This window comes from Mesoplodon densirostris, chromosome 5 (genome assembly GCF_025265405.1).
Source record: "Mesoplodon densirostris isolate mMesDen1 chromosome 5, mMesDen1 primary haplotype, whole genome shotgun sequence".
In the NCBI taxonomy this organism is placed as follows: Eukaryota; Metazoa; Chordata; class Mammalia; order Artiodactyla; family Ziphiidae; genus Mesoplodon; species Mesoplodon densirostris.
The window spans coordinates 116,937,802-117,081,980 of NC_082665.1; the positions used below are offsets into that span (position 1 = coordinate 116,937,802).

General features: G+C 46.1%; 2 protein-coding genes and 2 pseudogenes across 3 annotated transcripts; 1 reads left to right on the forward strand and 3 right to left on the reverse strand.

Annotated features, from left to right (window-relative positions):
• Positions 1-2,353: 2,353 nt before the first annotated feature.
• APOD (apolipoprotein D) lies at positions 2,354-81,600 on the reverse strand. Of its 2 annotated transcripts, XM_060099328.1 has the most exons (7): positions 81,216-81,600; positions 30,536-30,639; positions 16,484-16,658; positions 13,008-13,160; positions 8,863-8,984; positions 5,481-5,569; positions 2,354-3,717 (listed from the first exon to the last, which is right to left on the reverse strand). In XM_060099328.1, exons 3-7 carry the CDS (start codon positions 16,523-16,525, stop codon positions 3,482-3,484), a joined length of 642 nt encoding a protein of 213 aa, XP_059955311.1. In that variant the 5' UTR covers positions 16,526-16,658; positions 30,536-30,639; positions 81,216-81,600; the 3' UTR covers positions 2,354-3,481. The 2 variants fall into 2 exon arrangements, with proteins under 2 accessions (XP_059955311.1, XP_059955312.1); XM_060099329.1 differs by lacking the exon at positions 30,536-30,639.
• On the reverse strand, positions 31,835-32,241 carry LOC132491262 (ubiquitin-conjugating enzyme E2 L3-like; annotated as a pseudogene).
• LOC132491310 (small integral membrane protein 29-like) lies at positions 69,324-69,644 on the reverse strand (annotated as a pseudogene).
• Positions 80,575-113,964, forward strand: BDH1 (3-hydroxybutyrate dehydrogenase 1). The gene is given in 11 exon segments (XM_060098850.1): positions 80,575-80,741; positions 87,794-87,920; positions 96,106-96,178; positions 96,862-96,972; positions 97,085-97,257; positions 107,767-107,851; positions 111,966-111,995; positions 111,997-112,071; positions 112,073-112,112; positions 113,494-113,855; positions 113,857-113,964. Coding segments are annotated over 10 exon segments (1,140 nt in total). The 5' UTR covers positions 80,575-80,741; positions 87,794-87,837.
• The last annotated feature ends 30,215 nt before the right edge of the window (positions 113,965-144,179 follow it).

A 144,179-nucleotide genomic window follows, 5' to 3' on the forward strand; every position in this document is an offset into this window, starting at 1 on the left:
AAATCAAGCCACCATCTCAGGTGTAACGGAAATGCAGTGTGATAAGGGTAGAATCCAGAAAGGTCTCGAAGCCTGAGGTAATTATTGGAAGAAGCCTGTTTCTTTGGGGTTTGGCACTCGACTTGCTAGAGGGCCAGGCTGAACTAGGAGGAAGATTTAGGGTCTAAAGTTTTAGGGCCTACATGACAAACACCAACAGCAAAAATAAAAAAGGAAAATAAATCATTCAGTAATTCCACCATTCTAACATATTAATTGCTTTCATTTCTCTGTTCACTTTTAGTCCTTGATTTTATGCCATCATTTTATGTAACTACAAGTACAACTTAGGTACAATGCTGCCTTCTTTCTTTCACTCAAAAAGTGAACTTTTTTTTTTTTAAGATGTTGGGGGTAGGAGTTTATTAATTAATTTATTTATTTTTGCTGTGTTGTGTCTTCGTTTCTGTGCGAGGGCTTTCTCCAGTTGTGGCAAGCGGGGGCCACTCTTCATCACGGTGCGCGGGCCTCTCACTATGGCGGCCTCTCTTGTTGCAGAGCACAGGCTCCAGACGCGCAGGCTCAGCAGTTGTGGCTCACGGGCCTAGTTGCTCCGTGGCATGTGGGATCCTCCCAGACCAGGGCTCGAACCCGTGTCCCCTGCATTAGCAGGCAGATTCTCAACCACTGCGCCACCAGGGAAGCCCCAAAAGTGAACACTTTTGTCTTAGGGCTATTTGAGGTTGCAAGGAACATTCACTCAGTCAAGTTAAATTACCTCAAAAAAAAGGTGTGTGTGTGTGTGTAGGTGTGTGTGTGAGCCTAATCTTAAAGAAATCCAAACTCAGGAACCTAAGACAGCTAAGCTCCACAGGAACTGGAGCTAGGATACAGACAGCAGTCAGCTACTGAAGCTGCTGGTGGGACTTTGGGTGGGGTCTGGGCTTATCTTTGCATTTCTGTTCTGCACTCTCATAACTTCAGTTGTGTATCACCAAAAATGGCCACCCCAAACTACACGACCTTATGGTTATGACTTACAGAGTTTTCAATTATCCTTTCTCTGGATCTCTTAAAGTCAGATTCTGATTAGATTGGCCTAATTTATCTTTTTCATCCAGGTAGGCCACAAAAATCAGAGGTTTCTGTTCAGCCTGTGGATTGGCTGTCATTAGCACTGGTGGACACACCTTGGCCTTATCGGATGTGGCTGGGTAAGCAGAGCACATGTTCCAGACTCTATCTCTGCAGGCAGCAAGGCCACATGCGGGACCCCTCCTCTTCCTCCCCTCGTCCACCTTTTTCCACCCCCACTACACACACACAAGTGGTAAGTGTGGGCGGGCAGGCACAGCTCCCATGTGGTCTTGTAGTCTTCATAACTATGAATTTTAATGAGTACACCACATTACAACACGTGGCTGTTCCATAATTTATGATCTCATTCCTCTGCTGTTTTAGTTTTAGTTTAGCTCATTTTAGTTTGGGGGCTGCTATGAGTAAAAGTATGATGAACATTTTTGTACATATATCTTCCCTTTCATCTGGATAATATAAAATAATCTTTAAATTACATATATTAAATTATATTCTCTGAGCACTTGCAGGATATAAAACGTAAACTTGTATTTTTTGTTGTTGTTTAAGAAATGTCTGTACCTGCTAGAGATTTATCCTTAGGTAGCTAACAGGCAAAATAATAGGATGTACTCTTTAGGATTTGCTTCAGAACACTCTTTGAAAAAAAATTGGGGGTGGGTGGGTGATAGCTGAAGCAAGATTGGTGAGATGTTGATGACTGTTGGAGCTGATGATGGGTACATAGGCACAGGGGGATTTACTACTGTATCTATTTTGCTGTTTACTTCCCATTTCCCTTCTCTTGCTCTCCCTTCTGGATTTTTTGTTGTTTTTCCCCATGTTTCCTCTAGATACGTGGTGCCCCCATGCTATCCTCTGAATTCCCCCCATTTTCTGAGGTTCAATCACCCCTGATACCTACACTGTAAAGGTGCAAAATGTAGCCATGTTCATTGTTTTAGATGCTACCAGACAGCTGTTAAGAGGAACACCATCAGCTTGTCTTGCCCCATGAGTTAAGAGAGAGATAAGCAGCTTAACACTCTTGGGAAGAACTGTATTTTAGAAGAGGAGCCAGGTACCCTCTGGTGGGGTGGGCAGTGTGATAAAGCACAGATGCAACAGCAGGCGGAGCTTGCGGGAAGAGGCTCTTCTTCAATACCTACCTCTCCATCGCCGCCTTTTTGTCCAGTGGTTTTCAGCCTTTAGGAATTTCAAATAGCAAGCTACATTTTGAGGTCATATTTATTTAGTAAAATTATACATATTAAGCTTTCTTGGAATTTTTATAACCTTTAATATAAAGCAGTGAAGCGTCTCAAGTGCTCAAGGAAATATTTTATATTCATGCTGAAATTGCAAAAAGCTAATCAAATGGCTATATTTTCTATTCATTTCCCAAAACATTAGTGGATTACAAATGTTATGTGACCTAAGAGTAATCGCAGGGTGATGATTTTGAGATTGTTCTGATTTTAATAGTAAAATGTAAAAAACAACAACAACAACAAACTCCTGGTTGTTCCTGACTCCTTGAAGCTGGGACACTCTGAGATGTGACTGTACAACCTTGTGGGTACCTATGCCTGGCAGGGGATGAGACCTTCTCGGAGCTCCCATGGCTCCCTCCACATGCCTCTGCCTATGGACCCCTCAGCTTGGATTAAAATTGTGTCTTTACTTGTCAATCTCCCTCCCTAGTCTGTGAGCTGCTGTGGGAGGAGAGGGATTCTGTATTTTTCAATGCCTGGAATGCAGTTGGGTCCCAGTAAATATCAGTTGAATAAAAGGCCCCAAAATTATTTTCTTAAAAAAATTCCCATAGCTTCACCCTCATAGATTTTCTTCCTTGCACAGACCCAAGATGGTCCCATTCTTCACCTGACTCTGAAGACCTCCTGATAAGAAAGTAAATGCTTCCAGGAAACTGCCTGTCAGAGACTCAAAAACTCCAAATGATTCCCCGCTATGGACTGCCTACTGCAGGATGGGGCCACCTGGATTCAGGTCACCTGGTATGTGCCTTTGCCATCAGCTTTCCCTTTCTAGAAACAAGACTGTTACCTTTAAACTGTTCAGTGCTTCTTTTTTTTTTTTTCAACATAACTGCTTAAGGATTTCCAAACATAAGCTTAGAATTAAAAACTCCCAATAATTAGTCCAATTTGTAGTCTACTGTGAGCACAGCAGGTCAGCAGCAAGTTTATTATCAGGCTTGCAAGGTAACAGGATGGTGCATGGCTAAGTGTTTGGGCCAACTTGCCTTGAGTTCTCTCCACTAGCTTCTGCTGTCACATTTCCCTTCTGGTATTTGTAATAGTTTGCTGCGGTGGTTTGGTTTGTCTTTATGAGGGGTGGTGTAGGGGAAAAGCAAAGCAAAAGAAGGAACATGGAGTGAATGCAGCCTCCCTTTAGAGCCTGGTTATAGGAACTCGGGGCAGTTCACCTGATCTGTGACAGTTATTTTCTCAATGTCAATGTCATTAGCGGTCAGGATATCTTTGAGATAGGTCACTGTTTCTGGAGGGAGATAAGGGTTTCTTCCCAAGAGCCAAACATGATCCATGTGAAAAAGCCAGATGATTGTGGTACAGGAGTACACGAGGGCGTAGTTCTCATAGTCGGTGGCCAGGACCCAGTATGGAGCTGATGGCATAACTGAAAACCAGAGAAAGGCAGTATTAGGAGGGGCCAGGGCAAGAGAAACCTTCACCTCTAGGACCCTGGAAGCCAGGCTCTGGGGTTCTAATTCTTCTACATCAGTGGTTCTTAATTGTGACTTCACATGGGAATCATATGGGAACTTTGAAAAATACCAGGCCCACCTCCCCTCACCCTGACTCCCAAATTCTGAACTGGAGGCTATTGGTACTTTTGAAAGCTCCCCAGTGATTCCAGTGTGCAGCCAGAGTTCAGAGTCATAATTCTGGATCCCCCCCACTCCCTGATTGCAGGTTGGTACCTGGAAGTCCATAATACCTGGGAAGTTTGGCTGTACCCCCTGGACCAACAGGTGGCATTTAGCACTAGTGCGTATGGAACAACCACTTAGCTAAACGGAGGCAAGAACGTAAGGTCAGGGGCCCCAGGCTTTCCAAGTTTGTACCACCCAGCTTCCTCTAGAACCCACCTACGGAAGGAGGTAGGGGCTAATGTTGGTCTGCTTGTTTTTCTTCTTGTGCGAACTTTGAAAATCCCACCATTCTTAAGAATACGGTAAATCAGGTGGTAACAGGTTATGATTCACTGATTGACATCTGTATAGTGTTGAAAGCTCAACATTAAAATGGTCCTTAAGAGAGATGGAGGATTTACTTTCCCCATCTGAATCCAGAAACTTCCTCTGTGAACGTGACCTCCACAGCCAAGGTCCAAGTCAAGTGTGTGGCTGAACCACACTGGCTCCATTTTGTCAGCTTCATCTTAGGCCTGCGGTCCTACCCTCTCCCTTTTTTTTGTGAGACTGAGCTTTAGCTTACTCACAAGGAATACACCCAAGCCAGATTAGTTCCCTATAAACTTCATCTGACATGAAAACCAGAAGAATGCCTTTTGCTGACACAGGTGGTTAATGGTCACGAGACCCCTGGGGTGAGAGTGCGGGGAGGAAAACCCCTCAGTTCCTGTCAATGTGGACATGCTTCTCTTTAGTAGTCATTCTATTTTTAGCTTTGGCTCCTTTAAGTGCCCCTGTACCCCTTTTAGCGGAATGCAGTGCAGCTGTGAATGCCTCTGAGGTTCGTCCACCTGATTCTACCCACAATAGACTTCTTAATTGTTCTTTATGGAGTTGTCTGCTTCGTTTCGAGTCTCAAAGTTCCTTTTCAGTTCAGAGGATATTATTCAGTAACTCCACTTCCAAACACCAAGGAAAACTCACTGCCCAGCCCAGCTTTTTAAAGTTAAGGGGAAGGTGGACCCAAATGAAACTCCAACAATTTGGCTAGAAAATGGCAGACAGAGCCAGGACTCCAACTTACCTTCACTCTTATCATCTCTTACCTCCAAGATTTCTCACATGTTAGTTGTTCTGCTAATAACTACTAATTTTTCAGTTATTAGTTTCCTCTGGGAAACAAGACTGGCTTGGGTCTCCTACGGCTCAAGCCCAGTGGCCTCCAATCTCTGCTTCCTCTATTGACACACTTACTGTAGTTTTATAGTAAATCACCTGGGTGCTTGTCAGTATCCACACTGACATGTAAGCTTCTCAGGGACGAGGGCCAGCTCTGTCTTGCTCATCTTTGCATCTCCAGGGCCTAGCCCAGTGCATGATGGCAGGTAGGAGGTGCTCAACGAATAATTATGCATTGAATCAATATGGGTGACACTCAGATGTGACGGGAGTGCTCCGACCCAGGGCTCTAGCCTCCCGTTTGCATATCTCCTGTCCCTGACACCTCCTGCTAGTGTATACTTACACCAGAAAAACTTAACTCCCAACTTGGCGGGCTCCGTGATGTTCTCCTGGGTGGCTTCACCTTCAATTTGATTCACAGTTCCATCAGCTCTGCAATGAGTTAAAAACAAAAACCAAAAAACCTGAACTCATTAAAAGCCCCAAATCAAGGAAAAGCAAGATTTGTGACACCAACAATCATGGTGGCCAACATTGCAAGTTCTGGGTAGGAGGTTCTTGAAAACAGGTTGGGTCCTAACTCCATTCCCTCCCCTTTGCTTTCTTGCTGTCTCTGAGATGGAACAGAGGAAGACAGCTTTTGGGTGATAAGAATCAACAATTGCAATGCCCCAGGACTGGAAAATATGTGAGGCCCTGGTATTTCAACACTGTTTTTTGGAGTGTATGTAGTAGCCTGCAAGGCCATTTGCTGCTCCTGGGCTCCAAACCAAGAGGGAGGAAAAGGGAATGGAAAAACAAGCAAATAAAACAACCCAACACAGAACAAAGATTCGCTTCTTTAAAACTGAGAAAGGAAAAAATAAGGACTGACTGGATTACTGAAAATCATGTAAAAGGTGGAATCTGGAGATCTGCAAAGTTTCCCCCTCTTTGGGCCTCACGTGATATCACGTGGCATCATTTGTCCCATAAAGGGGTTCATATGCCTGGGTTCATAGCTCTGAGATCCCATCCAGTTCAGCAAGCATCTGATCGAGTGTGGGAGATTCTGACGTAGGCCAGGTCAAAGCAGACAGTGAGGAAACATTTACCTCACTTCAGGGATTCTACCAGGCATCCAGATCTCAGAGACATTAGATGTGAAGAAATGTGCATCTTACAATTAATGCCACCTTACAATTGTTAGTGTCATTTCTTTTTTAGTGGTATATAAAATGGTGGTGTCTTAAAAGCGATGGTCTTTTTGCTTGGATGGATGAAATACTTTCACTCTTTTGAAGGGAGCTGGCCCCATTTCTGGATAACTTCCAATGACCCCCTGGATCTAAGGGAAAGGGGAAAGACCTAGGGATAGAGGCTATGAAGGAGGGTGCTCTTCCTAGCAGGCCAACAGAGGAGTTTCCTGTTCACCAGTTCTCAGAGGGGCAGACAAACTAAAATTGGAGCAATGGCATGTGTTAGAAAGTCAGTAGGCTATGGTTAGTGGGGATGGATATCCTAGAAACCAGACAATAAGCAGCAGGTAAGGGGGTTGGGGGTGGGAAATGTTCTCTGATGCTCCTGGATTGCATAGTCTGTTTATCACTGAGTAGGGCTGGAGACCATGCCCCGCTCTCACCTGGGAGTCAACCTGTAAGACGGAAGATGGTCCATTTCTATCTGCATGCAGTTGCTTAGCAACAAACCACTCTCTTCCCAACAGACTTTCCCCCTTTTCACCATCATTTATGTTTTGCTCCAGGACAGTTTTCAAAATACCAGTCTCTGATCATAAACTCACAATTTGTTCATAGGAAAAATGCATTTGTATTTTCAAGGGTAGCAGCATATTAGCAATAATAGGTACTATTAAATGATTACCACATGCTAAACACTGTTCTAAGTGCTTTACATGTGTTACCCCATTTAATGTTCACACAGCGTTATGGACAGATGTACTATGATTATTGCCAATTTACAGAGGAGGAAACTGAGGCCTAGAAAATTACCATAACTAACCTAAGATCACATCATTAGTATGTAGTAGAACCAGGATTTGAAACTGGGCACCTAACCCCTTCAACTCCCAGCCCTGAGCCAGCTGCTTTGGCCCCAGCATTCTGACACTGGCTAAGGGTATTTTGCTCAGGCTCCCTGCCATGCCCCCTGCTTGTTCTGCAGAATCTATATCATTTTTCTGACTAACAAACCTTTCTCCATATGCCTTTGCTCTTAAGTAGAAGTGACCCTAGAGGCAGAGTGACCTAATACTCCGGGTACAGTTAAAAGATGATTCCTGGCCAACTCAGAAGGAGAGCTGGGGGCATCTGATGGGTTTTGGGATCTGTGTCATTCTCTGACTCTTGACCTTAGAATGGGACAAAATATTTCAAATAAAGTCATTGTTACTTTGGGACCTATAAAATTCCTGTGAGACCTTCTGGGGGTCTGCATCTCAATTCCTGTAGCCCTCACTGGGCTCTGAAATGAGTGGGATTTTTCTTCAGAGTTGCTCAAGATTCTTACTTTATTTCTTTGGTTTACGTGGGGTCAGAGAGTCAGCCCACTGTACTGTGGCTCACAGGAAGCTTAATGGGAATAGGATGGCCATGAAAAGCCTCTCTGAGCCTGAGTAACTTCCAGGCTGGGTGGTAGTTGTTTTCTTGCAGTTGAACACAGTTCTTAGACAACTTAGGAAACAGGAACGGCAACCATTCATGCCCCGCCTCTTTCATATATCTTCTGGTCTCTTCACCATTTCACTTCTCCCTGGTGTTGAATCTCAGCTTCATCACTTATAAGCTGTGTGACCCTTGGGCAAATTACTTGACCTCTCTGTACCTCATTTTCCTCATCCATAAAAAGAGGGTTAATAATAGTACCAACCTCAGGTTGCTATGGGGATTAAATGAATATCTATGCTCATTTACATGTACATACATAAATAGATGTATATGTACACACATGTATATATACATACACATACAGAACAGTGCCTTGCACATAGGAGATGTTTAATTAATATTAGTTACCATTGTTTATTGTTATTCTTATCTTTGTTGATGGCAGGTGGGTAGGAGTTCTTCCTAGGTTTCTTTTTAAGTTTATATTTGCTTTCTAAAGGATGAATTTTGGGATCAAATATCAGTCTGTTAGAAGTAATAGAAAAATATCTTTCTGTAGGTTCTCCTGTTCACACAACCTAGAGTGTGACTATGTATGTATCTGATTCTTGCTTAATGAGAAAAGGAGTTTTCTAAAAGTTAAAGCTGTCTGGAGATGGGATAAATTGTCATGGAAGATGTTGAGCTCCCAGTTTCTGGAAGGATTCAAGCTATGCTGGATGCCCTCAATCAGCAGATGATATAGAAAGTGCTTCTCTCTTGGTTTGGAGGTCAGACAAGGGGGTCCTTTGCTGTCCTTTGCTACCAGAGGGTCTGTTTTGCAGTGAGAGCAGGAACCTTGCAGTTTGTGTTACCATTGAGTCCCTAGGACATCTCACAGGGTGTGGGACACAATAAGGTGCTCAGCAAGTGGTCATGGAAATGAATGAGTGACTTCTAGTCCCTACCATTCTGCCTGCCAAAAGCTTTCCTCTCAGGACCTGTCATGAGCAGGCAGCGCAGACCCAGCAATGTCTGCATCCTCTCCACACTAGACGGCAAGGACACCAGTCACCCCAGGACAGTCTCTGCAGGGCTCCCTCCCGGACGTGTGTTGCCTTTGAAAGCACAGCCTCTCACCTCAGCTCCTTGTTTATCACTTTGATGTTTCCGTTTTCCATTAGTGAGTAGTTGGCTTGGATGCAACTTCCCTTCTCAAAGCTCACTGGGATCTTCTCAATTTCATACCATCTTCCAAGATACTGCAGAGACAATGACAAGCAGAGCAAACCCTGTGACTCTCTGGGGACCTGCAAACTCTTCCCCATTGTTGTCTTTCAGAGCAGAGCCCTTTCCTGGGGTAACCAGGCAAAATGGGCTGCATTGTTCCCAGTAGCCACTGAGCAAGATATTGACTCAAATGGTAATAAGTGAATCGGATGTGTGGGCATTGGTTGAATGCCACAGTCCATTCCTAAAGTGCTTTTTATTTAGCTATGCTTTCAGTGTCCCCTTCAGTCAAAATCTATGTGAAATTCTAAACTCCGTAAAAGGAAGGGATTGGTTTAGATGATGTAAGGTGCCATCTCAAATATTTTATGATTCTTCAAGACATCTTTGAATTGTGTGCAAAGTCAGATGTGTTTACTGTGGGGAGCTGGGTCTCCAGAGTTGGTTAAATTCTCCTCATATAACCCCACATAGGGAGTTGGTCACAAAGGCTTTTGGCAGGTGGTCAAGATTTAGAAGACCTGTATCATTCCTCCCCTGGGGGCTTGCTCTCTGTCCATAATTTCAGTGCACAGAGTCATCTTTAAAGGAAGTGAGCTACTGCGCGGGTGAGGGTGAGGGGAGAGAGGCACGCTCCTGCTTCCATACATTGCTGGGCATAGAGACTGCTCCAATCTACAGCCTTCATGAGGGAGACTGCTCCAATCTACAGCCTTCATGAGGGCAACTTGGCAATATCTAGCAAAACTAAAACTACATATACTCTGGCCCAACAATTTCACCTCTGAGAAGGTATTCTCCTGAAATTAAGAAACGACATAAGGTTATTCATTGCAGTCCTATTTGTAATAACAAAAGACAGGAAATGGCGTAAGTGAGCATTAGTAGGGGACTGGGTAAATAAATGATGGCACATCCATACACTGGAATGTTATACACCCTCTTTTAAAAGAGCTATATGTAATTATCTCCAAGATACATTTAATGGAAAAAGAACCAGGTGCAAAATAGTGTACATATTAAACTAATTTTTATGTAAAAATGGGGGGAAAGGTTATTATTATCAGTTCTCTATTGCTGCTGTAACAAATTACTACAAATTTAAAACACCACAAATTTATGGTCCCATAGTTTTGTACATCAGAAGTCCGACACGGGTCTCAATGGGTTAAAATCAAAGTGCTGGCAGTGCTACATTCCTTTCCAGAGGCTCTAGCGGAGAATCTGTCTTCTTGCCCTTTCCAGGATCTAGAGGCCGTTTGCATTCCTTGGTTTGTGAATCCCTTCCTCCATCTTCAGAGGCAGCAAAAGCAGGTCAAATACCTCTCACACTGCATCTCTTTGACTCTTCTTCCATCATCACTTCTCTCTGACCACAGCTGGGTAAGGTCCTTTGCTTCTAATGATTATATTGGACCCACCTGATAATGCAGGATACTCTTGCCATCTCAAGCTCCATTACTTTAATCACATCTTCAAAATCCCCTTTTCCATGTAAAGAAACAATTTGCAGATTCTGGGGAATATGGCATGGACATCATTCTTCCTACTGCAGTTATGTATGTGCTTTTTTATATATGTACATATTATCTCCCAAAAGATACACCATAAGCTGTTTTTACTGGTTGCTACTGGGGAGGAAAACTGAGGCTGGGATATAGGGGTGGAAAGGAAAGTTTTCATTGTATGTCCTTTTGCATCTTTAGAATTTTGAACCATGTGAATATATTTACCTAGTCAAAATATTGATTGAAATTATTTTAGAAATTTAAAAATGTATTACTCTACAGAACAAAATCAAGGAGATGCAGTCACCTTCAAAAAAGTCAGAATTTGAAATGAGAGCATACTGCAAATAGGTAGCAGTATTGCTTTGGTCACCTGGCTCTCTGCTAAAATATCTACCCACATTTAGGGCATAAATTTTCCACTCATTTGTTAAAGGACATCTTTCAATTAAAAATCACTGAACTTAACAGGCATTAAAAGCACTGAAGAATAAGTTTAACGGTCAGCTGGTTTCATAGGCATCCTCAGAAAATCCTCATTATATACAATGCATTTAAAATAGTTCTATTATTGTTAAGGTGACTTTAATGCTCCACAATTAAAAACGAGGACACGATTTTCCAGAAAGGAAGAAACTCAGAGGTGGAAGGTTGCTTTTCATGTCATGTTCCCTCATGATCTCATAATATTTTTGTGACGGTCTTTTTGTCTTTGGGGGTCTCTGTTTCTCTATCTCTATGAGGAGAATGCAGTGTTCAAAGATAATTATGAAAAGGAAGAAGTAAACTATCTCCATTTCCAGATGACAGGGTTTTATATATAGAAAATCCTAAGGAATACACACACACACACACACACACACAATTATTAGAACTAACAAATGAATTCAGCAAGGTTAAAGATACAAGAATTAATATATAGAAATAAAACGTAGTTCTATACTTACAATGACCAATCTGCAAATTAATTTAAGAAAATCCCATTTATAGTAGCATCAAAAGAACCAAATTCTTATGAAAAAATTTAACCAAAGAAGCATAAAACATACTCTGAAAATTACAAAACATCGTTGAAATAAATTAAAGGAGACCTAAGTAAATGGAAAGACATCCTATGTTCATGGATAGGAAGACTTAAAATTGTTAAAATGGCAATACTCTCCAAATTGACCAACAGATTTAATACAGTCTCTATCAAAATTCCAACTTGCTTCTTCGCAGAAATTGACAAAATGAGCCTAAAATTTATACGGAAATACAAAGGGCCCAGAATAGCCAGAAGAACAAAGTTGAAGAACTCATATATTCTGAAGTCAAAACTTACTACAAAGCTACAGTAATCAAGACTATACTGTGCTGGTATAAGGATAGACATATAGATTAATAGAATAGAATTGAGGGTCCAAAAATAAACTCTTACACATATGGTCAACTGATTTTCAACAAGGGTATCAAGACTATTCAATGGTGAAAGAATAGTCTTCTCAACAAACCATCCTGGAACAACTGGATATCCTCATGCCAAAGAAAGAAGTTTGGCTCCTATATCACATGATATACAAAATTTAACTTAAAATGAATCAGACTTAAATGTAAGAACTACAACTGTAAATCGCTTAGAAGAAACTATAGTAGTAAATCTTTATAACCTTAGACTAGGCAATTTTTTTAGATATGCCACAAAAAGCACCAGCAACAAAAGAAAAAAATAGATAAATTGGACGTCATTAATATTAAAAAGTTTTGTGCTCAAAAGACACATCAATAAGGTGAAAAGACAATCCTTACCATATATGGGGGAGTTGATTCTATCAATATCTTTTTAGTGCAGGTAACAAGAAAGCCCCTTGGGGGAGTGCTGTCCTCTCCTGGGCTCTGTTTGAGTAACCTGTGGGGGTCCTGCACTCCTGGGAAGCCTAGTTTTGAATCCTACTCTGCATTTACTGGCTGTGTGAACTGAGTGGGTTGCAAGCTCTCTGACGTTCAGCTTCTTCAGCTGTAGAGTGAGGATAATATTTCTGCAGCAGCTGCTGTCAATGCCCTGTCCCATGTCCTTTCAGCCCACCTCTGGGCTCACCTCCATCACAGCGGGCTTCCCATACACACTGCCAGCTTCCCACCTGGAGCCCCTGGGTCTCCTTCTCTGCCACAGGCTTGGCCAGTGCCATGGGAGTTCCCACTGCCCACCTACATCTGTCCGTGGGACAACCTGAGGCACATTCTACATATTTCCTCAGAGGATCCCCAGCAGGACTGAACCCCATTGTTCACAGAGTAACCTGCTCATGAACTCACGCTTTACTGCTTTCCTGCCTTCTCTGTCTGTTTCCCCACATGCCCACTCAGGCTTCCTGGGCTCATCTTCTAAAACATCTCTGCTTCCCAGTTCTTGTCTCATGGTCTGCTTTGGGGGAGCTCCCAGTAAGATAAGTACCTACCCCAAGGCTTGCTGTGGCCATTAAAGCAGAAAAATAAAACCAAACCTGGTAGGATGCTTATGCAAACAGGAGACAGCAAAACAAGCGGGAGTTTAGCCTTTTACCACACCTTATTCACGTCGAAGTTCTCCTGCACTGGAGGATTTGGGCATTTCCCGAGATGGAAAGCTTGTCCCTCAGCTGCTCCGAAGAGTCCAGCCAGGGCAGGAAGCAGCAGCAGCAGAGCTGGGACCATCTTGGAGCTGGGTGGCTGGAGGTGGACCTGGAGTGGGGAGGACAAAGCAGCTGGAGGCGCTCAGATCTCCTGAGGGCACAGAGTCCCCAGAGGAAAATTTCTGGGCTGGCCGGTCCCTCTGTGCACAGCCTCCCACTCAGCCCGTCTGAGCCCCTCATCCCCCAGGGTCACCTCAGTCATCAGTGTCACTGTGAGGCCCTCCACCCTTGTGAGCCTCTCTAGCAGCTTTTGTGCCACCATTAGAACACATTCTGCCTGGTATTAGAGTTTGTTGGATTTATTTTGCCAGCTCCCCATGACCCTACACACCTAATTATGCATTTTCAAGGACGGGCATCATTTTTGATTCTCCCTGGACTCACCCACAGAACCTTGCAGTGCCAGGTGCACTAGGTACTTATTGTATGAACAGAAACAATGTGTGTGTGTTGGGGATGGGTAGGCAAAGAGGGGAGAGTGAAGCCATCAAGTGAACCATGAGAGAAAAAACCAAAAACAAACCATTCACTACATTTAGTGCCCTGTGAGATTCATCAAAGAAATGCCTCCCTGACTCCACTTCCCCACCCTGCCCCCATCTGCTTGGCTGTTTACCAATCCAAGAGTAGGCCTGGGAACTTTAACAGGGAGCAGCGTGCTGGGGACTCCAGGGTCACCCTGACTGGATTTGAATTCTGGCTCTACACATACTAAGTATAACTGTGTCCAATGGATGCTTTAGTTTCCTTGGCTATTAAGTGGGAATAATAATCATACCAACCTCATGAAGTTTCATGAGAATTAAATGAGAAAATATAAGGAGAGCATTTAGAGCAGTGTCTGACAGAGAAAATGCTCAATAAATGCTAGTTATTATTATGAAAAGCAGAAGCAAAATATTGTGTTTCCTGAATTTCTTTTCCTTCCTTCCTTCCTTCCTTTGACATGCTACTGAGGGTATTTTTCATAGATGCTGTACATTTAACCAGAGAAGGACCCGTAGCTGACTTGTAATTGTGCAAAAAGCACTTGAGCCCAGCACCCTTGGGCGTGGAAGCTTCTTTGAGGAGGGGCAATGGGCAGGGGTGAGGGCTACAGCGCTGTTGACAGGGTAGGAGCCTGGGCTGCTCCCTGCTTCTTTCACTGACTTGCTCTCAGTCTGTTCTCTTCCTTGCGACTCCTTGCCTGTAGCTGCACGGGAGCTATTTCCAATGCTTTGCCTTTCTCCCTGTGATGAAGAGGACTGAATCAATGCAAGCAAGATGTTCTCAGATCTGAATATTTAAAAGGATGTGTGATAACAGGAATAATTATAACCACTTTCTTATGAATCTCTAAACCTCCAAATAACCTTTAATAATCAATAGCTTTTCTTCTGGAAGTTTTGTTGCCCGTTTTTCAAAAGAACAGTTACCTAATGAGTAAAAGCTGACGCGAGGTTGCGGGGAGGAAGGGTGGTCCCTGAGTCCCTGCCTTGAGCACGTCTGCTGTGGGGCCGTTTCCCTAGTCTCTGAGGCTCCACTTCCCGTCAGCCCCTACCACCAGGTAAACAACACTTGTCTTTTAACCTTTGGGGGGATGATGGATGCCAAAATCCAGCCTAAATCCACAAAAATTTGCATTTCTTTCCAAGAGGTTCTTAGAACCACTGAAGTTCTGCTCTTGGCCCCTAGTAGGCTCCAAGCTCAGTGCCTTGCCCAGGAATTGTAAGCCCAGAGGATGGCCACGCATTCTACACGTTCTACAGGCACCCCCTCCCCCAAACTGGACAGGACCTTAGAGGTCATTTATCCAACACCACCCCTCTGGTGTACAGATGGGAAAGTTGAGGCCCAGAAGGGGCGGAGCGCTGGGACTCGGGCCCCTTCTCCACTTGTCCATTCTGTCACACCCCTGAGCCATGCTTCCTTCTGTGCCCACCTTCGGTGGCTTCAATAAACACCTACCTCTGTACCTGATAAGTCTCATTTCACCACGTGACAGTCCCACCAAAAGTTAGTTCCCCGTCTTACTCTGACAAATATCTTGTTACAGAATGTTCTATTGTGGGCTGAAACATGTTCTTTAGCTCTGTAGGAGGATTTCAGAGCAAAACTAATTCCCCTTGCCTGCTACTCTTCCAAAGATGCCTCTTTATTGCAGTAGTTTTATTCCTATGATGAAAACTTTTTGTGAGAGAAAAAGTTGATAACATCCATCATTTCTTTGCAGTACCCCTCGCATTCTACTTCACCCAGTGCTTATTGAGCACCTTCTGAGGGTAAATCACATTATTAACATATATCTATGAACTTGGGTATGCATGACTTATTTCTGCATTGTCTCCTGATACTAATGGGAAGACTGTCCTAATGAAGAGAGTTTAAATACTTTAAAAAAAGATATAATTTAAATATTATTTTAACTAAATATTAAATAATTAAAAAATAATTCTACTAAGATTATGGTGCATTCACACAGGGCCAGAATTGACTCTGTGGACCACTGCTCACACTCACTGAGCTTCTCCAGGGAGGAGCCCTGGCTTCAGTATTTTACATGTGCATTGAATCTTCACCACACCCTAACTGGAAGTGTGCTGTGCTGACAATTCTCTGTGTACTCAATGAGATTACTTCCTGACAAGCTGTGAAGCCAGAACTTAGGTCAGGTTTCCTAAGAGTCTACACACCTGCATGTTAGCCTGGACCTGGTGCCTGGTCTCAAGGAGCTGCAGAATATTAAGGACTAGGCTTTTAGATTTCACATGACCAAGAAAAAAATACATTTCCACAAATAAATGGGTCTTAAAAACCATTTCGCTATTGAATCTAACAAGAAAATGTATCTTCTGAAGAAAATATTTTTGCATTTTCTATTAATTTAATTTAATTTAATAATAATTAATTCCATTAATATTAAATGCATTTTCTATTCACATAGTGCATTCCAATTCACTTTTCGGTCAATTTTACTGAAATGCACAGTGGATAACAACCCCCTGAGAATTCATCTGTCACAGTATTGGTGTATGGAACAATGCCTCATTGTCTCATATAGTATAGAGGGGGGTGCGTAGTGCCAGCGGAAGACTTTGAGGCGAGTCAGCACTGCGTTGGCACCCCAGTTCTGGCATTTGTTGGTGGTCTTACCTTAGGCCTGTTGCTTAGGATATCTGAACTTCAGTTTTCTCATCTGAAAAATGGCACTAACAATATCTTCTTTGTAAGGATGTTTATGGAAAAATGAGACTAAGTCTGCAAAGCAACTGGCCAAAGGCCCTCAGTTGTGTTAGTTACTATTTTTAGCTGAAAAGCGGCAATGAAAACTCAAGACAATCTCTATTTTAAGCATTATTTATCATAAATGAAAATTAATACCACAGTACATACCTTTTTTATCAAGATGAAAGCAGTTTCCACATGCAAAATCATCCAATTTGAGATGCCTTCTCTTGGTGACTGGCTTCTCCCAAGCTATTTTATAAGCTTCTCAGGTCATTGATGTTTAATTTTAATGCATGCCACACCCCCTCCAGTTCAGGAAGGCTGGCCTAAAAGCTTCGCTCTGTATGAAACACAAAGATGGATGTTATGTTCATCTCCCTCCCCCAGTTTCCTTCACAGCTGCTCCCTGAAGAAGAAACAACAAGATATTGTTTGTGTGTGTGTGTGTGAGAGAGAGAGAAAGACAAAGTGCATTTCATTCAAAACATCTTTTTTGCTGTGTGGATTTTCTAATTTAATTTTCTCAGTCAGAATGCACTTTTAAGTTCCAGTAAGATGAGTTGCAACATGTATTCAAACATCTGTTATTTATTTTTCATTTTTGTGTAAATGAAAAAGCAACAGTCACATTTCCTGAAAATGGAGCCTGAATTCCACCCATGTGGTCCCTGGCCTGGAACAAGACGCAGGCAACAGAGAGAAGGTTAGCAAACAGAGTTGGCTTTCTGTGTGATCCTGGGCAAGCCACCCACTTCTCTGAGCCTCATTCTCCCCACTGTGAAGGATAGACTGTCATTTCTGTCCCCACCAGAGTTGGGTGTGTAGGGGCTAAAAGCTGAGAACACCAACGGTGTCTTCTGGAGTTCCTCTCTCATGAGTCTTGGATGACTCTCCCAGCTACATATTCTAGGCAGCCCGTTCTGCTTGGGGTGGGAGTGGGGACGGGGAGCAGATTTAAGCCCGGGGCACTTTTGGTTGGGCCTCGTCTCTCTCTGTGGAATGAACAACTTTGGAAAGACTCTTAGGCGTTGGATTCTGTGCCTTTGTGATAGGCAGAAGGTTTTTTAATTTTTAATTTTATTTTATTGAAGTATAGTTGATTTACAATGTTGTGTTAATTTCTGCTGTACAGCAAATTGGCTCAGTTATAAAAATATATATTCTTTTTCATATTCTTTTCCATTATGGTTTATCATGGATATTGAATATAGTTTCCCCTGCTATACAGTAGGACCTTTTTGTTTATCCATCCTGTATATAACAGTTTGCATCTGCTAATCCTGAACTCCCAATCCTTCCCTCCCACCATCTCCCCTCCTCCTTGGCAACCCCAAGTCTGTTCTCTATGTCTGTGCGTCTATTTCTGTTTTGTAGATAAATTGGTATTTTAGATTCCACACATAAGTGATATCATATGGTATTTGTCTTTCTCTTTCTGACTTACTTCACTTAGTATGATAATCTCTAGGTCCATCCATGTTGCTGCAAATGGCAGTATTTCATTCTTTGTTATGGCTGAGTAATATTCCATTGTATATATATATACCACACTGGCAGAAGGTGACACATAGATAAGACTACTTTTGTACCAGACTTATATTCCTAAATAAAATTCATTCTCAAATTTGTAAGCAATAGAGAGAAATTTACAACACTAGACCTTTAAACCTTATAACAACAGCAACAAGAGTGAAACCTTAACATACCAAACTTTGAGAGCTCTTTCTTTGGGATGTTCTTTACCTTTTCAGGAAAAGAAGGAATTCTTCTTCCTGTTCAGGGCACTGACTCTGACTGTACTCCTGTAATGCTTTCCCTTCAGAACTCTGCATGGCTCCCTCCTTCGTCCAGGTCTCTGATCTAATGTCCTTCCTTGAAGGGCCTTCCTGACCTTTCAAAAATAGCACTCTTGTCACTATCATTTTACTTGGTTCATTATATCCTTACTATATGTTTACCTGAAATTATATCCGTTATTTATGTTTTTTCTTGCTTATGGGGTTTTCCCCACTGGGATCTAAGCTCCACAAGTACAGAGAATTTGCCTCATTTTCTTACTGCTGTACCCCTAGTGGCTAGAACACATCATAAGTGCTCAGTAACTACTTTAAACTGAATGGAAGGGACCTATCTATTCAAAGAATTTACTGAGTATTCTAAGATATGCACAAGGACTAGAGGTAATATTCAAGAGACTTCTATTTGAATTGTTTTCTGGGGAAAGTACTGGCCTGTAACTATTACAATAAATTGTTGCACAGTTTTCCACAAAGCAATATTGCTAAATTTCCAAATGTGTAAGTTAAGATTGATATATTTATATATTTGAATCCTCAGCATGAAATCAAGAACTGTGGAGCTGAAGGTACTGGTCTAGGAGTCATAGTGTGAGAAAAATCACATTATCTTTCTGGGTCTCAGTATATTTTTTTCTGCAAGTGTTAGCAAATGATATAATTTAGGGAAATCCTCTTTTTATATGTTCTGGAATGTAGAGACAAGCACAAGTTCGTAAGCATTATAAAACCAATCAGAACTGTGTTCTAAACAAGTCTTTATGTTTAAATTCCAAAATAGCGCAATTTGTTGTAAACAATTAAAATAGTACCAAAATATAGGCCTCAGAAAGTGTGTCTCATAATCCCACACCTCAGAGATTGTTACATTTGCACTTATTCTTTTCGGTAGTCCTAGACAGATCCCAACATAATAACAATAATAGCGACAATATCCAGTGTACTGAAGCTTTCTTGTCTTTATGTAATAATGTATCTCTTGATATCAATTCACATAGATCTACTTCATTCTTTCACTTGCTGTAAAACCTTGTTTTTACATGACAGCACATTTCTTCAAGGGGATGGCCTGTGGTTTTATAGGGAAGTAGTTCTTTAGTTGGGTGATCTTTCATCATGTAGGTAATTGCCTCAGTGGTTTTACCATAAGACCCTCAGGGAAGATGAAATTGTTTGGGTGGACTTTTTGTAGCAAGAAATAGAGAACTATCCCATCTTAAAAAAAAAGTTTCCCAGATGGAAATTTCTCTGTTTATTAATACGTGGTTCTTTCAACTACCAGAGTCATCCTGTATGCCTTTCTAAAGTGATTTTTCTTTTGTCAAGTAAAATGAAGGGGAAACACAACTGTACTTTTCATGTGAAAACCCAGATTATGAGTTTTCAATAGGAGGTGTTCACTCTTTAAGACTCAGTTCAAAAGTTCCACTCTCTGGTTGCCTTCCTGAATTCTTGCCCACTCCATGCAGTGTTCATCACTCTCTACTTTGTGTTTCCACAGCATCTGTTACTTTGTTCTCAGGCCCATCACACCATGTCAAGCATCACCACTAGGGCCACCATCTCCTCCTGGAGACTGTCAGATCCTTCAGAGTATGTTTGTCTTTTTGTCCCTGGTAAATTGCCTAATGCCTGGTAGGTAATAAGTGTTTACTAAATGTAATTGGATGATTGAGTGTTTAATTCTCATTATTTTGGGGGATGACCACATACTTCATGATTTATTCAGATGCCCTCTTTCCTCTCCTTCCTGCTCCTTTGTGGCCATTTAGTTTATCACTAGGAGCTGGAACCAGCTGAGAGTTGAAGGATGCCAAGCATCTGCTGAACAGCAAGAAAGCAATCAAACTGGTGAAAACTACAACTTGACATGGCATCAGGGAGGAACACGGAACTGGATGGCAGGAGGTCTGGGTTCTTGTCCTAGCTCTGTTACTAACTCATTTATCCATTCATTCACTCTTTCGACAACAGATATCAAGCACTGCCATGTTCAGGCACTGTTCTAAGTCCTGTAGATATGTAATGGTGAAGAAGAAAGACAAGGTCCTAGCCCTTGTGGGACTTACCATCCAGAATAGAGTCAGACACACAGAGAGGAAAACATATATGAGAGAATAGGGTGATGTGATAGGGAGTGACTGGGTGGGCTACTTCAGTTTTGTGGTCAGGAAGGGCCTCTCTGAGTACTGACATTTCAGTGAGATGTTAATGACAGAAAGGAAACAGTCATTCAAGGATCAGGGGGAAGAGCATTCCAGGAAGAACAGCCAGTGCAAAGGTCCTAGGGTGGGAATAGATTTCAGGTTTTCAAGGGACAGAAAGACCAGTGTGGCTGAAGTGGAGAGATGAGGAGGAAAGTGATTCAAAGTGAGTTTGGAGAGGTAGGCAGAAGCCATGTTACATCTCGCTTTGAGGAATTTAGGTTTTATTTCAAGTACAATGGGAAGCCATGTACTTGTACATTCTACAAGAATTGTACATTCTTCAAGAATTCTACATTCTACATTCTACAAGAATGTGACAAGATTATTCAGGTTTCCCTGTCAAGTGTGGATTGTAGAACGGTTCCAGATGGATCAGCTGGGAAGCTATTGCAGTCATTCAGGTAATGGTGGCTTGGACCACAGTGACTGTGATGAAAATGGAGAGAAGTAGATGAATTTGGAATATGCTTTGGAGATAAAGAGGACAAGATTTGCTGATATACTGAATATAGACAATGAAGAAAAAAGGGAATCAAGACTGACTCCTAGATTTATAGATTGAACAACTGGGTGAATGCTCACGCTAATGACTAAAACTAGGAAGCCTGAGGAAGGAGAAAGTTTGGGAGGAAAACTCGAGTTCTTTCATGGATAAATTATATCTGAGTTGCCTGTTAGACACCCATGTGGAAATGTGAAGATGGCAGTTGGGTAGTCAAGTCAAGATTTGGGGAAAAGTCAGGGCTGGAGGCAGAGATTTTGGAATCATAAGCACATAGATCAGTGGTCCCCAACCTTTTTGGCACCAGGGACTGGTTTCCTGGAAGAGAAGTTTTCCACAGACGGGAGGTTGGGGGGATGGTTCAGGCAGTAATATGAGTGATGGGGAGTGATGGGGAGCGATGGGGAGCAATGGGGAGCGATGGGGAGCAATGGGGAGCAGTGGGGAGTGGTGGAGAGCAATGGGGAGCGATGAGGAGCAACGGGGAGTGGTGGGGAGCGATGGGGAGTGATGGGGAGCGGTGGAGAGCAACGGGGAGCGATGAGGAGCAATGAGGAGTGGTGGGGAGCGATGGGGAGCAATGGGGAGTGATGGGGAGCAGTGGAGAGCAATGGGGAGTGGTGGGGAGCAGTGGAGAGCAATGGGGAGTGATGAGGAGCAATGGGAGTGGTGGGGAGCAATAGGCAGCGATGGGGAGTGATGGAGAGTGGTGGGGAGCGGTGGGGAGCAATGGGGAGCGGTGCAGAGCGATGGGAGCAACGGGGAGCGGTGGGGAGCGATGGGGAGCCATGGGGAGCAGTGGGGAGTGATGGGGAGCGGCAGATGAAGATTTGCTCACTCACCCACCGCTCACCTCCTGCTGTGCGGCCCGGTTCCTAACAGGCTGCAGACCGGTAATGGTCCAAGACCGGGGGGTTGGGGATCCCAGATGTAGATGGTCTTCAAAGTCATGGGACTCGATGGGGTTACAAAGGGAGAGCACACAGTAATGGGAGAAAAGGATGCTCAGGACAGATCCCTACTACGCTCTAACTTAGAGAGATTGACTAGAGGAGAAGGAGCCAGTAAAGGAGACATAAGTAAAGAAGGACAGTGGGCTATCACAGAGCCAAGGGAAGAAAATGTTTTAAGAAGGGGGAAATATCAACTTTTACTGAAAGTTCAAAGAAGATAACGAAGAAGCGGCCCCTGGATTTAGCAAATGGAGGTCACTGGTGACCTTGACAATAGTAGTCTCTGTGGATAATGGGAATAGAAGTCCAATTTGAGTGTGTTGAGGAAGGGATGTGGAAACGGCAACTCAGTTTTGAAGTTGAAGGAAAATAGAGAAATGAGTTTAGTAGCTGACGGGAGACATGGAGGTTGAGGAAGATGCTCAGGGCATGCACATGGGGCTGATCCAGTAGAGGAGGAATATTGACTCTGTAGGAGAGGGAGGTGGAGACTGCAAGAGCAATCCTGAGCAGGAGAGAAGGAGTGGGATCCAGAGCACAGGTGGAGAGGCTGGCTTTTGAGAGGAGCAAGGGTTCTGGGCCCATAGAAACAGGAGGGGATGCAGAGGGGAGGCAACCAGATTTAGGGAGGTGTGTAGATCTGGTGGTAAGAAGATGTGGGGTTTTCTCTTTGTGTGCTGAGAAACTCAACAATTCTGCTCTGATCATGGTAAATGGGTTTCCTTGAACACAGTCACTCTGCTAATGACACCTGCCTTAACACCTGCTTCATTTATTAAGGGACAGAGTGGAGAAGGGGCAGGGTTCAACCTAGGATGAATTGTAATCATAGCTCCTGACTATTGAACACTGCAACACCAGGTCCTGTATAGGTGTTTTCCATATATTAGCCCTAATTGTTACATACCCTGCAAGGCAGGCATTAGTACTAGTCCCATTAGAGGGATGAAAAAACGGAGGTGGGAAGATGTGGTCCTGCAACTTTTCTAAAGTGATGAAGTGAGAATTTAAATCCTAACATGTAACTCCAAACCCATACTTTTAACCATTATATTCTATTGCCCCAGCAACAGGAAGGGGTGAAAGGGTTCACTGAGAGATTGGCCAGGGGTTTAATACCTTCCAACCTTCTCAGCAGAGAAGGATGATACCAACAGCTTACTAATTCCTGAGACATGTTGAGGCAAGCAGGAGGGCTGAGTTTTCTGCACCAGGCTCAGAAACTAGTGTTCCAGACTCCTTGACAAAGCCCACCTGAAAGCAGAGGAATTGAACCCATCCATCTAGTCCATCATCCAACACTGTCACCCAACAAATTCCAGGAGCTGGGACATCTGCTACCAGTTACCTCAGTCAACTTACTGTGGCTTTAAGCTTTTCCAGATGTTTGCTGGGAAACAGTCTTTGTCGAGTTTTGTAATCCAAGATAGACTGAGGCCAGTTCTTATGAAGATATACAGGGCCGGCAGGGCCACCTCCAAGCCTTCCAATGGGACCAAAATTCAGGATGTTTTAATGCGGAAGCAGTAAGAGCTCTGTTTTGATTTTTCAATTTTCTAAGATAATAAATAGGTGGACAGAGCTCGGGTTTGGGAATAGGGCGATGGGGTTCTTGCCTCAGCTCTCTTACCTCTTAGCTGGGTGACTTTGGAGAGTTTCCTGAGCTTTCAGTCTAGGGTTTGACTATCAGGTGTTTGTAATATGGAATCCATGGGTCTCCATGGGAGGTTGATAGAATCCCATTTCAATAAAATTGAATGCTTTTGCGATCCTGTTTTTTTTACTCATTTATGGACATATTTGCTGAGTTGTCAGTGGGTCCATGGCACAAAAAGGGTAGGAACCTGAGAGAGGATGTCTGGGGTCCCTGCTTGATTTGACATAATTTCCATGAACATACCTTCTGGGAGAGAAATTTCTTTAATGAAGTCCAACTGAGTGTGCAGGAGTGGAGGGCAGTTTCCCAATGCTGGTGAGAGAGGTCAATAAATAGGAGGTGATGGAGCATCACATTTGGGCTGGGGCCCAGGTGACAGAGGGAGAGAGCCAGACTCCAGGCTCTCACATGCTATCTTCATCTGGGTAGAGGGGCTGAACCATCACACACTTAGATGTGTATTGGGGGCACACCCCCGAGAGGCAGGAGCAGCCTGCAGACTTAGAATCTCAGGTGCCACGTGCTGCCTCGAGGGAGAAGATAAGAGGGAGGGCGAGGGTGGCAGCAGGAGGAGAACCATGACCTGGCCCATCTTTCTACCTCTGTGTTACTTTCGCTCCTGTAACACAGTTTCCGATAATAAAGTGATGGTAGAACAAATAGAGAGTTTTCACTGACTGATGAGCCAGCTCTCGGGTACTAGACACTTGTTATGCTGGGTACTCTACATATATTATCTCCTTGAAGCCAAGAGCAACCATGAAAAGTAGATATAATTATATCCATTTCGTGGAGCAGAGAACTTGCTCACAGGTTAGTACTTGCCCCACATGGTGCAGCGAGTGGCTGAACTGGGATTCATAACCACTTCTGAATTCATCTTCTCGTGAATGGGAGCTATTGGCCAGTCTCTTGGTCCAAGGAAGTCCCTCTTACAATGGGACATGCCCCAGTTTGAAGAACAGGATTTCTATGTCTCCATCTAAGTCTTTAAGAAAATGACCATTTGATTTATTGATTTATTATGCACTTTGTCAAAAGTGGTATTGTTGTACTGTGTCTGGAGTTTTGTGTTTGGCCTTGGAGCCTCCTTTTAAGTTTTCTGAAATACAAGTTGGTCCTCATTACAGCGATGAAGAGAGTATTATTGGATTTGAGAGCCACAGCATACTCCATTAAGAATGGCAAGTGGTTTTCCATGGGCTACATCTCCTGGAGGGAGCAAGTGGGTGTGGGGGAGAGGAGGTGACTGAGAACCACAGATTTCATTGGCTTCTGGATTTGGGTGGAGACTGTATAGTAGATCTGTTACTGACTCGAGAATATATCAATGCATCCCTTGGTCTTACATGCTTTGCATGGGGTCTAAGAGCCTCTATTTTAGAATTATTGATGGAGTGAACTATTATAGTATTCTTTCGTGCTTTTTTCCCAAATGTCTTGTGTTAGTGACTCTTCCTTAGTCCAGTGGTCCTTAACTCTGGTCACATATACCTGGGGTGTATTTAATAAGACTGATTCCTGGGCCCTATCTCCAAAGATTCTGACTTAATAGATCTGTCTGAGGGCCTAGGCATCAGTAACTGTTAAAAGCTCTGCCAACATAGAAAACAAACTTATGTTACCAAAGGGGAAAGCAGCGGAGGAATAAATTAGGAGTTTGAGATTACCAGATACAAACTACCATATATAAAATAGATAAACAACAAGGTCCTACTGTGTAGCACAGGGAACTATATTCAATATGCTGTAATAAACCATAATAGAAAAGAATATGAAAAAGAATATATATATCTATATCTGAATCACTTTGCTGTACACCACAAACTAACACAACATGGTAAATCAACTATACTTCAATAAAAAATAAAAATAAGAAAATAAAAGCTCTGCCAACGATTTCAATGTGCAGGGAGGTGAGAACCACTGAGTCATTGTCTTGCTTGCCTTTGGCCATCCTGCTTGCTGCTCCCTTACCTGGAAGACCCCCCTGCCCTCTTCACCTGGTCAACTCTTGCTGGTCCTCCAGGAACACTGAAACACTGGTTGGGCTCTGTGGCCTCCTCTGTGCTCCCAGGACTGTTTGCAAAATCTCTCTCTAACACATCCCCCAGTGTTCTAGTGTGTGGTTTGTCTGTCTTCCCTACAGGGCTGTACGTGGGAAGGGATGTGGCCTTATTTCTTTGAAGCTCCAGCTTCCAGCACGGTGCCTGGCACAAAGTAGGAGCTTGGTAAATGTTTGTTGAATAAGTGAGGGCATGAAAATATTTGGAGGGAAAGAATCAGAAATGTGGCCAGACATGTCTGGTCCTTTTCCGTTCTCTGGGGGCCCTGAAGACACATCAGGAGAGCTTAGGATGAGTGTGATTGGAGAGGCCTGAGGCTGCATGTGAACCTGACGTTCAGAAATACATGTATCTGGTTTTTAAAAAGGTCTCCCACACCTTGTCATAATATATACCACAACAAATATTGAAGTCTCAGGGGTTCAGCTCCAGCTACCCCTGTGTAGCTGTCACTCAGCCCATAGCGTCTGCTCGGCTTATGAGTCAAGCTGCCTCTTTGTCCTTTACAGAGATGTTGGTTCTATCTCAGAGCAACAAAGAAAACATTCTGACTGTGAGAGAATGGCTTTCAGGGTTTTCCTGACCCAGCCCTGGAGAGAAGACACTTTTATTTCTATCTGTTCAGTGGGGACCAGTAAAGGCACGGGTGTGTCCATCGCCTTCGGTCATGACATTCACATAAAGAGACCGCTGGCAGAGCCTCCTTGGGGTGGGCACTCTGAGGTTTTCAGGTGGGACAGTCTGATCTTTAATGAAAATAGAGAGGGATGAGGAGGAGGAGAAAGCTCTTTCTATTAAGAACCTACCCAGGGCTTCCCTGGTGGTGCAGTAGTTGAGAGTCCGCCTGCGGATGCAGGGGACACGGGTTCATGCCCCGGTCCGGGAAGATCCCACATGCCGTGGAGTGGCTAGGCCCGTGAACCATGGCCGCTGGGCCTGCGCGTCCGGAGCCTGTGCTCCGCAACAGGAGAGGCCACAACAGTGAGAGGCCCGCGTACCGCAAAAAAAAAAAAAAAAAAAACCTACCCAGTGGCACTCAAATGCTATTCCAGAGACTCTGTGTGTTAATTCATCTACTCCTTACAGTAACCCCATGAAGTAGATATTGTCTCTATATTATTTTTACCTTTGAGTCACTTTTCTTCAACACCTACATACTCTGTCTCCAAATATTCTCCACCCAGCCTCCTAAATTTCCATTTCATCCCTTCTCTGTTTCCCCAGTGGCAATACCTTACCTCAGGCCACCATCTAATTTGACGTGAGAAGGTTCAAGTGTCACTAAGCTCACACCATATGTCACAACCATAGTGGGAGCTGCATTTGGACTTGGGTCTTGGAGTAAAGGGACTTCCTCTGTTGAGTCAATGATTCTGAGACTTACCAAGATTCCCTTGAGGTTTCTGACTAATCCCCTTAGACTTCCTTCTGTCTCCCCAACCCCAGGCCTAAATCTTTGACCTGTTCTCATAAATCAATAATTTATTAATTTAACAAATGTTTACAGAGCACGTCGTAAGGACTAGTCATTTTGCTAGGCACCAGGAAGATGAGGTGTACAAGATCAAATCCCTGTCCTTGTGGACTTTGCTATTCTGACTTCTTTCCCCTCTGAGTAGTTGCTCTGGTCACTTGTTTCTCAGCTTCCCTCACCTGGATCAGTGACCTTTGTAGCAGAAGCTGAACATGGCCATTAACCAGACAAACTCCTGAAGACTCAGGATCTCTGCACCCTGCCGTGAGGGGCCCTGGGCAGCTCCGTTCTGCCTGTCCAGGGGCTGCAAATTGTCTCTTACCTTCCCCTCCCACAGCCATATCCACTCGAGAGATGGGCAAAGCTTAGGGAATCTTAGCATCTCAGGGCTCAGCCTTGCAGGTACCACTCTGGGTAACTTGGGACCACAGGGGACCCTAGTCTCCAGGAAAAGAAGGCTGTTGACCTGTCAGCCAGAAATCCTTTTATCTTTGGTGTCATGAACTCTCAAGTAAACATGCCTTATATACATTTTGCCCTAAATGATCCAATGTCTGCTTTCCTAGCACATTCTATGTCTTTGGACTGGGCTGCTTTGATGTAGTTAGAATAACAAAAATTTAGGAAAACAAACTCAACTTTTAAAAGAAAAATATGTGAACGAAAGAGTTGGTTCATCAAATCTGCTTCAAATAGGGAGATTTCAATCATGACCAGAAGGCCCATGATTTTCTTAAAAGGGTCAAGGAAGGGCTCCCCTGAAGAAAGTCTGCTGGGCCTGAAGGAAGGTCCCACCTCACAACCCTAAGGGATGAACACACACACTTTGCCTTTTTTCTCTACATTTGGCCTGAGATGATCTTCAGGTTGTCATAACTGTTCCAGGTTGAGAATTTCACTTCATTGAGATTCACCCTAACTCACTCAAAAGAACCCAACAGATGGTATAAAGATTTCAGCATCAACCTAATTCACCCCCTCCCCTTTTCTCCCACTAGCCAGGGCTCAGAGATGTGGAATTTTCCAGAAGCTGGTGCTTCCAGTTGAGGGGAAGTGACTGGATTTCCCAGGACCTTCCAACTTCAGGAGGGTTATTTGAAAAGATATCCATGGCCTGCTTAGGGAATAATTACAAGTTGTAGTGTGGGGATGTGCTTGGGCAGGGATGGCTTCAACTGAGGCCCTGAGGGACTGAGTTTGAAACAGGGGAGAAGGAAAAATTTAAAAAAACAACAACCAAAAAACAAAAAACCAAACAATGGTACAAAGGAAGCACTGTTCCCATGAACAGATGGAGTGGCGGGGTCAGCTGAGCCCAGGTCGCTGTACCAGGCCTCCCATAGCATTTGTGCTGGGCTGGGAGGAAGCACATCTCTGGTCCAGGGACAGAGTGGGCCAAGGAAATGGCCCAGGGGATAAATGGCTACATTAGGACGTCCTGCAGAGCAGAGGGATACCCTTAGGACTTTAGATTGGAAAACTGGATAAGTGGCGGGGAATTTCTAGCTCTACTATAGGAGTCCTGCTGTGTAGACTGCCAAATAGAATAATGCAAGTGGCATAGTGGACATTCTGGCTTGAAATATACAGCTTAACTGCTACCTGTTCAGATTAACCAGATAACTGCCAGATCTTCAAGTCCCACAGGGATCTGTGGACACAGGCATAGGAGGCTGCCTTTAGACATGCAGCTGCTTCTAACATATGTGATACACGCAGACATGTGGTTATTCTGTATGCTCTTTAAGGCCTCTTCCTTTCCTGAGCGTCTAAAATTTTAGAGACCTACAGCTAAACATGCTAGGGATGAGTCATGCTGTGGATGGTCACTGGGTGGACAGCAGAGGGAAGGAAGGATTCATGTGACCAACCTTGTCCTCCATGATACTAGGCCCTACTCAGATCCCTGAGAGTGTCAGGGATGAGGGAGTTTGTAGTCTCCTCTCAATGATGTTGTAGCCAACTAAGGTTTATCCTATTTTGTGTATCTTGACAGGCCATTATTATTTACAGCCAAGAATCAGTGAGAATCTCCATAACAGCTCAGTTAAAGAATTCTCTTCATGTTAGGGCTTCTGGAAAGAGCACAGGTCTGTGAATCAAGACAGAAGGGTTCTAGGCCCAGCTTTGTCATCAATCTGTGGCTGACTTTGGCAAGGAACTTCCTCTGCCCAGATCAAAGTTCATCCTTTCTTGCCACTAACATTCTATGACTGTGATTTGGTACCTAGTATGGGAAGAAGACAAGACCCCAGGCAGGTCAGGGGAGTCAGAAAGGGAAGTTAGGGGAAGGTTGTATTAGCTTAGGAACCATTAAAATCCTTGGATCCCTACATAACTCTGCTTGCATCTTTAAGTCCACTGGCCTCACTCTACTTCCCAAAATGTCAGCTCTGATCAGGGCCTGTGGGCTTCCTCAGAAGCACCAAGACTCACGGGGTCCCCATTTCTTTTGTGCACCCACCATGGGGGTAGAGAGTCAGAGATATAGGCTGTGAGGTGAGAAAGGAGGCCATGTGGAGAGTGCAGATGGGGAAGATGCTTCCATTTTGAAACCATTTGCTGCAGGCCCTCCAGCCTCAGCACCAGGAGAGGACTATAGTCATGGATGAATAGCTTATGCTGTTGTCTTAGATGAAACTGTTTATATGAAACAGGAAATGCAAACACAGCTTCTGTTTTTCTGCACTGCATTTCTCTGATGGGGATAATAATAGTTGTGCAACCCGGAGTGTGGTTATTAAACCCATCCTATGGTCACAAAGAAGCTGTGAGAAAGCCAACAGGCACAGACTCCCCAAGGCAGGATTTGGAGATTTTGCAAATTTCAAACTATTTTCCTGATGAACTGTAGTAACCCACCATGAGACAGAAGAGATGGAGTCGAACTCCAAGTACATTTTGTCCTCACAGAGTTTGTTTTAACACCAGAATTTCTTCTGTGTGTTTTTCTCATGGTCTTACCTCTATGAACTTGTTTAGCACTCAGTCTAGTGGACACTTGGTGATTATGAAAGTCTCCAGCACAAAATAAGGGGTTGAGAATGGGAACATTCCAGGATTCCATGGGTTAGTTTATTTTCAGGACCCAAATGGTCTGGTTGGTTCTTCCACCAAATTGAAGAACTGATTATTTGAGGAGGGTTTATCATAGATATATTAATTTTATATCTATGTGATTGTGTGTGGCTGAGAGCTGAGGTCCTTGGACTCCAGGAGAAAGGCAGACTCTTTATGATAAGTCTCTAGTGGTCAGATCAGAACCAGCCTTGCGAAGTTAGTGAGAGCCCTGAGCTGATCTGGAGAGCGTAGAACGAAGTGCCTGGCTGATTTTGGACAAGCGTTCTTTGTGGGAAAAAGAGGTCACTCTCTCATCTAGTGCAAACCAAACCTGGGACACAGACATGTACATACAGCGTTCCTGCAATTCTCCCTGTCCAAGAGGACTGCAACTTTCCCTTCCACATGCTTCTCAGGCAGCCAGTTTTCCTTTGCTGACTCTCCCTCCGTCTCCATCCTTCACACCCTTCCCAAGACTGCCCTTGATGCTCATTTCACCCACTTTTGCCTGGATACAAATGATGGGAGATGGCAGTGAGCTTGTCCTCTGTCCAATCCTTCAGTCCTCAGGAGGGCCCTGGGCCTTGCTTGGCTGAAGCACTGAACCTGGGGATAAAATAAGGAAGAAGTCTGAGAGAAGAGGAGAAGCAGAGGAAGACCAGGGCTGTGACCTGGGGACAGAAGTGAGTTTTCCTCTTATTGACTCACCTCTACCAGGAATTAGGGCAGAAGGAAACATAAAATTTAGCTCTCCAAAGTCTAGAATGATCTTAATCTTACATACCCACTTTACTGAGGACACCTCTAATGATTTGTTTGGAGATATTTGGGTGAAGAAACTTTGATACTTTTTTATTGTCAATGGGTTTTAACCTGCTATGAAAATAGGGATGAATCATAAAACTTGGTCCTCAAATATGCCCCAGTTATAATTTTTTTAATAAATTTATTTTATTTTTGGCTGCATTGGGTCTTTGTTGCTGCGCACGGACTTCTCATTGCAATGGGTTCTCTTCTTTTATTTTTTGCGGTACGCGGGCCTCTCACTGTTGTGGCCTCTCCCGCTGCGGAGCACAGGCTCCGGACGCGCAGGCTCAGTGGCCATGGCTCACGGACCAAGCCGCTCTGCGGCATGTGGGATCTTCCCAGACCGGGGCATGAACCCGTGTCCCCTGCATCGGCAGGCGGACTCTCAACCACTGTGCCACCAGGGAAGCCCATGGCTTCTCTTCTTGTAGAGCACGGGCTCTAGGTGTGTGGGCTTCAGTAGTTGTGGCACGTGGGCTCAGTAGTTGTGGCTTGCAGGCTCTAGAGCGCAGGCTCAGTAGTTGTGGTACATGGGCTTAGTTGCTCTGCGGCATGTGGGATCATCCTGGACCAGGGCTCGAACCCATGTCCCCTGCATTGGCAAGCAGATTCTTAACCACTGCGCCACCCGGGAAGCCCATGTCCTGGTTTTAATTTAAAGCCAAGTATTCAGTTCAGTTTACTTTTCTGTTTTTTTTTCTTTCATTATACTGCTTATTAAATCCATGACACAGTGGTAACGACATTTTTCATGTCCACTGACACCATTTATTGACATCTTTTCTTTTCTTTTTCTTAGAACATCTTAAAATTTTAATCCTAACTTTACAGGTTACCTAGACCACTTTTGATTATGAAAACTGTAGAAAATTAGTAACTGCCACAAGCGGATGCTGGGCGGTGGCACATGTCGATCTTCCACAGAGTCCTGCTTTTTGGGATATCTGAATGCACTGCTCAGGGTCTCTGCTCACACGCTGGAATCAGTTGTGGCAGATTTTAGTCCACAGGTCGCTTTTCCCCATATTTCTTTGTAAACTCTTCAACGTTCTTACAGAATTTTTTACTGTCCTTGTGCTGGGGGGTTCATTTGGTTGGTTTTGGTTGCTGGCTTCCAGTTTTCAGCACTAATTACCAGCAGACAGACCTGCCCTTTTTCATCCATGTTCCAGGTGATAGATCTTCGATTTAAATGTGATCTTTGGTAGCTTGAATGGGTAGTCTGCTGGAAAGTTGCTTTCGATTCTGAAGACCCCCTTATCAATATGGAGGGTTGTCAGGAACCGTAAGCCCTTGCCAGGTCAACAAAGTAGCTTCATCAACGTAGATGTAAAGGAAGTTTTTCGTCTCATATTTGAGGATGTCTTCAAGCCCCTTCATCAGCCTCCTGCTGGATGCCATCTTCAATCTGGTGCTGCTGCTGGCACCTTGACATCTTTTCTTTAATATTTAGGTCTGTAATTCTGCAGATACCACACATAATAAATGGAAAGTTATCTCATTTTCTTTATTTCATTTTTGTGGACAAATAGAGAGTCTTTTAGTTTATATCAGGTATAAAGATCAAAGAAAGTCTAATTCAAGTTGAAAACCAACAACATTTGGCTGATCATAAACTTTCCCAGGGTGCTACATCTAGAAGAAATTCAGTACCAAGTACAAGTACCATATTGTTGCTATATCACAGGTATCTCACATATCAATGATATTGTAGCTTAGAAACAGCATCTACACTTTAAGTTGCTCATGCTGAGATATAAGATGCTGCTGGCAATATTTATTTTGAAAACATACAAACAATAGTTCTCTTTTTCATTGCTCCAGTTACCCTTAGTTATAGTACTTAAAAGTACTTTTGTACTGTTTTGTGTGTGATTATAGAAGTAATTCATGTTCAAAAAAAGTGGAAAACACAGGAAAGCACAAAGAAGAAAAGCATATGCAAGTCAGTCATTCCACCAGCCAGAGAGAACCATGGTTACCATTTGGTATTTCTGATATATAGGGATAGGGTTGTAGAAGAGTTATAGAGAGGAGGCATGTATCTTTTGAAACAAAAATGAGATCATATGAGGGGCAGGGAGACAAAAAGGTGAAAGAGATGCTCCAGTTGCATCAGAGTTCATGTGAGACCTTCCGACAGAGACCTTCCAACAGAGAAGTGGAATATTTGAGCTAAACCTTGAGCCCTCCCAGGACTAAGTTCTAGGAGCCTGCCTAAGGGTATAGCCTGGTTGTAATTGAATGACTCTGGCCCTGGGGTATCCGTAGACTGTCAGGTTTCACAGCAGGTCAAGGCCACTTCTAGGATTTACTCTGCTTTGTAGCTTCCCACCTGGACCTGGAGAAGGCTGTGAAGAAAATGTTTCTCACTTTTCCTCTCCCCTCTTGTCCCCCTTAGCCAGGATTCTTGGCTCTTAGTAGCCAAGCTTCTCTATAGCTGATATATTATTTATGACATTTGCTCCACTGTCACTACAACGATTTTATATTCTGCTCTCTTGAGATATGTTGTAAGAGAAAGAAATATGGTTTTGCCTTTGTTTCACGTCATGCCCATTTATGCTAAATGTATAAAATGGCTCCTCATGCATTTCCCACACCCTGTACCAAAGAAAAATTTTCATTCAGTTGTGTCTTCTAGTGACTCCACACAAGTCCTTTTGACTTTGGGTCAGAACCATTCAATGTTCCTTCCACAAAATTTTCTCAAGCACCCACATGGGCCAGGTACCATTCCATGTATTGGGGATATAGCAATGAATGAAACCTGCAAAAATCCCATCCCTCACAGAGTGCTCATTCTGGTGAGACCAGATGGCCAAATGCCTCTTGCTGCCATGCCAGCTCATTCAATCATTCATTTGTTCAAGCATTCATTCATTCAGGCAGTCCTTCAACAAACACTGAGTGCCTATTATAGTGGCTTTGTAATGTGTTAACTTGGCTAGGCTACATTACACTTTCCTTTCCTTCATGTTTTTGGATAGGGTGGGCCACCAGAGGGATTCTCATGTGAGATTTGGAGGGTGGAAGTGAAGAAGCAGTCATTTTGTAGCTCACACATATGATCGTGTATCTGCTGGCCCACCTCCTCTGCATGAAGCAGTGACCAGGCCCATATCTGCCCTCACCTCCCCTAGGTCCTCCCTCAGCTTCCCTGACCCCTGGGCAGCTGTGGGCATTTACGCCCATGATGACAGGTGCCTTTGTTTGACCCGTCAGCTCTGTTAGCTCCTATGTACTCTCCTCCACTCTCCAAAGACTCAATCCTGACAAAGCTGGCATTGCTTACCCCCCACTCTACTTCACCCTACATTTCACTTGTAATTAGCTAAGGAAATTTATTTAAATTTGTTAAACTTATTTACAATTAATTAGCTAAGTGATATATCACTTATTATGTACATTCTACTTTATTTATCCATTCAACAAATGTTCTAACAAGATTCTCCTACATGGCAGGCACTCTGCTAGGTGCTGGGGGTACATTGGAGAGCAGAACAGATGTGGTCTCTGCCCTCATGGAGCTTACAGCCCAGCAGGGGAGGACAGACCAAAAATTCAAGTAAACAAACAAAACTTGATTTTAAAAATGAGTGGGGCTGTATAAATAGAGAAAGGTAAGCCAGGGTGGACAGGAGGGTAGGACCTATTCCAGATAAGATAGATGGGGAAGGCCTTTGTATCCAAATGCATTTTTAAATATTAGAAAGTCAAAAGGATATGGACCCATCAAGAAAGCAGTTTTTGTTAGAAGTGTTCATCCGTTTGAAAAATACTCCACAGTGGTTAAATTTCTTAAGAAGAAATATGAGTAGAGATGGAAAGCTAGCAGTTTGAGAGACCCAGGTTCAGGAGGAAAGAGACAGTCATACAAGTTCACTGGGAGAACAGGAGATGGTGAGTCATCTTTTTCTTTCCTTTTGATCTGATGTTGAAAGGGGGAAATATATGGAAAGGAAGTCCTTCATTCTAACAGAGATGATTTACTAAGAATGAGTTATTGAGAGTGAGTCCAGGCTGTGCCATCAAAAACCTCTCCATTAAGACAGTAGTCAGGGGAAGGGATGGGACACAAGGTGGACCCTGAGAGAATATGCAGCACATGCTTGCGACAAACACCTGGGGTGTGTGTGTGTGTGTGTGTGTATGTGTGTGTGTGATATGATGCACTTTTTCCTTCACAGAAAATCTTCTAGATTAGTCCATTCTGGGGAAACAAGTGGGGTGATGGCTCTGCATTTTCTTGGACGCTGCCCAAGAACCCAGGATGAAGCCACTCAGACTGGCTGTGAACACTAGGTATTACCTGAGTTGGAAATGCTACCCAGTTAGAGTCAGTTCCCTGGTCAGGGGTTCCCAGTGATCCTGGAATAAGTCACATCTGTCACCAGAGGGTAAGGATCATGACTTTAATCCTTTTGTATTCCCTCAGCGTGCTAAGCAATGTGCTATGCCCCCAGCAGGAGAATCGGTACTTATTGATGCCTTTATACAAAAGCTTCCCACCTGAGCCAAGTCAACTTTTAAAGCTTTTAGGGACTTCCCTGGTGGCACAGTGGTTAAGAATTCGCCTGTCAACGCATGGGACATGGGTTCGAGCCCTGGTCTGGGAAGATCCCACATGCCGCAGAGCAGCTAAGCCCATGCGCTACAACTATTGAGCCTGCGCTCTAGAGCACGTGAGCCAAACTACTGAGCCTGCGTCCCACAACTACTGAAGCCGGAGCGCCTAGAGCCTGTGCTCCACAACAAGAGGAGCCACCGCAATGAGAAGCCTGCGCACTGCAATGAAGAGTAGCCCCCCACCTCGCCGCAACTAGAGAAAGCCCGCGCACAGCAACAAAGACCCAACACAGCCATAAATAAATAAATAAATAAATAAATAAATTTTAGAAAAAAAAAAAAAGCTTTTAAAGGTTTGGGCCTGAAGTGTGGACTCAGGACACAGAGACCCCAGCAGGGATCTAGTGGTCTTCTAATGTTTCTCATGATGTTTCCAGGTAAAGTTACTGGTTTTGGATCCAGAGGAATGATGCTCCTCATGTCTGGAATTCTACAGAGGAGAGGAAGAACTCAAACAAAAAGCTAGGAGAGGAGCCAATGTGATGAGGAAGAGATTAAAGCCCCTTTCTTCTCAAATGAGGACATTGCTTTCAAAACAAGGATGAACACTGTGCTGGGAAATTTCAAGTTCTCCTTACTGTTTTGCTCTCAGGGCAATTTTAGTAAATAAAGCCCCACTGTTATTCACTGGATTTTCCAGATTTGCTTTAAGCTCCTTTAGCTTGGTGGTGGCAGGCTGATAGGTTATAAAGAAAACACAGCAAGAGAAATCCAGGTTAAAATATTTATTTAAAAGTTAGTGCCTTTGAGGTTACCATTTGATTCAGCCTCTGCATATCTTTCCATATACTCTATTATTTCTGAACTCACTTTACCTATATGTCCTCAAAATACCCATGAATATCCACTCCTTCCTAGATGGCATTAAATTTCATTTTAGATTTTAAAAAAGAAAAAAAGTGCCTTGTCCTGGACTCTGACATTTTCTTCATGGGTCAGAATATCCAGAGTTTCTGTGGTTCATCAACACCAGGGAGACTAAGCACCAAACATTTCACAGATTTCTGTTATAAAGATTTTTACAAACACGGACCCGTGCAAAGGCTCAGTTGTCACCTCTAAAGACAATGGTGTTCCTCAGCCTTACTGTCTGGCCCTGATTAGCACATATGACATAAATAGTATAGCCTCTGGTGTGACCTTGTCACAAAATTCACTCACCTTGGCTATTAGTGGCCTTTACCTGACATAAAACAAATGACCTGTCACTGATCAAGTGAACAAAAGAAATCATAAAAATTCAAGCAAAAGGGGAAAAAATATATGCACATGTAAAGTTTTAACCTAAGGTCACCCAGCCTAAAGCTCTCAGCCAGAAAATGTGTCACCATCTTTCCTCCCACAAGGCATTACTGGGTGGAAAACACATAAGCATCATCAGTAGAGTCTGCCCTGGGATAGCGGTCTCACAGTTCTGATAGAGGAACAACAGCCTGAGACCCCATCTCCAGCACCAGGCATGCCTGTGACCTGGCTTCCATCTTGCACTCAGAGGCCAAGGCCTGGATTCATCACCCCTCACTGCAGCAGGAGCTCAAGGAGGTTCTGCTCAAAATTCAATGTTTATTGCTTGAAGCACTTTTAAAGTCCTTTGTTATCCAAAGCCTTTCCCTTGAGCCCTGGAGAGGATTACAAAGTAATGTTTTCTTCCTTCAGCTTATTTCTTAGGAAATTGCCTTCAGACCTGCCAAAGTCACAAAGAGATGCAGGATTTCATTGGTGTCTTCATACATGGAACATTTGGTCATCCCTCATGATTTTTTCCACTCCTATTTCCTGAAGAGAAAACAGAAGATCTGGGAAAGAGGGGCTACCTGCCTCTGGTCTCTTGGCTACCCTGGTAGGAAGAGTCCAAGTGACGGTTCCAGGAATGAGGCTGGGACTGTGGGCAGATCCATACCTGTTGCTTCACCTTCTCATTTCACAGTGTGTGGCCCGCTGTCAGGTGAGGGCCACACTCCTTCTGTCCAGGTGCTTTACCTTCACCTTGTTTTGTTACCACATCTTCCCTTATTTTCTGCCTTTCTTCCATCCATATATCATAAATCCATTCACTATCCATCCATCCACCCATCCTTTTACCCATTCTTCCCAAACTGATGACTTCCTATGTGCCAGGCTTTGTGCTAGACGCTGACTCTGAAGAGGAGTGAGAATGATTCCTGCCCCCAATCTTGTGGGAGAGGCATATGCAAATATGTTATACATATTTAGCATATGTAAATAACTCTAATATGGTGCAGAGGTTGAGGTGTGCATAAGACCAACGGACTGCCTGCATGCAAAGGAGAAGCATCACCTCCAGCTGTCACCTCCTGAGGTGGACTTCCTGTCAAAATGGCCCCTCTGATCCCACCTCCTGTTGTTCACGCCCTTGTGTGATCCCCTCCCGTTGAGTGTGGGTAGAACTTATGACTTGCTTGATTCTACCATAAGACAAAGGTGACAGGATGTGGGTGACTATGTGTATGTAATTACATTATTCTGTTACATAAAACTGTAGTGCCCATCTTGCTGGAGTTTCTTTCTCCCTTGCTATAGCTTTGAGGAAGCAAGTGACCACGTTGGGGAATCCCACGTGCCAAGAAACTGCAGAAGGGCATTAGGAGCTAAGAACAGCCTCTGGCCAACAGCCAACAAGAAACGGAAGCTCTGTGTCACGTAGCCACAGGAACTGGGCTCTGCCAACAACCTGAGGAAACTTTGGAAGTGGATCCTTCCTCAGCAGAGCCTCAGGTGAGACTCAGCCCCAGCTGACACCCTTTTCTTTTTTTAAATTGAAGTACAGTTGATTTACAATGTTGTGTTAATTTCTGCCGTACAGCAAAGTGACTCAGTTATACCAGCTGACACCTTGATTACAGTTTTAAAAGACCCTAAACAGCAGATCCAGATAAGCTTTGCTGGGATTCCTGACTGCACAGCAACTGTGAGATAAAACACGTGTGTTGTTTTAAACCCCTAAGTTTGTGGTAATTTGTTATGCAACACTAGAAAACTATCATACCTCCTGAGGAGCAGCTATCAGAAATGTAAAGTTCTGGGAAGGGGCTGACAGCTGGGGGAATGTCTCCAGCTCCCATGTTCATCCATTCAGCAAATATTTATCCAGCATTTATGATGCACGATGCACTGGTTTAGATACATTAGTAAACAGAAGAAAATCCCTGGGACTTTCCTCGTGGCACAGTGGTTGGGAATCCGCCTGCCAATGAAGGGGACATGGGTTTGAGCCCTGGTTGGGGAAGATCCCACATGCCGCGGAGCAACTAAGCCTGTGCGCCGCAACTACTGAGCCTGTGCTCTAGAGCCCGCAAGCCACAACTACTGAGCCCATGTGCCACAACTGCTGAAGCCCGTGTGCCTGGAGCTGGTGCTCTGCAACAAGAGAGGCCACCGCAGTGAGAAGCCCGCGCACCATGACGAGGAGTGGCCCCTGCTCGCTGCCACTAGAGAAGGCCCACGCGCACCAACGAAGACCCAATGCAGCCAGAAATAAATTAATTAATTAATTTTAAAAAAAGAAAAGAAAGAAAATCCCTGCTCTCACGAAGCTTATATTCTAGTCAAGGAATAAAAACATTAAATTAATAAATAAATTGTACATAACATGTTATTAGGTGATGAGTACTACAGAAAGGATAAAGGGGCTGGGGATGCCTGGAGTGGGTTGAAGTTTTTCATAGGGTCACTGGGGTAGGCCTCACTGAAAGGGCAAAAGCTGGAAAGAGGTGAGGAAATATTACACAAGAAACTCCAGGCATCCTCCACGTGTACAACTTCAAGCACGGATTCAAGGTCTAATCCTGCCCTGGGGGTTCATGCAGGTCATAACTGCCCTTTTCAACCTCCTTTCTCACCGCTACTCCTCCATGCCCAGGTTCACCCTGCATCCTCACCTCCCAACCCTCTGCCATTCCCCAAACCCACCTACCAAGAATCCTCACTCCTCATTCTGTTCCCACAACAAAATGCTTCTCCTCCCTGTTCACCTCAGTGGTCGCCTCCCCCGAAGCCTCCCCCGGCGCTCCCACCTCACCCTCAGAACAAAGTGTGCCCCTCATCCACGTTCCCTCCAGCTTTGCTTGTGACTTATTGTGAGCTTTCTACTTTCCACACTTGTTACAGCTGGTGGCCTTTGTCTCTTGGAGAGACTGTGGAATGCAGGGACCTGGACTTGTTATCACTGAGTTTCCAGGCTCGGGCATATTATAGGTGGGATTTGTTGAAAAAAAAAAAATCAGTTGGAGATCAGTCCTCTGCGGGTTTTTTTCTCTCTCTTTCCGTCTACCTCTCGCCCGACTCCCTCACTATCTGTCTTTCTCTGCACACCTCTTTCTGCATTTCTAAGTGTCTTTTTCTGTTTCTCAGTCTGTCTTGGTTTCTCTCTCACACACATGTAGACACATGCACATGGACAATCGCACAATCATTATGCAGAAGTTTCTTTTGAGCATCTTGTTTTCCCATGGCACCAGGGGACAGGTGGGAAGGAAATGAGAGTGGGACGGGGTAGGATTGGGGTGGAGGAGGAACCTTTACTTCAAGGAAAAACCTGAAGTATACAACTGGCCACTCTTAAATATAGGTTAAAAGAACCACATTATTACCCACACATCCACCTATGGAGGAAACTCATTCCTCTTATCTTCACATCACCCAGGGTTTCTCAACAGTGGCACTACTGATTTCTTGGATCTAATATGGAGCATGTCCTGTGGCTTGTAGGAGGTTTAGCAGCATCTCTGGCCTCTAACCGCCAGGAGCAGCCCCCAGTCATGACAATCAAAAATACCTCAAGATGTTGCCAACTGTCCTTCGGGGGCAACCCCTTCCCCCTTCCTCCATTGAGAACTGCTGATGTAGCCCTTTTCTCTGATGTCACTCATGTGCAATCTCTCAGGCAGCCTCCTAAGCATATCATTTCTACAAGGTGCAATAAAACAGCAACCTGAACCTGTTCTCATCCTTCCCTAAGCCCTGGGTCTGGCCCTCTGGGATCCAGCACTGACCCTGTGGGGGCCTCTGGTAGCTTACAGGGCACCTTTGTGCTGCCCCTTTTGGGAAGAGCCACCTCCAAGTCAGGACACTCAGCTTGGATTTCAGTCCCCATTCACAAGTTCTACTGGCCCTTTATGTGCAGTGCACCAACTGCACAACTGTATGCTGTGGCCCTGTACAAACATTACCCTTCTGCTACTCAACACTGGGGTGGCTGCCAATGAGTTATTCTTCTGAAACCAGGACAGCCCTTTTCTTCTTGAATGTATCCATAGCTGAGGTGATGTGCATCAATAGGGGTGAGGTGTAGAGATGTACATATTTTGCTTCTTAAAGCATCAGATTTTCCTTGCTAAATGTAGTACCTTGAGTAGTAAAATGTGGCCACCTGTGCAGGAGATGAGATCAGACTAGAAGGAGAAGGAGACTATACTGTGGGTAGAACTCAGAGAATATCCAGGATGAAAATACAGTCTACAGATGACCAGAGAAAATGATGACCCACACTTGCAAAAGAGTTTCTGAGATGATGTGTGACAGGATCCCAGGGACTCTCAAAGGGAAATCTGACTACACTTTTGACCTTACAAGAATCTACCCCTAGAGGGTTTATGTAGCTTGATCCTGACGCTGCTTAACTTGTGCAGTCAGCCTGCAGTGGTCTAAGCACTGGCATTTTAGTGTAATACCTAAAATGTTGTTTATAATTGTTAAAGTATGTAGGGGAGGTTTATATCATTTTTTATTTGGCTTGTTACTGACAGAGTATTTGGACAGAGTATTATTCGTTTTCCAAATTCTACTTTTGAGCCTACTTCTTCCACAGCATAGGCCTGACCTGCCTCACAGAATTGCACACATGTTCAAGACAGAGCCTTGGACTCTCAAACAGATAATTCATGCAGCCACATCTGCCTTTCCCAGAGAGGAGAAAGACAGAATAATGATGACTTTCCAATGTTATTAGCAAGGAGCAAACATCTTGAGAAAGGAATGGTTTCCCTTCTTGAGGACAGAGCCCCAAATATGATGTCTAAAAAGGCTGGCTGTTGCATTACTTGTTGCAATTAAAAAGAAAACAAACACTGTAGGAGCAAAAGCCCTACTGATGGAGGCTTCCTCCTGGAATTCAGGAACCTGCTTGTTCATGATACCACTCACCATGTAAGCCAATGACTGGGGGGAAGAATTAGTTTGCCTCTGATTACATCTGATTTTCATCAGTGATGACAATAAACAAGGCAGAAGGACAAAATGATACTTGTGGGAAGCTCAGAAAAGGGCCTGGGAAACACTTTCAATTGAGGATACACAAGAGAAGAAAATCAACTGGGAGTCACATAGATAAAAGGCACAGTGACTTAATTCAGTCATCAGAACAGTACAAAGTAAAATAACAAAGTAATATCACTTTTTACCGATTAGACTGGCAGATGTTAGAAAGCTGAATAAGGCCAAATGTTGTGGAGCTGTGGATTAGAGGAAACCTGAGCTGTTGGTGGGAGGGGGCACGTGCAGCTATTCTGGAGAGAGTCAGGATTCAGTCAAATCATATTCTGGCCAAAAGTCTAGAAGAAAATGTAGGCCAAAATCTTCGTGAGCCTTGGTTAGATAAATTTTTTTAGGACACAAAACGTATGGGCCATAAAAGAGAAACTACCAACTGGACTTCATCAATTTTTAAAAATTTACTCTTCAAAAGACATTGTCAAGCAGGACTGGGGGAAACAGAGACTCCACTCCTGGAGGGCACACACAAAGTAGTGTGCGCAGTGGGACCCAGGGGAAGGAGCACTGACCCCAGGGGAGACTGAACCAGACCTACCTGCTAGTGTTGGAGGGTCTCCTGCAGAGGCGGGGGGTGGCTGTGGCTCACTGTGGGGACAAGGACACTGGCAGCAGAAGTTCTGGGAAGTACTCCTTGGCGTGAGCCCTCCCAGAGTCTGCCATTAGACCCACCAAAGAGCCCAGGTAGGCCCCAGTGTTGGCTTGCCTCAGGCCAAACAACCAACAGGGAGGGAACCCAGCCCCACCCATCAGCAGTCAAGCGGATTAAAGTTTTACAGAGCTCTGCCCACCTGAGCAACAGTCAGCTCTACCCACCACCAGTCCCTCCCATCAGGAAACCTGCACAAGCCTCTTAGATAGCCTCATCCACCAGAGGGCAGACAGCAGAAGCAGAAAGAACTACGATCCTGCAGCCTGTGGAACAAAAACCACATTCACAGAAAGACAGACAAGATGAAAAGGCAGAGGGTTATGTACCAGATGAAGGAACAAGATAAAACCCCAGAAAAACAACTACGTGAAGTGGAGATAGGCAACCTTCCAGAAAAAGAATTCAGAATAATGATAGTGAAGATGATCCAGGATCTCGGAAAAAGAATGGAGGCAAACATTGAGAAGATGCAAGAAATGTTTAACAAAGACCTAGAAGAATTAAAGAACAAACAAACAGAGATGAACAATACAATTACTGAAATGAAAACTACACTAGAAGGAATCAATAGAAGAGTAACTCAGGCAGAAGAATGGATAAGTGACCTGGAAGACAGAATGGTGGAATTCACTGCTGCAGAACAGAATAAAGAAAAAAGAATGAAAAGAAATGAAGACAGCCTAAGAGACCTCTGGGACAACATTAAACGCAAAAACATTGGCATTATAGGGGTCCCAGAAGGAGAAGAGAGAGAGAAAGGACCAGAGAAAATATTTGCAGAGATTATAGTCGAAAACTTCCCTAACATGGGAAGGGAAATAGCCACCCAAGTCCAAGAAGTGCAGTGAGTCCCATACAGGATAAACCCAAGGAGAAACACACCGAGACACATAGTAATCAAATTGGCAAAAATTAAAGACAAAGAAAAATTATTAAAAACAGCAAGGGAAAAATGACAAATAACATACAAGGGAACTCCCATAAAGTTAACAGCTGATTTCGCAGCAGAAACTCTACAAGCCAGAAGGGAGTGGCATGATATACTTAAAGTGATGAAAGGGAGGAACCTACGACCAAGATTACTCTGCCTGGCAAGGATCTCATTCAGATTCAAGGGAGAAATCAAAAGCTTTACAGACAAGCAAAAGCTAAGAGAATTCAGCACCACCAAACAAACTCTGCAATAAATGGTAAAGGAACTTTTCTAAGTGGAAAACACAAGAGAAGAAAAGGACCTACAAAAACAAACCCAAAACAATTAAGAAAATGGTCATAGGAACATACATATCGATAATTACCTTAAACATATGCACCCAACATAGGAGCACCTCAATACATAAGGCAACTGCTAACAGCTGTAAAAGAGGAAATCGACAGTAACACAGTAATAGTGGGGGACTTTAACACCTCACTTAAACCAATGGACAGATCATCCAAAGTGAAAATAGATAAGGAAACAGAAGCTCTAAATGACACAATAGACCAGATAGATTTAATTTATATTTATAGGACATTGCATCCAAAAACAGCAGATTACACTTGCTTCTCAAGTGTGCATGGAACATTATCCAGGATAGATCACATCTTGGGTCACAAATCAAGCCTCAGTAAATTTAAGAAAACTGAAATCATATCAAGCATCTTTTCTGACCACAATCCTATGAGATTAGAAATGAATTACAGGTGAAAAAATGTAAAAAACACAAACATGTGGAGGCTAAACACTACGTTACTAAATAACCAAGAGATCACTGAAGAAATCAAAGAGGAAATCAGAAAACACCTAAAGACAAATGACAATGAAAACACGACAATCCAAAACCTATGGGATGCAGCAAAAGCAGTTCTAAGGGGGAAGTTTATAGCTATACAAGCCTACCTCAAGAAACAAGAAAAATCTCAAATAAACAATCTAACCTTATACCAAAATGAACTAGAGAAAGAAGAACAAACAAAACCCAAAGTTAGCAGAAGGAAAGAAATCATAAAGATCAGAGCAGAAATAAATAGAAACAAAGAAAACAATAGCAAAGATCAATAAAACTAAAAGCTGGTTCTTTGAGAAGACAAACAAAATCGATAAACCATTAGCCAGACTCATCAAGAAAAAGAGGGAGAGGACTCAAATCAATAAAATTAGAAATGAAAAAGGAGAAGTTACAACAGACACCTCAGAAATACAAAGCATCCTAAGAGACTACTACCAGCAACTCTATGCCAATAAAATGGACAACCTGGAAGAAATGGACAAATTCTTAGAAAGGTATAACCTTCCAAGACTGAACCAGGAAGAAATAGAAAATATGAACAGACCAATCACAAGTAATGAAATTGAAACTGTGATTAAAAATCTTCCAACAAACAAAAGTCCAGGACCAGATGGCTTCACAGGTGAATTCTATCAAACATTTTGAGAAGAGCTAACACCCATCCTTCTCAAACTCTTCCAAAAAACTGCAGAGAAAGGAACACTCCCAAACTCATTCTATGAGGCCACCATCACCCTGATACCAAAACCAGACAAAGATACTACAAAAAAAGAAAATTATAGATAAATATCACTGATGAATATAGATGCAAAAATCCTCAACAAAATACTAGCAAACAGAATCCAACAACACATTAAAAGGATCATATACCATGCTCAAGTGGGATTTATCCCAGGGATGCAAGGATTCTTCAATATATGCAAATCAATCAATGTGATACACCATATTAACAAATTGAAGAATAAAACCCATATGATCATCTCAATAGATGCAGAAAAAGCTTTTGACAAAATTCAGCACCCATTTATGATAAAAGCTCTCCAGAAAGTGGGCATAGAGGGAACATACCTAAACATAATAAAGGCCATATACGACAAACCCACAGCAAACATCATTCTCAATGGTGAAAAACTGAAAGCTTTCCTCTAAGATCAGGAACAAGACAAGGATGTCCACCCTCACTGTTATTATTCAACATAGTTTTGGAAGTCCTAGCCTCGGCAATCAGAGAAGAAAAAGAAATAAAAGGAATACAAGTTGGAAAAGAAGAAGTAAAACTGTCATTGTTTGCAGATGACATGATACTATACATAGAGAATACTAAAGAGGCCACCAGAAAACTACTAGAGCTAATCAATGAATTTGGTAAAGTTGTAGGATACAAAATTAATACACAGAAATCTCTTGCATTCCTATACACTAATGATGAAAAATCTGAAAGAGAAATTAAGGAAACACTCCCATTTACCATTGCAACAAAAAGAAATACCTAGGAATAAACCTTTCTAGGGAGACAAAGACCTGTATGCAGAAAACTATAAGACACTGAAGACACTGATGAAAGAAATTAAAGATGATACCAACAGATGGAGAGATATACCATGTTCTTGGATTGGAAGAATCAACATTGTGAAAATGACTATACGACCCAAAGCAATCTACAGATTCAATGCAATCCCTATCAAATTACCAATGGCATTTTTTACAGAACTAGAATAAAAACTCTTAAAATTTGTATAGAGACACAAAAGACCCCGAATAGCCAAAGCAGTCTTGAGGGAAAAAAACGGAGCTGGAGTAATCAGACTCCCTGACTTCAGTCTATACTACAAAGCTACAGTAATCAAGACAATACGGTACTAGTACAAAAACAGAAACATAGATCAATGGAACAAGATAGAAAGCCCAGAGGTAAACCCATGCACCTACGGTCAACTAATCTATGAGAAAGGAGGCAAGGATATACAATGGAGAAAAGACAGTCTCTTCAACAAGTGGTGCTGGAAAACTGGACAGCTACTTGTAAAAGAATGAAATTAGAACACTCCCTAACACCATACACAAAAATAAACTCAAAATGGATTAGAGACCTAAATGTAAGACTGGACACTGTAACACTCTTAGAGAAAAACATAGGAAGAATACTCTTTGACATAAATCACAGCAAGATCTTTTTTGATCCACCTCCTAGAGTAATGGAAATAAAAATAAAAATAAACAAATGGGACCTAATGAAACTTAAAAGCTTTTGCACAGCAAAGGAAACCATAAACAAGACGAAAAGACAACCCTCAGAATGGGAGAAAATATTTGCAAATGACTCAATAGACAAAGGATTAATCTCCAAAATATATAAACAGCTCATGCAGCTCAATATTAAAAAAACAAACAACCCAGTCCAGAAATGAGCAGAAGACCTAAACAGACATTTCTCCAAAGAAGACATACAGATGGCCAAGAAGCACATGAAAAGCTGCTCAACAATAATTAGTGAATTATTAGAGAAATGCAACTCAAAACTACAATGAGGTATCACCTCACACCAGTTAGAATGGCCATCATCAGAAAATCTACAAACAACAAATGCTGGAGAGGGTGTGGAGAAAAGGGAACACTCTTGCACTGTTAGTGGGAATGTAAACTGATACAGCCACTATGGAGAACAGTATGGAGGTTCCTTAAAAAACTAAAAATAGAATTACCACATGACCTAGCAATCCCACTACTGGGCATATACCCAGAGAAAACCAAAATTCAAAAAGACACATCACCCCAATGTTCATTGCAGCACTATTTACAATAGCCAGGTCATGGAAGCAACCTAAATGCCCATAGACAGACGAATGGATAAAGAAGGTATGGTACATATATACGATGGAATATTACTCAGCCATAAAAAGGAACGAAATTGGGTCATTTGTTGAGACATGGATGGATCTAGAGAATGTCACACAGAGTGAAGTTAAGTCAGAAAGAGAAAAACAAATATCGTATATTAACACATATATGTGGAACCTAGAAAAATGGTACAGATGAACTGGTTTGCAGGGCAGAAATAGAGGCACAGATGTAGAGAACAAACGTATGTACACCAAGGGGGGAAAGCCGTGGGGTGGTGGTGGTGGTGGTGGGATTAATTGGGAGATTGGGATTGACATGTATACACTGATGTGTATAAAATTGATGACTAATAAGAACCTGCTGTATAAAAATAAAATAAAATAAAAATATTTAAAAAAAAGAGAACAGAAAAAAAAGACATTGTCAAGAAAATGAAAGACAAGCCACAGACTGGGAGGTAAATATTGGCATATATATGTGATGAAGTTCTTACATGCTTTATACATAAAGAACTCTTACAATTTAGTAAGAAGAAGATAGACAACTCGATTAAAGAAATGGACAAAAGAATGAACAGACACCTCATCAAAAGTTATATGAAAAGCTAATAAGCATGTTCAACATCATTAGTCACTAGGAAAATACAAACTAAAACTGAAATGAGATGTCACCATAGACCCACTAGAATGGTTAAAATTAAAAAGACTTACCATACCAAGTGTTAGTGAGGATGTGGAACAACAGAATGCCTCAGATATTGCTGGTGGGAATGCAAAATAGCACAGCCACTTTGGAAAGCACTTTGACAGTTTCTCATAAAGTTAAATACACACATATCATATGACCCAGCAATTCCACACCGAGGTATTTACCCAAGAGAAATAAAAACATATGTCCACATAAAGACCTGCTACATGAGTGTTCACAGCAGCTTTATTCTTACTGACTCAAAGTGGAAACAACTCTAATATCCATCAACTTGTGAACAGATGAATATCAATGTGGTGAATACTGCAAACGGTGATAAATCCATACAGTGGGATACTACTCAGTAACAAAAAGGAATGAACTACAGATACATACAAGAACAGATGAATCTCAAAAGCATTATGCTAAGTGAAAGAAGCCAAGCACAAAAAAATACATATCATTTATATAACATTCTAGAAAAGGCAAAACAATAGTGACAGAAGCAAATCAGTGATCACCAAATGCCAGGGAATGGGGGAGGGGACCCACTGCAAAGGGCAGCAGGGAACATGAAATGCTCTGTCTTGGTGTGGTGGTGGCTTCATGAATGGATTCATTTGACAAAACTTAAAGTGAGTGAATTTTATTACATGTGTAAATTTTACCTCAATATAGTGAATTAAAAAAATATATACATGAGACAATGCTACTTGGAAAAAAGATGAGGTAGAGGAAGTTGAGTGTTGGTGGGTGAGGAAAGGGAAGCAAAGAGAAAATAAGAGAGAGATACAGACAGACAGACAACCAGAAAGGAAAGACAAAGACACAAGAAATGCAGAGAGAGACATACAAACATAGGTACAAAACCACCAGCAACAGAGACATGCCCAGAGAAAAATAGAAGGAAAGAAAGGAAAAAAGAATAGAAACTCCTAGGGACTTCCCTGGTGGCTCAGTGGTTAAGAATCCGCCTCTCAATGCAGGGGATGTGGGTTCAATCCCTGGCCAGGCAACTAAATCTCACATGCATGTTGCAACTAAGAGTTCACATGCCACAACTAAAGAGTCCGTGAGCCACAACTAAGGAGCACATGTGCTGCAACTAAGGAGCCCGTGAGCCACAACTAGGGAGCCCACCTGCCACAACTAAAACCCGGCACAACCGAAAAAAAAGCTTAAAAAAAAAAGAATAGAAACTCCTAGAAGATATGACAATAGAATAATATTCGTTATTGTTACCTTTTGGAATATCAGCACTAAAAAATAAATGTTGTAATAGTTTTACAACTATAGGCTCATATAAATTTGAATTTGTAAGGATCTCAGCAGCAGAAAGGATCTTGTAGGTTCCCTAGCCAACCTCTGACACAGAGCAAGAATGCCCCCTGCAGCATCCCCAGAGCCTGGAAGATCAGCTCCTCATCCTTATCACTGCTGGGCAAGGGTGCTCAGACTTTACCCAGCAGCTGGCATACAGAGTCCCACAGGTGTGGCTCTGAGGGTGAGTGGGATCTGCCCCTCTACCTCCCAGCTTCTACCCCACTTGCTCCTGTGGGACCACATGGGGTATGGAGGATGCTTTCTGCCCCACTTGAGATATTTGAAGACTGGGGTCCTATGTCCCTTCGAATCCTCTCTATTCCAAGTTAAACATTTCCTGTTCCTTTAACTTTCCTCACACTAGAAGGTTCCTGAGCCCTCCAGCATCCAACCCACCTCCCTCCCCACCCCTTGGGCTCTGATTTGTCAGTGTTCCCTGGGGAGTGTGGTGCCACCACATGGCAGAATTGAGAGACTAATCCTGTGTCTAGTTTGGGGCACACTGCTTTTATTAGTGTAGCCTAACCTTCATTTAAAGCTCTCCCAACCCTTGTTGACAAAGGGGTTTTCAAGTTGTGAAATATATCAGGTATATAAGAAGCATTGAGTAAAATAATCACTTAATAACCCACCCCTCTGCTTTGGCAATATACTACGATGCTACATTTGCTGCAGACTTCAAAAGTCACCTTTTAAGCCACACTTACTTCAGATATTACAGCTACGATTGAAGCCTCACCCCTTTCACACTCCCTTCCCTATCTCCCCTAGAGAAACCATTATCAGAACTTTGCGTTTAAATCAACTATATTTCAATAAAAATGAAAAAAAGAACTCTGTGATTAATCCTTCCGATGCATGCTTTCATGTGGTTAAATGTATGAATCAACAGTACTTAGCATTGTTTTACATGTTTTCAGCTTCAAATAAATTGTGACACACTGTATGTATTTTTCTATACCTTAAGTTTTTGAGATTTGATTCATTTTAACTGTGATTCAGCAATCCATTGAATTTTCTAAAATTTGCTTTTTCATGCCCCTGTCCGACAGGCATTTAGGTTGTTTCCATTACAGGCAATGATGAGATGAACACTGTCGATCACGACTCCTTGTGCTCATGTGTGGGAGTCTCTCTAGGGTCAGTAGCTGTGACTGGAATGGCTGCGTCATGGCATGTGTGTATTTTTTCCTTTACTAAATATTGCACACATACTTTTTTAACCATCTGATTCATGCAAAGCTTGTGACCAGCTAATGTTATCATATAAACACCTATCAAGCCCAATATGTTTTGTTTTTAAAAAGCCAATGTTGTACTCACTGAATGTCTCCTATATGTAAGACACTGTGCTAGGAACCATGGGCATACAGAAAAATGGTAGGTCCTTTGCCTTCCAGGAATTTACACATATATGAAGGCAAATCTAGGGCAGGATTGGGTCTGTATATGGAGCATCCTCACTGATGCTCCTAATTACTTATGAAAACCCACTGATGAGATGCATGCTCTTTTACTTGGGAAAGGAAGCAGAAAAGTGAAACACTATATGCTACATGCCTTACAGTGCCTTTCCTTCAAGGATCACCTCCTTCATAATTGCATACATTTGTGTAGTGCTTCATAGCTTACATACACATTACCTAACTGCTTCTCATAATCTCTTCCCTGGGAATCTGATCGGGCACCTCTAATCACCCCATAGTAGAGATGGAGGAGCTGGGGCACAGAAGGGGAAGTGAACTGTCCCACATAATGAGGTCAGAAATGGCAGAGCCCAGGCTAGAACTCAGGTCTCCTGACTCCAAATCAGGGCTTTCTCCCAAGTATCACCAACTGCCCAGGAAAACCCTTTGGGGGCTCTCTCTCTCTGTCCTTGTATCAGACTGAAAGTTAGACATGTTATCAACAAAAGTTCACAATATTAAATCCAGGCTCCATGGCTGGTAAAATGCCCTTGACAGCCAGTCACAGGTGTTTCTAAGGTCTCCTTCTCCTCTTCCTCTCCAGGCCTGGGTACTCAAATTCCCATAGGAAAGAACAACCCTACCTGTGATTGGAAGCATCTATTTTCTAGGAAACACAGTCTTACTACATTTATAAAGCTAGGGTACAGACAACTGGAACTACTCACTGTCCTCCAATGCATCTCCCCCTTCCCTCTATTGAGCCTTTGCTCAGTTCCCTCTCCTGAGTGCTCTCATCTCCATTTCTACCTCTCAAAATCCTGTCCATACTCAGAATAGCCATCACGACATTGAAGAAGAACAAAGTCAGAGGATGGACACTATCTAACTTCAAGACTTACTATAAAGCTGCAATAATCAAGACAGTCTTGTATTGGTGAAAAAGTAGACACATAGATCAATGGAACAAAATGTAGAACCCAGAAATAAACCCACAGTTAATCTTTAATCCATTTCAAGTTAATCTTTTTATATGGTGCAAGATAAGGGTCCAGTTTCATTCTTTGGCATGTGGATATCCAGTTTTCACGACACTATTTATTGCAAAGACTATCTTTTCCCCATTTGTATTCTTGGTGCACTTCCCAAAGATTAGTTGACCACATATGCAAGGGTTTATTGCTGGGTTCTCTTGTCTGTTTTATTGGTCTATGTGCCTGTTTTTATCCCAATACCATGGTGTTTTGATTAGTATAGGTTTGTAATATAGTTTAAAATCAGGACGTGTGATTCTTCCAGCTTTCTTAAGATTGCTTTGGCTAGCCATCAATCCCACTTCTGAGTATACACCCAAAAGAAATAAAATCAGTATCTCAAAGAAATATCTGCACTCCATGTTTATTAAAGCATTATTCACAATAGTCAAGATATGGAAACAACCTAAGTGTCTGTTGACAGATGAATGGATAAAAAAAATGTGATATATATATATATATATATATATATATATATATATATATTCAATGGAATATTATTCAGGCATGAAAAAATAAATTCTGCCATTTGTGACAATATGGATGAACCTGGAGGACATTACACTAAGTGAAATAAGCCAAACACAGAAAGACATGTGTTCTCATTTATATGTAGAATCTGAAAGAGTTGAATTCATAGAACCAGAAAGTAGATGGTGGTTGCCAGGGACTGGGGCTGGGGTAGGATGGGGGGAAATGGAGAGATGTTGGTCAAAGTGTACAAACTTTTAGTTATAAGATGAATAATTTCTGGGGATCTAATGTATAGCATGGTGATTATAGTAAATACTGTATTATACATACTTGAAATTTGCTGAGAGTAAATCTTAAGTGTTCTCACCACACACACACACACACACACACACACACACAAATTATGGGAGGTGATGGATGTGTTAGTTAGCTTGATGGTGGTGATCATTTCACAATGTATACATATATTAAATCATCACATTGTACACCTTAAAAATCACATTGTACAACCCAAATATATACAATATTTATGTTAATCATACTTCAGTAAAGCTAGAAAAAAATAATAAAAGCAAGTGAGATGATAAAAAAGAAGTGGGTCCACATAAATGTAGTCAATTGATCTTTGACAAACTGAATTGCAAAGGCAATTCAATGGAGAAAGGATAGTCTTTTCAATAAATGGTGCTGGAGTAACTGGACATTCACATGTAAAAAAATGAATCTAGACACAGACGTTACACATTTCATAAAAATTAACTCAAAATGGATCATGGATGTAAATGTAAAATGCAAAACTTTAAAACTTTGAGAAGATAACATAGGAGAAAATCTAAGTGATCTTGGGTTTGGCAATGACATTTTAGGTACAACATGAAAGAGAAATTTGATAAGTTGAACTTCATTAAAATGAAAAACTTCTGCTTTGTGAAAGACACTGTTCAGAGGATGACAAGTCACAGAATGGGAGAAAATATTTCCCCCAAATATACAAAGAATGCTTAAAATTCAACCATAAGAAAACAGCCAACCTGATTTTAAAATGGGCTAAAGATCTGAACAGAGAACTCACCAATGATATACAGTTGGCAAATAAGCATATGAAAAGATGAAGGTAACAGCACGGTTGGCTTCTTCTGAAGTCTCTCTGGCTTGGCTTCTCCCTGTGTCTTCACACGGTCTTTTCTCTATACTCACCTGTGCCCAAACTTTTTCCAATAAGGACAAGTCATATCAGATTAGGGTCCACTCATATGACCTCATTTTACCTTAATTACCTTTTTCAAGGTCTTATTTCCAAATACAGTCACATTCTCAGGTACTAGAGGTTAGGACTTCAACATATGAATTTTGTGGGGGACACAACTCAGCACATAATGGCCACTTTGGAAGACAGGTTGGCAGTTTCTTACAAAATTAAACATATTCTCGGGCTTCCCTGGTGGCGCAGTGGTTGAGAGTCTGCCTGCCGATCCAGTGGACGCGGGTTCGTGCCCCGGTCCGGGAAGATCCCACATGCCGCGGAGCAGCTGTGCCCGTGAGCCATGACCGCTGAGCCTGCGCGTCCGGAGCCTGTGCTCCGCAACGGGAGAGGCCACAACAGTGAGAGGCTCGCATAGTGCAAAAACAAACAAACAAACATATTCTCACCATATGATTAAGCAATCATGCCACTTGGTATATATGCAAATGTATTGAAAACTTATGTCCACACAAGAACCTATACAGAAAGGTTTATAGCAACATTATTCATAACTGCCAAAACTTGGAAGCTACCAAGATGTCTTTTGGTAGGTGAGTGGCTGAACAAACCATGGTATATCCAAACAATGGAATATTATTTGGTTATAAAAAGAAATGAGTAATCAAGACATAAAAAGACACAGAAGAGTCTTAAATACATATTACTGAGTGAAATAAGCCATTCTGAAAAGGCTACATACTGCATGATTCCAACTATATGACATTCTGGAAAAAGCAAAACTATAGAGATGGTAAAAAGATTAGTAGTTACCAAGGGTTGGGGGCAGGGGATAAATAGGCAGAGCACAGAGGATTTTTAGGGCAGTGGAACTATTCTGTATGATACTGTATGGTGGATATATATCATTATAGATATATATATAGAATGTACAACACCAAGAGTGAGCCCTAATATAAACTATGGGCTTTAGTTAACAATAACGTATCAATACTGATTCATCAATTGCAACAAAAGTACTACATGATTGTGAGATGTTGATAATAGAGGAAACTGTGTGCTTGGGGGTAGTAAGGGGGGTACATAGGAAGTCTCTAAATTTCAGCCTTCTTACCTGCAAAGTGAGGATAAAAGTACCTAGGGGGTTCTTGTGAGGATTAAATGAGATAATGCATGAAAAACACCTGGAGCACAAAGTGCCTCTCTTCCAGCACCTGCCACGCTCAGCCTTGTAGAACAGAGAGATCCTGCAGACTCAGGGTTTTTTACTTTTACCCCCAAGTGCCTGGAGGGTAGAAAAACACCTGAATATCTGTGTGCCCTGCAGGTGGGTGGGCTCCCCTTGGTGATATAGTGGAGCAGGCCAGTGGGCATCTTCTGTATAAGGCTGCTGGGCTGCTTGTCCCTTGACATCAGGGCAGTGGGCTGTGAGGTCCAGGCAAGCCTGGAAAATGAAGCCCAGGGCCTCCTAAGGCCACATAGTTAGAAAGTGGCAAACCAGGAGGAGAGTTCAGGTTTCTACACTCAAGGCTCTTTCCATGAAAACGGGAAGGGGAAGATAGAAGAGGAATGGGAGGGGGGATTGGAGGGTGCAGCAAGGGAAGGAGAAGGAAGTGCAGACACTGTAGGAGTGGTGCAGAAGGAGCTTGTTCAAAGAGCAGGATGTCTGGCCAGGAGGTCCAGCCCCTCCCCCAGGCCTCACCCAACCATGTGACTCAGTGTCATAGGATGATGCCTGTTCTGTGAGGTTGAAATGAGGTAATGGGATGGATGCCAGGCTATCTTAAAAATGACATACCGTGTAAATGTAAGAGATTCCTGCCTCCAGTCCTCAGAGCTCTGACACTTGCAGGTGTATAAACCTCTTTCTGCATGATAGGACCTTTGGGCCTCAGTGAGCTATCAGGAGGGCTAAATGAGATCAAACACCTACCCAATGTTGTCTCAATGTTGTCTGTCTCTTCCTCCTGTTTCACCTAGGGCCAGGGTGGGCCAGGGGCATCCAACAGTTCCTGCCTAACTTCTCCACAGGTCCCTGAAAATTAAGGGCCAGTGATCCTAGGAGGGGTGTATTCAGCTCTTAAGTGAGTTTGCTGATAACAAGCCAGCCTGTCTGCAACTGGAACTATTCTTGGGTCTAAGATGGATCAGGAAACGGCCCTCTCTGGCCCTGCAACTCCTTGCTGTTGTGGAAAACGCTTCACATGCGTGGCTTCCACATGGTCAGGATGACTACTGCCGCCACCCTGAGTCTTAGGACAACCCACCTGGGACCAATTTTTGCATCAGAATTGTGAAGCCGAAAAGATTTATTTTTGACAACCCTCCCAGTGTGTGTTTCACTGTAAAGTAGGCATAATATCATTAGCTACATCATGGGATTGTTATGAGGCTTAAATGAAATAATACATGTACAACGTTTAGTATAGCACCTGGCACAAAGCAAGTACTTAATGAACATTAGTGATTAATACTTCTATTATCAGGGCATGAGACTAGGTTTGGGGGGAGACTGTTGTGTGTCTAGAATTATTACATTATTCTCAGTTAGAAATGACTGGTCCAGATGGTCCCCTTGGTTTTTGTAAGGAAAGGCTGGGGGAAAATACCCTAACATGAGAGGGGTCTCTGGGTTTCCCCTAAGGCAAATGCCTCTAATCCAGGGGCACATGTATCACCAACCCCAAGGCTCTATCAGTTCCCTTGGGATAGCAGCCTGATCAGTCTGAGAACTAAGAAAGAACAAAGAGACATCCAGGAGAGCCTCTTGCCTCTGAAACAGAGGGACTCAGACACTGGCAGGTGGGATGACAGTCATGCCCTTCCCACTGGTGGGGAAGAGAAACAATTGTCAGTGACAACCTTCTCCTGGAAAAGGTTCATGACAACAGATAAAGATTTCTGAGGCAGGGAAAAATGATTAGGTTCGAACCAACCATAACCCACCCACAGAGATGCAAATCCTATTTCAAGCAGGCAAGAGGGGGAAACAACAGGAAAGAGAGGTATATTTTTTCCCCTGGCAACTGTACCAAATCTAAGCATTCTCTGCAGGCTTAATTGCCATGTAACCTTCAACTTTATAAACATGTTTTAAAAATAATAACTGTGGCCAGAATGAGAGTTTTGAAAAGCAGCAGCCAGCAGGTTGTAAGCCTAGGTTAAATCGTTTAAAGAGACAAAGTGGCCTGGGACAAGGATGGATAGCCCAGTTCCAAGGAAATGAGGCCTGGTTATCACGCTGATGTCATGCATAGGATCACTTATTTGAATGAATCATTTCATCATCAAATAATCATCTCACACTAACAGATCTTGGAAGAAAATGAAAAATTCAATCAATTGTAATAGAAAGCAAAAGAGAAGAAAGAAAATTTACCCTAGATTCTATCTCCTCCAAATTTAACTCATTTTCTGTGTTCCCCATATATAATCTTACTCAGTTAAGATTATGCAGTTAAATGGTTAAACTCCTTTTTTTCCAGGCAAAGTCTCAGAAAGGGGTCATTTGGGGGTTATGTTTATTTTGTTGCAGAACTGATTTAGCAGAGTGGTCATGCCTGGTGAATCCTTTCTGGGATCTGTCTGGTTGGGTGATGAAGCCAGAAAGCCATGAAGCCCTGGGGCAGGACCGTGAACAGTGGCTGGAGGGCAGTGTGTGAGGGAGCTGACCTTGAACAGGTCTACCACTCAGGGGATTCCCAGAAATGAGTGGGGGTGGTGGGAGATGCTGGCGGGGTGGGCTGAGATCCTCAATCAGGTGGGTGTAGGTGACAGAAAATTAAAATGTGACTTTTATGTTAACAAGACCTTCCTTGTAGCCACAGGCTGGAGCTTGGGGACATTTTGGCAATACGTAGAAGAAATCTTACTTACATCCACCAGCAAGGAAAACACATAAAAATCTCAGGGATATTTTGTCTTATTCCCTGACAGTTTAAAGATAAGTCAAGTCAAAGTCGAGAGGAGTGGAATAACAGCCTGTTCTCAAGGATTCCCTCTCTTCTGGCACAATCCGGTTTCTCAAGTGTAGTGAAACACATTGAGGAAGGCACGCTCTTGGGGAAAAAATTTTTTTTTGGTTCTTGAGAGAGAAACAGAGAAGAAATATGACAACATGTGCTCTTGGTAGACACTCAGAACCGTTTATGAAGGGCTCTTTCTTTAGGAGTTAATTAAAAATAATAATAAACAGATGCCTTTTGATGGTTTTTGTGTTTCAAAATGTTGACTTGTTACATCCAAGGATCCTCCCTGTGTTCCGGAATAACAATTTCTCCCAAGAGAAGTAGCTTAATTCAGTTCTGCAGTGAGGTTAAGAAGCGGTTGGACTGGAAGAGTACTCCCTAAAGCACCCATCTGCCTTGTGTCCAGGCTTGCGGGAGAGACACATCTAAGTGAATTGCCACACTAAGTGAATCGTCCTCAAGACGCTCACACTCTAGCAGTAGAGAGAGCTAGTGCTCAGCTGGGTGAGCGAATTCCCATGTACATTAAACACTGGCTCTGCCACTACACAGACCTTCATTATGTGCCACAAATCAGCATGACTCGTAGCCCCTGAGGATGCCTGGCTTGGATGGTCTGTCGAGGGAGGACCTCTAGGTCACTTTACATGTGGGCAATGGATTGCACTGTTCCTCCCAATGGGAAGAGGAGGGGCCGCCATGTGCCATATGTGTGGACCTGCCCGGCTCCCTTGGGCTTTATGTGGAAACATCTCCTATCTCTTCTCCAACTGAAGACACAAACAGCTGCACTTCACTTGGGACGCACGGAGCACTGGTGGTGCATAACCACCCCAGCTAAGCTCTGCCATATGGTCTGGAGGAAGAATCACTTGGGGTGCTAGAGCACTCTACAGTACAGAGGCAGGCAGCTGACCTTTTTGTCCATCCCGAAGCCTCAAGTCGAGGGCTGGTGGATGTTGGTTTGGCACTGCCTCGGGGACTGAGGGACCGCTCACAGGGCCCAGAGGTATGCTTGCTTCTGTTCGTTTTCTGTTTTGTTTTTGTTTTGAGGCCCTTGCCGAGTTTAAAGTTTTTCAGCCCAGGCAGTCTTCTTCTCAGCTCTAGTAGCTCTCCGGTGCGAAGAGGCAGCCGGGGCCGTGAGGGAGTGCCGCTTCGGAGTGAGCAGGTGGGAGTTCTAGTCTGGTCCCAGCAAGGTATTTAAACTCCCTGAACCTCAGTTCTCAACTGCTCACAGAAACAGCCCTTCCGGCTTCCAGCTAACAATGGCTGGGACCAGAAAACTCAAGATTGTAGAATTGCCTTTTGGAAGCTACCCTCCCTTTTTACACAGAAAACTAGGTCTCTGAGAAAACCTTGGCCAAGAAGAGCACAAGGGGGAGAGAACCACAGGCAAGCCAGGCTGGGGGCCTTCCTGTGAGCCCTGGCCCAAGACGGCCTTTATGGGACACCTGGGCCTCCCTTACACAGTGTCCATATCTGCAGAGAATAACAGGCCACTTAAAAGGGTGTGGGTAGCACTTGACAATTCACACACACACTTTATCTCATGGGCTCTTCAGACTGCACGGGCTTTTGCTGCTCCTGGAAGTTTCATCTCTTGTGCAAAGTATTTCTACCCGGATTTGGTCTTTCCCAGTCCTGCCACCAGGCAACTCTTTAGATTCCCAAGGCACTGGACTCCCCGCAGAGCACAGCATCCTGCCCACCAGGGAATGGCCAGGACAGGGAAAAGGACTATGAACATGGGTCCTTTTCCTCACCAGCTCACACCTCACTGTTCAACCCAGCGCTGCCTCTCCTCAGAGCTTTGTGGCTCAGCCTCCTCTTCAGGCCAGAACCGCGCCTTCCCACTTGGGACGCGGGCCGTCCAGGAACTGGCCCGGAATCAGGGCCACTGGGCCCGCTCACCAACGTGCAATTTAAGCAGAAGCTGGACCGTCTCCTTCCGCGTCAACTTGCCTGACGCTGGAGAAGGGCGACCTCTAGTGTTGGTTCTTGGAAGGGACGCAGCGGCTTTCCGCAACCGAGGTGAGGCTCCTGGGGCCAGTCCAGCAGTGAACCGAGAGGGGCGGAGTTTAACTGGACTTGTTAGAGACATGGGGAGGAAGGACAGAGGGGACTCTTGAGCTCCAGGAAGCCCAACCGTGCACACTTGGCCTCTGAGGCCTGCTCACTGTCCAAACACACCTACCCCTCTTGTAACATCTTCCTCTTTTGTAACACCCAAGACTCAGCCCGCCCCTCACCCCTGACTCACCTGGCTGAAACAAGCTCACCTGCCTCTGCTACCAGACCAAACGTGGGTCAGCTCACCTGTGCACAGTAAAGCCAATCCACTGACGCCTGGTTGTGGTGAAGGAAACTGCAGTGTTTATTGCAGGACACCAAGCAAGGAGTCCAGGCTGTTTATGCTTAAAAGCCCCGAACTCCTCAAAAGCTTTTAGGGAAAGGTTTTTAAAGACAGGGTGAGGGAGAGGGGTTGGGGGTGTGTGATCAGCTCGTGGACATTCTTCTGATTGGTCGGTGGTGAGGTAATTGAGAGTCAACATCATCAACCTCCTGATTCCAATTGGTCTCGGGTCTACGTGCTTGTGGGCAGCATGCAGTTAACTTCTTCCACCTGATGGGGGTTTTAGTAGCTGTCAAACAGCTCAAAGGATATGGCTCAGGATATTATCTATAGCCCTCGAGGAGGAACTAACAGTCCTTGACTTTGTTTAATAGCTAAACTATTATTATTTTGTCTTGCTTGACTGTTTTCCTTTCTTTCTGCATTTTCTCACTTCTCTGATTAAATTTATTCTTTGGAATTTGGGGAAGGCCTAGGAGGCTAAGACAAGAGGCAGGCAGAGGACATGGGTGGGGGGCTCTGTTTGTGGAAGACCTGTTCAGTTACACTTCTGTGACTGGAGAAGGGGAAGGTGGGAAAGGCATCAAGCAATGTGTCTGGGTATGAACCAGGGCACCTGGTTGAACACACCAATCCTTGGGTGACCTCCATCTATGTATCCATGGTCCTGCCATGACCAATCAGTGAGTCCTGTCTTCGGCAGGGGGTTGCAGTGGGGAGTGTGTGAGCAGGCAAATACTGGGTAGCGTGCCCTTGTGAGGCAGTGGGACTGCCTGGTGACTGTGACTTTTCAGGGCTCCACCACCTTCATCAACACCACCCCATTCTTTGAGATGGAAAATCCACAATCTTCAGTAAAGTGCTACACTGTTCGGCTTAAAGCCCTCCTTCCCCCTTTCCCTTCTAAACAGACGACCTTGCTTAAGCCCCTCCTATAAGGAATTGTAGAGCTGCCACCGGCCACAGGATGTGACGCCCATGGGGCTTAGGAGGCAGAGGTTTTAGGAAATGAAGGGTTTGGGGATGCTTGAAGGGAGACGTGTCCATCCTCAGCATTACGCCTGCTCTCTTCCCAGTCTCGCAAGTATATTCAGAACCTATTTGTTGCTGTTCTTTCTTATGAGTTATAATCTATTTTCATTTTTATGTGACTTTATTGAGTTTAATGAGACCCCAAACTGCCACACTTACAAGGTCAAATTGAGTGTTTTTTGTATATAATTTTTGCCAAGTCTATTTCCAACCATAGGTAGGGTGACCACCCATCCCACTTTGCTTGAAACAGTCCTGGTTTACATCTGTCACCTGGGTATAATTATTCATGGTTCTCTTTCATTCCAAAAAGGGCCCCACTTACATGGTGAATTACCTGTCATGCTAATCACAGATAATCTATGTAAGAAAACATTTAGGCATTAGGATTTAGAGGATGTGAGAGATAATGTTACCAGGAATTTGAGATTTAAATGGTTATTATAATCTTGGCATAATTAGCTCTAAGCTTTCTGGCAGCTGAAACAGAAGAAAAATATGAAGAGTTAGGAAGTTGATTCTGTCCTGTAAAACGATGCATATTATGTCTTTTGGAGGGACATATTTATCAGGCACTTAATTTTAGGAGGAATTTTTCACATAAATTTTTACATAAGGGACACTGAGTAACATAAGGGACTATGTCTTCCATGTTAGTTTTTGCAGAATTTTCTATGTGGCCATTTTTAATATTGGTCCTTAAAATTATTGTGCTTTTCCAATTCTCTTTCTCTGTGAAAAATGAGGAGGGAATAAAAATTATTTCACAGGGGTTAACTGAGATAATATGTATGCAAGTGCTAAGTAAACTATAAATATCAAAATACTGTCCTTTTCATTCTTATTACCTTGTTGAAAACCCTCCTTTTATTGATGGGGAAGCCAAGGCCCAGAGAGAGAGAAGTAATGTGGCTACTTAGTGACAAAACAGGGGTTAAGGTTCCTGTTTATCCCTCAGTGCTAATAAAACCTCACAGAACTGTTCACCAAGACATTATGAGATTCTGTCAGGCCGCCAGTGTGGGCTGGAGGTGGGGTGGGAAGATGAGGCAGAAAGGCTTTGGACGGTAGTGGCCCAGATGGAGATGCTAGAAATGGTGTTTTAAGTCATCATCATAAAGAGATGTTATTAACCTAATTTTCTTTTAACAAGACAGAAAGCTTCTCATGGCGATTGTTTGAGTCACTCTCAGGTGAAAGAATAAGCCATCTATTTTTTGCAAGTTAAGAAAAATGTTGCTCCCAGTCTGGTTTCCAGGGGCACAGCCTTTTGGGACTAGTTCCAGCAGGGGTTTTTCCAGCATTATGGCACGAACTTCTTTTCAGCTTCTCCTCCTCCCAGCCAGTAAGTCTCAAAGTGTGGTCCCAGACCAGCAGCATCTCCATCACCCAGAAACATGTTAGATATGCAAGTTCTCAGGCCTCACCCCAGACCCACTGAATCAGAAATTGGGGGTGATTCTGTTGTACACTAAGGGCTGAGATCACTGCTCCAGGCTGTTCCTAGGACCCTGTCTGGCTTCCTAGAGAGAAGAGAAACAAAATTGTGGCAATTCTCCCCCTTGCTGCTCTCCCTACCCCGCAGGCAGGCTGTCCTTTCTAAACTCCTAATAACAATTGGTTTTTCAGGTATGGCCCTCGCACTTGCTCAAAAATGAAGTTGCATGGCCTCTGTTTGATGGTTTGCCTAGCCAATACCAGATCTGGATAATACACACTACCTTTATCAAGCATTTCATGTGTGCCAGATTTGAGAGCACTATGGTCTGATGGCCCAATTTCGTTTTATTTTAAAGAAAAAACACTTAAGTCTTCCGCCTCTGATATCTATGGCTGATTTCCAGTTGGGATCAATTAAAAAGGATCCCATTTATTATTTTTTTAAAGGTGAATCAGGTCTCCAGGAAGTGAAAGCCTTTTACTTTTCACTAGAATGTAGAATTCTGTAGAAACTGCTATTCCCCTTCCAAAAGAGCTTTTCGCTTTTCCAAATGGGTCTCAGCAGAAATAGTCTGTCCTAACCTGAAAGAATATTGATTCACTTTTCAAGGCATAATGAACCTAACAGTTGTACCTGCTCAGCCCACCACTGCAGCAGACCAGTGTTATGGGTGTGGACTTATCAACAAGGAAAGAACCCTCAACCTTCCATGCTGAGGGCTTTTCTTGACTAGACCGTAAACTGAAAAGGAACTGAAGAAAATTATGGTTGCATAGATCTCAAATTGCCCTCTTCCATGTAGTTCTTCCTAGTGGAACTTTCTGGACTACTCAAGGCACTCTTCCTCAAGCTTTGTTTTGTAGGCAGCACGCTGCCAGGAGAGTGGAAACTTTTTCTACTTGTGTGGCAGAGGAAAGCTGGAGGCTGGGAGGCTGGGGCTGAGTCCCTGCACTAGTAGGCAGGAGGGTACACCCCAGAGCCAACTTCCGCTCCTTGACCTGAGCAGTCAGCACAACCCCTCTGAGCTCTGGGCAAGCTGCCTTGACCAACAGCAAGGGGGAAAGACTCTAAGAACAGGTAGTGTAACTGAGCAGGATCCTCTGGGACCTTCCTGGGACAGAACCCCCCCACCCCATGTCCTCCGCCTGCCTCTTGTCTGTAGAAAACTTTAGCCTCCTAGGCCTTCCCTGAGTTCCAAAGAGTAAATTTAATTGGAGAAATGAGAAAATACAAAAACAAAGGGAAACACTCAAGGAAGACAAAATAATAATAGTTTAGCCATTAAACAAAGTCAAGGACCTTTAGTTCCATCTCAAGGGCTATAGCTAATATCCTGAGCCATATCCTTTGAGCTGTTTGACAGCTACCAAAACCCCCATCAGGTGGAAGAAGTTAACTGCATGCTGACCACAAGCATGTAGACCCCAGACTGCTTCGAACCTTAAGGTTGATGATGTTGACTCTCAATTACCTCACCACCAACCAATCAGAAGAATGTCCATGAGCTGATCATGCACCTCCCAAACCCCCTTTCCTCACCCTGTCTTTAAAAACCTTTCCCTGAAAGCCATGGGGGAGTTCAGGTCTTTTAAGCACTATCTGTTTGGACTCATTGCTTGGTGACCTGCAATAACACTGCAGTTTCCTTCACCACAACCCTATGTCAGTAGACTGGCTTTACTGTGCGTGGGCCAGCTGACCCAAGTTTGGCTTGGTAATGGGGGAGAGTAACAGATGGAGACAAGTAAACAGAATCAAGAACAGAAGTATCTTTCCTCCAGAACACTGGTTCTCAGCCTTGAGCTGACATTAGAATCAACTTGGGAAGCTATTAGCATTTCTGACAACCAGGCCATACCCTAGACCAATTAAATTAGAATCTCTGGGAGTGGGAACCAGACAACAGCATTTTTTTTAAAGCTCCCTGGGTGGTTCCAATATGCAGCCAGGTTTGAGAGACATCTTTCTAGCATTCACTTCCTCCGGTAACTGCTGTTTTCCTGCCTTCTCTCAGGGCATGGGCCCCTTCTCATTTGTCTTGCTTGTATTTCTTCATTCTTCTGGCCTTGAGGACCATGATGTAGAGTCAGGGACATCTTATGCTAAGCGAAAGTTTAATCTGAATTTCTTTTGCTTGGACCCCTTGTTTGAATCTTTTACCTTTTTCAAACAGAGTTGAGTCCCAGTAGAAATGATTGGTTTCAAGATTCAGGAATGAGACATAAAGACAATTTATCATTTGATTTTGGACTTCTGGTCACTTCTGGTTGAGTATGATGAACAAATGAGCCTCTCCATAATGAGACATTGCTTCATGGTAGTAGTTGAAGAAAAGGAGAGCCTCATCAACAGGATAGACTCTTAATGTTTTCCTGGACAAATATAGTGATGTTTTCAAAGGTATGTCACCAGAGACCCTCCAAACAGCCATGTTAAAGTTTGCCAATTTATGGCCACACGATCTACCTCTCTCTCCCCTGCCGGGCATGATGGGGTCTTATCTCCTTTACAAGTCCTCTCCTCCCTTACTGACTACAAAAACATTCTTGGAAAAGGTCTTGGGTTGAATTTGTATGCAAAATAAAGCCTGTGATTTTGGACTCTTAAGGAACCTGGGTGTGGCGGTCACCAGTTTTTGTCTAATGAACCCTTCCCTCCTTCTTTCTTGCCATGCAGCTCTTCTAAACACTAAAACCTTTTTAAAATTCTGAAACAGGTTCCCATACTCCCTCCCCCACCTCCCGATCCTCCCCAACACACTGATTCGCCATACTTCTGTCAGGATCTGGAGCATCATGGACCATGAGAAAAGGAGAAATACACTACAGGTTGTGAACCAAGTAAGCATATCGTACTCTCTCCCCCTCTCCTTTACTCCCCTCTGCTGCCTGGGGATGCCTTGGCTAAGTACCATCCTCAAGCTGTTTTTTTTGGGTTTTTTTTGTTTTTTTTTTTTGCGGTATGCGGGCCTCTCACTGTCGTGGCCTCTCCCGTTGCGGAACACAGGCTCCGGACGCGCAGGCTCAGCAGCCATGGCTCACGGGCCCAGCCGCTCCGCGGCATGTGGGATCTTCCCAGACCAGGGCACGAACCCATGTCCCCTGCATCAGCAGGCGGACTCCCAACCACTGTGCCACCAGGGAAGCCCCTCAAGCTGTTTTCAATGAAAAAATGCTGTGTCATTAGAGAGAGCGACTAAACTTTGAAACTGTTAAATGTCTACTTAGCCTTTATGTTACCCTTCCTAATGTTTTATATCTTTCCATGAAAGTTGGGTTTTCTGCTTTCATCCCTAGGCTAGATGGACTTGCTCTGGGAACTCCCCAGGGCAAGGGCCAGGAAGAAAACCTCTCCTCTTCTCAGAACAGGTGAATTCACGAAGATCCTGGCCTCAGCCCAGTTTCCCCAGAAAAAGGAGCCTGAGGCAAAGCTTGCATGGTAAATGTCTACTGGGGAAAGGTACTGAGTTCCAAGGAAGTAAGAATAAGGGGAAAAGGGAAGTGAGGAGACAATGGAAATACAAGGTAGCTCATTACCAAATGGGCCTCAGCTTCTTTTTTTTTTCAAAAATTTATTTATTTTTGGCTACGTTGGGTCTTTGTTGCTGCGCATGGGCCTTCTCTAGTTGTGGCGAGCGGGGGCTACTCTTCGTTGCGGTGCGCGGGCCTCTCTTGTTGTGGAGCACGGGCTCTAGGTGCACGGGCTTCAGTAGTTGTGGCTCATGGGCTTACTTGCACCGCGACATGTGGGATCTTCCCAGACCAGGGCTCAAACCCATGTCCCCTGCATTGGCAGGCAGATTCTTAACCACTGCACCACCAAGGAAGTCCGGGGCCTCAGCTTCTTAAGCAAACACAGCTGGTTGCTTAGGAAACAGTGCTTGATCCAGGGGGCTGGGATATAAGACCGGCTAAGCAAGAGCTGACTTGGGGGCACTTTCTCAGGATGATGGGTTTAACACCCTGGCAAGGACCCCAGGGGATGAGGCAGGCTGTGGGCTGGCTCCTAGAAGCCTGGAGACAGTGATAACCAATGCTGAATGCTGCAGTGGACACACCTGAGTCGCCCCGGCAGATGTTAGTGAGGGAATAAAAATGCTGGGGAAAGTGGGCACCTGGAATGGATATATAATATGAAGCCAGGCAATCCACAAGGGGAGTATGTTCCATGGAGCAGTATGTTCTGTTGGAGCAGGCAGGTGGAGGGAAATATAATTTTAAACTCATTTGACTAGTAATTTTTATTTTCTAAATTTTCTAGAATAAACTGTCATATTAAAGCGAGCAAATCATCAAGAGTTCCTCCCTTGGTGAGTTTTCCCAGAGGCATAGTGCAGCTTCCTCAGGAGCATGGCCCACCTTTAGGAGTTGAGTTCCAAAACCAAAGGAATGAAGCTCAGGAACAGTCAACTCTTTGAGAGGGGGTGTGATGTGGTGGGAGAGGGGATAGGCCCGACATCAATTCAGCAAATGTTTGTACGGCATCATCTACGTGCCTGTGGTACAGAGATTAATCCAATCTGGTCCCTGCGGTCCAGGAGCTCCCAAATCAATAATCAAGAGCTAGCCATTGGGCTTCCCTGGTGGTGCAGTGGTTGAGAGTCCACCTGCCGATGCAGGGGACACGGGTTCATGCCCCAGTCCGGGAAGATCCCACATGCTGCGGAGTGGCTGGGCCCGTGAGCGGCTGGGCCCATGAGCCATGGCCGCTGAGCCTGCGCGTCCGGACCCTGTGCTCCGCAATGGGAGAGGCCACAACAGTGAGAGGCCCGCGTAACGCAAAAAAAAAAAAAAAAAAAAAGAGCTAGCCATGGAGGACTTCATGCCTGGGCAGAGATCATCTCTTTGGGCCTCTCTCAGAATTAGGGGTGTTGATGTTTACTTAGTGCTGGGAAGGGTTGATTTTAAGTTGTTTTCCTAGTAACAGAAAAGCCCTCTGATCCACTGCCCACGTCAATGAGACTAGGCCAGTCAGGGCCAGAGTTTGTTCCTAAACCTGCAGGGCCTTGTGCATGAACCAGGGGCTGCTGACCCACTGCTGCCCAGCTGGCAGACTTCTAGGGAAATCTATAAAGGAAGCACCTATGTGACATATTTTCTCCAGGGTTTCTGTAGGGTTCCTGCCACCTTAGAAATGAAGAAGGAGAAAAAACTGGCAGCAAATGGCTGAACAAAATTCCACTGAACTGGAGAGAAGATTCTTGGTTGTGTTGCCCAGTGCCTACACACTGCCTGCATGTGACAGATTCTCAGTTGCTGTCACTGATTGAGGCAAGGTTGTTATTGGATGCATCTGAGAAATTTTACAGAGTACCGTTTTTGTTATTGTTTTAATTATGTGAGTACTAAATGCACTGACAACAAAGTCAGACAGACAGAGGTATAAAAACTGCCCCCCATCAATCCCTGCCCTTCTAATCGGAGGTAGTTACTTGTAATAGTTTCTTGTAATTCCTTCTGGAAAAATTTTTAACGAATGTAAGCATAACACACACACAGTTGGTCACACTACTTAAATATTAATTTGCTTTTCTCACTTAAAAATATATATTGAAGATCTTTCACACCACCCTAACCTATTTAATGGCTGCAGAATATATTTCAGTGCATGAGTGTACCATAATTTAGTTACCCATTTGCTGTTAGATATTTATATTGTTTGTAGCCTTTTGATTTTATAGTGTTATAGTGAAGATAATTGTGCATACGCCATTGGGCACTTCTACAAATAACTCTATCTAGATGATTCATTACTAGAAATGGAACTGCCAGGTTGAATTTTAGAGGATACTGCCAAATTGCTCTCTCCCTCAAATTTATTTGAAACAACTATTGTATGAATCTGCCTATTTCCCTATATCTAGCACCTCCCTAGGACCAGGGCCAGAGGATCCCTGCCATGGGCCCCAAGTTGTAGAAAGCTCCATTCTGGCTCTCCTCTGGTGGTGACCTTCTCACAGGACATGGGCTCTATTGGGTCAAGGGGGTGTGCCCACCTAAAGCCTGCACACACACCCCTTCTTGACCATGCTCTGGGTATCTGAGACCCTAGAATTTCTTTCCCAAAGAGCCCTAAGCCTCTGGGGACTGCATAGGCCTCTTCCCAGATCCATCTTCCAGAATGCATATGGCTGATACACTCATCCTTAGGCCCTAAGGTGGCCAAGGGGTAACCATATATGGAGTGTAGAGGGAGCTTGGATGTGTGGGCTGGGTGTGTACACACACACACACACACACACACACACACACACACACAACGTAAGGCATCTCACAGTGGAGGATGGAGCTGGGTTGGGAAAAGAAGGGGCAGCTATGAACTAGGGGCTGGGTGCCATCTTTGGTGCAGAAGTCTGAGGAGTGTAAGAAGTCTAAACTTCAACCTGGCCTTTTAGATTATGAATGAGATATATTAGTTAAGATAAGAGAAAAAAATATTTGATGGTTTACTTGTAGTTTGTTTGCTGCATTTGTATTGTTGCTTTAACCCTGCAAACGTTAAGGGTGGGTCACTTCCAAGTTTTTAATCTCTGCCAAGCTTTTGGGGTGGGGCGGGGGGGAATGGTATATGCGATGGGCATGTCTTTAAAATTAGTAATGATGAGCACATTTACATGTTTCTCAGCCACTTTTCTGTCAACTACCATTCTATATCTTTGTTCCTTTCTTCTTTTTTCTTTTCTTCCTTTTTCTTTCTATCTTTATCTTATTTATTTGTAAATGTTCTCTTGTGTATTAAGGTAATTAGCTCTTTGTTACCTGTGTTGCACATGTGTTCTCTCTTTTTGTCATTTATCTTTTGATTTTGTTTAGGGTATTTTCTCTTTTTTTTTTGCCAGTGTTTAAACATTTTCTGCTTTCATATGTATCTATCATTTTTCTTCTTTTCTCCTCTTTCTTTTTAATGGCTGTTGTTTACATGCTATTTATATGTTTTTCCAAAACCTATCTTACTCTAAGATCTTTTTTTCCACAAAATGCTTTATTTACAAAACATATATACTGAATATTATACATCAGGAGGCCCTATCACCATGGAAACAACTCCAAAGCAAAGGCAGGGAGGGCTAGCGAAAGTGATGCCCATAGAAAGGGCAGAGCTCTGTCTCTTGGCCAACCTTCCACTTCAGAAGGAAAACTTCCCATTAGCGCCTGGGAGTGTGTGGTGGGCTTAGAGCCCACAAAGACTGAAGGCCTAGAGGGGAGTGAGGTGAAGGGGGGCACTGGTTGCTCTGCTGGGGCTTACGAAACAGATGCTGCTGGGAACGGGTGGGAGGAGGAATGGACACCCAGTATCCGGCAGGGGGCGCTGGATGAGTGCAAGCTGGAGGGGGAAGCAGCAGCTCACAGGGTCTTGGGCGCTCCAGGCCCAGAAAGTTCTGAAAATCAGGGTAAGGGGGTCAGGTCGTGTCTTGACACCAGCAAGAGCATTTGCTTGAGCTGGTAGCCACTCTGCCAGCCACGTACCACCTTTCCCACACCAAAGAGGAGCTCCTACTCAACCTTGTGTAGCTTCTCAGCAGGGCTGTAGCTGCACACGGGGAGCAGGTGATGATGAAGCCGATCCACCTGCTTTTTCTTCTGGACGTACATTACCACAGCCCCTACTGCCCCTACCAGGGTGATGAGGAAGAAAGGCTCCCACACATGGCCCCCCATGGAGTCACTGTTGACCTGGGTGGGCATTGGGACTGCGGTGTTACTCATGACATCAACAGCCAGAGGACTGGGTAGTCAGCCTGGGAAATAGTGCCTCGGGAGGGCGCCCCCACTGGGCTCCCTTCCGCCACTGCAGCCCAACAAGAATGCCCTGGGTTGGCTCCTGGACCTAAGATAAACAAAACAAAAAACTACATATGCTTTTTCCCCCGGCAAATTTGGACACATACACTGCCTCCTGAGCCAGTCAAAGATCAGCTTCAGAGAGGAGAGATGGAAGGCAGAACAGAAAAAAATATTTGAAGAATAATGGCCAAAATTTCCCCAAATTTGATAAAAGCTATAAACTCACAGATCCAATAAGTTCAATCAACTCCAAAGCATAAGAAACATGAAGAAAACTACACCAAGGAACATCATAATCAAATTGCTCAAAATCAATGATAAAGAGAAAATCTTAAAAGTGGCCAAAGGGAGAATGAATACAGGATGACAGCAAATTTCCCACCGAAAAAAATGCAAGCAAGACAGCAGGGGAGCATCTTTAAAGCACTGCATGAAAAAAAATCAAACCTGTTAACTAGAATTCCATAACCAGCACAAGTATCCTTCTAAACAGAGGTGAAATAAAGGTTTTATTTTCAGACATACGAAAGCTGCAGGAATTCATTACCAGCAGACCTGCACTACAGGAAAGGTTAAAAGAGGTCCTTTAGGCAGAAGGAAAATGATACCAGGTGGAAATATGGATCGACACAGAGAAATGAAGAGCAGCCACATGGGTAAATATCGAAAATCTTTTTCCTTATTATCTAAATCTCTTTAAAAGACAATTGAGTGTTTAAATAAAAATAAGAACAATGTAGCGTAGGTTTTACAGCGTATGTAGAGGAAGATGTAAACAACACAGCAGAAAGTTCAGGAGGGGAGAAATTAAAATAGACTACTGTATGGTTCTTATATGTGTATTATATCACTTGAAGGTAAATCATGCTAAGTTAAAGATATATACTATCAACCTTAAAGCAGCCTCTCCTTAGCCTTTCAGTTTACTTTCTACAAACTACGCACGTTAATTTAGTGATCACCTATTTTTACTTGGGAAAAAAAAAGAACTTCTGTAAACAGGTAAATGTAATGTTTGAGCTATCTTCCCACCAACTTGCACTGTCATTGGGGTTATTGATACAGTCCTGTAACAGCTAACTCACAATGTAAAGGCAGTGTTTATTTACTGACATCAGGAACTAAAAATGGGCAACTCATTTTGCTTCAGGTTTCATTCTTTTTATCTCCTTGTTTCTCTTGTTTTTTTCTGTTTTTCCCACATAGGGGATTATAGAATCTCAGCCCTCTGGGAGATGAGTGGCTTCCAGTAGGGGAAGTGTTGGCTCAGGTGTCTGAGTTCTATTTGTGGGGTTGGAGAGACCCTGGAGGCAGGAACAGCCTGAAAGTCATGGGTGAATGTAGAAGGTCCCGGTGAACAGACCAGGTGATGTGAACTGCTCACTGGGGCTAACGGCAGAACAGCCAGACATATCAGGCTGAAGATTTAATTGTGGTTTGGATTCTCACTAATATGCCTCCTGCTCTTGTCAAGATCACCAATGGGGGGCTTCCCTGGTGGCGCAGTGGTTGAGAGTCCGCCTGCCGATGCAGGGGACACGGGTTCGTGCCCCGATCCCGGAGGATCCCACGTGCCGCGGCGCGGCTGGGCCCGCGAGCCATGGCCACGGAGCCTGTGTGTCCGGAGCCTGTGCTCCGCAACGGGAGAGGCCACAGCAGTGAGAGGCCCGCGTACAGCAAAAAAAAAAAAAAAAAAAAAAGATCACCAATGATCTCCATGTGTTACATTCAGTGGTCAACTCCCAGCCTCATGTTTTGACCTATCAGCAGCCTTTGAAGGCTGATCCCTTCTGCCTCTTGAACGCATTTCGTTCACCTGGCTTGCAGGGGATCGCTCTTTCTTGGCTCTTCTCCTACCTCCTACCTGTTCTTTCTTCGTCTCCTCTGCCGGTTCCTTCTCTCCTCCCTGACTTTTAAATATCAGAGGGTCTCAGGGTTCAAATCTAGGGCCACTTCTTTTCTCTATCCACATTCACTCCCTTAGTGATCTAACCCAGCTTCAGGAATTTATTTTTTCCAGCCCAGATTTCTTCCAGACTGCATTCCACACTCCACCTCTCCCTTTGGGTATGTAAGCATCTCAATATTCACATGTTCAAAACTGAACTCTAATCTTCCACTTAAAATCTGTGCTCAAATGTCCCCCCTCATCTCAGTTAATGAAACTACATCCTTCCAGTTATTCAGGACAAAATCCTCAGAGTCATCTTTGACATCTTTCTCTCTCTTACCCTTACATCCCATCTGGTAGCAAATCCTGCAACTTTATCTTCAAAACATTCAGGATCAGGCCACTCCTCACACCTCTGCCGCTACCAGCCTGGTCCGAGCCACCATCATCTCTCCTCAATCATTCCAGCTGGCTCCTAACTGGTCTCCCTGCTTCCATCCTTGACCGACTTCAGTCTATTCTCAAATGGCAGTCAGGAATTCTCTCAAAATCCAGGATAAGTCATGTTACTCCTCTTCTCAAAACCTTCCAGTGGCTCGCATCCCAACCAATAAAGCCAAAGTCCAACGTCCCCCGTAATCTGGCCCCAGCTCCCTCGACCCACCCGCTTCTCTTCCTCTCATTGGCTCTGCTCCAGCTACCCCGGCCTCCTCGACCTCCCTGTGCGCCCCAAACTCACTGCGCATGCTCACGCCTCTCTTGCCCTTGCCGTTCTCTGTGCAGTTGCTATTCCCCCAGCAAGGCAGAGTTAGTTACTCTTGAGCTAATGCAGCGGAAGCTTCCCGCCCTTCACTTCCACAGGCCTCTCTAAGGCCTGCACCTACTTTTATACTGATAAATTTATAGTTTTTCTTAAAAAGTGTCTCAAAATTGTATAAACATCAGGTCCACAAACCTTGGATCTATTCCTGTTCCCCAGACATCTGCATGGATTGCTCCTTTACCTACTTCAAGTCTTCGTTCAAATATCACCTTTGGAATGAAACTATTTAAATTGTACCTCCCTCTCTTCCTGTCTGGCAACTACCCATCCTCTTTTCCTACTTTATGTTTTCCCTTAGTACTTATCCCCCTTGGCAATACTAAAATTTGTTTATCTTGTTTATTATCTGTGTCCCTCACTAGGATTTAAGCTCCATGAGAGCAGGGATTTTTATGTGCTTTGTTCCCAGGCATATCTCTGGTGCCTAGAGCAAATGGTAAGCACTCAAACATTTTTTTTGTTGAATGAATAAAGCTCAGTTTTTGGAGTGAGGGAGTGGAATAAGCTAATTTGTATTTGTGGACTCAGAAAGAAAGGCAGCAGCACCCTGGGAGGAGGACAGAGGTAGGAGGAATGGAAAGACAGGTGGCTCTGCATTCATCCAGGGCCTGACACTACAAGACTGGTGTTTGGTCTGGATGTGCTGGGGCCAATAGGGTGTGGATATTCTGTGAGGGGCAGATACCTAAAGGCAGGAAGAGCTTTGAGGGCCCACTTCTGCTCCATTGCCTCTAAGGCACCTCCCCATGGAAAGATGCTCCACTTCTGAGTCCCTCTGCTTCAGAGACTTCTCCCATGATAAGAAGTCCCTCTTGGGCTTCCCTGGTGGCGCAGTGGTTGAGAGTCCGCCTGCCAATGTAGGGGACGTGGGTTCGTGCCCCGGTCCGGGAAGATCCCACGTGCCGCGGAGCGGCTAGGCCCGTGAGGCATGGCCGCTGAGCCTGTGCGTCCGGAGCCTGTGCTCCGCAACGGGAGAGGCCACAACAGTGAGAGGCCCGCATACCACAAAAAAAAAAAAAAAAAGAGAGAGAGAGAGAGACAGAGAGAGATTGATTTTAAGGAGTTGGCTCACGTGTAGAGACGTGGCAAGTCCAAAATCTAGGTTATGCTGGCAAGGTAGAGACACAGGGAAGAGTTGCAATTTGAGCCAGAGGTAGTCTGCCAGCAGAATTCCTTCTCCTTCCGAGGAGGTCAGTCTTTTTCTACTAAGGCCTTCATTTGGTTGGATGAGGCCCACCCACATTATGGAGGGTAATTTGCTTTACTCAAAGTCCACCAATTTAAATGTTAGTCTCATTCAAAAACAATTTCACAGAGACATTTGGGATAATGTTTGACCAAATATATGGGCACTGTGGCCTAGCCAAGTTGACACATAAAATTAACCATCACAGGGCTTCCCTGGTGGTGCAGTGGTTAAGAATCTGCCTGCCAATGCAAGGGACACGTTCGATCCCTGGTCTGGGAAGATCCCACATGCCGCGGAGCAACTAATCCCATGCGCCACAACTACTGAGCCTGCGCTCTAGAGCCTGTGAGCCACAATTACTGAGCCCGCGTTCCACAGCTACTGAAGCCCACGTGCCTAGAGCCCGTGCTCCGCAACAAGAGAAGCCACTGCAATGAGAAGCCTGCATACCGCAACGAAGAGTAGCCCCTGCTCGCCACAACTAGAGAAAGCCCGTGAGCAGCAATGGAGACCCAACACAGCGATAAATTTTTTTTAATTAAGTAATTAATTAATTTAAAAAATAATAAAATTAACCATCACAGTTCACTCCCTGTCAACTTGGCACCCATATACATCTCCTTAGACCATACTTATTCTCCAAATAAAGACAATAACAAGGTCATAATTCAAACTACATGATACAACTCTCCTGTATACAACTAAAAATGCACTAACACTTTCCCCGAAACAGAACAGAGTCCTTGGGTGATGTTCACTCTTCTTGATGTCTCACAACTTAAATACTATGATGTGAAGTTAACAATAGTATGATATATGAGTCAAAGTATCTCATGTTACATGATAAGGGGATAAGAGAGAAAAGAAAGATATTACACACACATATTCATAACAAAATAAGGAAGAAATACTCATGACAATTACAGTCCTTGTTCTGCAACTGGTCACATGGTTGTACCTGGTATTTATAATTACTATTTGCCACTGCCCATTCCATATTCCCTTTGCCCTCAGCAGGTCATGGTTCTTTACCATGTTTGGGTGGGGTGACCCAAACTTTATTTATGAAGAGTCTAGACCATTAGTAGTACTGCCTGAATTCAGTTGTTGTAATTTTCCATTGACTTTAATTACAAGGTATGGTAATACTAAGAAACACCCTGAAGGGATCTCCTGTGTTGCATACATACTCTTCCTCACCTGATTGTGATGTTTAAGAGGTATGTTTTGGTCCTACCTTCTTGCAGCTGACCCTGTCCAAAGCAATCTTACAATCTTTCTCAGGTCCTGATTCTGGGTTATGCTCAGGTCACTCTCTGGATAGTTCTCATTCTGTTCAGGCCAGTTCCTATGCTCATTTATGCCCACACATCCTGGCAGGGAGAGCTCACTGTGGAGTCAGCTGGAGTTGCCCTTTGGCATCATTTTTTCTTATGCATCCCTAGGCAGTGGCATCCACCCTTGATTCTCCACTTGTCAGAGGGCCAAACTCACAGACATTTTAAGCTTAAAACAAACAGTTATGAAGCTGAACTTTGCCTATTCAGCGACAAACACACAAACATCAGAACTCTAAATATTGTATTTTATCATTAGTTGGCCTTGCTTATCATATGAATGTGAGAGTTTCCCTTCCCAGCTAAAGACAAGCATTGAAATAATACACATAAAGCCTGGAAGAGGTTTCCAGGGGTGTCTATTACATTTTATCAACTGAGAATTAAGAGGATTCCAGGTGTATCTGCCTTGTATCTTGCCTGGGCCTGCGTGCTGATAGTGCTGAGGGAGCCTTGCTACAGCTGGCCAAGGTGAGCAAATGCTGAGCGTGAAGACTATCCGCAGAAGGAAACCCTTCCAGTCTTGGGAGGAGCCTGGTGTGAGAGGAGGGCGTTGGGGAGGCACAAATAGGTCTTTTTCTTTTTTTTTTTGGTGAGCTTTTAAAATTAATTTATTTCAAAACAAAGGTAATTATAAAGTGAAATCCTCTAGTGAGCAACATAGAAACATTGTTCTGTGTTCATTAATTTCTAGATATTAGATATTGGTCTTGTCTCACAATTTACTGTTAGAGAAATTGCTAGCAAGAGAATATCCTTGTGCCATTTGTGTTGAAAAGAAAATAAGACTAGCAAAGTGAATCGGAAGTATAACCTTCTTAACAAATAGGCCTTTGGAAAGAGGTACTGGAAACCCCAAAATGGGAAGCAGCAGCTTTGTAATTTGATTTCCCTTTTGAAATAATAGGCTCTGTCCCTGGTAGCAACAAGCAGAAAATATAAATAATACGCATTCATTGGGGAAAAAAATGAAAAGATATTAATCAAAATAAGCATATAGTTTTAAAAACATTTATTATAACATATTAACTATTAGTTAAAAAATAGATTTGAAAATTAAATCAGCATTAAGGGTTGAGAATTTTAACCCATATTTTTGTCTTTCAAAGTTTATATGTTCAATTAGGACCTATAATTTCTTTCCCTAGTTGAGTGCATCAGATCTTGGCTTCTGTACTGTACTCACTGAAAGGAACTTCAATGTAACAAAGCAATTCCAGCTTCTGTTAAGATTACTCACAAAACAATGCCCAACTGGTTATAAAAAATTCTGGACTCCAAATAGCCTTATAAACTGGGATTTTTACCCGTTCTGTCAAAGCAAGAACCTTAGAACAGTTGGTGGTGTGCTAAAAGAAAGTCTTTGGAGTGGGACAGACTTGTGTACACTCTGTCTCTGCTACTTCCTAGCTGTGTTGCTATGGACAATTATTTGACCTCTCTGGGTCTCAACTTCCTCAGATGGAAAATGGGGATAATCTTAGGTCACTTTTAGGACTGCTGCAGAGATTAAGTGAAAAAATGCACACAAAGCACTTGGCATGGTGTTTGGTATGCAGCGATCAGTCGTTAGCTGCTAAATTGTATTACTTGAAGACAGGGACCCCGCACTGGGTTATCACTGCATCCTCAACACAAAGCACAATGCCTGGGATCTAAGGGCTTGATCAAGCTAAGCTGCATGAAGGAAGGGGTTTCATGCAGTGCTGTAGCTTGGGGTGGATGGGCAGAGGTGGGGACACAGTTGTTTTTTTATTTCCTCATACTTTTCCCTCTTCAAAGGTCCCAATTACCTCAAAATAACTTTGGTTAAATTTCCAAACTACTCCCCCCTCTGCAATACACACACAGAAAGAAAAAAACCCACAACTCTGTGGCTTAAACAAACAACCATTTTAGTTAAATACATTAGAGTCAAGAGACAGAAAGGGAGTGGGGATGTGGGTGTCCGATACACCCCTTTTTTTCCCCATAAGGTCCAAGCCCTCGTTCTACTTGCTTATTCACTGCAGGGAGAAGGTTGGGCCTCCACTTCTCATCCATGGGCAGAATTCAGTGTTATAGTCATGTTAGGATCCAGGGTTCTTCAGCACACTAGATTCTGAGCATCAGTTTGTTTAGAATAGTACATTGGGCTTTTTCGTTCCTTCACTGTTAACTATAGAAAAAGCTACTTGACACTTCTAAAATTCTGCAGATTAAGGACATGATTTCTAGCAAAAAAAAAAAAAATTTTTTTAAAAAGAAAATTCAGTTGCGTTAAACAAATGGAAGACCTGTAATGTTTGGGATAGTAAATGGTGTTGTGATTCTCTATCCCCCAGTAGAACTCAGCACAGAGCGCTGCACTCGTGGGCTCCTGGAGGGTTCCCACGTGGCTGGCTAAGGGCAGGATTTAACTTGTACCATCTGGTGTTGGACACAACACTGAAGACAGAGAAGAGCAGGGGCATTCAGAGATGGGGCAGGGCCAGATATAGCAGGGGAGGGCTGGGGCCTAGGAAGATGAATGATTAGTCTGAGCTGGGATCCAAGAAGGGTGTGAGCTAGGAGGCAATTAGGAGCTGATAGAGGGACGGGAGCAAACACTGTGGCTCTCTGGACAGGGGTCTGTTTCAAGGGGGAACCCAGACTAAGCCAATGGTTAATCCAAAAGAGGCATCTCAGCCCACCTTTCAAGGTCCTTCTCAGCAAACCTTTCCCAAGTCTGCTAACGAGGAATCCATTAGGAGGGGGATCTTTTGAGGGGACTTCATTCTGAGAGTCTTTCAGGATGCTACCTTTCTACAGATCCTGTCCTGAAGCCTCACCAGAACTCCCACTACACTTACAAGTCCCTCTTTTAGAAGACTTACAGGGCTTCTAAGGATTCATTTAGCTTATGTACATGTCTCATTTCCCTTCTTGAAGGCTGGGACTAAGGGCTCTTTCCTCCCAAACCTAGCTTAGTAATTTGCAACAGCACCCTCTTGGTATTGAAATGAGATGAAGTGTGCTAGGTGCCAAAGACCCTGGCCTGAGACCTTGTATCTGGGCAGAGGAACTGCTTTTACAGCGGGGGCAAGGGGGAGAGGGAGGGCAAAAAAGAGACGTAATCTGGGCACATGCTGTGTTGGGAGTCACCTGGGTCCCACCCTGTCTCTGCTTCCATGTTCAACCCCAGAGCTGAAAGTTTCTCGTTTCAAGGTTGGCAAACAGGACCTACCTTGGAAGGAGGGAAAACGTTTAAGGTAAGGCCGAGAATGGCTTTGTCCAATGCTAACCTAGACCCAGCCCTTTAGCTGGCCGTGTCTCCTGGGAGTCTCTGATACTTCCAGCCTGCCCCTGAGAGTTTATTAATGATGCCCTAAAGGGCAGGGCAGCAGGGCAAAAAAAGAGCAACAGCTCAAACAGAACACATGGATTCCTCATTAGCAGACTTGGGAAAGGTCTGCTGAGAATGACCCCCAAAGTTGGGCTGAGATGCCTCTTTGGGGTTTTTTGGGGTCTTCTTTGTGTGTTTCTTTAAAAATTTATTTTATTCAAGTATAGTTGATTTACAATGTTGTTAATTTCTACTGTTCAGCAAAGTGATTCAGTTGTACATATATATACATTCTTTTTCATATTCTTTTCCATTATGGTTTATCACAGAACATTGAATATAGTTCCCTGTTGAGATGACTCTTTTGGATTAGCCATTGGCTTAGTCTGGGTTCCCCGCCCCCCACCAAAACAAACTCTGAACAAGAACTCGTTCAGAGTGCATCCTACCTTCATGATACAGGTAGTTTATTTTGGGAACGAATCCCGAGGAACAGGAGTGGAGGATTTGGAAGAGTCAAACAGCCAAGGCAGGAAAGCGAAAGGCAATCCAAGGGTGCATTATTGTTATCAAATGTATTTTTTATTTATTTTTTTTTTTTATTTTTTTTTGTGGTACGCGGGCCTCTCACTGTTGTGGACTCTCCCGTTGCGGAGCACAGGCTCCGGACGCGCAGGCTCAGCAGCCATGGCTCACGGGCCCAGCCGCTCTGCGGCATGTGGGAACTTCCCGGACCGGGGCACGAACCCGTGTCCCCTGCATCGGCAGGCGGACTCTCAACCACTGCGCCACCAGGGAAGCCCCCAAGGGTGCATTATTGAGCTGATCAAGTTGGGCACACTGTGGGCAGCCAGGGGTCTATCATCTTAGGTGCTGTACAAAACGTACCTCGGAACTCCCCACTGGGAGAACGGAAGAGTGTAATAATTCTCCACCAGCTCCTGTCTGCCTTGGTCAAACGTTGTCCTAGGACGTGTTAATTCCTTTGCACTTCCAAGTTTATGCATGTGTTAAAATGGGCTTCCTGTAGGGGGCCCAGGCTGCAGTGATAGAGAAGGCCCGAGAGCGGAAGATACCAGGTACAGCTGAGGCAAGATGCTCTCAGGTTTCACCTGTATGCAGCTGGTTGCCAGAGCAAAACTGGAATAAAAAGTGGGGCTGGGAAGGTGTGAGGTCAGCCACAGGTGGAGTCGGATATAACCGTAGACAGATCAACTGTCTTGTCCTTGTCTTTCATGAATAGAACTTTATTTCCATTAATTCTCAGTCCAAAGTCAGGATCTCTGGTTTTCCTAGGTGGAAATATTAACTCTTCCTTTAGTTAACTGCTTTTCTAGCAATGCATAACCCTCAAAGTGTAACCTGGTGACCCAATATAAGGATTTATGTTATGGCTATGGCATGCTGTAACAGTGACTATTCTGAAACACAGCACTGATGCAAGCTTGAGTCTGTCTGTGAAATGGGTACAGAGAACCAAGTGCATCCTACCTTCATGATTCTCCTGGTCTTCAAAGCTCTACATGCCAGGAGCCAGAGATAAGGAAGATACAGCCTCAGCCTTCAAGAAGCTCATGTAACGGAGCTGACAGGTTTCTTTAAATCCCCACCAGGCCCTTCTTTCCTTCCTGTTTTCATCTGCCTGGTCCCTTTCCAATCAGCCCTTCTCTATAATTTGACCTAAACATAGCTCTGCCACTAATTTGCCCTGATAGGTTCCTTCTCCTCAGCTGGTTTCTCATCCTGGAAACTTGGCAGGGGAGCCTGATCTGTGGCAGATTGGCCTCCGATATTCCGTTGTTGAAACTCTGGGAAGCTGTGCTATTCTTAAATTATTTTTTAAAATCGTAGGAAGAAAATTTTAAATAAATCTCATCTGATCAAAAGACAAATTTAAAAACAAACCAACAAGCCAACCCACCCCAATAAGCTCCAAAGACAGCAAGTAGGCGTAGGACCTGGAAAGGCGCCTCAACCTCACCGGGTTTCCTCACTTCCTGGAGCGGCACCTCCACCTCCCTACCCGCAACCCGTGGGGTGAAATCGTTCCCCGCTCGTTCCAGAACCAGGATGGCGGTGGAGGAGATCGGAGCGCGGTTTAGACCTAAAATGGGCGGCCCTGGGTTAATCCCGGGCTGGGCGCCTAGCGAAAAGGAGTACCCTCCGCGGCAGGAGGGCCAGGCCTGACGCCGCAAGGTGAAGGAGGCGGTGCAGAGGCTCCCCGCCCCTGCGCCGCCCGCCGTCGGGCTCCGCCCCGCGCGGCCCTACAGAGCAAAGCCCCTGTGCGCAGGCGCACCCCGGCAGCTGAGGCTGGAGGCCGCAGGAGTGGGAGCCAGTAAGGCGCTTCGAGAAGGAAACGGCGGTAGCGCCCGGTGGTACAAGACGCGAGCGCGGGTACCTGCGAAGCGCCAGGTTCCGGCGAACACACCAGCTGAGCCCTCAGCAGCTGGAGCCCCCGCGCCAGTTTGGTTTGGGGTAAGAGGAGGGGTCCGCATCTCTGCAGCTCGGGCGTGATGAGCCGGCGCCCCTAAACCGGCGTGATGCTCGGTTTGGTTTGGACTTGCGCTGCCCTTTACTCGGGTCTCGGGGATGCAAGTGGAAAAGGGGGCACCAAGTCCTGTAGGCTGGGCCCTAAGGCCGCGGCCGAAGTAACAGTGTAAAGATGGACCGATACCGCCCAGAGCCGTCTCAACCCCAGGTGATCCTCATCCTCCGCCCTCCCGGGCCTTCCGTCCGTGCTCTGGGAGCCCAGCCTGACGTTTATTATTCAGAAAATGTGATTGTCAGGGGGAGGCCTAGGTTGAACACGCGGCCCCGAGTCTCCCAGGTGAAACCCTCGACACTTATCCTTCTCTGCCGCCGCATTTTACAGAAGACGAGCCCAGCCCCGAGAAGGGAAGAAACCGGCCGAGCCAGAGGCCGAGTCAGGGCCGAAGCCAGTAGTCCTACCTTCTAGCCTGAGATCTAGGCACTGCTTCCTTCCTCACCGCATCTCTCTGCGTCTGCCCGCATCCCTCGTCCTCCTGCCGCGTCCTCCACGGGGCTCTGTTCTCGGGGGCTTGGTTGGGGGGGGGGGGAGGGGAGTGCTTCCTTCCCTCAAGCTGCGCCCTCGGGAAGGATGCTGGACAGCAGTCAGGCCCCGGTCCAGTTTCCTCGAGCACGAGCTGAGCCGGCTGTTACTGGAGGACCGCAGAGGCCACAGGACCGGGGGAGGAGGAGGACCGAGCAAGTTGGAGGCGCCGCGGGAGCAGGCCGGAGATACTGGGTTGGTGGTGGGCCCGCGGCAGGGGAAGGCCGGGAGCCTCTGCGGCTTACGGGTGCGGGAACAGCTTAACTTGGTATGGGCGGTGCGGTCTCAACCAATGGGAGCGTGGCTCGGGCCGAGCCCCCTCGGCTCCCAGCCTCTGGTCTGCCGCAAGGGGCTGCGGCCCTGCGATTGGCCCGGACGCGGGGCTGCCAGCGCGCTTGGCGAGTTGGCGCCGGCGAGTCTCGGGCGTCCCGCGCTCTGCCAGCCTGCTGGGGCGACGCGTCAGAGACAGGGACCCGGGCGGTCTGCACCCTGCTGGGGAAGGGTTTGGAGCCGCGCGGGACGTTGAGCTCATTTGAGCTCTGCGTGTTTTTTCCCAACCAGTCTGCCAAAATCTGCCCAGAGTCAGCTGATGCAAAGTCCCCGTCTAACCCTGCCAGTGGTGACAGAGGCACACGGTTCGTTACAGTGGGCTTCCGGCTGCCAGGATCCTTTAAGACGCATCAAATATCCTAGCACTTTCTACCAGAGCGTTGCAGCCCGGCCGTGCCCAGGGCATATACCCGTGGCGGGCGAGGAAGCTGAACTTTGAAATGAGTGTAGCTCGCATAGTCTCTCACTACACATTTACAGAGTGGCTGCTTCCTGTCAGACACCAGAGTAGTCATTCTGGATGAGCCAGAGGTCAATGAAACAATCCATGTTGAGACTGGTGGTCAGATGGCGGAGCGGGGTGCTGTGAATGGTTATAAGCAGAAATGCCTCTAATACTACCCGGCCTAGGTTAAGTGCTATTTCAGAGGCACATAAGGAAGCAGTGAAAATGCAAATATGGAGCGCGGCGTCTTAACTACTGACCTGCTAGGGAAGTCCCGCAACAAGAGATTGATTTTTGATTTAGGGGATCAGGAAAGGTTTCTTGAAGGAGGTTATTTGAATCAGTTAGGGCTTAGTGGATGAAGGAGACCTCAGATTTGGTATAGAATGAGCAAGGCACAAAAATTGGAAAGTACAGGGCTTATTGAGAGATGGTGTAGTAAATGGTATAATGAGTAGACGAGAGAAGTATTGTTGGAGATATGATTTGGAGGGGCCCGGTGAGGACCAGGATGCTGGGCTTGTACGCTCTGATTTGAAATGTGGTAAGCGCTTATGAATAGGATGGCTCCTTAAACTGTCAGTTGTACTAATGTCATTTTTTTTTACATCTGCATGAAAAATCTTGGAAATATCTTTGATTCTTCCTGCTTTCATAGCCTACATTTAATTGGTCCGTAAATCACAGTGGGCTTTACCTTCAAAACACAGCCAGACTCTGACCACGTCTAATTAGCTCCATGGTTTCCACCGGGGCTGGCAGCCCTTTTATATATGTCCAGGGAGTACCTCTTCACATTTTGCTGGAGTTCTGCAGTGCACAACCTGCGTGGCTGTACATTATGGTCCTGGGTTACTGCCATAGCTTCTAAATGGTCTCCCTGCTCCTGCCCTTGTCCATCCTCAGTCTATTCTTAACCCAGTGACAGTTATCATTTTAAAATATAAGCCTGATATGGTATTCCTCTGCTGAAAACTCTCTTAAGTCACTCAAATATTATGTGCCTACTGTGTACAGGTCTGACTTGAATTTGGTAGGCAAGCCCTGTTCTCCTAGGGATGGGATGCCTGCTTAACCTGGTGGTTTTAATTATGGCCATTTTGATAGCTCTGGTAACACTTTCTCTTGGGGAAGGACAGATGTTTCCTTGACAGAAGTGGAGTGGGAGAGGCTTCTGTTCCTGTTATCATTATGAGGTCTACAGTGTGGCATTCTCAGAATATCAGGCAAGCTTAAGAATTAATGATAATGATCTGCAGAAAGAACCTGCTTTCAGTGTGTTTTCACCAATATTGTTTTGGCTGCAACTAACAGAAACATTAGGCATGCTTAAATCAACACAGAATAAAGACGTCACGTGCCTTACAGAGCTGAAGACAGGAGGGCAGCTGGGTCTCAGGAGCAGGAGGCTCTGTTGTTGTTTTTTTCTCTCTTCTTCACTTCCATCTCTGCTTCTTTCTACATGTGTGCCTGACTCCTTTCTCTCTTTGCAGATTGGCTTTCTCCATCTCTCTCTCTGGCTTCAGGCTCAAATGTCGCATAGCTGCCCACCCCCCTCCCCCCAACTCCAGCAACCAGATCACATGTCTCTGCCCCACAGAGGCTGCTCTGCATACTTTCACAGTGCCAGGGGACAGAATGATGGATTCATCTGGGGTCAGGTGTCTCTCCCTGACCCACTCTTCCATGGTCAGAGGGTGGGGGTGGGGGGTCTCACTGTACAACTACAGCTGCAGAGGCCAAATCCTGTGGGCAACAGGCAAGTCTGAAAGGGACAGGGATCAGCTGAGCAAGACAGACACCCGAAAGATGGCAACTGCTGAGAGAGTGATGTGTTCTCTGAAGAGAAATGGCCATCACCTAAGTCTAATCTGGTGGCTGGTGGCTAGTGTCTAGTGTCAGACTAATCCAAGTGTCTGCATTAGGTTTGCCTTTGCTGAACTGGGCTATAAAGTTAAATCCTTGGCTTTTATTGAAGGTCTCTGTTAGAGGCAGCCATATAAAAGTCACTTCTGCATTTACGATAAAATGGTAGTGGGAACGTCACCTACAATATCATTTGGTGTTCCTGTATAATGTCTTTAGACTTTCGTTTCAGAATAGTTCTCTCTCTAAGGGATAATAGGCATCTTATCTGAATAAAGACTTTAAAACTTGTCAGGTTTCCTTTTTGCCTCAAGGAAGCCTCCAAAAACTGTAGTTAACACGTATAGCTGAGCTGAGCTGAGCTGGAACTTCTAGGCAAGATTATGCTAAGTGATCAGAAGGGAAATAGCCAAAGGATAATAGACATCTATTTGGTAAGAGATCTCAAGCCCTAATGCCCACAGTGTCCAGGCAGTTAACAGAGGTGATGTGGGTAGGCTTGAGATAGTAAGTGAAAACTTTTTGTTATTGAGTTCAAGCATAACATAGCTGCCTCGTTTATTGCCTTTTAAAACACTAGGCAGGCCAAACAAAATAGCCAAGTAGAGTATGTTGGAAACTGGCTGCCAGTTGTCAGACCTTGGAGTCTCACACAGGTTACGGGCTTTGAGCGCCTCAGTGTGGTGTCCCTACACAGGATGGTTCTTAGCTTAAACCCAGCTCACCCTCCCCGGTGAAACAGGACCTCCCTCTCCCACTTGGTAGTACCAAGGCCCTTCCAGACTTCATGTCCAGAAACTTTAGTTCTCTTTCCAGCCTAAGTCCTGCCTCCTGAATTCCTATTTGCTGCTGATGCCCCGCCTCTTCTGAGGATGTCAGTACTGGGAATGTTTGCCACTTACAGGGGAGACCTTGACCCTGACCCTGACCCACAGGGATGCAGCCAGCTGTGTCTTCTGCAAGATAGTATTGTCAGAATGCAGCAAGTGAGCCCAGCATCAAGACAAGGGTGCACACAGGTTGTTTTTTTTTTCTTTTGGAGAGGGAGTGCTTTCTGTGGGCTACACGTGGGGTTGGCACTGACAATGGAAAGGAGGTGCCCTTGAGAGCAGACCTAAATGTTCTCAGAATTAGAAAAGTTTCTCCCAGATTCCAGAATAATACGTGAACATCTTGATGTTGTGACAGTATCATATAAATTTGGTCACCCTGGAGCAGCTGATTGAATCCAAAGCTAAAGAGGTGGTCCCCGCCCTCACAGGGGCTCTGCCTGTCCCCTTGCAGCGCCCGCCTCCCACCGCCATTTCTGTTTGCAAACCAAAAGGCAACTGAGTGGCATTTCAAGTTTGAGAAACTAATGTTTACAGAGACTAAAGCTCAGCACAAAACATTGAGATGACAAACAGCCCTGATGAGTACAGGAATTCCACTGCCTATAGCATTGTGTTTGGGGTGAAAATAGCAACATATTTAAGGAATGTAAAAAAGTAGTAGAAGAAAAAGATATCTAAAATTCTAGCTTTTTTTTTTTTTTTTTTTTTTTTTGCGGTACGCGGGCCTCTCACTGCTGTGGCCTCTCCCGCTGCGGAGCACAGGCTCCAGACGCGCAGGCTCAGCGGCCATGGCTCACGGGCCCAGCCGCTCCGCGGCATGTGGGATCTTCCTGGACCGGGGCACGAGCCCGTGTCGCCTGCATCGGCAGGCGGACTCTCAACCACTGCGACACCAGGGAAGCCCTCTAGCATTTTTTATATGAGAGATTACATTGTGAACAGTGCATTATTAAAGGGGCTGAGTTTTCATGCAATTTAAGCTATTTTGACGGAAGTGCTTTTAGATATTGCTGACTCAAAGGAAAATAAAATTAAAAGCAGCTCTCTGGAGAGACATTGAGGCAAACACTGAGGCATTCTGTGCCACAGGCATTGAGCAGAAAGGATGGAAAGCGATTGAATTACAGACGACTGGATTTTAAATCACCCAGTGGTGGTGACCTCGGACTCCAGTCCTGGAGGGAGGAGGCAGAGATGTCTGTGCTTAGCCAGCCGGTCAGTACTTGGGAGGGGTGCGGGGCACCCACATCATGGGCCTGTGCCTTCCATGAAGGGCCAGTCTGTGTGTGGGGATGGGGGTGAGGTTCGAGCACACAGCTCACCCCCACTCAGCAGGGACTCACTGAGTGCCTCCTTCGTGTCAGGGTCTTCCAGGCATGGGGGATTCAGTGGTGACTAAGATGGACAAGGTGCCTGGCCTCACTGAGCTTATGATCTAGAAGGGGGAGATAAGTAAAGAAACAAGAGAATCTTGGATTGAAGGGCAATCTTATGGAGAGCAACCCCTGTGTGTTGCATGGGGGGTTGGGCAGCCTCTCTAAAGTCATAAGGGTCCGAAGGACTCAGCCCTCTAGAGAGAGGAAAGGCAAGGTCCACGGCCCTGAGGCGAGAAAGAGCTCCGTGTATGTTCAGAAGGTCAGCGTGGCTACAGAGCAGTGAGCACAGGGGAGGGGGTACCAGATAGGAAGGGAGGCAGAGGCCAGCTCCAAAAAGGCATGGAGAGGAGGCTTTTAGTCAAGGGAGTCACGTACCTGACTGGTGTTGGAAAGACCTTTCTGGCTGCAGTGCTGAGACTGTGGCGAGTAGGGGCCGGAGCAGAAGCAAGAGCCTACTGCACAGTCCAGGAAGGATCACGCAAGACACAAGAGCCCTATTTGTTTTCCTCTCCTGAAGATTAAACAGATGAAACACCGCCACCTGCCTTCTGCAGTAAATACTGTGGTTGTTGGCTAGTTAGTGAACCTATCACAGACGCACTGGCTGATCAGATTAGGGGCGGCAGCAAAATGGCAGGGGAGGAGCTGCCTCAGGCACAACCTTGTTACTGTTAAGGGCAGTATAACAAACCACAGGCAGGTGTGCAAAGAGAGACTTGGACGGTTCCCCAGAAAAAGAGCAACAGCTCCCAGGGCTGGGATTGCCTTGCTCAGCTCCCTCCCTACCTCCCTTTCCTCCCCTTAGGCCAGGAGGAATCGCGAGAGGGGAATGAACCAGAACAGGAAGACAACTAATGCACACACCCATCTACAACTCATAATAGGAAGCTAGTCACTGTGCTGAGTAGCCTTACTGACACATGACCTTGCTGCAACAAGTTTGATTTAATGTGGAAAGGGAGTGGTAGGGTGGTGGGAGAGACTGTGTGGGTGTGGGTGTTTTAATTTAGGTTGATTAGAGTGTGTCTCATTTTGTAGCTTCAGTCTCCATGCTGTGATGAGTTACTGATGAATTCAGCTCCAGAGCTGGACCCTGTGCGTGGTGGGGTGGAGAAAGGTGGAGAGCTGAATCAAAAGATACCTGGCCCAGGACTGAAAAAGCTTCCTGGAGGCATGTGGGCAAATTGAGATGGACGTTTTGCTGGATATGGGGAACACTGAGAATGGGACTCATGGAGCTGGAATCCCTGAGGAGGCGGGACCCTGGGCACCCCAGTGGTTGCTGCACAGCCTAGTTTGTGGGTCACTGGTGCTACACCCTCCTCATGCTACAAAAGGGTGATGACTCACCCAGGGTTACCCCATGAGTTGGTGGCACAGCTGGAACCAGAACCCAGGTTTCTAGATGTCCCAGCCTCCTGACTCTTTTCATCACATGAGGCTGTAGCTTGAGAGGAGGGTGGCAGGCGGGGACTGCCTGGTGCCTTGACTGAACCTGGGTCAAACAGAGCCCACTTTAACTTTCACAACCTGGAAGGAAAATGGCCCCTTCTGCCTAAACTTCTGAAGGCAGCAACACAATGCTGAGGACACATTTTGTGTTTCAGAACCCACCCGGAGGAGCCTGACCATTCTGCCTCTTGTGGCCACTATGCTGACTGCCCGCTTCTCCAGACCCCTGTCACAGCTCCTGAGGAAAACCCTGAATTTCTCTGATAGAGTAAATGGAGCAAGGTAAGAAAATGAAGGGTGGAGGTGACCTTGAGGGTTACACTTTCTGGGCAAAGCAGAGCTCTTCACACATAATAAGGCTTGACTCTCAAAGGTGTCCCTCAATACCCGCTGTCCACCAGCAAAGGACACTCAAAGGTGTTGTCAGAAGACAGAGACCTTCCCATGTCACACAAGGCACAGAAGAATATCTTTCATCAGATTTTTTTTAAAACTTTTTATCTTGAAGTAACTCTACACTTATACAAAAGTTGTAAAAATAGTCCAAAAGTTTCCCGTAACGCCTTCACCTAACTTCCCCAAGTGTTAACATCTTACAAAACCATAGTGCAGTCATCCAAACCAGGAAATTACCACTGATATAACACTATTAACTAATCTGCAGACTTGATTCAAATTTCACCAGATGGCCCACGAATGGACATTTTCCTGGTCCAGGATACAAACCAGGGTTCCCAGTACATTTAGTTGTCATGTCTCCTTACTCTCTTCCTGTCAGGGGCAGTTCCTCAGTCTTTGTTGTTCATGACCTTAACACCTTGGAAGAATGTCTCTCAGTGTGGGCTGTGGGATATCCTCGTGTTTAGATTCAGGTTTGTGTGTTTGGAAGAATCCCACTCAGGTGAGGTGGTGCCCTTCTTAGTGCATTACATCAGGAGGCACAGATCTCATTACTTTAATCACCTGGTTAATGGCTCTTTTAAAATCTCGCACGTGAAACTATGGTTAACTAAAATGTCACGAGACTTCACTGAACTGGGTGATTTAGAGAAAGCATTAAGTACAAAGTAAACAAGCAGCTCTTCTTCTTTAAGAGCTTCTGGAAATTGCCTTTTCCAAGGGAATTTAGTGTGCTCTCCTACCTCATTTTCTTCTTTTGCAGCTAGAGCAGGGAAAAAAATAATGCCCTTTCTTTTATATTTGAGAGGAGTGAAATCAAGTGGCAGGTTAAATTCAAAGACCCAGCAGCTAGAAAATTGATGGTTATTTTCTGTGCCAATAAATATACCTAGAAGAACATGCATGGAGGTTTTTAGCAGCATTTGCTTAAAAGCAGCATTTCCACAGGATACAGAAGCTTGGTTGGAGGTGAGGCTTCAACTGCTGGAGGACACCATATAAGAAGAGTTGATATCCCATCAAAGAGGGAATGGAGCTTGGTTCTGTTAAAGGGCTTTTGAAAGAAGATTTGCTGTCATTTTTTTCAGTGAATGACTCACAGAAATGGTAAAATCTGTCTCAAAAATGGCTTTCAGAGTTTTCTGGAGATTTTTTATGGAGGAGAAAATAATCCCAAAGGAAGTTTAAATACTTTTACAAAGATTTTATCCTCAAAGGGAGTGGTACAACCATTCTGTACCCATACAAACATTCTTTTTTTCACTTTAGTACAGTATTCAATAAATCACATGAAATATTCAACGCTTTATTATTTTAAAAAATTAAAGGGAAGTAAGGCATTAGTCAAGCTTCTGGCTCATTTGAAGGGACAGAAAGGCTATCCCAGGAGACTCTGAGTCTTCTGGAAGGATTGTATAAATCACCTGGTTAGGCTAAGGGGTTGGGCACAGCGTGGTCAGGGGCAGAGCTGAGTCAGAGTGCATTAGCTGTCTTCCAGGAAAAGTTGTCAGCAGAGGTCAGGGAGGGAGACCCAGATATGTGAGGTGGAAGGAATGGTGGGTGATCACTGTGCCTGGATCAGACAGGAGGTCTTTGGGTGGCCCGATCATTTTGCTTGAATTTCAGTTGGAAGGGGCCTCATGCTCCAGTCCCCACCTGTGGGTGATCCTTTGATCTCATCCTTAACAAGTGACCTTACAGACTCTATTTGAATATCTCCAGCCATGGGGCAGTCAGTACCTCTCACAGCACACCTGTCTTTGGACAGTGCTATTATAAAGTCCTTCTTCATACTGGGCAGAAATCTTTCCTCTGTAAATGCCACCCCTTGTTCCTGGGTCTGCCTTCTGTATTCATACTGAACAAGTTAATCTCTTATCCCTGGGGATACTGTGCCACCCTAATACCCCTGCATGTTTTTTCATTGTTCATCTCCCATGGTTTTCCCACTCAGCATCCAGGTTTCCCACCTGAATGATGCCCATTTGACCTGTGCTCTTTCTTGAGATGTGGTGCCCCAAACAGAACACCACCCTCCCCTACCCTACATGGCCCAGAGCAGCAGTCACCCGGTACACAGCACCTGTCCAGATGAAACCTCCCCAGAAGTGGCCAGATGCGGTCCCTGCCCTGACAACTTGCTCCGCTTCCTGGCTCTATACAGCCCTCAGATTTTGGATTTCTGAAGGCTCTGGCTCTGCCTAGGACACTATTTCCCGGATTCTGGTTACACACACCAGCTGGATCAGCCCCAGTGCTCAGCCCTGCCTGCCCAGGCATGGCGTGTAATACTCCAGGGCAGCCTGACCTGGGCAGAATGGAGAGTGGCCCTTGCCTCCCTATTCCTGTCCAGCCTAGGCTCACATAGCTTCTTTTGGCGGCCACATCACTTGTGATTCGTAGTTGATCAGACTAATTTTTTTTCACAGGTGCTACTGTGTGAGACCTCATTCCTCCCCAGCTGCCCTTGTGTCATCAACATTTGTCCTTCCTAAACCCATCTTGTTAGATTCAGGCTGTCAAGCTGACTCCTGACTCCTCTCAGCAGACAGCTGGGTAACTGGTTATTGTTGCTGATTCGTGATGAAAGGAACAAAAGGGATCAAGACATAGACTGGAAGGAAGGAAAAGAAGCCAGCATTAATGCCTTGGCCAGCACAGGGTGGTGTCTCAAATGTGGCCCAGTGAGTTCCTGGATGCCAGTGCTCTGGGGACCAGCTGGTTCTTCCACAGGCCTGTGGGGAAATGCCGACTGCAACCTCTCCATCCCATCTGATTGCTCTTCTAGGTTAGGATGGAAATCAGCAAGCTCTCCTCCTCTGAATCTGGAGGCCACCTCTTTGGGATTCACCCCTCGGCAAGTTTACTGACTATCCTGAGTTTAACTTGTACCACCTGTGAGACTGGCATAGCCATTAGAGTAAGTGGTTTGGGTGACCGGCAGTTTGCTGTCACCACAAGACCCTCCTGGGGAGAGGTGACCCTCCAGGGCAATGCTCACTATTTTATATTATGGGATTCAGACTTAACCCCTCAGGGGCATTCTTAGCCTTGATAAGCTAATGTATCAGGACTGCATCACAATTAGAAGGGCAAAGACTTCCAGAAGGCCAGGGCTGGAGAGGTATCGGTGGACCCAGCCTTCTTGTCTCTTTCTGCTGTGTCATCCTGATGGTGGCCCTCACCTCCGAATGCCGCGATGTTCCTCCACCTCCAGCCTCAGTCCAGGCAGGAAGAAGCAAAGCAACATGGAGGAAGGGAAGAGCTGCCCCTGCATCAGGAGAGAAAACTCTCCCAGCAATCATTGCAGACTTCTGCTTGCACCTTATGGGCCAGGGGTAGGTCACATGATTGCTGGGTAGGCGATAGTCTGGAAAGAATTGGGCACGTTGGTACACCAGACAACATTTTGGTAGTGAGACAGATGAGAAGAATAGATACTAGCAGCAAACAGTAGTGTCTGCCTTGGCTGGGCTGTGGCCTAGAGCTGATTTTGTCCCCGGAGATGTTAGGACTTGGCAGTCAAGAGGCTTGAAAAGGAAACCCCATGGGGAAAAAGTCTGTTTTCTCTTTTCCTAAGGCAGCAGTTACAAACTCTGGTTGCAGGTTAGAATCACCTAGAGCGCAGTGGGGAAAAAAATCCTCGTGTCCCACCCCTGGGGACTCGGATTTCATTCATTAGGGGTGAGGCCAACCATGGGAATAGTTTAAAAAGCTTTCTTGGTTGCTTAGTTCTTCTTCAACTATTTTCGGAAGAATTTCAATCGCATACAAAAGTAGATAGTAGTAAATTGATCCCTGGTGTACCTGGGCTTCAACAGTTATCAGCTCATGACCAATCTTGTTTCATCTGTGTTCCCACCCACTTTCCTCCCCTTCCCTCTACTGGATTGTTTCAAAGCAAATCCTGGACATCATGTTGGTGTTTAGGTATCTATTGCTAAATAGTAAGATCTCTTTTTAATAATGTAAGCACATAATCAGCATCGTTTTACCAAGTGATTCTAATAAACAATCAGGGAGGAGAACCTAAGAACAGCTGCTCTGGACCTACATCAACCAGGCCTTTCCCAGTACTGCCTGTACTGGAATCAGGTGTTGGTTTAACATGCAAATTTCCAGGGGCCACCCCATCCTACTGAATCAGAATGTCAATCAGGGATTTGGGAGCCTGCATTTTAACAAGCTTCCCAGGTGCTTGTTAACTAAAGGTAAAGAATTGGGGTGCTAAGGCCTTCCTAGCCCCAAGGCCCCTCTGAACTGAGAAGTAGCCCCAAGCCAGGGATCCCGTGGCACCTGCAGGAGCTGCAAAGTGAGAGAATAAATAAGAGCAGGATGAGGTAGTCCCAGCAGTGGCCAAAGGGAAAGGCTGAGAAACCAAGTGGTGTCCAGGAGGGCACTCCTGTGTCAGCTGGAGCTCCCCAGCAGTGTTCTTGGCCCTCGCCTTATCAGGGTTCTGCCTCTTGGGGATTGGGTGTGGAGGGATGGAGCCTTGTGCTCTCTGGAGAAGTAGAAATATGCCATTGATAGCTGGGTATGAGCAGTAACGCCTGGTATAATATATCCAGAGATAGTCAAGTTTGAGTGGATATATTTGAATATGGGGAGGTGGGTTAGAGAAAATCTGGCAACAAATCAGTTTGAAATTTTTTTCTTGCTGTGACCTTTTTGTTACTTTTTAAAATATCAAATAGTGCAAAAGGATGGCAGGGGACAAGGACAGTTCTGCCAGAGACACCTTGTTCTTTTTGTACAGCAAATCCTGGGGATATGGTAAAACAGTGATTGATTTTAGATAAAGTCATTTAACTAGTTTTGGGTGTAGTGACCATACCACTCTGCTCACTTGTGACCAATGCCCCCACCAGGGGTAGTGTCAGAGAAAGCCAAGTAGGGGCCAGGACTTACATTCTCACCCAGTAGTAATAAGGAACCCTGCCTGCTTGGGGTGGGGGGCGGGTAGAGGAGTGTCAGAGGACACCTAGTAGAGACAGAGCTAGGACTTCCTCCACCTCTCAGCAGTAATGAGACCACACACCCCCATACAGTGGAGAGCAGTAGTGAGGCACTCCGACCCCTCACCAATAGCCAGGGAGGTATTGGTGAAGACCCAGCGGGAAGCCGGAACTCCCATCCGTACCCAGCAGTAACTCCTTCCAATTTACTTTATGAAGCTAGTATTAGCTGATTCTAAAACCAGAAAAAGACCGTACAAAACAGAGGACTGCAGACCAATACCCCTCATGAATATAGGTGCCAAAATCCTTAAAATATTAGCCAGTAGAATTCAGCAATATATGAAAAGAATTGTAAGCCATAAAAAAGTGAATTTGTTCCAGGGCTGCAAAGATGGCTCGTTGCTAAAAATCAGTTAATGTAATCCAGCAAACTGAAGGCCAAAGAAGAAAAATGCCATGAATCTATTATTGCAGAAAGAGCAAAATTTAACACTCATTTGTGATAAACACTCTCAGAAAAATAGGCATAGATGGAAACTTCCTAAACTTGATAAAGAGCATCTGTGAAAACCATGCAGCTAACATTATATTTCCTGGTGAAAGACTGAATGCCTTCTCCCTAAGATGGGAGCAGGGCAAGAATGTCCACTCTCACCACCGACTCGCCATAGTGCAATAAGGAAGTGCAATAAAGCAAGAAAAGGAAATAAAAGTCATACAGATTGTAAAAGAAGAAATAAAACTGTCCCTATTTGCAGATGACATGATTGACTACATAGAAAATCCCAAGGAATCCTCAGAGCACCCCTAGAACTAATAAATGAGTTCAGCAGGACACAGGATACAAGATAACACGCACAAGTCAGTGTATTTCTATATGCTAGCAGTGAACTCGTGGGTATCAACATCTAAAATAATACTATTTACAATTGCTCAAAAGAATGAGTTACTTAGGTATAAATACAACAAATTATACAAGATTTGTACATTGAAAATGATACAATACTGATGAAAGAAATCAAAGATCTAAATAAATGGAGACCCACACTATGTTCAGGGATTGAAAGACTCAAAAAAGTAAAGATGTTGACTTTCCCTAAATTGATATACAAGTTTAGCACAATTTCTATCAAAATCCCAGTCAGATTTTTATAGAAAAAGACAAGATTGTTCTAAAACTTATATGAAAAGGCAAAGGAAATAGAATAACAAAAACAATTTTGAAAAAGAAAAATAAGGTGGGAGTGCATAACTCAGTGAAACAGAGAATCCAGAAATAAAACCACATGGATATGCCCAACCGTTATTTGACAAAGGTGCAAAAGCAAATCAATGGAGGAAAGATAACATTTTCAAAAAATGGTGCTGGAGCATGGATATTCATAGACAAAAACAAAAACAACCAACTTTGACTTATCTCACATTTTATACAAAAGTTAACTCACAATGGATCATGGACTTAAATTATAAAACACAAGACTAGGGACTTCCCTGGCGGTCCAGTGGTTAAGACTCCGACCTTCCAATGCAAGGGACACGGGTTCAATCCTCGGTTGGGGAACTAAGATCCCACATGCCTCGTGGTATGGCCAAAAAATGAAAAAACAAACAAACAAACAAAACAAGACTATAAATCTTTTAGAAAAAAACAGGAGAAAATCTTTGGGTTGAGGCATAGGCAAAGAGTTCTGAAACTTGACACCAAAATATGATCCATAAAAGGAAAAATTGAATAATCAGACTTCAAAATGAAACACTATTTCTCTACGTAAAGATCCTGTTAAGAGGATGAAAAGACAAGTTATAGACTAGGAGAAAATATTTGCATACCACATATGCAACAAAGGACTAGCATCTAGAACATATAAAGAACTCTCAAAACTCAATAGTGAAAGAACAAACACTGCAATTACAATAGAATATACACAAAAGACATAAAGAGACATTTTAATCAAAGGGGATATACTGATGGCAAATAAGCACATGAAAAGAGTTTCAACCTCATTAGCCATTAGAGAAATGCAAATTAAGACCACAGTGGATATCTTTACACAGTTACCAGCATGGTTAAAATAAAAAATAGTGATACCACCAAATGCTGGCAAGGATATGGGGAAACTGGATCACTCATACATCACTGCTGGGAATGTAGAATGCTACAGCCACCCTGGAAAACAGTTTTAAAGTTTCTTAAAAAACTAAACATGCAACTACCATATGACCCAGCAATTGCTGTTCTGGGCATTTACCCAAGAGAAAAACAGGTTCACACAAAACCTGTACAGGAATGTTCCTGGCTGCTTTATTTGTAATAGCCCTAAATTGGAAGCAACCCAGATGACCTTCAATAGTTGAATGGTTAAACGAACTGTGGTACAGGATACCATAGAATACAATTTAGCAATAGAAAGGAACAAATTATTGATACATGCGACAATAGACAATCAGATGAATCTCTAGGGAATTACGTTGTGTGAAAAAAGCCAATCCCAAAAGGTTAATATTCTATGACTCCATTCTTGAAATGACAATTATAGAGATGGAGAACAGATTAGTGGTTAAAGAGGATGTGGGAGTGGGTGTGGCTATAAAAGGATAACACAAGGGATCCTTGCGGTGGTGGAACTGTTCTGTATTTTCACTGCATATGTCAATATCCTGGTTGTGATATTGTACTAGAGTTTTGCACGATGTTACCATTAGGGGAAATTGGGTAAAAGGTACAGGGCATCTCTCTGTATTCTGAACTTCATGTGAATCTAGAATTATTTCAAAATAAAAAAAACTATCAGGAAGCCATGTAAAACCTAAGGGTTAAGACGTTGCATTTGCAGAAGGCTTTGTTGACAGAGCTCTATCACTGGAAGGCTCTTCCTACACAGTGGCAAAAATGTCCACTGCAACTGCTGGCCCACTTTGTCCCAGACTAGTAACCTTGAGGAAACAGGCCCTCCTCCTCAGTGGCACCAACAGATTGTCCTCAGGGGTTTGGGGTGGGAGTAGTGAGTAGGGTGGGTCCTGGTGCCTGAGGGCCTGTTGAGTTGCTTCCACCCCAGAACAAGGTCTGGTGTGACCACAGCCTCTGCTCATGGCTTTCTTTCCTCTTGCAGAGGCTCGCTGCTGTTTCACTCTGCCTCCTTTGTCCCTGACGACCGTCGGACTTACGCTGCTTCGGTGAACCCAGTGAGTGGCAGCCCGGCTACCTGGGAGCCAGCCAGGTGGTCAGAGCCCTCCTCCCGGGGCTCCCAGGCCCTGACCCACCCTCAGAGTAAGGGCTTCAGTGCTTCGAGGGCACTCAGAGCCACTCTCTCACTCGCTGAACAACCCCTGCCCCATCAAATGAAGTTAGGGGTTAAGAGTTTAGACTCTGAAATCTCTCAGTCCTTCTTTCAGTTCCAGGTCTATCGCTAATTATGTTGGGCATTTTAAAATGTCTGTTTCCTCACTTGTAACGAGATATAATAATCATACTTATTATATGGAGTTATTGTGAGAATTAAAATAATGCATGCACAGTGCCTTGCCCATGGTAGGTACTCAGTACTTGACGATGAAGATGACAGTGATGATGGTGATGGTGAGATGATGGTATTGTAGATGAGGAAACTGAGGTTCAGAAAGAGGAGGTAACTTGCCCAAGCAATATTGCTAGTTGGTGGTAGAGTCTGGGTTAGAACCTGGTCTCTTGATTCTGAGTCCAAGCATTTCTACTATACCAGGGTGCTTCTCCAAACAGCAAGAGACAAGTGGGGAGGGCCAGGCCTGGGCCACTCAGGAAGCCCTAATTTTTACTGCCCAGAGGAGGCCTGGTCATTCAGCCCTCAGGATCCTGGGTTCCTAACGTGGGGTCTGACCTTTTAAAACAGGTTGCCAGCAAAGCTGTCTTGGTCACAGGCTGTGACTCTGGATTTGGGTTCTCCTTGGCCAAGCATCTGCATTCAAAAGGCTTCCTTGTATTTGCTGGCTACTTGATGAAGGTAAGAGATGGGTCATCTTCATAATCATTGTCCTTTTTTTTTTTTTTTTTTTTTTTTTTTTTGCGGTACACGGGCCTCTCACTGTTGTGGCCTCTCCCCTTGCGGAGCACAGGCTCCGGATGTGCAGGCTCAGTGGCCATGGCTCATGGGCCTAGCTGCTCTGCGATATGTGGGATCTTCCCGGACCAGGACACGAACCCGTATCCCCTGCATCAGCAAGCGGACTCTCAACCACTGCGCCACCAGGAAGCCCATCATTGTCCTTTTATACATGGTTATTGTTTGGTAGGGTTTTAAAATTGCAATCAAATACACATAAAATAAAATATACCATCTTAACCACTTTTAAGAGTACTGTTCAGCAGTGTTAAATATATTCACATTGTTGTACAACCATCACCTCCATCCATCCCCATAACACTTTTTGTCTTGCAAAACTGAAAGTCTATACCTAATATAAACAATAACTGCCCATTCTCCCCTCCCCTCCAGTCCCTGGCAACCACCATTACAATTTCTGTCTTTATGAATTTGACTACTCTAAGTACCTAACATAAGTGGACTTGTGCAGTGTTTGTCTTTTTGTGACTGGCTTATTTCATCTGGCATAATGTCCTCAAGGTTCATCCATGCTGTAGCATATTACAGAATTTCCTTCCTTTTCAAGGCTGAGTAATATTCCACTGTGTGTATATGCCGTATATTGCTTATCCATTCATCTGTCAATGGACATTTGGGTTTCTTCTACATTTTGGCTATTGTGAATAATGCTGTTATGAACATGGGTGTACAAATATCTCTTCAAGATCCTGCTTTCGATTCTTCGGGGTATATACCCACAAGTAGAATTACTGGATCATATGATGATTTTATCTTAAATTGTTTGAGGAACTGCCACACTGTTTTCCACAGTGATTGTACCATTCTACATTCCTACCAGCAGTGCACAAGGGTTCCAATTTCTCTACATCCTTGCCAATACTTGTTGTTTTATGGGGTTTTTTCTGATAATAGTCATCATAATGGGTGTGAGGTGATATCTCATTGTAGTTTTGATTTGCATTTCCCTCATAATTTTTGATGTTGAGAACCTTTTCATGTGCTTACTGGCCATTCATAGATCTTCCTTGGAGAAATGTCTGTTGAAGTCCTTTGCCCTTTTTTTTTTTTTTTTTTTTTTTTTTGCGGTATGCGGGCCTCTCACTGTTGTGGCCTCTCCCGTTGCGGAGCACAGGCTCCAGACGCGCAGGCTCAGTGGCCATGGCTCACGGGCCCAGCCGCTCCGTGGCATGTGGGATCTTCCCAGACCGGGGCACGAACCCATGTCCCCTGCATCGGCAGGCGGACTCTCAACCACTGCGCCACCAGGGAAGCCCCCCTTTGCCCATTTTTTAATGGTATGTTTTTGTTGTTTGTTGAGTTTTAGGAATTCTCTATATATTCTGGATATTAAATCCTTATCAGATATGTGATTTGCAAATATTTTCTCCCACTCTGTGGGTTGCCTTTTTACTCTGGGCTAGTGTCTATGATATACAAAATTAAAAAAAATTTATGAAGTCTAATTTGCCTATTTTTAATTTTGTTACTTGCGCCTTTGGTGTCATATCCAAGAAATCATTGCCAAGTCCAATGTCATGAAGTTTTGCCCTATGTTTCTTCTAAGAGTTTTATTGTTTTGGTCTTACATGTAGGTTCTTGATCCATTTTGAGTTAATTTTTGTGTGTGGTATTAGGTAAGGGTCCAACTTCATTCTTTTACATGTGGATATCCACTTTTCCCAGCACCACTTGTTGAAAAGACTGTCCTTTCCCCAGTGAGTGGTCAAGGTACACTTGTCAAAAATCATTTGTTCATATATATGAGGGTTTATTTCTGGGCTCTCAATTCTATTCCATTGGTCTGTCTTTATGCCAATACTAGACTATTTTGATTATTGTAGCTTTGTAGTAAGTTTCGAAATCAATAAGTCTGAGTCCTCCAGTTTTGTTCTTCTTTTTCAAGTTTGTTTTGGCTATTTGGAGTCCCTTGAGATTCTATATGAATTTTAGGATAGGTTTCTCTTTCTCTAAAAAAACATCATTAAGATTTTGACAGGTATTGGATTAAATCTGTGGATTGCTTTGGGTAGTACTGACATTTTAACAGTATTAAGTCATCCGATCCATGAACACAGGATGTGTTTCCATTTATTTCTTTCACCTTTAATTTCTTTCAGAAATGTTTTGTGGTTTTCATTGTGCAAGTCTTTCACTTTCTTGGTTAAGCTAATTCCTAAGTATTTTATTGTTTTTTGATGCTATTGTCAATGGAATTGTTTTTGTCATTTCCTTTTCAGATTGTTCATTGTTTGTTTGTAGAAATGTGCCTGATTTTTGTGTGTTGACTTTTATCCTGCCACTGTGCTGAATTCACTTGTTATTTCTAACAGGGTTTTACTTTTGTGGAATCTTTAGGGTTTTCTACATGTAAGATCATATCATCTGCAAGCAGATAGTTTTACTTCTTCCTTTCCAGTTTGGATATCTTTCTTTTTCTTGCCTAATTGCTCTGGCTACAACTTCCAGTAATATGTTGAATAGAAGTGGTTAGACTGGCCAAAATCAACCGCAATTTACTATCTATACAGTCTCCTGGAAGTTGCAAGCCTTCAACAGATCCTAGAATTCCAAAATAGTTACATTAGACAGATTCTGCCAGTGCACTTATTGTCTAGGTGGGGAGACAGATTCCTGGTGGTTCCTAGTCTGCCATCTTCCCAGAATCTTACTTCAAGCTGAGTATTTAATATCAGTACTGCCCAGAACCTGGGCCAGTGTTTGTAGTTGTTTTTTAATTGCCTTCCCAACAACTGGCTCATCTGTTGCTTACAACAGCTGATATCTTTTCCATTCACTTCAGTGTCTCTTGTTCTTCATAGCTTCATTCATTCATTCATTCATTCATTCATTTGCCAAATGCTAATGATGTTCCTGACACTTTGCTAGGTGCTGAAGAAGAGTAAGACCTGATCCCTGTCCCCAAGGAGCATTGTCCAGTGGTGATGGGACAGCCATGCACAGACACAGCTGGAAGAATTAGAGTGGAGAGTGTTCTCAGGGTTGTGCAAAGAATGTTTAATGAGAATGCACAGAAGGAAGGGATTGACTCTGGCATGACAAAAGGGGTGACGTTTATTCTGGGCCATGGAGAATGAATAATGCTGTCATAGGTGGAGACTGGGAGGAATGACCTGTCAGACAGAAGGAGTAACCTAACCATAGGCTTGGAAGTATGAGGCTCCACTGGGACTCATAAAATGGAATTTAGGATGCATGAAAGGAAGCATTGGGATGTGAAGCTGCAAAAGGAATTAGGAGACAATTCCCCTAATTTAGCAAGTTCTTCTACATTTACCACAATCCATTTTTAGAACATTTCCAACTTTCAGAAATTTCCCTCTTGATCATTTGCACACCTACCCACACCTACCTCTAGTTCTAGGTAGCCACTGATTTCTGCCTCTTTAGATTTGCCTTTCTGGACTATTCAAATAAATGGAATCATACAATGAGTAGTCTTATGTGCCAGGTTTATTTTACTTAGCATAAAGTGTTTGAGATTCATCCATATTGTAGAATGTATCAGTAGTTCATTCCTTTTTACTACTGGTTGCTGTTTTATTGTATGGATATGCTACATTAAAAAATTCACTAGTTGATAGATATTTGGATTAAAATGTTTGGATTTTTGGCCATTTTTGGCCATTTGGTGCTTCTTTTACTGTTCTTTAAAGGCATGATCCAGAAGTTGCACATATAGCACCCATGCTGTCACTCTATTGGCCAGAGCTTAGTCACATGGCCTACCTGACTGCTAGGGATGCTGGGAAATGTAATTGGTATTCTGAAACAATATGTACCCTGCTTTAAGTCAGGGGTTTTACTGCTATAGAAGAAGGGAAGAATGGGTATTCAGGACAACTTGCTGTCTCTGCTCAGTGGATGAGACATTTTTCTTTATTTTGAAGGCAGTAGGACCCCTGGGAAGGAATTTTTTTTTTTACTAGGTTTAATGTCTATAAAACAGTATCTGTTCAATGTAAAAAATTCAAGAATATGAACAAGTACAAATAGTAAAGTAATTTGCATTGTCATGGTCTGAACATATTTCTAGATCAGAGAAGAGTTTATTTGTCCTTTTAATTTCTACTTATTTTGCATTATGAAAGTAGTACATACTCCCAATAGATTCAAACAATACAGAAATATGTGGTGTAAAAAAGTGAAGTCTTTTCATTTCAGTCTCTTGCCCCAAAGTAACTGCAATTCATCTGTGCACTGTATTTCTTACTTGCGTTATTATAAACAAAGCCACAGTGAATAATCTTGCACCTGTCTTTTTTTTTTTTTTTTTTTTTGCGGTACGCGGGTCTCTCACTGTTGTGGCCTCTCCCGTTGCGGAGCACAGGCTCCGGATGTGCAGGCTCAGCGGCCATGGCTCACGGGCCCAGCCACTCCGTGGCATGTGGGATCTCCCCGGAGCGGGGCACGAACCCGTGTCCCCTGCATCGGCAGGCGGACTCTCAACCACTGTGCCACCAGGGAAGCCCTTGCACCTATCTTTCATTAGTAATTCTTAGGAAAAATTTCTAGATGTGAAAGTGCTAGGTGGAAAGGTGTGCAGATTTTAGAATTTATTCAAATCTGCCAGAGTGCTCCCCTCAAAAGCTATACCAGTGCCTACTCCCTCTAACGGTGAAAGGATCTGGGGGGAAATGGGTGTGGCTATGCTTAAGGTTGGGTTCTCTGTATAATGTGGACCTGCCTTAACAGGTCCTGGCAGGAGTCGTGGTGCCTCAAAACACCTTGTGCCTTTAAAATTCCTCATTCATATATTCAGCACCTGTGCCATTGTGCTGGCCTGTCCAGGGACAAGGTGGGAGCACACCTGGACTTAATGCTGCAGAGGAGCTTTCGAGAGGGAGTCAGGGCTTTGGGTGCTAGTCCTAGATCAGCCACTAACCCGGGAACTGGGCAAGCACTTCACCTCCCTGAGTCCCACTCTGCTCTTACTTAAATGAGAGGGTCCAACTGGGTGATCTCAGGTCCTTCCACTCCTGCAGCGGTGATTTTATGAGTTAGTGACACGTTCTTTGAGGAGAGTACCAGGCAAATCACTGCCAGGTTATGTCTGGTGGTGTCTACCTCTTGACTATTACGGTGTCATGGTCTGTCTGTTCTGGTTAAGAGCTAGAGGGGGCAGAAGTCACTAGAGGTCTGAATTAGTTATGCAAACCAGAAGATGGTCAGAGCCATTAGGGACTATGGATAAAGTGCTGCAGGAGTTGAAAATGGGAGATTAGTCTTCCAAGCTGGTTCTGAGACGTTAAGCCACATGATAGATTCTAGCTACATCTGCCAAACACTCTGCCTGCTCGTATTTAGTTACCCCTCCTCTTGTGCTTCAGATCTCAGTGCCTCAGGCCAACTCAGGGACTTGGCTCCACCAGATAGGTGTCTCCACCCTCCCACATCATTAACCCCTCACTGTCTACCAAATCACTTTGGCACATGTACATGCGTGTGCGCACACACACACCACGACACAACTCCACTTCCTGTGTGTACTACCACCCCATTTCTCTGCTTCCCTTTATAGAAAAGCACCCCGAGAGGGTTTCTTGTACTAGATATTTTCATTTACTTTCCATTTTTTTCCCCAACCTAGTTAGATGGGGCTTTTGCTCCTACCACTCTGTTTATTTGTTTATTCACAAAAGATGTTTATTGAGCACCTGCTATGATCCAACAACATTCTCTGTTGGAGCTACAGCATGTACCAATTCAGTGACAGGTTCTTGCCCTGTGGAGTTTACGTGGGGGGAGGAGATAGACAAGGAATACAATAAGTAAGTAAATTGCTTCTCTGTGAGATGATAAAAGCTATGGAGGAAAATAAAGCAGGAAAAGAAGATGGAGGGTGAATGTGGTGGAAGGGGTGCCCGGTTTTAAAGAGGGAGGAAGGACTTCACTGAGAAGTGAGGGAGCGAGTCATGCAGATGCGTGTGGGAAAAGGGGATGGCCAAGCCAAAACCCCCAAGGAGAGCGTGTGCCTGGGGGGCTAGAGAAACAGCAGGAGGCCTCTGTGGCTGAAGCCCAATAAGTGAGAGGGGCGTAGTGTGAATGAGCATGGGGGGTGGTAGTGGGAAGATTTGTATCGGAGGAGGAAAAGATTGCCTCTCTGGGAGCGCAGGGAAGGCTTGGTGGGCCAAGATGGCATTTCATCACCATCTGGAAGGACGAACAGGAGTTCCCTGTGATGGGCGGAGGTGGCATATCCAGACATCACTGGTACTTTGAGGTTGCTGAAGCCTGGTGCCCTTTGTGGAGGAAGAGGAAGCTGAGAAAGGAAGTCAGGACCAGACCAGGAGGGGCTCTGAATGCCTCTGATACGGCTTTTATCAAGGATGCCAGCAGTCCCTATTTTGTCAGATCCATTGGCTACTTCTCAGACCATTTTCATACGCAACCTGTCAGCAGCTTTGACCAAACAAACCGCTCTCGCTTGTAACACTTTGTTTCTTGACTTTGTGGACACCCTGCACTCTTGGTTTTTCTCCATCTCCTTTGCTGGCTCCTCCTTTTTGGCTCATCCTGTAATATTACAACACCCCAGACTTGTTCCTCTTGTCACCATATTTCTAATACGTGTGATAGATGCTCACATATAATATGTGCTGAGTGTCTTCACATTCTGCCTTGAGGTGCTAGACAGCCTAACAATAAATGCTGAGAGGCTGTGAAACTCTTCTGCCGGGACTAGTCATGACCTGCCTCGATGTTGTAATAAATTGAGGTAGAAGAGGTTGAAGGGTTGGAAAGGGTAGTTAGGGTGCTGTGCTATTTTCCCTCTGGTCTCAACTAAAATGAGGTGGGCTTCAAGAGAACTTACTTGGAGAACTTAAATTTTGTGCCTTGGAGTTTGGAGGTCACAAAATGGTGTGTTAGTGTTTACCAAAAGAAGTCTAAAAGCCCCCAAATGAGGGTGGAATGGCTCATCTGGAAGCAGAGCAAAGAGAGCCCCTAGAGAGGGGGCTGTCCTTCTACGGGCAGGACACTGCCGCCTGGACCTGATATGCACAATGGGAGAGCTGCCTGGAGTCATCTTAAGGGCACCTGTGCAGTGAGACTTCTAAGAGGGTGCATGTGACTCAGCCAGAAGGGTGTCCCACTGAAGCCCAGGCTGAGGGAGGAGATGCCCAGGTAGAGGAGGGAATGGTCCAGTGGAAGGATCTCTGCAGAAACCACAAAAGTGTCCCAAGAAAGGAGGACCAGCTCTTGAGCACCTGCTGTCCCAGGGCTCCAAGAGCAGACGACAGTGGCACCACCCTCAGAAGACTACATCTTGCCCTTTCATTAGCCAGCCCCTGCATCCAGCCCTGGAAGAGTCAGAGATTAAGGAATAGGAGAGGAGGACGAACCTGAAAATAGTGAGAAGGCCAGCCTCCAGCCCTGCTACCTGGTACCCCATTCCCACTTCCCACAGCCCTGCCAGGCCTGGGTCAGGGCAGCCTCTAAACTGGATATAAGTTGTTGGGGTTTTTTTGAAGTTTATTTTATTTAATTTATTTTTTTATACAGCAGGTTCTTATTAGTCATCTATTTTATACATATCAGTGTATACATGTCAATCCCAATCTCCCAATTCATCACACCACCCCCACCCCCACCCCCTGCCACTTTCCCCCCTTGGTGTCCATACGTTTGTTCTCTACATCGGTGTCTCTATTTCTGCCCTGCAAACCGGTTCATCTGTACCATTTTTCTAGGTTCCACATATATGCGTTAATATACGATATTTGTTTTTCTCTTTCTGACTTACTTCCCTCTGTATGACAGTCTCTAGATCCAAACTGGATATCTAAACTGGATATAAGTTTGAGAGTTTGGGTATTCAAGCCAGACTGGACAGGAGTTATTTGATTAGTAGACTGAACTGGACTCCCTGCCAAAACAAAAAGGTTCTCTGTTATCTGAGAATGAGTGGAAAAGCTACAAGACTTGCCTGAAATTTCATCCAGGGGTGGTAAAATAGCTTACAGACGAAGTTTAAAGGGATAGTGAAAGAAGTGGGTTTATCAATAAACCGGTTACACAGGCACCAACACAGTAGGACCGAATGCTTGTCCCTGAGCAGCAAGACAGACATGGACAAAGACAGAAACCCTGGAGCCAGGGAGGCAGTGTGGCCCGGGCAGTGCAGCCTGGGCCCCGGGACAGGTGGATCCAGAAGGGGACAGACTGCCATAGTCTGCGGGCTGCGGGCTGAGGGGGGTTGGGAAAAGTTTCTTTTGAACAGCTAGAGGCAAACTGACAGCAGGACATGCAGGCTGCTCAGAGGCAGATGAGGACTCCTGGGAGGTCTGTCAGGAGAAGGTAGGAGGGTGGGGTTTCTCTCCTGGGGCCTGAATGCTGAGCCTGAAGCTGTGGGCTGTGAGATTAACTCCCGGTTTCCTCTGTGAGAAGGCTCTTAGCTGCCAAGCTGCCAAACTAAGTTCCTGCCGGTACCCTGGCCTAGAGTGAGGGGCTTCCCCCGGGAACTGCAGGGGCATTGGCTTGATGCTGGCTAGAGGCACAGGAGAGGTCTGGCGTGGGGCCCGAGAGCTGCTGCCAGATGGCAGCAGGGTTGACAAAGTCCAGAGGAGGAAATGTCACTCAGCTCTCGACAGCAGCTGGAATCCATGTTATCGGGAGTAGACATCAGCATCCCTCGGAGACTCAGGCCACGCGGGCTCTACCCCAAGGGGCATTTGAGGAACCACGATATGAAGACTGAATTAAAACAAGATATGTATTTTCCTAATGTCCACGTGCTGTCTGTGGGAAAGAGAGGTGTCTGTGGGCACCAGCCCCTCCAGCCTCTGGACTTGAAGATGGCGTCCAGGGAGCTCTTCTCTGGTGCAGCCCTCTGTGGGGACGGCAGCAGGACCTCCAGGCTTGTCTGCTCCCCCGTGGCTGGAACACCATGTCGTTTGGGAAGACTGGCATACCAGGGGGGTTCAGCGTGGACTGAGCCTCACACCTGGCTGCTCTGTGCAGAGGTGACTCTGGATGTGGCTGGCATTCCTGGTGCCACGCCGTGCTGCTGCTTCCAGGGCCACTGGGGAGGCTCCCTGGAGAACCTGGGGTTAGGGTCCTCCTGGTTCAAACCACTGACACTCGGCCCAACCTGCAGAGAACTTTCCACCGCTGGTGTATGCTGACCATCCTCGTGCTTCCCGCTCTGGCCTTACTGGGGATGTTTGTTTCAGTACCAGATGTAGCCCAGACAAGCCCTCGGCTGAGAGTAGGCATTTCTCCATCACTTCATCCTCTGGCAGTTACTCCTTTCCTCTCATAAGATGCATCACTGTTCTGTAGACCACTGACAAAAGTCACTACCAATTAAATTATGACTGACAGTGTTTAATTTTCAGATCGATCATAGCTCATCCCTATGGTGAAAAAATTATGTGTCATAGAATACAGGAAATATGGTAATACAACCTGCTTAGGGCGTGAGGACTAATGAGATAATGCAAATCAAATGCTTAGCAGTGTGAAGCACAGTAAACAATAAATGATGTCTAGTTTATGCAAATCCTCCAGCAGCTCACCCCTGCCCCCAAGCAGACCCCTGCCCACCTCTCCTGCCTCATGGACACCACTTCCTCTGCCTCTGCTCTGCCTGCAGTGGCTTATGGCAGGACCGTAGTGTCCCTCCTCCTGAAGTGCCCCATCCCCAGGCCCCTCTGGTTAATGTCCTCAGCTGGCACTGCCTTTGGAGGCTCTTCCCTGCCCACCCCACCTTCTGTGCAGCCTCCCACCTCCCACAAGCTTTCATACAGCAAAGTCACCCCGTATTCTCTGCTTACCCATCTGCCTCCTTCCCTAAAACTTGACTCTTTGAGAACAGAGGCTGAGTTATTTATTTTTGTGTCTGTGTTCTTAGCACAGTGCTGGAACATGACAGAGGCCCAAGAAATGTTTGCTGAGTGAATGACACTTGTCTCCTGTTTAATAACTCCTGAATTTGCATAGAACTTTGTCATATAACAGGTTTTTGTAAAAAGCAGTTTCCTCATTGCATTAACCTGAGCAGGTCAGGACAGGTGGCGATGCCCTTATTTCCAACTGTAGCTGGAACAACCGGGCACCTCTTAAGGGATGCACCTGAGTACACAGACCCCGGTCCTTGTTGTCCTCTGCCACCAGGGCAGAATCACCTCCATTCCCTGTACTAGTCTGGCCAGTTAGCCTAACCGGGCAAGGCGGGGAGGATCCTGGGTTGCAGGGGGAAGCACTCAGCCCCTGCCCTTGGATGGGGCTCAAACCCCAGCACCACCCTGACACACACAAACCTTTCCCTGCTGCTTTGTTCTGCTCGATGCATTTCAGGAAGGGTTGTTAAACCACTCACCATGACCTTACTTAACCAATACTGCATTTTTGGGAAGAAAGATGTGAAGATTTTTAGGTCTGAAAAAGAAAATAAATCTGTCAGATACGTGGTTACACGTGTCTCTCTCTCCCTCTTTCTCTCCCTTCCTGCCCCCTCTCCCAACTGTCTTTTTCCTGGTAAAACAGTGCAAATTCCTGCCTTCTCAGGCAATACTGTCTTTGACCTCCAGGTGGTGCCCTCCCTGAGCTTTCAGACCAGATGTCTTTCCTAAGCTGGTGGCCGCTCTGACTCGTACTCCACCCATCGACCCCAGCAGGGACCTTCCGGGAGACAAGTGCATTCTCCCCACTCCCATTGCCCGCACCGTGGAGGGCACATTTTGATGGCGACTTTGATGCCTTTCACCCTGGCTCTGTGGAACAGTTGCTGCCAAAGCCAGGGGAGCCAGCCGTGGTGGTGAGATGAGGGGCATTGTCCGATTAGAGCCGGTGAGCCATCTGCCACGAGCCCCTTTGCTCCCCAGCAGGGCTCTGAGGGACTGGACATCCAGAGCCTGTAACCAGCCCTCTCCTCCCCACTGCAGGGAAAGGCCAAGTGAGTAGACCAACCAGCAGGCTGTGGGCCTGGCCTGATCTTGAAACCATCCCTTATCTTGCATTCAGTAAACATTTATTGAGTGCCTACTGTATACTTGGTAGTGTGCTGAGCACCCGAAGGGGTATGAGCGGGGAGGAGAAGTTTGTAGTTGGGCACCAGCCAAGTGGAAGTCAGTGGCTTCACGGTGGGACCTATGAGGAACAGTTATAGCGCTGGTGACATTATGCCATGGACAGGGAAGACCCTACATCTGGGGCACTCTTGGTCTGGGAGTGAGAAGACTGGAGTTACTCTGGGCTTAGCCTCTTACTAGAAATGTGATCTTGGGCTTGTCCCTTCACCTGTGAGGGTCTCAGCTTGTCCATCTGTGAGGCTCACATGTCAATCTGACCATGGCGGGGCATTTCAACTAAAGCTGCTCTCAGGCTGAGGGGCAGGGGAGCTGAGCGGAGCCAGGAAGCAGCGGAGGCAGGAGGGGCCGTGATGTCAGAGGAGTGGCAGGCTGTTCAGGCTCAGAGAGGGCAGAGTCCTTGGTGGGGAGTGGGTGAGAAGCATGGCAAAGGAGGCCTCGCACGCCCCACTCCGGAAGGGAAGCATAGGAGCAGGAAGTGGTTGACCGAGGAGGAGAGTCTGCCGGAGGGGGTCAGATCAGGATGGAGGAGGAGGAAAGAGACTGTGACAGGGAGACCTGGGAGGGCTTCTCTAACAACATAGGAGGGAGGCAACAGGGACCCAAACTAATGCTGTAGACGCAGGAAAGAAGGCACCGATTCTAAGGACGCAGCAAAGGAAGGCAATAGCAACACAGGGTTAAGTGCCAGGGCTGTGTCCTCACACAGACCTGGGTCCTAATGCCCTCCTGTCCACTGCTTAGCTGGGTGACACTGAGCAAGGTGCTTAACCTCTCTGAGCCTCAGTTGCCTCATCCAGAGATGGAACAATTTAGTATCTATTGTACTTTTTTTTGTTTTTTGTTTTTTTTGAGGTACACGGGCCTCTCACTGCTGTGGCCTCTCCCATTGCGGAGCACAGGCTCCGGACGCGCAGGCTCAGCGGCCATGGCTCACGGGCCTAGCCACTCCGTGGCATGTGGGATCCTCCCGGACCGGGGCACGAACCTGTGTCCCCTGCATCGGCAGGCGGACTCTCAACAACTGCGCCACCAGGGAAGCCCTATCGTACTTTTTTAGAGGTTGGTTGTGAGGATCAGGCGAATGAATGGATGCAAAGTGCTTAGTTCAGGGCCTGGCAGCTGTCCTTTTGATCTTTCTCAGTAATATTAATGGTACTCTTGACTCATTAGATGGGGAAGAGATGAAGGGGCTGGAGGAGTTGAAGATGACAGTGAAACTATTAGCAAGGAAGAGGAGCAGGCTTGGGCCACTGGGCACTTGGTGTGTTGGTTGGTTAGGATGAATCGGGGACCTGTGGGACAGGCAGGTAAGAGCGATGGTCTGGAGGAGCAGGTGGGGTTGGGAGAGAGCCGTGACTCCCCGGGGGTACATTGGAACAGTTCCTCAGAGGTGGCGATGGGGCCGTTGCAGGAGAACAGCTGTCACCCAGACCAGCAGGAATGTCATGAGTTTATTCAGAATGCTGGCTGAGGACTCCAGCGAGCTCCTTCGTCCACAGACTGTTGTTACTTCTCATGTCGTCAGAGCTGTGATCCAGGAACAGTGTGCTTCCACAGGTCAAGTTCCGTTAAACTTTTTTCGTTATCGGTATCAAATGTAATTAATTTTTAGCTGGATAAAAGGACTGTATGTATTTTATGTTGTGTGCCATACTGTGCCATATGAATCAAACACAAAGCAGCTGGAAGTTTCCATGAACATACAGAAGATGAGGCTGCCTGAGCATTGAGTGTCATTTGAGGGAAGGTGCACTAGGACAGGACACGGGGGGACAGGTGGAAGCAAGGGGTCAGGGAAGATGGAGGAGAGGCTTGGGTATCATTAATGCGAAGGGAGGAGTGAGGGTCGGGATCCATAAGTGGTGTAAGCACACCAGGTGCAGGGGGAGAGGTGGAGGCCAGTGAAGGTGGCGGGGGTGAGGGATGAGGGAGGCGTCCTTAGCATGGGCCGCCCTGGACACCCTGGAGCAGCATGGGGCCGGGACCCAGAATGGCAGGGAAATGGGAGACTGGAGAGTGTAGCTTGTGTTCTCAGAAGCCTGGCCGTGGAGGGAAGGAGAGCAAGACGGTGGTGTGAGGGGGTAGCATGATTGAGAAAAAGTTCTTTAGGATATGGGGACATGGTATTTACAGACAGTCATTCACCTGACAAACATTTATTGAGCATCTGCTGTGTACAACGTTGAACGTTGAAGGGAGGGAGCCGGGGCAAGGGGGGAGTGGAAGTTGCATAAGAGAGAAAATGGATGGCTGATGGTGTGGAAGGTGGAGGGGGACGTGGCAGCCTTGTCAATTGGTGAGAGGCCTCCTGCTTCTCCTGGTGCCAGGAGTGGGGCAAAGACTTCCAGGGGAAAGTCTGCAGCGGGGGGAGAGGGAGTGGCTGCGTGAGGTCAGCCCTGAGAGCTGAGCGGCGGGGGGAGGCTTCGGCTTGGCCGCCATGGGGAGTGGGGGCGAGAGCGTCATGAGCACTTTGTTAACCGGCCATTTCCTTCCTCTAATAAATGACCTTAATTCTCCTTAATTGAAGGAGAAGGCACCAGAGGTCAGTTGACGAAGCTTTAATTTGGGTAACACGAAGGAAAGAAGCTGGAGACCAACTACTCTGTCATTTACACAAACTCATTTCCATGATTACATAGGGGTGAAGCAGGGCCAGAGTTCCCACAGGCAGGGGTCAGCCCCCCCAGGAGGCAGCCCTGCCCTGAGGCTACACCTTGGCAAGGAGCACTTTCACGGCCTTGCCGTGAAGAATCCTGAGGGATTCCACAAAGAAGAGACAGGGCCCCGCCGTCCTGAGGCTCCAGCCCATCCAGTCCTTACACCCAAGACACAGCTCAGAGGGGGCCCTGCAGCACAAGGCTGCCTCCTCGTTGCCCCGCCGCCCACTTCAGCGCTGCCTCTGCCTCAGCCTCACTGGTCACACCGGAGCCAGGCTCCCCCCTTGGGTCCTCTGTTTCCCTAGCTGTGAGAGTAGTAATCAGGCTAAACGGACTCCAGTGATCCTGCTAGCACCCAGTTCTCCGAGTCTACTTATCTGGCCCTTAGCTGGCCTTGCAGGAAACAGTCAACCCAAGTACACTCAGTGTATGTTTGCTCTGACCCTGTACTAAGCCCCATGGGACCACACAAAGCTGAGGGGTGTTCGCTACCTGCAAAGACCAGGTGTGTCCATTTTTCATACTGATGAACAGCTTACCAGGTGCCAGGGGCTCACCACATGACACCCAGCCAATAGTGAGTGGTTCACAGAGGATGGAGTAGTGGTTAGGAGGGTCTTGGAGGGGAGCTGGACTGGGGACCCCACCCGACATCAAGGCTTGGCCGAGCCTCTAACTTGCTGTGTGACCTTGGACGCCGCGTCCCCTCTCTGGTCCTCCAGAGAGGGCTTGGCCTGGAAGACTCCTGAGGTTCCCCTGGTTTCTGGCAAGAGGGAGAATACAAGTGAAGGCTCAGAGGCAGGAATGAATAAACAGGCGCCCAGGTGCAGGGAGTGGGATGAGACTGGAGGGAATAGGGTAGACATGAGTGAGGTGAGGTGGGGCTCCAGGCTGGAGGAGGGCTGGGTCATGATGGGTCAGAGAGTCGCTGCAGGCAGAAGTGAGATGAGAATTGGACACGAGACTGAAGGGAGGGTCACAGCCAGCAGCTTAGGCCTCTCCATCTCCTGTCATTCCTGGGTGACTCTAGAACGTGTCCCGAGAGCCTTGGACAAGAAGCTGGCAAGTTATGGGGAAAAGGAATGAAAGTGAGGAGGGGAATGGCCTGCAGGCTGATGGGTGATATCCGGAGGCCGAGCCCTGTGATGAGTGCGGTTCTGTCCCCTCCTGTCCAGGCTTGTAGGGCCTGGTTAACAATGCGGGCATCTCAGTGTCTGGGGGATGTGGAGTTCTCCAGCATGGAGACCTACAAGGAGGTGGTGCAAGTAAACCTCTGGGGCACAGTGCGGGGGGACAAAACCCTTTCTCTCCCTCATCCAGAGGGCCACAGGTGAGTTGGAAAGGGACCTTCTTTCTGCCCCCTGGGCCTGCTCTACCTTTTCATCTTTGCTCAGAATGGAAATAGGTCTCAGCAGACTCAACATCCACTGCCCTCACTGGCTGAGTGCATGACCCCCAGGGGCCACACGGGGCCGTGGATGGTGGCCAGCGGGGGTGCCCTGGACCGGGGAGCAGAAAGGGATGTGTGATTTTCAGAAAGTAGAGCAGGTAAGAGGTCAGCAGTCTGCACCAAAGGCTAAAAGATTACAGTTGTAATCCCAGTCTGGGAACCTGATCTAGACAAATAACCACCTTTGTGCACAGAGCTGTGTGTACACATCAGGTATGGAGAGGGGTGTGGTTAAGTAAATGCTGGTATATCCATTCTGTGGGTTACTATGCCATAGTTAACCAATGAGACAATTGTGGTAGTAGGTGAAAATAATAATAGTAATAATCAAGATTAGAAATTGCCAAAACAAACGCCCAAACCACGTTAGGTGGCCAAACGTAAGCAAACCACCTAAGAAGTCACTGACTCAGGTTTTCTCCCGATAGTAGCAAACAATTATGGCAAAAAGGGGAAGATCCATACCATCCATCCCACTGTCCCAGCAATGACAGGAGGAACCCAGAGAGCATCTGTAGGGTTTTGGAAGAAATCCCCAATCCTTCAGCAACTTCCAACATAGAGGTTTCCGAAAGGTGTCTCCTCACAGTGCCCAGGTGGGGCTGTGCCTTAACTTCCTGGGTGCACACCCAGGGCGAGTGGGTCTCAAGTCTGCCTGGGCTTACCGGGCAGGCTGGATGGCTCCTTCTCCATCCACTGCCCCACGGCTGGGAGAGGCTGTGGTCAGCTCCTAGCACCCCCAGGCTGGGCCTATGGGAGAGCTTCTCCAGCTCCCCACTCTCTCCCAGTGCCTGAGACTCTGTCCGCACGTCTTAGATCTGCAGTCAGGTTCAGAACCCTGCCCCTGCCTGCTTGGCGACAGAGCCCGACCAGGTGATAACAGTTTGGGGTTACTGGCCACAGGAGAACGTGGCAGGCGAGACAGAGCTTGTGTGTGTTGCTCAGTGTACTGCGCCCTCCCGCTGTGTAGGCCTGCTTCCCACTCTTCCCTCCTCCCCTGTCCTGCCTGGGAACTGCCAGCTACCCAGGAAATACCAGAGATGCTGATGCTGATGTGTGGGCCTGAGCTGGCCTTCATTATAAACGAGGGTGCCCCCTCACCCTGGCTGGTTCAGAAGGCGGAGCCCCAGCCTGACAGGCCGCAAAATAGCTGTCAGGGGCCAGGAGGCCAGGTTCTGGCCAGACCTCCAGAAACACGCCAGGCCCCAGACCCTCTGCAGGTATTGTTCCGTGAGCAGGAGTTTGCTGTCTTCCTCCGCAGGCTGCGTGGTCAACATTAGCAGCATGCTGGGCCGCATGGCCCACGCGGCCGGCCCCCCGTACTGCATCACCAGGTTTGGGGTGGAGACTTTCTCCGACTGCCTGCACTACGAGGTGCACCCACTGGGAGTGAAGGTCGGCGTGGTGGAACCCGGCAACTTCATTGCCACCACCAGCCTCCAAGGCGCTGAGCGCATCCAGGCCATCGCCAGTAAGATGTGGGACGAGCTGCCTGAGGGGGTGCGCAAGGACTACGGCAGGAAGTACTTTGACGAGAGGGTCGCGAAGATGGAGACCTACTGCAACAGTGGCTCCACGGACACGTTCCCCGTCATCAGCGCTGTCACCCACACCCTGACCTCTGGCTACCCCCTACACTCACTACCACCCCATGGACTACTACTGTTGGGTGTGAATGCGGATCACGACCCACTTGCCCGGAGCGATCTCCGACAGGATCTACATACACTGAGGAGTTTCGCACTGACCTCTGTTGGGGAGCCCTGGGGGGAGGGAAGAGGACGGGGCGGGGGGAGCGGCTTGTGTCATTACCTCTTGACTACCCACTTGTGGATTATCCCAGTCCCAGGAGGACCCACTACCAGTTTGAGTGTTAACCAGAGCAGGCAACCCACCTCAACTCGTGTGCCCAGTGAATGGCTCGGGCCTCCTCAACTGGGGTGCAGAGTGGTGGGCAGGGTCCACAAACCTCAGGGCAAACATGGTGAATCTGTCTTTCTGGAATTGATTTTATACAACGATTTTAGGTAGACATCTTTATATTAAAAACAGATTTATTATAAAATAGAATCCAAATCCTTTATATTTTAAAGCCAAAGCATCAGTTCAACAAATTTATCTCAGGACTCCCCTGGCGGTCCAGTGATTAAGACTTCACCTTCCAATTTAGGGGGTACAGGTTCAATCCCTGGTCAGCTAAGATCCCACATGCATCGGGGCCAAAAAACCAAAACATAAAGCAGAAGCAATATTGTAACAAATTTAGTAAAGACTTTAAAGAAATGGTCCACATCAAAAAATTTTATCTCATTTGATCCTTAAACCAGCCTCATGAGTAAAAAGGGCAGTTTTTTTTTTCTTTTGTACATGAAGAATCTTTGGCTCAAAGAGGATACATGATTACCCTTTTATTGCTTATAAATCAATTTTGCTTATATTGCTTTATATAAAATATAAAGGTCCAAGTCGTGTGTTCCTGCCACTGCTGTAGAAACATTTCACATTTTATGTTCCAGGGCTGCTCTGGATCCAGTTATCTGAGGATCCTGTGACGAGCTCTGTACCCCCACCTGGGCCATATATATCATGTGCCCACCATGCATCTCTTTGCATGTCCTTGGTGCTGCGGTGTGCAGCCTGCAGCCAGTGATTCAGAGCTGAGTGGAGGGGGTGGCAACGTTCTGGAGATTTCCTTTTGAGGTTTCTCCAGCTTATCTTAGGACAAACTTGTGTGGAGGTGCTCATTGGCTAAGAGGTAATTTGTTTCTGGTTTGGGTCTGCTTGGTCTTGCCTGGGGTGGGACCCATGTTGATGGGACATTCTTGGCAGGAGCCGTGATACATAGGATGGGCACTGTGGCCTCTCCTCCCCCAGGGGTGGGTCCAGGTTCCCTGTCTGTCTCACCTGGTGCTTATACACACACGCACACACACACACACACACACACACCTGTTCTATGGTGCTCAGGGTGGCCTTCATTGATGGCTCGCCTTCCTAATATGGACTTATTTTTAATTAAACCAGGTCACTGATCAGCAGAGTCTGTTATCACTTCTTGGGTTTGTTATCACTTTCTTTGGGTTTTTTAAAAAATAAATGTATTTATTTTACTTGTTTTAATTTTTGGCTGCGTTGGGTCTTTGTTGCTGCTCGCAGGCTTTCTCTAGTTGTGGCGAGCGGGGGCCACTGTTCATTGCCGTGCGCGGACTTCTCACTGCGGTGGCTTCTCTTGTTGTGGAGCACGGGCTTTAGGCCTGCAGGCTTCAGTAGTTGTGGCTCGTGGGCTCTAGAGCACAGGCTCAGTAGTTGTGGCACACGGGCTTATTTGCTCCGTGGCATGTGGGATCTTCCTGGACCAGGGCTTGAATCCGTGTCCCCTGCATTGGCAGGCAGATTCTTAACCACTGCGCCACCAGGGGAGCCCTTGGGTTTGGGTTTGAAGGCTAGTATCCCTGCAATTGCCCAGAGCCTGCATGTTTGGACAAAAACCAGGCAACACCCTCCTCCAGGTATCTGCAGGCCTTGGGACAGGTTCCTGAGTACCAGCCCTTCTGCCTCGCCCTGGAAGGGCCAGGCCTGCCGCTAGAGGGTGCCCTATCTCCTTTGCAGCCGGAGTGGCCTCAGCTCCTGATTTGGGAGCTCCCACCCAAGCCTGAGGTCTTGAAGGGTTGGTGATTCCCCACCTTGGAAGTGGTCCAGGCACAAAGACACAAGGCCCCTTTAGAAACAACTCTTCCTTCTCTTCTAGTAGCTGCCTGGCTTAATCGTGGAGCCTGGTGCCAGGAGTAGGCAGAACCTGGAGAGCTGGAACCAGCCACGGGGCTCAGGCAGTGCCAAAGAAGCGGGGGTCTCACAACGAGAAAATTCAGCCTGCCTTTTGGGCCTCGATCCCCTCTGTCATCAAGCAGGGATGCCCTGCCCAGCTCCCTATCTGCACGGTGAGGCCCAGAGGGCCTGTGTGGATGACAGGGTGGGCAGGGAGACTGAAACCCTCCAGAGCCCAGGGAGGGACACTTGATGGTCATTGTCTTTACATAACAAGAAGAGCTTTTTGAATCACAAGGCTTGCCTTTCAGAATCTCATTTTTATATCTTGGGAGATTTTGTTTCCATGCTTAATTTTATTAAAGGAAAATGTATGCAGAACTTGAAGTTACTCATGTGCATGGGTGCCTGGGAACTGGCAGGAAAGGGAGATGGTCATACGCTCTGGGTCAGGATCAGCAGTAAACCGAACGCTGGAGAAGACGCATCTGCGTTAAGTCAGGACTGCTAGCCTGGCCTGCAGGCTGCCCTGATTTTTAATTTTTATCCCAGTGATTGGAAAGCCCAGAGCAACTTTCCCCAGATCATCTCAATGCTAATGAAAACCTCACAATTACTATTCACCTTTTGGCAGCTGAGAGCCTCCTTGGGGGCAGGTCTCGTTTTGATCCTTACAAGAGACAGCTGAGGTGGGCAGAATAGAGGTGGTTGTTCCCATTTTATAAATGGCATAACTGAGACCCAGAGAGGGGAAGTGACTCACCCAGCATCACAGTGGGTCTGAGCAGATCCAGGGCCAGCACGAAAGTCTCCTGAGTGGTGCTGTACACCATCACCTCACTCTGTGGCCCCAGGAGCCCTGGGAAGCAGGTGGATGGGTCAGGGTCGCCTGGTACCTAGACCCTCACTGCCTGTCAGCAGAGCTGCCCCTGCTTGTGGGGGTGAGGGGAGGCTGCCACCTGCGCCCGCTGTCTGGGGCTGCTGGGGACCGATGGTGTCCACCAGCACCACCTTGGGTGGGGAGCATTGTCTCCAGCACCCTCCCCTTGGAAGGATTCGCTCCGTTGGTGAGGCCTGAGGACCCACCTCCTGTTGTCTGTTCAGGCCTGCAGCTCTGGGCCTGGGTCCCTTGGAGTATAACCCCATCTTCCAAGCAGCAGGTACCAGGCAGCTATGCAGGGCAGGGCACTAGTGAGCAGGCACCTGCACAGGGCCCTGGGCCAGGAACCAGGCATTCACTGAACCATTGGATCCTCCTCAAGGCCTCTGAGATGGGGGGAGAGTCCTACACCCCAATCCCACTCTGCCACCCCGTGGTGTAATCTTGAGTAAGTGGCTCTGGTTCCAGGGCCTCCATCGAGGCCTCAGGCAAGAGGAGGGGAAGCGTGCAGACAAAGCCTGGCACTGCGGGCGGGGGGTGTGGGCTGGACTCGGCTTGCACCTGGGACCTTGCCCAGAGGTACCTCTGTCTGTGGGGACCCACGGACGGGTGCCTTCAGCCCGCACTGCCCCTCCCTTGATGGCTGGAGCCTGGGTGAGGGCTTTTTGCAAGATGCTCCGGACGGTGCCTTGTTACAGAACACGTGCTGCGCTTTACATTCCACCCGGGGCCAAGGGCTTTGCAAGCAGGTGACAAGCCAGCCTGGCCCTCCCTGCCATGAGCTGTTCCGAGTGCCTCCGCTGCCCAGGGCAGTGGGCTCTGCCAGACTCCCCACTTGTGAGGCCTGCTCATTTCCTGTATTTCAAGCGGGAACTGGCTCTGCAAAGCTGCACCAAGTCTTTCTGGTGCAGGTGCAGACATGAGCAAGCAGAGGCTCTCTCGGCTTAGGTAGCACCAGGCCCAGGCTGCCAAAGAGCAACCAAGCACAGCTGTGCGGTGCTGGGCCCAGTCCACAGCCAGCTCCGCCCCTCCTCTCCTCTGATTCTCACAGTAGCCTTGGGAGCTAGGCAGGGTGGGGTTATTTTCTCATTTTACACGAGGACTACCCCAAGTCTCTCACCAAGAGAGGGATAGAACCGGGTGGCCAAGTCAGATCTAACCTCCAGCCCGGAGCTAGTGATGCATGAAAAGCAGGGCAGATGGCACCCGGATCTAAAATAAGGAGGGGAAAAAATACCTCAATTATGTAACAGTGAGAAAGATCCGTAGGCATACGCATAGTACAACCACGGAGTGCTGCCCCATAAGCTATCTCCTCCTTCCCTCCCCCATCTCCTTCTTCCCTCCCCCAGGCTCTGGGCCCTGCTCCCTGGGAGGGGATGTGCTGGAGGAGCCCATCAGCGACCCTCCAGGAGGAAATCTGCCTGGCCTGGGCTCACACCGCCCCATCCTGGGCGTTTCTGAGGGCATGCTCTAAGAACACCAACACCTAACCCTTGGATAGAAACAGATTCTGGAGCTGCCCTCAGAGAGCTCGAGGGTCGTCTGAGCACAAGACTTGAGAATCCTCAGATACGGAGGTGGAACAAGGAGGGCTCTGGGGACCCAGTGCTCCGATGTGGAACAAACAAGAAAACAAGCAAACACAGAGCATCTAAGGCCGTCCTGGTGTGTGCAGGCACCAAGGAAGGTGGTTTGTGAGGTTTGTGGCTTCAGAGGTATCAGGTGAGCACATACTGGTCAGGGCCCAGGGCCCAGGGCCTGGGATTAGGGCTGGGAGGGCTGCCGGGACTCCTGGAACCTCAGAGAAGGAAAAGGGACTCAGCCATCATCAAGCATGACTCCCAACCTCCAGGCAGCTGGCCAGGCTTTGAAGCCCTCCAGTGACAAGGATCTCCTTACTTCCTAAGATGGCATTTCCTTGGTTAGGGAAAATTCACCCAAAGACTGAGCTGAAATCTTCCATCTCTGACTTAAGTCCTTTGACACTTGGCTATGACCCAGAACTGCCCAGAACACTAGGTTGGAAATGGCCAAGTCAGGTTCAGGAGCCAAGGTCCCTCATTTGACAAGGTTTCCATACCCCTCACTGTCTGAACAGAAGGTTTCAGCTGTGATTATCCCATCTCTCATTCTTGATGACACACATCAGGCTGAATGGTCACCTAAGTCCCATCAAGCAGCAAGAACTTTGAAACAGGGTATAATACATTTGTAGAGATGCTGACAATTTCTTACACACATGTGCCCCCTCACAAGTAAGTGTGCTCCCAAATCATCTCTCATCTGATCCTCATAAATGGCTTATGAGTTAGGCAGGGCTACTCTTCCCACTTTACAGATAAGGAAACTGAGCCTCAGGGAAGTGGAGTCATTTGCCCAAGATCACAGAGCCAGGAAGTGGGAGAGCCAAGACAGAAATCCAGGCCTGGCCTCCATCCCTAGGGCCCCTTCTTTTACCCCCAGGCCGCCTCAGTCTCTCCATCAGGGCCCTGGAGCTGGGCTGCACCAGTCAGTCAGAGCCTGACCATGTAGCCTGTGAAGGAGTGATGGGTGGGAAGCATTAAATTCAACTTTCTTCCAGCCCACAGTTTTGCAGAGAACAACGGGGAAAGGGAGGCTGGGCCTTTCCTGCATCTCACTGCAGGTGTGTCCATTGTGTCTGGATCTGCCAGTGACCTGGGCTCGGATGAGGGCCTGAGGTGGAGAGAGCAGGTCCAGGAGGTATTTCCAGGGCTGTGGCTGAGGACGATCCTGGCCTCAGCATCCATGGGCATGCGTTAGAGGGGAGAGAGTGTGAATGGGGACCAACCTCCAGGGATGCTGGGGCCCAGAAACTCCTGTGCTGCTCTCAGTGAGACTTAATTACTCTATAAAATGTGAGGATGCTCCCACTTATCAAATTATAGATAAGCTTAATTACAGCTCGCTGAGTAACCACACTGGGCGCGTTCAGAAATAGCAGTGGGCTGATTGCTCTTCTCAGTTTCAGCTGTAGCCACCTGGGTTTCAGGAGGAAGTTCTGCTGCTAGGCTCCACTCTCAGGCTGCAGGAGGGACTGCACCGAGCGTGCTTCCTGACTGGGCCTGTCCTCAGCCAGCAAGTGCTTTGCTGAGCCATCTCTGTTCCATTACTGGGTTATTTACTCTGCTGGGGCCTCTCTCTCTCTCCTATTCATGTTGTGTTCTAGCCAAAGGTTTTGGCTCATAATGTCTGACTGAAGGTGTGGAAAGTAGTACAGGACATGCCTTAAGAGACAAGGAAAGGGGGCTTCGCTGGTGGCCCAGTGGTTGAGAATCCGCCTGCCAATTCAGGGGACACGGGTTTGATCCCTGGTCCGGGAAGATCCCACATGCCGCGGAGCAACTAAGCCTGCGTGCCACAACTACTGAGCCTGCGCTCTAGAGCCCATGAGCCACAACTACTGAGCCTGTGTGCCGCAACTACTGAAGCCCACGCGCCTAGAGCCTGTGCTCCGCAACAAGAGAAGCCACCGCGATGAGAAGCCCGTGCACCACAATGAAGAGTAGCCCCCGTTCACCACAACTAGAGAAAGCCCATGCACAGTAACTAAGACCCAACGTAGCCAAAAATAAATAAATAAAATAAATAAAGAGACAAGGAAAGAATATGGTGCTGGATGAGAGAACACACACTTTGTGGAGTCTCAAGAGCACCTTCAAGGAAACAAGTAAAGAGCAGCAGGCCACTAGGGATTGGTGAGACGTCTGTGACATTATGAAGGGCACCATAGGCCTTCCCTCGTGGTCCAGTGGTTAAGACTTTGTGCTTCCATTGCAGGGGGCGCAAGTTCGATCCCTGGTCGGGGAACTAAGATCCCACATGCTGCATGGTGTGGCCAAAAAATAAATAAATAAATGAAGGGCACCATAAACATCCCTGCATACTGGCAGGATTGATGGACTTGCTCCAATGGAAGAAACTGGCAGAAGGCACAGTGTGATTTCAGGGCATTTGATGGGAATGGAGGAGCAATCCCGAGGATAATACAAGTGCCCTAGGTGTTCCCACATTCGGAGGTGCACCTGGGACCTCTGTGCTTAATAGCATCTGCTCCCTCTCCCTCTGCCCCCTTTATTATTTGAGTCTCTGCTTTGTGCCAGGTGCTGTACTGGGCACAGGGCATCCAGTGGCAGGCAGCTCACTGCTCTCCTAGGAAACTTTAACCCAGGATGACAGATTCCACGGTTTGGGGGAGGAAGTGAAATGCTTTATTGTACCAGCAATGAATCACAATAGTCATTTTCAATCTACACACAACCTAAATTGTCTTCTTTCCTTTATAGCCTCAGCGCCCCAGGTATGCTGCAGATGTGAGGGGACGGGAATGGGCAGGGGTCTTTTCCTACTTAAGGAGTCACCCGACTTTCTCAAAGGAAAAATAAAAATTGAGTGTCCCTGGAAAAACACTGCTGCACCTTGCCCAGATGCCAACAATATGAAGTGGCCAAGCAAACAGTGCTATGACCACTTGCAGAATGATCAGGCAGGAGCTCTGTGACACCAGGGGTTGGGCACGTGGTCTAGAGGCTGAAGGTAGAAGCAGCCCGTATGCTCAAGCTGAGCACAGACATGGAGGGGTAGACGCCGACTCGAGGAATGCAACAAATTGGAATTTTCAGCATTGGGGGTTGACTTTCTGTGAGGCTAAGTGTACAACAAAAGAATGCAACAGAACACTAAAAAGATACTCTTGGGGAAGCTCTTGTTTTCCTGCAGCAGAGAAAGAAGGGGCAAATCTGGGGGTCCCTGAGCAGGCAGCTCCTGGGGAATGGAGCCCACTGGTGATGCCCTGTTAGAGATAAAAGGAGTTCAGAGAGCCTGCAGCCAGAAGGATGGGAGAGAAACAAGACTTGCTGGAAGTTTCATTCTGGGCAAGGTTGGGTAGAAAGAACACAAGTGCTGGAGCTGGACAGGCCTGACTTTGAATCCTGTTCTGCAACCTTCCGATTACATAATGCTGTCAAATAATCTAGTCTCTCCTAGCCTCAGTTTCTGTATGTCTGAAATGGGGGTAACAATGGGTACCTTGCAGGGTTGTTAGGTGAGTGTTTAAGGTCCCTAGCACATCACCTGGCATGGGGGAGGGACTCAGAAGGCATCCTGGCCAGTGTAGCCAGGGCCTAAATAACCCTCTCCCATCCCTACCCGACCCCATCCCAACCTTTCTGAGAAATGCCTAGGCCTAACTCCAAGGGTGTTCCAGAGGCAGAGACAGAAATTGGGAAACACTCAAAGTTGAACCCTAGCAGCCAGAGCCCACCTTCCTGTTCACCTTGCTCCTTTCAGGGGCCTGGGGCAGAGGAGGTAATTTCTTCCTTCAGGTGCCCCTTTCTGACTGTTAAACGCAGAACAAACTCTACAGCCCTACATCACCTCCTTGCTGGAAATCCCTGAAGAGGATGGCAGGTGGATTAAGGAATTATCGGCCAGAAGGGCTTCAGCCTCAGAGCCTGGAAAACAAGTGCATCCCAGGCAAAGGAGGTATTTTCTGTAGCACAAATCCTTGAAACTGTCCAGGGGGATCAGCCTGGACAGCTTTGGCTTTGGGGAGGATGGGAAGATGGACTTGTTTCTCCTGCCTCCAGCTGTCTGTGTTTGGGTTCTTCCTGTTACCTCTCAGTTATGTCTTAGCTAGGCCTGGCTTCCTCGCTGTCTTTTTTCCTTTGGCATCCAAGTTCTGAGGGTTAAATGCTGTCTATAATCAGGCTTCAGGGGATCTGCACTAAGATTTTATTCCCAGCCTCTAGGGGTTCCCAGTCCTGTGGGGCAGGTGGGCTGTGTTCCGACCCAGGGGAGCTGGCCATCACTTGGGACATCCTGTATACAGTGGATGTACACTGTTTGTGGGAGCCCAGGGAAGGTAGAAGAGAATTCAGACTGGGCAGATTACAAGTGCTCCCTACAAGGAGATCGTGTTTCAGTGGAGCCTTGATGAGTGAAGAGGATTTTGATAGGTAGAAACAGGACATGGGGTACTAGGCAGGGTGTTCACACTGAAGGGAACAGTGTGGGACTGGCCCAGCATCTGGGAAGGACAGAATTCTTGAAGGGAAAGTGCAGTAATTTGGCGGAGCTCGAAGACTTCTGGCCCCTGGGAATAAAAGGATGCTGGGAGGAAGGGGTGTGAGATCTTAGAGGGCAGTGTTCAGACAGACCTGACCCTCAGCACCATATCACTACAAGCTGGACCTCAAAGTCATCCAGCCTCTTGGTTCCCAAACTAACTGCATGTGAATCTCTTGGGGGTCTGATTAAAAAACAGAACTGGTGCATCTGGGGCAGAGCCTAGGAACCTTATTTCTAAGAGGTGACTCCAAGGCACAGCGAGGAAAGGGACAGTGAAAGAAGGGGGGACACCACACCCTGAGTTAGTGACAGATCTGGGCCTAGAAGCTGGGTGTCCCACCCCTAGCCTGTGCTCCTCCACTGTACACATGAGGGGAGAGCCAGGGCATCTGTGACTGTGGGTTTGCCTGTCCCTTCGTAGTTACTCGCAGGGAAACTCCTGAAGCAGAAAGGGCCTGAGGGCTTGTTTTAGAAGCACCAGGGTAGGGAGATGCTGGTGAACTTTCCTCCATTTTCAGAGACCTTTGTGGGGTGAAGTGAAGGCTAGGAGGGAGAAGGAAAGATATTCCCTGAGCCCTGGCGGAGGCCAGGTGGCCTGCTGGAGTGTTACCATTATCAGGAAAAGAAGGGTGGAAGGCCCCAGTGCAGATCTGTCTGTCCAGTTTGGCATTTGGATTGTGGCACTAGTTGGGGGCCCAGCCTCGCCACAATTTTCAGGTGTGCATCCTACCATGGAAGATTCCATTAAGCTGTGCCGAGCCCACCTGCTGTGTCACTCGGCTCCTCGGAACCCCTGTTTTGCTCAGTGTTCTCTCCTTGGCCAGGAGGGGGCAGTCAGCTGCCTCTCCAGTTTTCTTCCTGCCTTTAGAGCTGAGGCCTGGAAGGGCCCAGAGGTGGTTAAACAGGATAGGACTTTCTCTGACCCATGGCAGCAGGCCTGAGTTCCAGTTCCACATTCTCATTGCAGACTGAGCCACTGGGGATAGGTGAGGAGAAGCAACATGCTCCCATCCCTGTGTTTTTTTAGTGCTCAGGGACCTGGCTCCCAGCTGCCTAGCTCTCCTGCATAAGCCAGAGGCTTGGGGCAGGGCCTGCTACAGGTCTGTGTTATATATTCTCCCCTTCTATAGGAATATATCCACCAGTGTTTAGCTGGGCACATAGTTGCCCATAATAAAGATTACATGTCCCAGCTTCCTTTGCAGCTATAGGTGATCACGTGACTATGTTCTACCCAATGGCACATAAGTAGACGTGGTAGTACAACAGCTTTCAGGAACCTTCCTTAAGAGGTAGTTTATAAGCATCCTTTGGCTCCTTCATTCTGTCATTCTGCTGCCTGGAACTTGGACACTGCCATCTTAGACCATGAGGTCAAGGCCATGTATGGTGTTATAAGATAGTGTCTGGATCGCAGACACTAGGGAACTGTTTTCCACCCTTAATCACCTATTCAGATTTTATGTGAGAAGAAATAAACTTCTGTGCTTTCTGCATTACCACTAGTTTGGGATTCTTTCTTTGGAGGCAAACCAAATCCTAACTAATGTAGGCCACAGCTAGATAGAAGATGCGGAAGCCATTGCACACACATGGGGGCAGGCAGCCACGTTTAATAATAATAGTCATGAGCATTTACTGAGCGCTTCCTAGTGCCAGGTTCTGAGTTAAGCACTTTATATGCATTATCCTGTTTGATCCTCCTGATGATACTATGAGGCAAGATTTATAATCCCAATTTTATAGATGATTAAACTGAGGCTTACGTTTAAATACTTGCCCAGTCAGTCAGAAAGTGACAGGATTCCGAATCAGAATCTCTTTAACAGCTGGACGAAAGCCCTGATTGTTCCTCAGGCTGTGAGGAGGGTCCCTGCCAAGCTGGGCTCAGCTTAGATTGAGAGGAGAGATTCAGGAGGCTGTGACTGCACGGAAATTGACCATAAATCAGGCTGAAGACTCTGGGCAACCCAAACTCTAGTCCTTATTCTCCAAACAAAATTCTTAGGCTTTAAATACTTTTGAGGTCTAGTTCCTCCACCTAATGAAGGTATCCCCTCAAGAGCATCTCCAGTGTGATCACCTGATATGGTCTGAATGTTTGTGTGCTCCCCAAATTCATATGCTGACATCCTAACCCCCAAAGATGATGGTATTGGGAGGTGGGGCCTTTGGGAGTTGCTTAAGTCATGAGGGTGGAGTCCTCAGGAATGGGGTTAGTGCCTTATAAAAGAGGCTCCAGAGAGCTCCCCAGCCCCTTCCACGTGAGGACACAGTGAAAGGCACAAGCTATGAACCAGGAAGAGGGCCCTTCCTCACTAGACCATGCTGGCACCTTGATCTTGGAATTTCCAGCCTCCAGAACTGTGAGAAATAAATTTCTGTTGGTAATAAGCCACCCCATCTGTGTTATCTTGCTATGGCAGCCAGAGCTAAGACATCTCCTATTTAGTGGCTGAGCTAAGAGGGCTCCAGACACCTCTTCTTCCACCCCCTCCTCCTCTCCCCACCTTTCTCTTCCTCCTCCTCTTTTCTCCCTTGTTTTCTCTGCATGCCCCTTCCTGCTTTACTTTCTGAGGATCATGGAGGTTGTTCCAGAGGCTCCTTATATAGTGTGGCCTCCCCCGAATGGGCCTTTGTTTATCTTCAAAGATTTCCATGGAGCATCAACCCCAAAATGTCTAAGACATAAAGAACTCCATCTAGACAGGAAAGCTTGGTACTACTCCCCGCTTTACTACCAAGTTCCCTTGTCACCTGGGCAAGTCCCTTCTCCATTCCAGGCCTCACTCTCCTCATTTAAAAATAATAGCAATAATAACAAAAATAACAACCCCTAACACACTGTGACCCAGGCACAATACGTTCTTTCTTTCTTTCTTTTTTTTTTTTTTATGGCTGCGTTGGGTCTTTGTTGCTGCACGTGGGCTTTCTCCAGTCGCGCTGAGCAGGGGCCACTTTTCGCTGCAGTGTGCGGGCTTCTCACTGTGGTGGCTTCTCTTGTTGCGGAGCATGGGCTCTAGGCGCGTGGGCTTCAGTAGTTGCGGCACACAGGCTCAGTAGCTGTGGCTCGTGGGCTCTAGAGCACAGGCTCAGTAGTTGTGGCGCACGGGCTTAGCTGCTCCGCGGCATGTGGGATCTTCGCGGATCAGGGCTCGAACCCGTGTCCCCTGCATTGGCAGGTGGACTCCCAACCACTGCACCACCAGGGAAGTCCCAACACAATACGTTCTAAGTGCACTACATGCATTAATTCACTTAATCCTTATAACAACCCTATTAAGGAGGTAGTACTATTCCTATTCCTGTTTTCCAGTTGAAGAACCTGAGACACAGAGGTTTTTAAGTTGTCCAAGGTCATGCACAACAAAGTAAAAATGAGAGAACAATAGACTTTAAAGAGGACCTCAAACTTGTGTTCAGTTACAGTCTCTGCTTTAACGATGTCTCCTGCAGTCTCAATGCAGTACAGATGAAAGCGGGGGGGGGCGCGGAATGGGGGGGTCTAATCTCTCTCACCCCGGCGGCCTTGCTCGCACTACTCTGCAGGCCTCGCCTTCCACCTAGAACAGTGTGAAAGCCACAAAACTCCAGAGCTCTAGTCTCTAAGGGCCCCTCCCATTGGAACATTCTGAGTCTCTCTTGGCCAGGAGTCCCTGGGGTTTGGAAGGCAGGGCGCCCTGCCATCTGCCAGATGACACTAGGATTAAGGGCTTGATAAGAACCTGTGTGCGAGCTCCCCTGCACGGTGATTAACCCCCCAGAATGGCCTGTTTCCCAGGGGAGCAAAATCTCCCCCTAGGAGAGCTGGGGCCTTCTGCTTGACCTCAGCTGCTTTCAGAAAGCATCTGTGCTTTAAACTAGAGGCGACACCCACCCCCGAGAACAGAGGAAGGGAGGCTGCGACGTCCTACGGGCAGAGCTGGAGCAGCCGCGGTCTGTCCCGGCGGGCGATGCGCTCCGGCCGCAGTCTTGGCGGTCCTGGCGTCCGCTCAGCTGACTCTGCCCTCTTCCGCCCCTAGGCTGTCAGCTCCCCGCGGCCGGAAGCCAGCCCCAAAGGTCCACCAAAAAGCCGCTCTCTGGTTGATGACTCATGCAAGTGCCCTGTTACCATTGTGGGAAATACCTGGGGCCCTTCTGCGTATGGGGCGGTCTCCTCGTGGCCGCTGGCAAAGCCTGGCCGCCGGCCCTCGGGGGAGCAATGCAGAAGGCGGAGCTAAGGCAGCTGGAAGGAATTTCCATTTGTCTAGAGTTGCCGGGCCTGCTTCTGCCTTATTTCAGCAAGGGACTCAGTGCCTCAGAAAATAGCCTGCCAAACATTCTTGTTTTCAAAGGAGACCATGAGTTCCCTGCCCTGCAGTAAGATTTGTTTATTACAGCGATGTCAATACATCTCCCTATTTACCTCTCCACACCCCCTTTCTGAGCCTCCTCCCTCAGGGTATGTAAAGGGCCTGGGAGTGAAGGAAACATTCCGTTTTTCTTTGATGCCTTACTGAGCTGCCGACACCTGTGCTGAGGGTTAGAGACCTGCTTTCCAGGTGGTTTTTGAAATTTGTTTGTTTTAACCACCAGTTTATTGTGTGGCTTTGGTAGCATTCCATCCCTGCTTTGAGCTTTGTTTCCTCCAACTGCAAAATGAATCAGTGGTGCTTCCTAGGGTCTCAGTGATTTTTCAGAAGTAACTGATAAGGGGTTTGCTTTCAGATCTTGTGAAGTATGGGATCTGCTAAAAAAAGGGGGGGGGGGATGGTTTGAAAAGCACTTGCCTAGGTGACCTCACACCTGTGTCAAGGAAGTGTCTGCTTAGGTCTCTGATGGAAAACTTTTCTTTAGGCTTCATCACCACGAGGTCCCTGAATCTGGTATGCCTTCTCCTCTCAGGGTGGCCAGGAACAGCCACCCTGAGACAGCCCCAAGAGGAGACAGGACTAAAATCATTCCGCAGAGATTTCCTGCCTCCTGGAGCTGAAGGTCATTTCTATGCCTGCCCCATCTCCCTCCCTGTCCAGGCCTCCTCTGTCTGCTTCTCCTACAAGACCATGACAACAAAGCCCTCCCTGACAGTGTTCTCATATGACACAGCAGACCTATGATGGAGGGAGGGACAGGAATTATTTCCCCCATTTACAGATGAGAAAACAGGCTCAAAGAGGTGAAGGGTTTGAGCAAGGTGACAAGGCAAGTTTTTGGCAGAATGGTGTAAGAATCCTGGCGTCCTGATAACTTAAGGTAAACTGGGACTCCTGCCAGCTGGGGAAATGGTTCTGAGAGGTGTGATGTGGTGAGAAAAAAAAATATACTGTGAACGAGCTAATCTGCCCTCTTGAACCTTCTCTAACAGCCAAAACAGGCATGAAAGAGGCCAAGCTAGCAGCTCCACACTAGCTGTGACTTCTCTTGGACCCCTGGGGGTCCTCTGAACACTTCCTAGTGCTCCTGAGGCAAGACACTTTAAGAAATGGACAGAGGGTCCTGGCAGTACCAGGCCAGTGGCAGGAAGGCCCTGGTCCAGTGACTCCCCTGCCCACGACACACGCACCTGGAAATGAGGGGGTTCCTCGGCCATGGCAGGTTCTGATGCAGAAGTGCCACGTGAGCAGAAGGGCTCTCCCTGCCAGCCAGCCCATAAGGCTCTGAGAATCTACCCTAAGCATCACCGGCAGCTTCTTAGCTTCCTCTGCTGTTTCCAAGATGGGCCCAGCACATCCTCAAGGGACCTTGAGTGGAAATCAGTATTCCAGTCACATCTCCAAGTGTCTGTAATCCCGCCTGCTTGAGCAGCACTTGGGAGTTTACAAAGCACCTTCACACCAGAGGTCCACGAGGTAGGCAGGTAGATAGCAGATCGCAGATTTATCTCCATTTTATGAACTGGACACAACAGAGACTCGGGGAGAGGAATGACTTGTCCAAGGTCGCGCAGGACATTGAAAGACCCAGAACTGGAACCTGGGCCTGTGACTGAGTCAGGCTGAGCGAGGCCCTTGCTGTATCAATTTCTGGCTTTGCCCACAGGGTTTCCTCCTCAGCTAAGGCCACAGAAGCCTCACTAGCAAAGACAAGAGTGGGGTATCCATCCTGATTTCCAGCATTTCCCCATGACAAGCAGCCCCTCTTACAATCAGAAAAGGGAGGGCCCTGTTAGGGAACCAAAATCACGTAAGCAACTTGGGAAAGAAGCACTTTCCATGCCCTGTCCTAGCCGCAGCCAGTCCAGGGGTGTGCGAGTCAGGAGGCCTGGGCTTGGGGTCCAGGTCAACAGCTGATTCTCTGGGGGCCTTGATCAGGTAGACTTTTTTTTTTTTTTTTTGAGTCTCAGTTTCTTCCTCTGTAAGATGGGGTGAAGGACTAGGATCACTGTTCTCAACCAGCTCATGTTAAAATCGCCTGGGAAAGTTTGTACAAAACCCAGCTCTGGGGGCTTCACCCTAGGCCTAGTAGATCAGCTGTGGGGTTGAAGCAATCTGTGCGAACCCACATTGTTAACCTGGTGATTCTGGATGATTCTGAGGCCCACTGACGTCTGAGACCACAAGACTAGATGGTCCCAAGGGCCTTTCCTGCACTGACATCCTATTATTTGAGGCATCAGGAAGTGTGGTAAGTGCACTCTGACTCTCTGCTTATTTCCTCCCATGTTTTGTTCTTTACAGTAGACTCAGAGTCCTAGAAGTGGAAAATATCTTGAATAGATTCCCAGAGTACAGTCTCTTTAGGAAAAGTACAACAAGTACGAGAAGGCCCAGGAGGGGCTGGATTTTGCATTCCCAAGGGGGCTATGAGCCAACTGTGGGTTTGCTGGGCCTCCAGTCTGCGGTGTACTAGGTGACCCACTCCATGGGCATATCCCAACAATAAGATGATTTCTCTGATGTGGCCTCTACCCACAGATCTGTGGGAACTCTGACTCCATCCAAAGGCTCTAACTGGCTCACAATGGCTACCTTTCCTCCCTGTTCCTCAGGAGGCCCTAACCTGTGGGCTGCCAGGGTAGTCCTGTACCTCTTGGGGTGTCTGCATGCTTGGCAGCCACATGCTTGGCAGCCACATACTTGGCTACACAGACAAGCCAGATGTCACTGCCCTGCTGGCACCAGACTGTACCAGTTATGGTTGTTGGCTGAAAACAACAGAAACTAATTCTGGCTGACTTAAGCAGAAAAGGAATTTATTCAGGGATATTGGAAAGCACTGAGACTCACCAGGAAGGCTAGAGAACCAGCCTTGGAAAACAGGTAGAAACAAAGCTGGCTGCCTCTCAGAAAGACTCATGCCATGGGTCTAAAGAGGGGATTTAGATGCTGTGCATCCCACAAAATGACAAACTCTCTACTCACCTGACGAAAGACTCTACACCCAGAGAAGTGTTGTTGGTGATTTTTGCTGTGGCTGGTGCCAATAAGAGCATTTCCTATTCTTCCAGCCAAGTTTCAAATCCTGTGTGCCTTCCATCTGAGAAGGTTCCTGCCAGGTATCACCTCCTTTGCTCTGCCCTATTTATACCTCATGTTGCTACACTCATGTTTCACATGCAGCTAGTGTGGAGCTGCTAGCTTGGCCTCTGATTCCAGACCAACCCTTGTTCCCCCTGCCCCAACTCGTACATAGACACCTTAACCCATGTCTCCCTGGTCTACCCCCCTTTCCCAATTTCCTACCCCATTTGATCTCCAGAACCATCTAGTAGGATTGCACCTTTTCCCACAATCATTTTTCTCCTTCGTCCAGTCAATCAGTAAATATTTACTGGGCATCTACTATGTGCCAGTGACTGTGCTGGGTGATGAGGGATAGGAGAACCCTATCTTTATGGAGCTTAGAGTCTAGTGTGGGACACAGGCATTAACCAAAGAACCATACAATATCTTATGACCAATTGTGATAAATACTATGAAGGAAAAGCTCACCAAAACCTTGAACGTTTTAGTAGGGACAACTGATCTGGTCTGGGATGCTTCCCTGGAAGGGTGATGTTTGAGTTAAGATATGTGAGATGAGCGAGAGTTAGCCAGAGGAAGGGGAAGGAGGGAGGGAAGGGGGAGGGAGGGAGAAAAGAAGGAAGGGCATTTTAGGCAGAGGGAACAGCAGGAGCTAGGGTTCTGAGGCAGAATGAAGCTTGTGCCCTCCCAGAAGTTAAAGAAATTAGGGGGGCTGGAGTTCCTACTGTGAGAGGGAGAGTCATGATGCCCAAGGCTGAGGAGGTAGGCACGGGCTAGACCAGCAGAGCATTGGACTCGCATAATGGATTTTAGTTTTTATCAAAGAGCAACAAGGAACTGTTAAAAAAAAAAAAAGTAAGGAGGAGTTGGGCCTGCAGCGTGGAGAACAGATCGGAGACAGCAAAAGTGGATGAGGAGGTCTGTGAGGACCCAGTGAGAGATAACAGGGTCTTGGCCTGCTGAGTAGGCGGCGTAGAATGGAGCAGAGGACAGATTCAAGACAAGTTTAAGAAGTGAAATTGACGGGACTTGGTGGTGAGCAGCATAAGGGGAGGGGTCGGGGATGAGGGAGACCATGTGTCTGAGATCACGCTGAGGCTTGTGACTTGTGCAGCCAGGTGGAGGGTGTTAGGGGAGCGCTTGTTCCCCACTCCTCATGTTTCCAGGTGAAGGGACTCCTGTTAGGTAGCACTCCTGAGCTCTGTCCCCATGGCTATGATTGGTGCATTAGGAAGGAGGAACCGGGCTAGTGCGGCTCAGGGTCTTCTGGGTTTTCTAGTCCCCATTCCCTGCCACAGATGGCTGTGATCCAGTTTGGTCTCAAGGCCACGCAGCGAGCTTAGCGGGGCTGGCTCTGCCCCCGGCTAGAAGCCTATAGTTTGGGAGGCACGTTCAGTTCAGGGCCGCCTAACCAGTTCAACCAGCCCCAAACCATGGTTCTGGCCTGGAAATGGAAGAGAACTGGCATTTTCTTGCCCTCCGCCCGCCTCCCCCCAGTGCTTCAAAGCCCCAGCACTTAGAGGCATATTTACTGAGATAGGGGACACTTAAGCAAGAGTAGGTTTTAAGGGAGAGATCATGAATTCAACTCTGGATCCCTTTCCTGGCCACTTTGATTTCTTACCTTTGACGAAAATGTCCCATGAAATCCATACACTTGCCCATGTGCCTCTTTTTTATTATCTCAGGGGCATTAAATACATCAAACTAAAACTTTCTAAAATTTTACTTTGCTTTGGTAGATCAGCCTGGACTTAAACTCTGAATCAGTTCTCCTCAGAGAGGTTATGAACCTACACCCCATCCCGAGGGATAATAATAATAACAGGAACAACTACCACGAACGAAGCCTTCGCTGTGCTCAGACCATCTCAATCCTCACAGTATCCTCCGGGAGAAACACTTTTGCTATTCCCACTTTACAGGAGGAAAGACTGAGGCCCAGAGAGGTTAAACGGCCAGAGCCAAGGGCATCTGGCTAATGAGAAGTGACTGAGATTCCAGAGCTCTTGCTCTTAAATACCATGCTGACCTGGAGGGTGTGCTGGAAGATTTTTAACTGCCATGTGAAAGTAAGAAGCGCAACTGCTTTTTGTGCTCTCAGCTGAGGGGTTCCCAGGCCCTATCAGCCTCTGCTTTCCTCTCCCGTCCATGCTGTGAGCCTTTGAACTCAGAGCTTCTCTCCTTTCCTCTCTTCAGGCATTTTCCAGATGTTTCCACCCCCCACCCCCACCCTCACCCTCACCCAACACAGAGACAACCTGTCTGTTAAAGCCTTGCAAATCCAACCAGAACCATCTGAAAGAGTTTAGCAGGCAGGCAGGAAAGCCAGCCTGAAACTGAGTTAGCCGGGATTCTGCCCAAGGCCCTCACATCAACTATGCAACATAACCACTGCCCAGTGCAGAAAACAGGGTACACTAGAGCTAGTCTGTTGTCACTGGCTGGTCCTCATTTGAATCGGGAAGTAATGTTGTGGTGAGATTCAGTCTCCTGTAGTTTTGCACTGGAAGCGGGAAGAGCACATGGACCCCCTCCCAACCCCAGAGGCTCAAACCACCCACCTCCCGCACCTGGGCTCTCAGCCAGGTGCTTTCACAGTTGCATGATGAGCCGTGCTCTGCCTGGTGAACATTGCTCTGCAGTCTGAGCGCCTGGATACAATCCTCCACCCTGTGCCTTCCAGGGTCTCCCCCAGGCCTCTGTGTAAAATGAGGATAATAATTGTACCAACTCCACAGAGCTGTCGTGAGAATACATGATTTCATATATGTAAAGGCTTCTGGCACATAGTATGTATTGCGAAACGGGTTGCTGTCATCGTCATAATCACCATCAATACTTGGTTTCCCACCTTCATGGTTTAAAAAAAAAAAATCAAAACCAAGTACCATACATAACATAATTTATTTAATACTTCAAACGAACTTTAAATAAACTCACTTTTGAAACATAGCCTCCTCCTAAGCGAAGTATCCTTGAAATCACAAGTTTGATGATTTTAGTTACATTTTTAATGGCTCTTTGCAACCATACATGCCCATTAAAGTAAATGTGTTCACCCTGTAGCACTAACTCATCTTGTGCACAGCCAGGGGTTCTCTGCCCTGGCTTTAAGGAGCAATGCTGTGGGCGAGTGCTGGCACCTGTCTCTGTCTTCTCATCTGTAAAATAGGTGTGATGTGATGCTGCTGCTTCCTGGGACTGTTGTCCTACTGTGCAGCATGTTGGTTGTGACCACGCTTTGTAAGGTGCAGTTCACTAAAGTTGCTATCATGTGGCTCTCCTGTCCCTATCCCATTCCAGGTTAGCTGCTCACCCCAGGTTTGCAAAAGGAGCTGCTAATGGAAAACTTCCCCAACCCCTATCCCACCTCTCCCTGGAATTTGTTGGAATTCGCACTCAATCAAGTAGATATTTTCTCACGTTGTTTCCTTTCCTCAGGCTAGAACAGACCCCAAATCCATTTTAATCCTCCATCCTCATTCAGCATCCCTCCTCCTTATTGAGGGTGTCAGGCCTGGTTGCCATACTCACGTGATGGCACCCCCAGCCCACGCCCCTCCAGCTAGGCTCAAGCCGGCCCCAGGGTTCAGGAAGCAGAACTTCCAGGAATTTTATCTCCATTGGCCCGTGGGCTCTCCCCCTGCTGCCTGTCCATCGAACTCATGGGTCTGGAAATACCCTTTCCCTGGACCTGACCGGCAGAGGCAGCTGCTGCCGTTCTGCCTTTTCCTGCTGCATGACGACTCATTACGCATTCCCTCTGACCAAAGCCTCTTCCCTCTCTTCACCTGGGCAAACAAGGTAAATCTCCACCAGAGGGCTTGCTGTCATTTCAGCTCCAAGGGGTGAAGGCTGAGGCCTTGGGGGCTGCGGCAGGGTGGGGGTGGAGGGAAGGGCGGTCCTGAGGGCAGAGGAGAGGATGGGAATAAAGTCCCAGGCTGAGGCCTGGGATGCTCTGCATTTCCCTGACTCTGCCCTGCCCAGCCAGCGTGCAGGGCTTCACAAATGTCCATTTAGAAAGCTCCTCCCTACTTGTGTGGAGAGGTCCCAGTGACTGGCCCCCATCAGACGCAGGAAAAGCTGAGGAATCTGAGCACTGATGACAGTATGATTCCTTTGATTCTATGGGAGAAAAAGGGAAAAAGCCTATAAAACAAAGCCAGAGCTGTTCCCTGAAGAGTGGAAGGGAAGAGCAGTTTTCAGTTTCTTAGACAGTTTTACTCTTAGCCTATCAATGTGCCACGGAATCCCGAAGAATGTACAAATAGCCCTTCAAGTGTGAGCTGTATCTTCCGAATCACTTGGAAGTGGCTGCTCGACTCCAGCTGGGGCATCTCTGGGCGCTCCTCAGCCCTAGATCCTTTGAGCTAGGGCAGAGAGCCCCTCCCATTTGGCTCTCTCTCCTCTCAGCACTCCCTGCCCCAAATCCTGCCCCTTCAGATTTTCTCAACCCACTGCCCCTACTCCCAGGTCCTGCCTGGCCTCTGCAGCCTCCAAGACAGGGCAGGCATTTGGCCACCCTGGGTTCTGCTCTGCCTGGGCTTGGCCCCAGGTGGGGGCTGGTCATTGGGTTCTGTAAGGCGAGCTGAGCTTGCTCCCGACCAAGATGATACCTTGTATCAGCTTGTATCTCCTGTTTATTCATGCACGGAGGGAATCTCTGCTCTCTATCCCCCTGGAGTTGGCCTAACCTTGGTTTGTCAGCCCCCAGGAAAAGGCAGGGGAGTGGGGTGGGAGTTTGTTATGGAATGAATGTTTGTGTTCTTCCAAATTCATATGTTGAAAGCCTAGGTTATGTATTAGGAGGTGGGGCCTCTCGGAGGTGATTAGGTCATGAGGGTGGAGCCCTCATGAATGGGATTAGTGCTCGTAAGAGAGATCCCACACACCTCCCTAGCTCCTTCTGCTATGTGTGGATCCCAGACCATGCTGGCACCCTGATCTTGGACTTTGAACCTCCAGTGAGCAAGAAGTCCCTGCTATTTATAGGCTACCCAGTCTATGATATTTGGCATAGCAGCCTGAATGGAATAAGGGTTAGAGGGATATAAAAACCCATTCTGGGGCTTCCCTGGTGATGCAGTGGTTGAGAGTCTGCCTGCCGATACAGGGGACATGGGTTCGTGCCCCGGTCTGGGAGGATCCCACATGCCACGGAGCGGCTGGGCCCATGAGCCATGGCCGCTGAGCCTGCGTGTCCGCAGCCTGTGCTCCACAGCAGGAGAGGCCACAACAGTGAGAGGCCCATGCACTGCAAAAAAAAAAAAAAAAAAAAAAAAACATTCTGATCTGTACATATATTTAATTATTTGACCAGAACACTAAATTTTATTTTTCCACGGCACCTATTTCATTGTACTGGCAATTGTTATCTCTTAATAAATGGTGTTCATTCATAGATAGTTGTTCCAGCTTATAGAATTCTGGGGAAAAGAGCTTCCAGAATAGTGATATGTTGAACTTGCCACAAAATCAAGCAAGTTGAAGATGTCTGTGAGTGTTAACCCTCCTTATGACAGTCTCATCTGGTGGGATAGTTAATAGGTAACATAGGGACCTTCACAACAGAGATTATAACAACACTAAAATAATAGTTCTTATAATCAAACTACAGCTGGGCCCTGTAGTGGATGGTGAGGAGTCAGTCATAAACAGGACATGCCCTCTGTCTTCAAGGGCTCCGAGTCTGGGTCATTTTGACTCAGAAGAATTTGCAATGAGCCTTCAAGTCCACTGTTCTCTCTCCAGCAGCCCAGACTGATAGCCATCAGCACGCCATCATTTCATCAGATGGATGCAGGTGTGACTGAGGATTAGACACCTCACCTTTTATTCCTTCATGTTGCTGTGTGCTCAGATTTTGTACACATGGTGCATGTCTGCACGTCTTTTTACATTTTTATCCACACCAGTTTTGTTTTTTGCTTCTCGGCTAAATTTCCAAAGATGATAAAGAAGTGTGTTTATTCATTTAAATTGCCTTGCGCCAGGATCCACTCAGCCAAACACCTGGATGGTATTTTGATAATGATGATGTTGATGTTGACAAATGCTTGATAATTCAATATCTATGTAAAGTGTCCTATTTTTAAAAGAAAGCTTGGCTAGAACCTAACTAAAATCATAGGCAATTCAGAAGAGGTTTCTTTTAAGAAAATGGCAAGAGAAAAGGCTTTGCAGACCCATCAAATGAGAAAACAGTGGTGCTCCTGGCAGTTTTTTCTGCTTTTGGCACCGTCCAGGTGACCCCCAGAATGCTGCAATGTCCTTGAGGACCTCATCCCATCTGCCTCTGTCTGTATGGTCCAGAGCCCATCAGTCCTTAAATGCTACCCTTCCTGCCTACCAGGCAGGCCTGGGCTTCCTCTGTGAGTCACTCTGCCTGAAGCCATGACCCGTGCAGCACCCCAGAGTGTCTTGATGCAACACTTCGTTATTAGCCTCCGTGTTCATCCAGCAATTTCAAGAAGAAACTGCAAGATATTGTTCTATGCCTAATCAAAAGCTGTTCTGCCAAACAACAGGGCAGTGAAGATGAGAGTTGCTTTCAAACCTAAAAGGAAAGGCAAACAAATACAAGACCAAATTCTGTTGGTCAAGCTGGATGCTTTGATATCAGCCTGTCAGAGACGGCAGTGGAGCCTTCCTCGACTCCTTGTGACCAGGGCTGATATTCAGCTGGCGTGCAGGGTAAAGACAGCTCTGTCCCAGCAGCTTCCATGTGCCCTCTCATCTCCCAGGGAAGAAGCAAGTATGGTTCCCTGTTGGACAGAATGGGCAGCATCCACACTGCAAATTTAGTGATGAAAATCTCTAGATGCATTTTTTTGGCAAGACTTTTGATAGCTCCACAATTATCCCGGAAGTTTTGCCTGGCCATGCCTCTGTCTCTGGCCTGATGCTCCAGCTGAACAATGCAATGAGAAGTGCTTTGGTAGCCCCTGCGTGCCCAAGAGGTGTGTCCTCCTGAACCAGGGAACTAGAACTACCAATTTATGGGAGCTGGGACTGTCTAGGACCACTTTCTCTGCAGATTTTGCAGTTGTAAGGCAAAGACCTTGCAAACCAAATTCTAGAAGATATCAAGAAGAGGCAAGTGGAGGAAAAAAAAAAGAAAGAAAAGACAAGTGACCAAGACTGCTGCATAAATATAGAATTGGTAGGATACTGCTGGTTCCCAAGAGGGGGATCATCATTCTACTGGTTCTCACCCCAGGCTGAAGGCGCTCTATTGGAATGTGAAGACATCTTGGGCTGGTCTAATAACCTGGGTATCTTCTTTGCCCTTTGCTGTGTTTCAACTTGAGACACAGAAGAGGGAGGATGGTTGCTGTGTGGGGTATGTGTGTGTGATACAGATGGGGATGTGAAAGTCAGGAACTCTGCAACTAACATCTGAGATTTGCCACCAGCCAGGAAAACATTTGTTAAACACTACCCTGGGCCACCTAATACGGCGTCCTCAGAAATCCTGTGGAATGTTTTCAACTTGACAGCCTCTTATGCACCCAGACATATATTTCATATTCCTCAAATCCTAGCCAAGAAAGGGAAGGATGTAGACCTGGTGGGCCTGCAGGTAGCCCGGACCAACACTCAGAAGGAGCTTGAGTTTGGTACTGGCTCCAACACCAACATATAATCTGTCTTTCATCTGATCCCTCTTGGATCCCCTGGATATGCTGGAAATAATCTTTGACAGTTTCAGCTGAAGTAGCTGAGAGAATGGAAATTTGGAGAGCAAGACCCAGACTGCAGCAATCTGCTGGCCACAACAAGCCACACTGCAGACTCCCCTTAATGCAAGTCATCATTTATTACTAACTCCATTGATGACCTGCTGACTGTGGCCTACCGCTTCACCAGACCGGTGGGAACAGATGGTTTAATGTGATGAGAGCATCACAGAGTGTCAAGGATGGAACTCTTTCATTCTACAGATAAGGAAGCTGAGCCCCAGGGAGGAAAATAGTATAGTTATTCATTCACATTTCTGCTTCCGCAATTAGATTATGAGGTTCTCGAGGGCCAGGACTATATTTTTTGAAGACTCACAGCCTAGCAGAGGGCTTGGCCATTGCAAGATGCTCAATAAATGTTTCTGAAAGGGAGGGAGGGTGGATGGGAAGGGGACTTGCCCAAGGTCACACAGGTTGTAGTGGCAGAACCAGACCCCCTACCCCACAGGCCTCTGTCGGGAGGCAGGCATGCTGGCCACTCAGGGAGCTGCGCATCTCCTTTCAGCTTTGCCAGCTCTAGCTGATGCCTTCCCGCGGGTCAGGCTGGCTCTGTCTATTGCCCAGAAAGTGTCACTGATACCAGACCCCAAGGCATCTGCTGTTCCACAGCAGGTCTGTGATGTGAACGTCATCAGAAGAGCCATGCCGGACTTGTCTCAACTCCCCTGATGGAGGGGCTGGGCCTGGGCTCTCAACTTAGGCTGGTGTCTCTGGCGGGGCAGGACCCAGAGCTGGAGCCAAAGGAGAGCCAAGAGTGAGGGCCCCAGGGTCACAGGCAGGATGGAGCCTAGCAAGACATCTAGGCAAATGGGTGGCAGAATTCTGGAAAAGGCAGTAAGGCAGGGCATCGGAAACCAAGGTCCAGAGAGCAGAAGGGACCTGCCCAAGCTCACCCCCTAACAGGGCAGAGATGGATTCGAGGCAGGGACGGTCTCTTCATAGAGGTAAGATGTTCTCTTCCCACAACAGCGAGGAAGAGAGGGAGCCAGAGCAAGTCCCGGAGGAAATGTGGTGCAGCTGCGGATTCTGTTTATAGGGCGGCAGCAGCCTCGCCCAAGGCGTGTCAGGAGTCGGGGTGTGGGTGGGACGCTGTGAGAGGAGCTGAGCCGGCTGCGTGCCTCTGCGTTGTCTCAGGCTCGCTCCGCTTTCTGCCAGCCCTGGGAACCTACCTTGCCTCTGTCCCTTGCACTGGCCCCTCTTTGGGGTTGGGGAGGGGCCCAGAGTTGGAAGTGACTCTTTTCTAAGCAGCCTTCAGGGCCCTGTCAGTGATGTCGTCTTCTGCCACATCCCTAGACAAGGTATCCCTTGTGCCCCAGGATTGGCGCTGGACCCAGAGCTGGGTCCCTGCCCCCAGGGGTCTTAAAATCTTGTTGGGGAACTAGGGCACATTTGAGACACCCAGCACCAGGCACTCTAAGGCCAGCATGGCTCTGGCTACACCGAGTGGGTTGCTCAGAAAAAGCAGAGATCCTCGCAGGTAAGTTGGCTTCTTGGAGGAGGTGAGGCTGGAATTGGAGCCCAAGCATTACACGGTGGGTGAGGGTTTTGAGTAAAGTCACTGCAACAAGACTGTATGGGCTTCTCGCAGGGGCGGGGGATGGAAAGCTTTGGGGGCAGCCTCAGAGTCACGGGGTGAGGGCTAGTGTTTTTCAAGCATTTTTTAGCAGCAGAATCCTTCATCAAAGGAAAACTTAGGTATCAACGTGCTAAAAGCAGAACTGCTCAGCGTCCCTTTCACCCCGGGGTTAGCCCCCCAGGAAAGGAATGGAGCTCTACAGCTGGACTAGTTCAACCTTCTTATTGGACCAGCAGGGAAACTGAGGCACAGAGAGCCGAAGGACATGCTCATTGGCTCTCGGGCGCGGAGGCAGGCAAGATTGAGGTCTGTCTCCTCTCCCCAGCTCAGGGCTTCCCCCAGTAGACCTTACTCCAGAATGCGGCCAGACTGGGGAGACCTTCCACTGGGCTAAGGAATGTGAGTTCCACAAGACGGAGAACAATGAAATGTGTTTGGGCAAAGGCATTCTTCCTGGCATTCCAGTGTGGCAGCCTAGCTCAGACTGCACTCTCTTGATGTTTCGGTCCCTTTATTGAGGAGGCTGGCATATTTGAATCATCTGAGAACGATCTCCAGCAATTCAGGGTCAGAGACACTGGTGGGGATGGTGGTTTGGGCTAGAGAAGGACAGGTGTCATTGGTTGAGTTTTGGTAAATAGATGAATTGTCAGTGGATAAGTTCAGTGGATAAATTCAGTGGAAGAATCAGAGCTTCTTAAACTGCGTGAGAAATTGTGCCCATTCATTGGCCTAATGACGTGGATTTAATTAGGAATTCAACAATAACTAAAAAAGTCCTCAGAGAAAGATAAATACTTTATGATATCACTTGTATGTGGAATCTAAAAAGTACAACACACTAGTGAATATAACAAAAAAAGAAGCAGACTGACAGATATAGAGAACAAATCAGTTGCCAGTGGGGAGAGGGAAGGGGGGAGGGGCCGTATGGGGGTAGGGGATTAAGCAGTCCAAACTGTTATGCATAAAAGAAATAAGCTACAAAGATATGTTGTACAACACAGGGAATATAGCCAATATTTTATAATAACTATAAATGGAATATAACATTTAAAAAGCGTGAATCACTGTATTGTATACCTGTAACTTATATAATATTGTACATCAACTATACGTCAATAAAAAAATACACCTAAAGACCTAAAATGAAAGGTAGAAATAGATAAATAAGCCCCATCTTGAGCTCACAAATAATGCAAAGAACTGATAAATATCTTTGGAAGCTAGACAAGACCTCCTGCCTCTGTCTTCCTTGCAGATTTGTCTTGGCCAAGCCTCCTTCCACTAGGCCTCTACCAGTTTTCATGACACATCTTACTTTCTGTTACCTTATGGCTGAGAAGGCTAGCTGGGACTTGGAGTGAGGTGAAACATCTTAAGTAGGCGGTACATGCATTTATCGTTTTTTTTTTTTCTTTTTATTCTTTTATATGACCAAGCTTAGAAATGCTTGTCAGAGAACATCAGACACTTCCTGAGGTTTCAGAGTCAAACCTCCCCTCCACTATCACCCAGGAGAGCTGCTCTCTCAAGCCCCGAGTCCCCCAGCACCATCTGGTACATTACACACGTGGAGTGCTTTACAGTTTGTAAAGAGCTTTCGAGTATATTCTCTTATTTGAGCCTCACAACAGTGCCGTGAGGCAAGCCAGCAGGCATTGTCCCGATTTTAGAGAGGGTAAAAGCAAGGGTCACAGGGGCAAGTAGACTTGCTCAAGGTGGTGTCACTAGTTAGCATTTATTTAACAGATATTCATTGTTTTATTTATACTGCTTTATGGATGATATTTGTTATTACAGCAGGAAGCCAGATCTGCTGACTTGCTTCCCAGGACTCTTTTAGCCGTACCAGGCTCTTTCTCCTAAGGATATAAATAAAAATGGATTTTCTGCTAGAAACAGGTCAAATGACTTAATACAACTGTAGGTAATTCAGAGGGGCCTGGTAAATCCTAAATGAGTCATGCTTCATTTGAATAACAAACCAGAGGAACTCTGAAGCCTGCAGCATAAAGAAATAGAATTATACAGTTGGAGGGAACTCAATTATTGAGACCAGTGGCTTTTAAACATTTTTAAAGCACGAAAACCATTCTTAAAATTCAGTTTTACCAGGCATCTCAATAAGAAAGCCTATCAAAGCAGCATCTCTGTAGAACTTGAGGCTTCACTTAATATCTTTGGAAAACCCTCTTATTTATATTGTAGATGAGGAGACAGGACCAGAGGCCCAGGGACAGGTCCCTCGGGGAATCTGTGAGCTGGGGCTGGAACCCCAAGCTGGTGGTATTCCCACTGAAGGGTCCCCATGCAGAATGAACTGATTGACCCAATTCACTTTTTGGTTATAATCCCCCACTGTCGCCAATATTACTAACACACCCAATCCTTTCCAGTCTCCTTTGCTCGAGCTCTTTATTTCCTCTTCTCAGAATGTATTTCTGCCTATGAAACTTGCTTTTTTTTTTCCCCTCCATACCTGGATCAAAGGCATCTCCCCTCCCCTATGAAGTTTCCTCAAGGGTCATAGTGAGAGAGACTCACAGTCTCACTTCTGAGTCCCTCTGGAATCTTTGGTGACGTTCTTAGGATGTTCCGCTTTGGTCTTAGAGTCATTTGAGGCTTAATCCCACTCCTGAGATTTCATCCTTTTTGAGGACAAAGGCCCTTCCCAGAACCTAAGACAGTGTCTTCTTCCAGCTCTAAAATACCATGAAGCTATGATCTCAAAAGGTGTTACTCTAGAGTCTTTTTTTTTTTCAAATGGAATTGTACAGAATCAGTCTCAGCTTTGAATACCTAAGTCCTGGCTAGTTAGATTCTTATAAAGCTGAGCCAAGTTCCTTCCATCTTGTCCTCTTCCTCATTCTTGAGCACTTATCATGCAGCTCTACATGAACACTGACTGACCTTGACCAGGGCCTGTGAAACACACACAGTTGCTGCCTTCAGGGGCACTGGCCAAGGAGTCCGAATGACTTGGCCCCCCATCCTGGCCCTGCCATTTCCTCAGCAAGCCACGTCCTCCCTTAGAGCCCCGGCCTCTTCAGCCATTACACATGCCCACTCCTCTGTGAGGAGCTGAAGACAGGTACATATAGAGGCATTTATAAACTGCAGGCTGCCTTGTTGGCCAGCCTGTTGAAATCAGTGGGAAAGAAATTAAAGTCAGTGTCTAAGATTTCAAAAAATTGTGTAATACCAAATAACCAGTTTATCCGAATGTTCTCTTTCTAGTGGGTTGCTGTGGCATTATACAGTTATAGGCTTCCTACCACCTGCGGTTCAGCCCTGAGGCCCTTGTATTTGCTGCTCTGGAAATCAGCTCACTGTAATCTACTGACTCCAGTTGAAAATATACATTCATTTCCAAAATATTTTTGAACATCTACTATGCCAGGTTGTTATGGGTTGAATTGTGCCTCTCAAAAAAGATATGCTGAAGTCCTAACCCCTGTTATCTGTGAATGTGACCTTATTTGGAAATACAGTCTTTGCAAGTTAAGATGAGGTCATACTAGAGTAGGGTGAGCCCTACTCCATTGTGACTGGTGTCCTTATAAGAAGAGGAGACAAGAAACAGACACAGACCCAGAGGGAAGGCTGCCATATGAAAATGGAGGCAAAGATTGGAGTTATGCTGCCACAGCCAAGGAAGCTCTAGGGCTACTGGAAGCTAGAGACAAGAAAGGATCCTCCCCTAGGGGCTTTGGAGGGAGCATGGCCCTACCAAGGCCTTGATTTTGGAAGTCCAGCCCCCAGAGCTATGAGAGAGTACATTTGTTTTGTTTTGTTTTGTGGTACGCGGGCCTCTCACTGTCGTGGCCTCTCCTGTTGCGGAGCACAGGCTCTGGACGCGCAGGCTCAGCTGCCATGGCTCACAGGCCCAGCCGCTCTGTGGCATGTGGGATCTTCCCGGACCGGGGCACGAACCTGTGTCCCCTGCATTGGCAGGCAGACTCTCAACCACTGCGCCACCAGGGAAGCCCCATTTCTTTTGTTTTAAGCCACTTAACTTTGTGGTACTTTGTTATGGCAGCCTTAGGAAACTAATACATTGGCAAACTGGGCATCTAGCAGAGAATAAGATATAGAACTTACATTTTGATGAAGGAGGCATGACAATAGACATAGATGAATAAATATGAAAATGGTGGGTTCAGGTACTAAAAGTAGGGTCATGTGATATTGTAGTTCTTACTTGAAGGAAGAGAAGCCCTTTATGTAGGCAGTGGGCTGGAACCAGATCACGTAGGGCCTTGGGATGCTGTATGGGAAAAGGGATTGTCATGGAGCCAGGGTGGCTGTGGACAGACCTAACTGGGTTATTCAGATGGATGATGGTGGTTTTGAAAAGAACGGTGGCAATGGAGGTGAAGTGAAATGGACAGATTTGAGATATTTCGTGATGATTGAACCAAAAGATCTTGCTGATGGATTGGCTGT

Bases quoted from the DNA above. Each gene is read 5' to 3' on its own strand.
- APOD (XM_060099329.1), bottom strand. From the start codon at position 16,525: ATGATTTTGCATGTGGAAACTGCTTTCATCTTGATAAAAAAG. The intron at 13,161-16,483 runs GTATGTACTGTG...TCCCCACTCCAG, and splicing joins CTTTCATCTTGATAAAAAAG to GTCCACCTCCAGCCACCCAG. The intron at 8,985-13,007 runs GTGTGGTAAAAG...TTGTCTCTGCAG, and splicing joins AGAACTTCGACGTGAATAAG to TATCTTGGAAGATGGTATGA.